The sequence below is a fragment of the Malaclemys terrapin genome, chromosome 23 (genome assembly GCF_027887155.1).
Source record: "Malaclemys terrapin pileata isolate rMalTer1 chromosome 23, rMalTer1.hap1, whole genome shotgun sequence".
Lineage (NCBI taxonomy): Eukaryota > Metazoa > Chordata > Testudines > Emydidae > Malaclemys > Malaclemys terrapin.
In genome coordinates, this window is record NC_071527.1 from 4,783,666 (window position 1) to 4,887,965 (window position 104,300).

General features: G+C 51.0%; 2 protein-coding genes across 3 annotated transcripts; both read left to right on the top strand.

The window, feature by feature from the left end:
- The first annotated feature begins 9,478 nt into the window (after window positions 1-9,478).
- Window positions 9,479-73,448, top strand: FAIM2 (Fas apoptotic inhibitory molecule 2). Of its 2 annotated transcripts, XM_054012769.1 has the most exons (13): window positions 9,479-9,758; window positions 14,358-14,547; window positions 22,620-22,723; window positions 23,456-23,520; window positions 25,408-25,461; window positions 29,722-29,772; window positions 30,537-30,576; window positions 32,108-32,145; window positions 33,017-33,104; window positions 35,933-36,028; window positions 41,364-41,417; window positions 45,837-45,982; window positions 73,356-73,448. In XM_054012769.1, the coding sequence occupies exons 1-13, from the start codon at window positions 9,744-9,746 to the stop codon at window positions 73,360-73,362; spliced, it is 948 nt and encodes a 315-aa protein (XP_053868744.1). In that variant the 5' UTR covers window positions 9,479-9,743; the 3' UTR covers window positions 73,363-73,448. The 2 variants fall into 2 exon arrangements, with proteins under 2 accessions (XP_053868744.1, XP_053868745.1); XM_054012770.1 differs by lacking the exon at window positions 73,356-73,448 and having other exon boundaries at window positions 45,837-51,569.
- BCDIN3D (BCDIN3 domain containing RNA methyltransferase) lies at window positions 70,029-74,272 on the top strand. The gene is made up of 2 exons (XM_054012772.1): window positions 70,029-70,263; window positions 73,356-74,272. The coding sequence occupies exons 1-2, from the start codon at window positions 70,060-70,062 to the stop codon at window positions 73,947-73,949; spliced, it is 798 nt and encodes a 265-aa protein (XP_053868747.1). The 5' UTR covers window positions 70,029-70,059; the 3' UTR covers window positions 73,950-74,272.
- The last annotated feature ends 30,028 nt before the right edge of the window (window positions 74,273-104,300 follow it).

Here is a 104,300-nt window from a genome sequence, read left to right on the forward strand (position 1 = left end):
TAACTGAGATTGAAACCTGCCCCACAGATTTCAGTGTAATTGTTGCTCTCCCTTGTAAATTGGACAGGAACATAGATTCCTGAGGCTCCCCAGACTTCTCATGTGGATGCACAAGGTGCTAAAAATATCACAATCCCTTTGTTTCTTCCATGTTGGGTGGATTAGTCTCTGGAGCAGGGAACCTGCTTCTTATTAATCCACAGCAGCGCCAGGGAGTAGCAACTGGTGTATCTGCTACTGTGTGAGTCCATTAGACCATAGGTTCTCAAAGTGGGGATCACAAGCAGGTGTCAGGGGGGCAGGACGACCTGGGAGAGGTCCCAGTATGACAATAGATTGCACTGACAAAACCATTACATGGGGAAAAGGATGCAGTCCTGCTATCCTGATCTAGAATCAATGGCCAATGCTCCCATGTGAGGACATTCAATGATCCTGAATCAACGTGAGCTCTTTACCGTTGACACAATCTCACGTGACAGTCTCATAAGCAAACTAGGGAGGTGTGGTCTAGATGAAATTACTATTAAGTCTGTGCAAAACTAGATGGTTCTCTATCAAAGTCGGGGACGTATCTAGTGAGGTCCAGGAGGGTCCTACTATTCAATATTTCATTAATGACTTGGATAAGGGAGTGGGCAGTATGCTTATAAAATGCAGATGACACCAAGATGGAAGGGGTTGCAAGCGCTTTGGAGGAGAGGATTAGAATTAAATTAAAAAAAACATGATAAATTGGGAAATTGGTCTGAAATCAACAAGATGAAATTCAATAAAGATAAGTGCAAGCCCAGGGTTGTGAGTTCAATCCTTGAGGGGACCATTTAGGGATCTGGAGCAAAAATCTGTCTGGGGATTGGTCCTGCTTTGAGCAGGGGCTTGGACTAGATCTCCTGAGGTCCCTTCCAACCCTGATATTCTATGATTCTATGAAAGTACTACACGTAAGAAGGAAAAGTCAAACAAACAGCTACAAAATGCCTCAGGTGTAGTATTGCTGAAAAGGATCTGAGGGTTACAGTGACTCGCAAATTGAATATGAGTCAACGATGTGATGTTGTTGTGGAAAAGGCTAATATCATTCTGGGTGTATTAACAGGAGTGTCGTATACAAGATATGGGTGGTAATTGTTCCACTCTATTCGGCACCTGTGAGGCCTCAGTTGGTAAAGAGTTGAGAAAACCTGACCTGTGAATAGGATTGGAAGGATTAGAGTTTTATCAGTAAATATCAATAAACGTTGATTTCACTGTATGCACACAAACCTACACACAAAATTTCCATTGATAATAATCAACACTTACAGATAGGCAAAGTAAGAAAAATTCTTCTTGAGAATGTATCTGTTTGATTTAAGGCTATGTACTTATATGATGTTTACAAAGTATGTTTTAACTGTTATAAGACATTAACTTTTTGAATCTCAATTAAATCTAATTAAATAATTGCCTGACCTTCCCCATTGTATGACCCCCATAATTTCCTGCAACTGTGAACATTTAAATTAATAAACATAGAAAAAATGTTTAACACCCATGATTATGTACAAGTGTGAAAATTTAAATTGATAAAAATTGAAAAAAAAATGCTGAAAAATAAACATTGATACTGTCCATCAAAATTATTTTTTAAAAAAAGTGTTCTGCCAAGCCTATAAGGAAAAGTTAAAAAAAAAACAGTTCTGTTTAATCTTGAGAAAAGAAGGTTGACTGGAGACCGATAGCAGTCTTCAAATATGTTACAGGCTTTTATAAAGAGGCCAGTGACCAATTGTTCTCCATGTCCACCACAGTAAGGACGGGAAGTAATTGACTTAATCTGCAGCAAAGGAGATTTAGGTTAGATAGTAGGAAGAATTTTCTAACTACACCTCTACCCCGATATAACGCTGTCCTCGGGAGCCAAAAACTCTTACCGTGTTATAGGTGAAATCGCGTTATATCGAACTTGCTTTGATCCACCGGAGTGCGCAGCCCCGCCCCCCCGGAGCGCTGCTTTACTGCGTTATATCCGAATTTGTGTTATATCGGGTCGCATTATATCGGGGTAGAGGTGTATAAGGATAATTAAGCACTGGAATAGGTTTCCAAGGGAGATTGTGGAATCCCATCATTGGAGGTTTTTAAGTACAGGTTGGACAAACACTTGTCAGGGATGGTCTAGGTCTACTTGGTCCTGCCACAGCGCTGAGGGCTGGACTTGGTGATTTCTTGAGGTCCCTTCCTACCCTACCTTTCTATGATCCCATAAAGCCTTTTTGATACTTATGCTAGCCCCTCTTCAAAACGAACACCTGTCTCAGGGATGTACTTGTTCCTGCCTTAGAGCAGAGGGCCGAACCAGATGACCTTTTGAGGTCACCTCCCAGCCCTACCTTTCTATGATTCCATGATACCCCTTTTCATTTTATTCAGCACAGAGATTCATGTTGTGATCTATCCAGAGGACGCAGTTCCACAAAGCAGCAAAACTAACCTCATTTCTCTAAAACTTCCAGGGGCCCGTTTCTGATGCTTTCCAAACTAGCTCAGACACAACTCTGGATTTTAACTCTCATGCCACATTGCGGTTTTCACCATGAAGAAACTCAGGAGCGAGTCTAGCAAAGCTGTTGTAATTCTTATTTGTTCTCTCCTTTCTACATTCATCACCTAGGCCGACCTGACAGATTGCTCTGTCACTTTGAGGCACCCGCAGGTCACCTGCTGTTCAACCTGATGAGCATTTCAGAGTTCACTGGCACGGGGCTCTAGATCATGTTATTATATAAAGTACCTTCCTAATAGTTTGCTTTAGACAAGGGACTGTACACAAGCATGGAAAGACCATGTTCATTTCAAATGTCACCTGAACCTGTTTTACTCCCCCAGTCCTGGCAGTGCAGCTTTGCATACCTGTGCAACCACCTTCACTTAATAGCATTTAATTCACAGGAGAGTGGTAAGAACATGTTCTTCTGGGGAGGGGGTGATGACCCAAATGTTCTCCTAAGTAGCTGAATAATTTAATCTCAGGGAGTGTCTTGTCTTAATATTTATCCGTCCACTCATTGCCACCCTCTGGTGTAGTTTGTTCTACTTTCAGGGAGTGTGGAATTTTGTTTCTTTAGGTTTTTAACTTTACCATTGTGGCTGTTTTGTGAAGCCAAAAACACTCCCCAGATCTGGAGGCATTTAAAGCGTGGAGAAAGTTTTCCAAAGTGGTTTGGGCCCAGATCCATAGAGGTATTTCAACCCCTCAATACCTTTGAGGATCTGGCAACGTAGTGATGTAGGTGCCTCAGACCGACTGAGAGTCAATAGCACTTAGGTGCCTAAATTACTTAGTTGCTTTGCAAAGTTTTATGTCAGGTCTCCATTGGGGGCTAGACAGTGGTGTAGTGGAGCTGGGATACTATCCAGTGAGCCCTCCACTCCACAGATCACCCCAACCCAACCCAACCTTTCTTAATAGTTACTGGGTTGGGAGCACATCCACCCATGTGGAGATGGGGAGAGAGCAGCGTGGGGTCAGGGTTAGATGGCCAGGGTAACGGGCATATCTCTATTCCAAGACGTTGCCATTTAGAACTACACCACTAAAAGGAGCCTTCAGTGTTGTGTTTCAGACACGCTGCTCTAAGGTGACTCCGCTAAAGAGGTTGTTCATGGTGGGGATTGAACCTGTGACCTCAGGATCTAAAACAGCTCTACTGCTTGAGTGATACCCTATGTTAGCTCAGATATTGTAGCAGACTCATAAACCTGTATGGGGTTCAGCCGCTGGAGGAAGAGAGAGCCTAAGCATAAGGTACACTAGGAACACAGGAATTGCCAGACTGGATCAGAACCATGGTCTATCTAGTCCAATGTCCTGCCTCCAAGAGTGGTCAGTACCAGATGCATCAGGGAAGGTGCAAGAAACATTGCAATGGGCAGTATGGGATAACATGAGACTAGGACATTTTCCTAACCCCCAATTGTTAGAAGGTAGCTGATGCCCTGATGCATGAGTATCATTATCCCTTTCAAAACCCTCTTTACTGTTTTTATAAGAGGTGGGTGAAAAATAGTTTTTTTGGGGGGTTGGCAATTTCAAAATTCCAGGGAGAAACCCTGCTCGGGTTCAGAACAAACATGACAGTTTTTGAAAATTTTGGCAAATTGAAAAGTCGAAGAAAGACGTTCATGTTGAACATTTTCTTTTGATGGTCAACTTTAAAAAAAAAAAGGTTGTTTTATTGAAAAAAATCAAAGCCAAGGAAATGTTGAAACCAAAAGTCGTTCCAAACGAAACAATCAAAGCGTTTCATTTAGAAAACGAATGCTGTTGTTATTCTGCTCTGCAGAACGAGACCTGGAGCATGGCCCTAGCATGGATAATCTATTTCTGGTTTAGTTGATTAAACACCTGGACTGAATTCCTGACTCATAGACTTTAAGTTTAGAAGGGACCATCTAATCTGACCTCCTGCACATCGCAGGCCACAAAACCTCACCCACTCACGCCTGTTAATAGACCCCTAACTCTGGCTGAGTTATTGAAGTCCTCAAATCATAGAACTGGAAGGGATCTCGAGAGGTCATTTAGTCCTGACCCCTGTACTTGTGACAGGACTAAGTAGTATCTAGACCATCCCTGATCAGTGCTTGTCTAACCTGCTCTTAAAAATCTGCAATGATGGAGATTCCACAACCTCCCTCGGCAATTTATTCCAGTGTTTAACCACCCTGACACTTAGGAAGTTTTTCCTAATGTCCAACCTAAACCTCCCTTGCTGCAATTTAAGCCCATTGCTTCTTGTCCTATCCTCAGAGGTTAAGAAGAACAATTTTTCTCCCTTTCCTTGTAACAACTTTTACAAGTTTACATACTTGAAAACTGTTATCATGTTCCCTCTCCGTCTTCTCTTTTCCAGACTAAACAAATCCAGTTTTTTCAATCTTCCCTCATAGGTTATGTTTTCTAGACCTTTAATCATTTTTGTCGCTCTTCTCTGGACTTTCTCTAATTTTCCACATCCTTCCTGAAATGTGGTGCCCAGAACTGGACACAATCATGGTTTAAAAACGTCAAGTTACAGAGAATTCACCATTTACATTAGTTTAAACCTGCACGTGACTCGTGCCCCGTGCTGCAAAGGAAGGCGAAAAAACCCCAGGGTCTCTGCCACCTGACCCATGGGAAAATTCCTTCCCGACCCCAAATCTGGTGATCAGTTAGACCCTGAACCTGTGGGCAAGACCCCCCTGGCAGATACCTGGGAAAGAATTCACTGTAGTTTCTCAGAGCCCTCTCACCTAGTGTCCTGTCTCTGGTTGCTGGGGATTTTTGCTACTGGCAGTTGCTGATGGGCCACGTGCCATTGTAGGCAGTCCCATCATATCATCCCCTCCATAAATTTATCAAGCTCCGTCTTGAAGCCAGTTAGGTTTTTTGCCCCCACTGTTCCCCTTGGAAGGCTAGAACTTTGCTCCTCGGAAGACTAGACACCTTCGCCTAATTTCGAGCCTAAACTTGTTGATGGCTAGCTTGTATCCATTTGGTCTTGTGTCCACATGGGCGCTTAACTTAAATAACTCCTCTCCCTCCCTGGTATTTATCCCTCTGGTGTATTTATAGAGAGCAATTGCTTTAGGAATCAAGGGCAAAACTCTCATTGACTTCATGGGGCCAGTATTTCACCCCTGCCGAGGAGTGGCGTGTTCCCATAGCATATCTATAAACGCAGCCTAGCTTGTCTTTTCCGAACTGACTCGTGCCAGGACAATGGAACGCATCCTTCAAACAACAGAGCGGCCGTGAAGCGGCTCGGCCGGTGATCTTACGTCGCTCGAGTGGAGCTATTCCAGATTGATGCTGGTTCAGTTCACACAGCTTCTGTGTGTAGACAAGGCCTAATGCTTTCTGTAATCTGGAGTGGAGTGCACCAGTGGGTCGTACAGGAGACCAGGGTTCAAACCCCAGCAGCTTGCCCCTGGGTTGTATAGGCCAGACCTTCCAGCCTGCGGCTTAGAATATGGTGCTCGCTGACAGAGGGAGATTGTACAGCATGTAAAGGGATTGGAGGAAGGATGAATTTGTGACTGGCTGGATTTGTGATGGGGCATGGAGAACTCGGGCTTCAATTCCTTGTCTCTGCCACAGACTTCCTGTATGACCGTGGGCCAGTCATGTGATCTTTCAGCTCCTTCTCTATCAAATGGGTATAATAATGATCCTTCCAGCTCCCTGTCTGGAATGAAAACTCTTCTGTCTTAGGGCAAATTAAAACCTGTGGCTGGCCTATGCCCACTGACTCGGGCTTGCGGGGCTTGGGCTGCAGGGCTGTTTCCAGGCTCTGGGGCCCTCCCGCCTTGCAGCCTGAGCCCAGATGTCTACACAGCGGTGAAACAGCCCCGCAGCTTGAGTCAGCTGGCACGGGCCAGCCGCGGGTGTCTAATTGCTGGGTAGACCTACCCCCAGAGGTGAAAGTAAGCCGGTCCGGTCCGGTGTACCGGCAAGAGCCAGTATGCTGTGACGGACTGCACCGACTTCTGCAGCAGGGATTCTGCGGGGAGCCCCGAGCCCTTTAAATCCCCCCCGCAGCTCTGGCAGCTGGGCTCAGGCGGGGATTCAGAAGGCCCGGAGCTGCCGTGGCTGCGGGGAGCCCCAGGCCCTTTAAATCCCCTCCTCAGCTCCGGCTGCCGGAGCTACGGTGGAGATTTAAAGGGCCCGGAGCTCCATGACGGCTGGAGCCGTGGGTCCTTTAATTTGCCCCTGAGCCCCGGGGGCTCCGAGCCACCTCTGCAGCTGGGAGCCCCAGGTTCATTTAAAGGCCCTGGGACTCCCAGCCACAGCCAGTGCCCCAGGGCCTTTAAATATTGAGAGCCCCCGCCTCTTCTGGTTGAGGCCCCGCCTCTTCTGGATGAGGCCACGCCCCCTTCAGGACTCCCGGCAGTACCGGTACGTCCTGTAAGTTATTTTCACCCCTGCTTACCCCTGGGTACTAACATGGCCCCACAACCACAGAAGCTGAGCACCTCCCAGTCTTTAATGTGTTTATTCTCACAACACCCCTTTAAGACAGGGCAGTGCTTTTAGCCTCATTTTACAGATGGAAAACTGAGGCGCATAGTGACTGGGCAGAGGTCATGCAGGAAATCTGTGACAGCTCAGGGAATTCAACCTACATTGCCCAAGACCCAGGCTAGCACTCTTAACTACTGCATTGTCCTTCGTCTTTCTGGTGCAGTGGCTGGCTGCCTCTTGCTGGGCATTTGTAATGGACCTCAGAAACAGGCAAACCTCTTGCTAACACCAGACTGTGCCTGAAACACCTTTTTCTATTTCAGAGACTTGCCTGGGAGTGGCGATGCTTTGCTTGTGTTTTGTTTTGCTTCCTAACCTAAGGCTGGCTGCAGTCTGCCACCCTTTCATCCCTAATCCCTTTAAAATTCCTTGACAGGCGGGTGTGGCTCCTTCTGGAAGGACAGGGATTTAAAAAGCCAGTTTGTAAGCGAGCAGGGGAGTTTAGAGAGAACACGTGAGAGCCAGATCCACCCCCCACCTGCTCTCCAATCCCCCCAAGCCACACACAGGAGCAAGCAAATAAACCCCATCAAGAGTAAAAATAATACAGGCAGAAGTTCAACAACAGAGTGGAGGCTGTCCAGTTTATTGCACTGAAAGTGGCACATATGATGACCTGCCTTGTGGGCAGGTGGCGTATGTGTGAATTCGGTGCAAGCAGTTCATGGACCTCAGGGACAGAAGATGGGGTCTTGAGATCAGAGTGGCTGAACTGGAGGGGCTAAGGGAAGTAGAGAGGTACATAGACGAGACTTTCCTGGACACAGTAGAGCGGTCCCACTCCCAGCGAGGAGAATGAAAGTGTTGGGGAAGGAAAATATCAAGCAGGAGCAGAGGGAGGCGATCCCATAGTTGGGATCCTCCTTCCAGATGATGTCATGGTATCCACTTGCACTGCCTAAGGGAGTAAAATCCCACCCTTAATTTTTCTGGTTACACTTTACATTAAAGTTCCCGTGTCAAGGGTAAAAGTGCTGCAGAGTGGAAAGGGTTAACACTGCAGCTAGTCAAAATTCTTCTCCTGAAACCCTTGTCGACAGAAAATTGGGTTTTTGGCTCAATGTAATTTTCAGGGAAAATGTCTGCTTTCCTTGAACGCGTCTGATTTTTTTGTTAGGAAAATGAAAGCCGAAAATTTCAGCTGAAAACTGATTTTTGGGAGGATGTTGGCAGTGTTTGGCTCAAAACGGTGATTGGGGTGTTTGGGTTATTTGATTAAAGGGTTGGAGTCACCCCAGGGCAGGGACATAGTATAGGGCCACTGTAGACCACTGTATGCTGATCACTTGATGATTCCCTGTTCTGTTCATTCCCTCTGGGGCATCTGGCATTGGCCACTGTTGGAAGACAGGATACTGGGCTAGATGGACCTTTGGTCTGACCCAGTATGGCCATTCTTATGTTCTTATGTTCTGCTGCCCGCGCTGTACAGCCTCCAGCACTGAGGTCTTGTTGGGGTGGAGTGTGGTGGGTGAAGCTTTGGTCTCACCCCGAGCATTCCAGCTGTCCTGCTTGTGTAGTTGAATTCATCTCCCTTCATTCAAACTCTGTTGTTTCTAATTTCCCTCCAGATGATCAATCATGTTAATAACAATCGCTCCTAGGCCACAGAGCTGGGGCCCCTGAATGGGGGCTCCGACCCTGGCTTGTGAAGTCCTTGCTGAATCCCTCCTTGCATTACAGAGGTGGGGCTGAGTCCGGTCTGGGAGTGGGGGCTCCATCCCCTGAGCTGTGAGGTCCGTGACCCTGCGCCTGTGTCACAGAGCTGGGGGGGTCTGTGTGGGGGTTGCACCCTGTTGTGGTGAAGTTCTCGATCCCCTCCCTGCACCATAGACCTGGGTTTGAACTGGGTGCATGAGTAGGGGCCGTGAGGTTCATGATCTGCTCCCTGCATCACAGAGCCAGGGCTGGGGTGACACTGGAAATGAGCCGCACCGGGGCGCATTTCACTCCTCCGTCTTGTGTTACAGAACTTGTCTCAGGCCTTCCTTTGAGCCTGGAGCAGCTCAGGGGCAAGGCAGAGCCTTTCACTCCAAAGCCGTCCTCTCCTCCGTCCCTCTGCCAACAGGGAGGTGGAGACAGCGTGTTCGACTGTCAGGCGCTGCTGATTTCAGTTGGACGTATTCCTGGAGGTTTCATCACATGACGTAATCCTTCATTAGAGATTAATCTTTAATTCCTGGAGATGCCAGGACAATCCTGGAGGGCTGGTAACCCTAGCGACGGTGTTGCGGTGCCATGGGGAAATTACTCACCCCCCTGGGCTGCGATTGGCTCTGATGGGATGTAGCAGAGAGAGATGCTGCAGGAAGAGCATGCCTTCTGCATCCCTCCACTTCTCCACCCCCCCTCAGCTCCATCCTGGCACTTGCTGGGTGGCTTTTGTCCTGGCATGTGATTGCATCCTCCTCTCCCCCCCAGCCCCGTTTTGCCTGGCTTCCTTCCCCCTGCCCTGCGGAGTGAAAATGGTACAGTCCTTTCTCCAGCAGACTGGTAGCTCGGTGGATGTTGCTGGAACGTAAGAGCATCAGCACAGGCTGCAGAGGCTGGCTTGACTGCAGCGAGCAAACCTATCACCAGGCGGGCACAAGAGAGGCAAGAGGTGTTCTCGCTGCTGCTCCTAGCGCTCTGCACAAGTGTCGGTGCACAACGGTCGGTGTCCCAAGCAGGAGAGCATCACCCGTGAGGCACGATGACCCAAGGGAAGGTAGGTCGGGACCCAAACACCAGGCTAACCTTTCTGCCCCCCCAAACTTTGCAAAGGGGGAATGGGACTATTTAGGCCCTGGGATTAAAAATCGTAGTGTTGAGATGGAGCCGAGAGCTGGGTGCAGGAATCGGGGGCCTAAACCAGAAGGGATCCGGCAGGGAAATGGAGCGGAGGGTTATATCACTGAGAGGTTATAGGGTGAGTGTTCTGATTCAGTCTGTATTTGTGCATAGCCCTACGGTATCCTGCCCAGGCCAAGTTTAGCTCCATCCTTGCACTCCGTGAAGGTTATTTTTTCTGTACCACCAGCAGGTTGGCTAAAAAGGAGCAGGTTTAACCCCTCGTCCCCTGACATGTAATTAATTGAATTGGGATGGGGGAGGGGGGTTGTGCTTTCCCACCCACCCCTACCTCGAGAAGTCAGTTGCCATGGCAACACAGCATCCTCTGGTTACCACACACACACACATATCTATATATATCTAATCCTGGATGCTTCTGGGCTGCAGGAGTCTCTCTGGCTGAGTTTTACTTTTGAGCCCACATGGACATGATGCGCTGTCACTATAAACACCAGATCAGTGGCTGTCTAGATGTAGACGGTGGCCAGCTACCCCAGTATCTGTTATGCAGCTAGGGGGATCAGACAGCAAGTGTGAAAAATCGGGATGGTGTGTGTTTGGGGGTAATAGGAACCTATATAAGAAAAAGACCCAAAAATCGGGACTGTCCCTATAAAATCAGGACATCTGGTCACCCTATATCCAGCCATGGGCTGGTTACGTAACCCCCGGCTGATATGTATGCAGGGGTTACATAACCAGCTAGTGGTCTGGCCTGGGACAGCGAGATATGTTTTCTTTCTGGGTAGCTACGGCAAGGATGCTCCTTGATTGGCACGGGGAGAGTCAGAGCCAATATTCTGCGTGTGGTCAGTACCACATGCTCTCTCTGATGGGATGGGAGTCTGAATACGGGAGGGGGTAGATGCTGGGGCGGATACCAGCTCCTTATACAAGAAATCATTGCATGAAAAGACCATTTTGGAAGGATTCCGTTCCTCTTCCTCACCTTCCCTGGGCTTTTCCCCCATTTGAATGAGGTCATCTCATCCTGGCTCCTGTGGCATTGATGCAATGTCTGCCATTGGTTGACGACAGACAGATGTCATCGCTGGTTATACTGGTTTTGCCTAGCTGGCGATTCGTTCGTGTTGTGTTGTGATGGATTTATTGTGGCTTTCTCTAGCCAGTGATTGGCGTTAGTTGAGTTCACCTGGCCCGTCATTGGTGCGGCTGAGTTGAGGTTGCCAGCGACTGGTGCACGATGAGCTGACACAACCAGTGATTGGTTGATATTGGTTTTATCTAGTTGTTGGCTGGTGCATATGGAGCGAGGTTAGCCTGTGATTGGTGCGTAGTGACATGGTGTAGCCTTTGAGTGGTGTTTGTGGATACATACAAAACTGTGGGGCTGGCATGTAATGGGCTGGTACCATCTGTAGCTGCTTTGCTCTGTATCATGCTCATTATCTCTCTCTATACAGGTACATATCCTCTCTCTATAGGTACATCTTTGGCTCTTTTATAATTTTGGGATTGTTTATGGGTCCAAGCCTTCTTCCCTTAAAGTCAGTGACAAACTATCGTTGATTTCAACGATACTATTCAAGGATATTATTTCAGCGACTAGGATGGCGATAGACTTCTTTTAATAATAATAGCAATAATAATAATAATACCTACTTACATAGCACTTTTCATTCACAGATTTCAGAATGCTTTGTAAAGTAGGTGACTATCATTATCCCCGTTTACAGATGGGGAAATTGAAGCACAGAGAGGGGAAGTGACTTGTCCAAGGTCACCCAGCAGGTCAGAGCTAAAAATAGCCCCCCGGTCTCCTGGGTTCCAGTCCAGTGCTCGATCTGCTAGGCTAGAATGCTTCCTATGTTGGGCCACATCTGTCAGGGGTGGTGTAGGAATCCTGACTCAGCATAGTGGGGCTGGATTGGAGGTCCTCTTGAAATCCCTTCCAGCCTGAATTTCTATGATTTCTAAGACCTTGGCTTTGACCATGCAGGTATGATGCAAAGATGCCTGGAATACACAAGACTTTCCTCAGTGAAATGATGTTTTCCTTGCACAAAAGCCTGGATAATTGATCCCTGCATCACCTGTGAATGAGTTTTACTGGTCTGAGTGGCGTAACTGGGGAAAAGCTTTGGCTCAGGGCTTTTCCGTTAGTCATAGACACAGGTGTAAAAGAATTATTACTTAAACTTCCAGCTCTATTTTCACTCTGATTTATGCTCTAGCTCAGACAGAAGTTATGGGCTTGATACAGGAATTACTAGATGCAATTCTCTGGCCTATGCAATGCAGGAGGTCAGAACAGATGAACACAGTGGTTCTCTCTGGCCTTAAAAGCTATTATTTAACGGTAGTTTCAAAGAAACTGCTGATGAAAGTGGATCTGCTTCATGTCCAATTGTCCGGGCCCCATTTGGGAACAGAAACACCCTGCTGATAGGAGAACATTCCCATGGACATAGAGATTCTCTGATGTGTTGCTGAGGGGTCTTTGTTGAATGTTTCCTATAAGGAAGTTTCGAGAAAGTTCCTGGAGTGCTGGCTTAGAGACTGATGGCAGTGGATAAAAAGCACCTAAGGGCTGATCTACAAATATATTGAGGTGAAAATCAGTGGGAGTTAGGCACTTTTGAAAATCCCACAAGGCATCTATCTGGCCCTAGGTGACTTTCAATGGGACTTAGGTTTCTAAAGTACTGAGATGTTTCTGAAAATTGTACTCAGTGTAATGATGGAGGCCACAATTTTCAAAACTAACAAGTAGAGCTGGTTGATTTTTTGTTGCCTGAACCTTTTCCTTGGGGGTGGGGGAGGAGGGAAGAGAAATTTTTTGACCAAATGAAATTGTTCACGGGTAAAATGTTTGTTTAGTTAAAAAAAAAAGGGGGGGTGGGAATAGTGGTTTCTTTTTTCTTTGTCGAAGAACTGAACATTTTTTTGTAGGAAACGTAGAAAAAAAATCAATTAAAAAAAAGGTCCCATGGACATTAATTCACATTTGGCATCTAGCGCTAGGGCCTAGTGATTTTAGGAGCCCGCCGTGAGACACCCCAAGGCAGTGAGACGCCGACTGAGGCTCGCAAGCTGCAAGTGGCTCTTTAATGTGTCTCTTTGCAGCACATGATATTAAAACACGGATGATTTAATTATTAACCAATTGAAGTTATTAACCAATCAGGATGCTTTTACTATGTTATTAACCAATTGTAGTTGATAAAATAATAATACGTGGTCAGTCATTTAGCTGTGAGAAATATAGTAAATGAAACAATGAATTCACTTGACTGTGGCTCTTTTGGGTAATGTTGATCGCTAATTTGGCTCCTGAGGTCAGAGTATCACTGTTCTAAGGGTTCTAATGGACAGAGGACTCTCCCTCAGCCATTTCCACCGGCCGTGCCTCCTCTCACACTCAGTTGCCTATAATTTATTATCCTGTGTGTCCTCCCCATTCATCATCTATGTTTTTTTCCTCTCCTCCTTTCCCTTTCTATCCCTAGTTTGCCTTTTCTTCCCTCCATTTGTCCTCTTCCACTCCCCTCTTCTCTCCAAATCTGTCTCTAGCTGGACCTTTCTCTCCTCCATTTTGTCCTTTCCCTGGTCACCCCTCCACTCATATCTGTCCCTCATTGGCCCTCTCTTCTCCTCCATTTTGTCGTTTCCCTGGTCGCCCCTCCACTCGTATCTGTCCCTCATTGGCCTTCTCTTCTCCTCCATTTTGTCCTCTCCCACTCCATATCTGTCCCTCGTTGGCCCTCTCTTCTCCTCCATATTGTCGTTTCCCTGGTCACCCCTCCACTCATATCTGTCCCTCATTGGCCCTCTCTTCTCCTCCATTTTGTCCTCTCCCACTCCATATCTGTCCCTCGTTGGCCCTCTCTTCTCCTCCATTTTGTTGTCTCCCTGGTCGCTCCTCCACTCATATCTGTCCCTCGTTGGCCCTCTCTTCTCCTCCATTTTGTCCTCTCCCACTCCATATCTGTCCCTCGTTGGCTCTCTCTCCTCCTCCATTTTGACCTCCTTCCACCTTCTCTTCGGATGGGGCCTGGAGTAAGGTTCTGTTCACCCTCCACTTTCCAACTTTGGGGGAGGGATAGCTCAGTGGTTTGAGCATTGGCCTGCTAAACCCAGAGTTGTGAGTTTAATCCTTGAGGGGGCCACTTAGGGATCTGGGGCAAAAATCAGTACTTGGTCCTGCTAGTAAAGGCAGGGGGCTGGACTTGATGACCTTTCAGGGTCCCTTCGAAGTCTATGAGATAGGTATATCTCCATATATTATTATAACCCTGAATGTTTCCAAGTATACCCGACTGAATTCACCCAAAGGCGAGATCCAAAGCCCATTGAAGTTGACGGTGTATTTCCAATGACGTTGATGAGCTTTGGATTAGGCCCAAATCACAGATGAGTTGCCATCTGTGATGTGTCAGCTGATGGTTCCAGCTGTGAGGTTGTTCTTGTTCTATCGTGGCTATTTTAATCCTGATTTCTCTTTGCCACACAGCTCTCTGTGAATAACAAGCCTCCTAACTCCGAGGGACAGCAGGGACAGGGAGAGAAAAAGGACAATGCGACCGCCCCATCGGCACCCCCGACGTACGAGGAAGCAACTTCAGGGGAAGGGATGAAAACGGAGGCGTTCTCCCCTGCACCGTCTGTGCCCCTCCACCCCAGCTGGGCTTATGTGGACCCCAGTGAGTACTGGCTTGCCCTGCATTGCTATGAAATTCACTCAGCCAGTTTATTGTCCCCGTTCTACTGATGAATGAAGCTGAGGTGCAAAGACTTGGCCAAGATCACAGAGCAAGTCAGTGGCAGAGCCAGACGTAGAATCCGGGAGTACCGACGGTAGACTCCACTCCTTCTCAGAGCAGGGGGTAGGACCTAAGAGTCCTGACTGCCAATCCTCTGCTCTAACCGCTAGACCCTACTCCAGCGGTGGCCAACCTGTGGCTCCGGAGCCACATGCGGCTCTTCAGAGGTTAATATGCGGCTCCTTGTATAGGCACCGACTCCAGGCTGGAGCTACAGGTGCCAACTTTCCACTGTGCCGGGGGGGGGGCTCACTGCTCAACCCCTGGCTCTGCCACAGTCCCTGCCCCCACTCCACCCCTTCCCGCCCCCTCCCCTGAGCCTGCCCTGCCCTTGCTCTTCCCTGCTCCCCCCCAGAGCCTCCTGCACGCCACGAAACAGCTGATCGGGAGGTGCGGGGAGGGAGGGGGAGGTGCTGATCGGTGGGGCTGCCGGTGGGTGGGAGGCACTGGGAGCTGATGGGGGGCTGCTGACATATTACTGTGGCTCTTTGGCAATGTACATTGGTAAATTCTGGCTCCTTCTCGGGCTCAGGTTGGCCACCTCTGCCCTACTCCCTCTCAGAGAGGGGGATAGACTCAGGAGTCCTGACTGTACGGCCCCTGGTAGGGCTGATTTCTTAGTAAGCAAACAGCTGGTCATGTTATAGTGAATCTCAGGTCGTGTCTTCGGTGGATGCATCTGACTCCTGGCTTGTTTGGATTGAATTTCCAGGTGTGTGTGTGTATGGGGATTATTTCTGTTACATCCTGTAACTGCATCCTTAGGGCTCCAATGACGGTAAAGATGCATCCATGGAGACCTCCCGCTGCAGGGAAGCATGGGGCTAGTAAGTCGCTGTAAGAGGTGTTTATCTGGAGCTCCCTGAAGACACTTGCACCTTGACTGCCTCTGAATCTTTCTCTCTCGTCCCCTTCTGCCTCGGTGTACATGTCCGTAACAGAGAGCCGATAAATAACACGTAATTGCAAGTTACAAGGTTATAAATACACTGGGGGATTGCTTTGATCTATCGACTCCAGACCCATGCAGTTTATGAGTCTGGCAAAATTCCCACGCTGCAGCTGTGTGCCCAGTTGTATGTGCCATCATATGGAGTCCCCCCTCCCCCATAGCATCTCTCTGGCAGCTCCCTTGATGGCCAGGGCCGGCTCCAAGTTTTTTGCCGCCCCAAGCAAAAAAATTTTCCCATGCCCCCCCAGCCCCGCCCCAATTCCGCCCCTTCCCCAAATCCCGAGGCCCGCCTCCTTCCCCGGGGGCGCCGCATTTCCCCTCCCTCCCAGACTCGCCTGGGAGGGAGGGGGGAGAAGCAGAGTGGCGGCACGCTCGGGGGAGGAGGCGGAGGTGAGCTGGGGGGGAGCGGTTCCTCTGCCCCGCCCAGGATTACTTCTTGCGGCCCTCCCCGTGCCCCCCCACTGCCGCAGCTCACCTCCGCTCAGGGCCGGCTCCCCGCTTTTTGCGCCCCAAGCAAAACAAAACCAAAAAAAAGGAGCCGGAGTGCCGCTCCTTGGAAAGAGCCACCCCATTGGAAAGTGCAGCCCCAAGCACATGCTTGGAGCGCTGGTGCCTAGAGCCGGCCCTGCTGAGGCCACCATGTTCCTCTTATTCCAGGTCCCTTTCCTCTTTCTCTGATCTATCTGACCCCTGCCTGGCTGCAAGCTGGGGGATCCTATATCCGGGCTGTGTGTGTGACATTGCATTGTGTTGCACTGACAGGCACTGTGTAATGTACGAAGTACCCAGGGGCAAACAGAAATGCACTGAGTGGGGCAAAAAGATGCGCCTTGGTTTATTTTAGCGTGGGAGGCCAAACATTACTTGCCCTGCAAGAGCACTGAGTTCACCTTATTACCAGAGTGGCCAGATCCGGAGGCCTTACACAGGTTAAATTCTCATTGATTTGGAGTGTTTGCCTAGGAAAGCAGTGAGTTAATGGGCAAAGCAGGGGAAGAAGTGGCAGCATCTCGGAAGTAAGGAGTGAACAGCACAGGCTCTGGCTTGTAATTTTCCCTGGGGGTGCTCAACACCCCCTCAGCCCCAGGCCCCGCCCCCACTCTGCCCCTTCCCCCAAGCTCCCACCCCCGCCCTGCCTCTTCCCACCCCTGCTCCATCCTGGCCCCGCCCCCACTCCGCCCCTTCCCCCAAGCTCCAACCCCCGCCCTGACTCTTCCCACCCCTGCTCCATCCTGGCCCCACCCCCACTCCACCCCTTCCCCCCAAGTCCCCATCCCGCCTCTTCCCCACCTCTCCTGCTCCTCCCCTTCTCTCCCAACGCCTCATGCACATTGCGGAACAGCTGATTGCGGTGGGTGGGAGGCGCTCTGAGGGAGGGGGAGGAGTTGATCGGCAGGGCCACTGGTAGATGGTAGGCGCTGGGGGGTGGGGTGCGGTGAGCTGGTTGCCAATGAGTACTGGAGCACCCATGGAGTCGGCGGCTATGGTGAGCCAGCTTAAAGGGAAAGATGGCCTAGTGCAGGGGTAGTCAATTATTTTTTGTCAAGGTCCAAATTTCTTGGTCAGGGTATAGGCAAGGTCCAGGCTCCAGAGAAAATAATAATAATAAAAATAACAATATTGATAACAAGGAAATAAAAATATTCCCGGGTCTGTTCAAAAGCGTCTGCTGGTCCAGATTTGGCCCACAGTCTGCCTACCAGTGGCCTAGTGTTTAGGGTGTTAGCCAAGGATTTGGGTCAAGTCCCTGCTCTGCAACAGCCTTCCTGGGTGACCTCGAGCAAGTCACTGAGCCTGTCCGTGCCTCAGTTTCCCATCTGTAAATTGGAGGAGATCTATCACCCTCTGGAGCGGTGCTGGGAAGATAAATGCATTATAGATGGCAAGGGGGGATTTGATAGCAGCCTTCAACTACCTGAAGGGGGGTTCCAAAGAGGATGGAGCTCGGCTGTTCTCAGTGGTGGCAGGTGATAGAACAAGGGGTAATGGTCTCAAGTTGAAGTGGGGGAGGTCTAGGTTGGATATTAGGAACCACTATTTCACTAGGAGGGTGGTGAAGCACTGGAATGGGTTCCCTAGGGAGGTGGTGGAATCTCCATCCTTAGACGTTTTTAAGGCCCAGCTTGACAAAGCCCTGGCTGGGATGATTTAGTTGGTGCTGGTCCTGCTTTGAGCAGGGGCTGGACTAGATGACCTCCTGAGGGCCCTTCCAACCCTATGATTCTATGAGGCCTTCAGATCATAGGGTAAGAGGAGCTGGATGAGAACCTTTGAGAGGTGAGCTTGCCTGCCTGGATGGTAGGGCAGGTGACAGTGATGCAAAGAAGGAGGAGAGGAGACGGTCTTTGGGGAGATACGAAGCTGCGGCGCTTGGCGCTCTTGTGTGACGGCTGTGGCCAACCCAGCAGAGACAGAACAGGGCTAACCAGGTGAGTCTATATAGCTTGAGCTGGCAGCTGTAGCAGACTCACGTCCTCTCTGGCATGAGGGCGTGAGGGGGCGCTAGGCATAAGCAGACTAAGTAATTGCCTAGGGCCCTGAGCAGCTCAAAGGGGACCCCATCTGCTTTTTTATGTCTTGTGGGGGGGCCCTCCCCCCCGAGAATATTCCTGCTTAGGGCCCCCAGTGGGCTAGCACTGCCTCTGGAAGGGGGCGGGGGGCACACATTGACAAGGGGGTTTAAACCTTTGGAACTCTAAAATAATAGACCGTTCGTAACACGTGCACAAAATAGGAGAATTACAAGGATAACCGCACTTCAGGCTGCGGAGCACACGACAATGGCTGTTCTCGAGGGCTCTCAGCGGACCGTATGGTATTGCACGAGAGGCTCCAGGCAAGGTGGTGTTTTTCATCTTCCCATGATGTTAAGCCCGTAAGCGAGAGCTGGGATGCAGGACTAGATGGGCCAGTGGTTAACTGGGTTTGGCAAATCCAATCCCTGAGTTTGCCGTGAGTGACATCGAAGGTACATTGCATAGCATAGGCTGGTGCTGGATTATGGAGGGCTGTGTTGAATTTAACTGCACCCTGGATCGGAGGCCGAGAACAGAGGAGTTACTGGACTTCCACCAACAAGGACTGCAGGCTGAGGCACTTGGGACACAGGGATTCAGGGTCCTCGGTTCTATTTATGGCTATGCCAAATGTTCCCCATGTGACCTTGAGCAAGATATTTAGGCACCTACGTTCCTCTCTGTGCTTCAGTGTCCTTGTCTGTAACCTCCAGTTGTTGACACCTGCCTGCATCACAAGGGGACGGTGGAGCTAAATTTGGAATTGCTTGTAAAGATCATGGTGGGCCGGGGTAGGGAGGTGCAATAAGGCCTTGGTAATCTCTTGGTAAACACATCCTTCTCAGTGCCAGCGGCTCTCTCCATTTCCCTGGGAGGGGTTAGAGAGGATCAGTATGGACTTCAATCTCTTGGTAAACACTTCCTTCTCAGCGCCAGTCCCTCTCCGTGTCACGAGTGATGATATTATTGTCATCTGTCCACACCATGGTTATTATCAACAGTGCCATCGGCTTCCAGTTAACTCACTTATCGTATTTACATCTCAATGAATTATGTGAGATCGATCAATCTCTGGCATTCATGCTACCCCTCTATCATCATTGTCACTGTACATGCCTGCCTGCCTTTGTATCTATCTAATTATGGTATTTCTCACTCTGTCTACCTGATCTGATGTGCAGTATAGGATGGACGAATGGTTTGAGCACAGAGCTGGGAGCCAGAGACTACTGAATTCTAAACTTGACTTGTATGCCTGTTCTGTGCCTCAGTTTCCCCATTTCAGTTATCCCTGATCCTCTCTCACTAGATGGTATTGCCTAGTGGCTAGACCACTGGACTGAGACTCAGGCTGCCTAGAGTCTATTCCTGGCTCTGCCATTGGCCATCTGGGTGACCTCAAACAAGTCACTTCCCCTCCCTCAGTTTCCTCATCTGTAAAATGGGGATAATGATACTGACCTCCTTTGCAAAGTGCCTTGAGATCTAGTGATGCTAAGGGCTAAGGATTATTATTCTGCAACAGCATCACTGGTTGCCACGGCTATGGTTACATCACCTTCTGCCCCCTCCTGTCAACTCAGTTGTCCAGATAGTCCCATGTACCTGAGGATTTCCCTGCTCTTACCCTTCCCATAGATCGGGGTGACGTTTGCTGCAAGCCTGGCTTATATGCGCTAAACCTCAGAGATGATCCATGGGGCAGGTTTGCTCTTCCCTGTTTGTGTTTCATTATAGGCAAAGAAGGCTCTTAATGAAGAGCTCTCAGCGCAGGTGGTTTGGGAACAGGTCTAGAAGGCAGTAAGGGACCCGGGTTTTCTCTGATCTAGGCTCAGTGCTGAGACACTCCGCGTCTGTGGGCAAGTCAGTCAGCAGCAAGTCAGTCAGCGGCCCTGCGTGTAAGTCGCATCGGGGGCAGGGCAGAGGACCTCCTCGAAAAAGCAGCCTATGCACTTGGGAAATGAGTTGTCACAAGAAATGAGGCAGGCACCTGTTAATCTCAGGTACGGTGACCAGACAGCAAGTGTGAAAAATCAGGAAAGGAGGTGGGGGGTAATAGGAGCCTCTATAAGAAAAAGACCCCAAAATCGGGACAGTCCCTATAAAATCGGGACATCTGGTCACCCTAATCTCAGGCAATTAGACAGCGCCAGGGGATTGTAGGACTAGTTTAGCAGAGGGCTGTGGGTGACAGGACAGCTGCATCCACGTGGGGGTATTTAATATTCAGTGAAAGGTGAGGCCTCGGGCCATGGCTGGAAAGTAAGGGTGTAATCCGAGCCTTCATGATGGCTATTAAAGATCCCATGACACTGTTAGCAAGAATACGGGTGTTCACCCCGTGTCTTGGCCACACGTCTAGTTTGGATAATTGGATCCCACTTCTGTAAATTCTCCCCAGAAACAGGATTCTGCTCTGCCTCTTGTTCGTTGTTCAGCAGCGGCTGTGCCCTGCCCCCTGAAACTTTTGAAACTTTCTTTTGATTTCTTTTTGATTTTTGATTTTCATTTTGATCGTTTCTTTTGATGTCATTAAAAAAAACAGTTCAAAAGCACGAAGAATGTTTTGATTGGGTCGATACAAAACTGTTTGTTTGACCCCTTCCTCCCCCCCGTTTTTTCTTTTTTACTTTTCGACTTAACCAAAATTTTCAAAAAAGGTTTGTTTTCTATCCGACCTGACACAATTCCCTGCCCCCCGCCCTGACTTTTCAAAAGTGCCAGTGAACCGAAAAATCCATTCTTTGCCCCGCTCTGCAAGTCTACTCCCAAGCCACAGGAACCAGCCTGATGGTCAGGTTATGGAGCAATCTTCAAGTGGATCACTGAGCTCCTCCTGCTACGGCAGAACTCGTCTGGGCTCGGTGGCCATTGTTCCAAGGTTAACAGCTCTTCAGTTGAGTTTGTTTAACCAGAACTGGGACATACTTTATCTTTTCTTTTTTTGAGTTATGACTGAGTTAATCAATGGCTTTTTTTTTTTTTTTACAGTAGGTTGTGACCTTTTATGTTGTCACATACGGCAACTCCCAAACCGCTCGCTTAACAGACTTAAAACTTTCCACGCTCTCGGTGCTCAAAGGGGAGGAAGGGGAAGGTTTCCAGAAAGGTGCTCCTTTGATAACAGCCCAGGTCTCAGTGGATCAAAGGCCATTTTATGCCTCTCTGGCAGTGTAAAGTGGACTCACAGTGGGTTTAAACCGCCCCCTGAGAATCCGCTTTTGTGGAGGGCCTTCGCCAGCTTAGGGGGTGGGTAGGGAGCCTGGCCAGAGGACACTCTGCTGTGACAGTTATCTCTTTTTCAGAGCCCATAGGGAGCCATGAGAAGTTAGGGTAGCCCAAAGGTTGCTCTAATATATACTGAGACTGGGCCCTGAATACAGAGTGCCTAACGCCCTCTCGCCACGCCCAAGTTCAGGTAAAGTTAATCGGGTGGGCAGTGTTCTCCAGGGCCCCCATCCTTGGAGTGGGTCACTATATGATGTCAGCATTTCTGCTCCAGGACTCCCTCTGTGGGGTGAGGCACAAGGGTGTGTGAAGCCATTTCCTCTTCTCTGGGACCCCCACCCAAATGTGGTACAAGAGCAGGTGACCTGGGGCTCATCCGTGGGGAGCATGAGGAGTTGCCTAGGTCGGCCTTGAGATCCCCATCCCCATGACACCCAACAGCTGATACGTCCCAGTGAACTGTCTCCCAGCAGCCAGTTTGTCCCATGTCCTGTTGAAACGACTCTCTCCTTCTGCTGAACGACAGACGCCAGGCAGGCCAGTCATGTCCCGCAGCTCCTGGTGTCAGCACGTTGGCACCTGATTTCTCTGCCTCGGGGTGTGTTACAATGGAGAGGGAAGTCAAGTTCTGGAAGGTGACCAGTGGCTTTGCATTAGGTCCTGCCTGCCCACACTCTAGTGTCTGCAATTGTTGCGGGGGGCATGCTATTGTTCTGATCCTGTCATGCCAGGGCAGGGCTTGTGGTTGCAGCTCCCAGGAGATCTGCGCCTTTAGTTCTCCTCGGCAGAGCGGCACTTATCACTGTTGGAGTGTGGACAGCAAAACGCTTGTGCCTCCCAGCTAGGAGCTCCTGGGGAAGGGTCTTTTCTTCTCTTTCCCTTTGGTCTTGAATTGTGTCTCAGGCCAGGCATGGGACTGAGGCAGGATCTGAGCTCAGGCAGGATCAGGATGCAGCGGATAATTCAGAGTCAAAGCCACAGGAAGACGTCCCTGATGTGGTTGGCTGGGTAGGAAGATCAAGGGCTCAGGAAGTCAGTGTCTAAGCTGGGATGCCTAGTGGAAGTATCTCCTTGGGCTGGTGGTGCAACGTATGTGGCAAATCTTGAGGTTTGGGGGGTAATCCAGGCCTGCTATAAACTTGAATCCACCCCTGGTTTCAGACAACACCCCAGTGCCCCCTGGGGAAGTGGCAGGACACAGCTGAGGTGACAGGCAAAGCTGGGAGGTGGCATCTGATGTGCCTTTCTCTTTCCAGGTGCCAGCCCAAACTACGGCAGTGGAGGGTACCCCGGGGACACGGAGCTACTCACGACCTTCAACTGGGATGACAAAAACGTGCGCAGAGTGTTCGTCAGAAAGGTACCTCCTGGGACAACCTCCCAAGCTTACGTAGGGATCCTGGCTGAAGCTAATGGGCCCCAAGAGGAGTGTGTGTGTGTGAGAATGAAGTAAGATGCAGCTCCCTGATCCCAGCCAGTGCAATGATGCGCTAGCCCAGTGCACGGCTTGGATGGCTCAGGCTGGTGAGACACAGCGAGCGCCGCGCTGCAGGGCCTTCATGCTCACGTCAATCGGCGCACGTTCAGATCTGCATCTGAGCTACCTGGCTCAGGCCCACTGGGGAGGATGAGCCCAAAACGGCGCAGAAAGAGTTAATTAACGGCGTCGTATTGGGTTCTGGTGATACCGCAGGGCCGTCTCCATCACGCGTTTGGAACACATGTTCTTAAGGAGGATTAGGGCAGCAAAATGGTTCCTTGGCCAGATGGTGTATATCAGCATAGCTCCATTGAAGTCAATGGACCTGACCCCCCACTGGGGTAAATCCACGTAGCTCCAGTGAAGTCAACGGGGCCAGATCCCCAGCTGGTGTAAATTGGTGTCGCTCCACTGAAAGCAATGGGCCAGATTGCCAGTCGGTGTAAATAACACCGCTCGAGTGATGTCCATGGAGCCATTTACATCACCTGAGGATCCGACGGAGGGTTTCCATCAGCGGAGGATCCAGATAGGGGAGCATGGGGGCGGAGTTTGCCTGTGATCACATGACTGTGATCCGCACTGACAAGATGCTGTGGTTTCTCGTTTCAGGTCTATGCCATTCTTATGCTCCAGCTGTTTGTCACGGTCAGCATTGTGGCTCTCTTCACCTTCTGGTAGGTCTCTGAGTTAGCAACAATCCTGAGCTCTGATGTCTTACTTGTGCACTTGGGTATCTTTTCCTCAAGTATCGGTCACTCAGGTCCTTGAGTATCTTTCACTTGGTCATTATCAGTGACTCGGGTACCTGGATAACTTTCCCTTGAGTGCTGTCTCTCACTCAGGTACCTGGGTAGCTTGCCCTTGGATGTTATCCATCACTCAGGTACCTGGAATTTTTTTCCCGTGGGTATTAACTGGCATTGATACCTGTGTATCATTCCATTGAGCATTATCTGTCACTCTGATACCTGGATATCTTTCCCTGGGGCATTATCAAGTCAGCCCCAGATATGTGGGTATCTTTCCCTTGGGGAGTAGCTTGTCTATACTCAAGTAAGCAGGTATCAGGCTCCCTGTACCTCCGATAACTTAGTGTTTTGGGTGCACATAGATCAAATTACATTTAGGATTAATAATAGATCACCCATCACTTGAAGAAGTTCAGCGACTTGTCTAAGAAGCTGGCAGCCTTTTCCCTCCAGCAGGCTTGGCTGCATAATTGAGAACAGCGGGGTGTCTATAGCTCGCTCCTTTCGAAAAAAAATAGTTCATAGTTAATATGCATATTTGGGGAGAGCCCTGGATTCCGAGTCAGGTCTCCTGGGTTCTAATATTGACTTCAGCCGCCTGGGAATCAGTCTCCCTGGCTTCTAATTCTAGCTTTGCCACTGACTGTGGGATCTTGGGCAAATCTCCTCCCCTCTTTAAGCTTCAGTTTCCCCATCAATAAAATGGGGATCATGACACCGGCCTACCTCCCACGGGTGTGTGTGATGCTTCTGTAACTCGTTTGTATAAGAAAGTGCTTTGATGACAGGTTATTATCATGAATATCACTGGAGATATCATAGAAGATCAGGGTTGGAAGAGACCTCAGGAGGCATCTAGTCCGACCCCCTGCGCAAAGCAGGCCCATTGAGTGAGGCGGTGTACACACACACATAGTAAAAGACAGTCCTTGCTCCAAATAGCCGACAATCTAAATGGAGAACGCACAAAGAAAGGATTATTAGACCCTGTGTACAGCCTAAGTGACTCACACAAGGTCCCACAGGAAAGTGATGAGGGAATTGAACCTGTTCTTTAGGTACCTTAAGCTAGTGCCTCCTCCACAAGACTGGCCTTCCTATTGAACAGTTTTGTTTATTTCCAATCAGTTAAACCTCAGCAGGGAGGAAGAATGGCCCAGTGGTTGGGGCACTGATGTGGGAGACCCAGGTTCAACTCCTGCCTCTGCTATGAACTTCCTGTGTAACCTTGGGCCAGTCACGTAGCCTCTTAAATGCCTCAATTTCCCACCTGCAAACTGGGGGTCCCAGAGAAGACATGGGCATTGCCAGGATACCATCACCCATGGAAATGATGCCCCTACGCCTACATCAGTCATAGATTCCAAGGCCAGAAGTGATCATTTAGTCTGGTTTCCTATATAACACCGGCCATAGAAAATCCCCAGAACAGTTCTGAGAGCCTGTCCTGAGATATAGACATACAGAACCAGCAGCATAGCTGCTTCTAAACTAGTCATGTTGCTAGTGCTTATGCTCACACGTGCATGTATAACCCATTGGTGAGTGCGTGGTACAGGTCCCGCTCTGTACCGAACCGCAGAGGGTAGGAGCTATGGGAGCTTGGTCCTATAGCAGCTCCTGCTTTTAGCTCTGGAGTTCCGGGTTGAGTCTCTGGAGTGTCTGCCAAGATGGCAGCCATCACCTGCATGCCACTCTATATCCACTACGCACTTCCTTGGGATACGTTTAGCCAACAGTCTGTGAAGTGATTGCTGTTCCGTGTCCTGTGAATGACCCTCCCTCTCTCTTTTCTTTCTCTCTCTCCTGCAGTGAGCCAGTCAAAGGTTACGTCCAGTCAAACCCAGCCTGGTACTGGGCTTCCTAGTAAGTGTCTAATGCATTCTTAAACGGTGGAGCAGATTGTGTACGGTTGAATGTATTTGGAGGCACTTTTAGAGCACGCTGCTGCATCGGAACACCTGCCCCCACATGCAGGAGAGGAAATTCACCTTTGAGACGAGAAACAAACATGAGCCTGTGGAAAACAAGAAGTGTACAACGGAAACCTCAGTGTAACCTTAGCTAGAGTGTTTGCTACTGTGCTGAGATGAATGCAAACAAAACACTTAGCGCTATCAAATGTACTGCAGGGCACTTTAAACAAAATATTGTTAAGGTCCCACCCGGCAGCCGGTTTCGAAATATCACCTTGTGTTGTTGAATTCAGTAGAAGTCAGAGTTGAGAGGATTTTCCAAGCTGCAGGGTGAAATGTTCAAATGCGCCCAAGTGGCTTAGAAGCCTGACTCCCATTGAGTTGAGGTCCTAAGTCACTTAGGCACTATAGAAAAGTTTACTCATAATCTAGCACTTTTTAAATCGATGAGAAAGACCAGGTGGCAAAATTCCTCTGGGCCTGAACAAACAGGAGGTCAGACAGATGATCACAATGGTTCCTTCTGGCCTTAGAATCTATGAATCTGTGAAACCCCTCCAACTTAAATGCTCATAGCTTGAAAATTACTATACCAATTTTCTTTATTATTATCAATAATAATAATAACATAATAACAACAATAATATTTTATTGTGGTAGCCCCTAAGAGCTCACTCATGGACTAGGACCCCACTGTGCTAGGCACTGTAAAAATGCAGAACAAAACAATGGACCCTGCCCCCAAAGAATTTACAATCAAATTATAAGGCAAGACACAACAGGTGATTACAGAGAGACAAGGGAGCACAAGAAAACAGTGAAATGATATTGGTCAGCATGCTGAGCAGAAGCCTCAGCAATCCAGCTGCTTGTTGTCAAATTTTCTTCCAACTTGGCCAGCTTGCTTAGATCTCAATGAGATCTACAAAACCAGCCAAGTTTGATATATCTGCTTTTATCCAGTATCATGTTATCTCTGTGAAAAAATGGCACTTAGAATGGGTGCATTATGTTCATGCACTCAAAAGCAGCTGCACTGATGTGATTTGGATTATATAAAAGAAAATTCACCTCTGAGCTGAGACCAAGCACGGAAAAGTTCAGCCCAAGGGGAATTAGCTTGACAAAGTTATGACCAATAGTAAAAGAGGGTTAGAATGGAAGCTGAACTCAACCTTGACCACTAAGGATATATCTACACTGCAGCTGGGGTGTGAGACTTGCAGCTTGTGGAGACATACCCACAACTAGCTTTAATCTAGCTAGTTTAGGTACCAATCATGTTATGTTCATAGCATACACACAGAGAAATTAGATAAAAACATAAATACCCTTGTTGGAAGGTTGCAACATAACACTGCTTTATTTCTTAGAATTCAGAACGATAACACATAAGAACCCAAAACAGAGAGGGAGAAAACAGGCTGCTCCCTGAAGCAGAGAGGCACAACTCACCCCATTTTACTATAATCTGTCTGCAAACTGACTGCTGGTGCTCCCAGATGCTTCACTACAAAGCCTCCTAGCCTGCATGCAAGTCCAAGAGAAGTTCCATCCCCCTACTCTTAAATGTATAGCTTGCAATTCCAACACAGTGCTCATTACACCACAAGTAGCAGCAAGGGTGCGGTGGTGTGGGCTTCAGCTTGGGCAGCACAAGACCCCCCTGGGTATGTACTCAATTGTGCGGCCCACATGTCCTCACTGATATTTTTAGTGATCCAGTTAGGTCAAGCTAGCGTGGGTATGTCTACATGAGCTGCAAAATCACATCCCTGGCCGCTTACATGTGCTTTGCCTGTTGCAATATTTGGGCCAGATCCTCAGCTGGTGTAAATGGAAGTCAAAGCTGCACAGATTTATACCAGCTGAGGTCTATCTGTCTGTCAGCTATTAAAGAATGCAACAAGTATGAAGGAGGAGCTGAAAAGTGCTTGAGTCTGGATTGGAATGCACTGGATTCGAGCTCAGATCCCACCCGTTGGGCATGCTGACCAATCATCAGGCCTGAATAATCATTGAGAATGTATCTTTTTTAGCTGAGGTGTTAAAAATATTTGCCCAGGCAGCATTTCCTGTGTCCTCTGCAAGGTTAGTGTCTGCATTCTGGCAGTTAATTAAGCAGGTGGAGTGTGAGATGCAAATGGCCATGAACAGGCCACGCTGAACCTGTTTCTTGTTAGTTCACACCCAAAACCCAGAGGTGAGAAACTAGCTTAGAGAAAGTTGGAGAAAGACCCAAAATAGCAGCCGGAGGAGAAAGCTGGTGATGATGCAGCGTTCATGCCCTTACAGGATAACACGTTCTCCTCAGGACTGGGAGCAAGGTTTGGTAGATCTGAGAAAGCCCCTTTTGAGAAGTGTGGATTCAGATCCTGCTTCTAATTAGGACCCATACTTGTTATCAAGGCAGGTTCCCCAGATATCTCACCAGCTGCCTTTCCATCTCCAGACCTCCTTGTTTGTCCATATTCTTCGCTCGCAGTGCAGGGAACGTGTCTGATTCCAGTCAGTGTTCTTTTGCAGCCCCTACTTTGGGGAAGGGATCCTGGATGATGGGATTTCTATCTTTCCTTTCCTTCCCATCCATCCACTCGACTTATCTATTCTTTCTTTTCTTCCTTCCTTCCATCCACCCACACTTCATGTCTCTCTGCTATCCATTCTATTGATCCTGTTGCTTTATTTATTCCCTCTGGGCCTGATTCCAATATACACTAAGACCCCGTTACACCGCTCTGGCGGTGGAACGGGACCTTACATTGGTGTGACTGTAATGTCCACCCACTTAAAGGTCCCTTTATACTGCCAGAGAGGCAGAATGACGCCTTAGGGTAATGAGAATCAGGCCCTCTCTCTCTCTCTCTCTCCGTCTGTGGGAAGCCTCCTTCCCCTCTTCCATGATTATTCCAGTCCCCAGCACTTTCTGTGGCTTCCTCCTGCAGGAGCAGAGCACAGATCTATCAATGGCGCATTTATCAGGGACTGTGAGGTTTGCCTCCCCGTTCGTGTTCCTTATTCATTAGACACATGAGCTGCCAGTTTTCTGATTACCATCAATGCCTTTGGAACCTGCCTTCTCACCTACTGCCAGGCTGCCTCAGGCACTAGGTGTTATCGGTTTATCGTTACAGGATAACTGTCGACCCTGTGGAAAAACACAGGGCCGTGTGATGCTCTGGGGAGGGATGGAGGATCCCTTCATTGCTGGGAGCAGGTCAACTCTCTGGAGCTGCTCAAGTGTGGCGATGGTCACCTCTCTGGAGATGGTCAATTCTGGACATGGTCAACTCTCTGGAGATGCTCGACTCTCTGGCAATTTGGCTGCTTGGTTTGTGGACCAGTTTAATGGGTTTTGGGCTGTGTGGGGTATTCTCCCCTCGGATTCCTTTTCCTGTTGAGTTTATTATTATTACTTATTTATGTATTATTGTAAAGGAAGGATAGTCTGGTGGTTGGGGCACTAACCTGGGATTCAGGAGACCTGGGATTGAGTTCTTGCCCGGCTACAGACTTCCCGTGTGACCTTGAGCATGTCACATAGGCCTAGATCCTCAAAGGTATTTAAGTGCCTAACTCCAGGTGCCCAAATATACCTTTGAAGATCTGGGCCTTCCTCCCTCTGAGTCCCAGTTCCCCTTCTGTAAAATGAGGGTTGCACTTGGACACTAGGATAATGGGTGCCAGACAAATACCATAGGGTACATCTACACTGCAAAAAAACCCTCCAGTGCTGAATCTCGGAGCTCAAGTCAACTGACTAAGGCTCTCCCTCCGGGACTAAAATAGCAATCTAGACATTCGGGCTCAGGCTGGAGCCTGGACTCTGAGACCACCCCTCTTGCCGGGTTTCAGAGCCCGGGCTCCAGCCCAAGCAGGAATGTTCACACTGCTAGTTTTAGCCCCGTAGCATGGGTTGAGTCAGCTGACCTGGGCTATGAGACGTGCTGCCGTGGCGCTCTTTCTGCAGTGTAGACGTACCCTAAGAATCCGGCTTAAACCTCCTCCTGTCTCCGATTTGGATCTGGATGGTAAAACCATTCCCCAGGGTGTTCTAAGGGAGTTCGGCTGTATAGCACCCCGGTGCGTCAGCAGCAAAACGCAGCAGGAACAATCAAGCCCGAGAGTGCTCCATTTCCCACGTCAGCCGCATTCAGCGCCAGGTTCTTCCTCCGTCACCCATCCGTTGTCTCTTTCTTCTTTCTCACAGTGCCGTGTTCTTTGTGACATACTTGATCCTGGCTTGCTGCTCCGGACCCAGGTAAAATACTTCCTTCTGCTTTAAACAACCCACTGAACTGACGTACTAGTGCTTTCCTATCACGGCTCAAATCCCGTATGTTCCTGACTCATGGGCTGTAGCACACGGTATCCATACCAAAGTTGTATCTCTGAGCAGAAGCAGCCCGAATGCTGCATTGTCTGTAGCAGAGGGGTTGCAGTCATGTCTCAGTGCTGTGCTATAGCAGAGGTAATGCAGTTATGTCTCCTTGCCCGAGATTCATGGGGCCATGTGCTCCTAGGCAGCAGACATGATGCAGTTGTGTGTTGGTGCACGGAGCGGTTGTGTGTTGGTGCACGGAGCGGTTGTGTGTTGGTGCACGGAGCGGTTGTGTGCTGACGCACGAAGCAGTTGCAAGAGGCTGCATCAGAGTTGCAACTTGGTAGGAAAAGTCTAAGTTATATTGTAACTGTAATAGCAGAGGTGATGCTGTTGTATCTCAGTGATGCCCAGCCGTAGATGCTGTTGATTATACAGTGAAAACGCTGCTGTCTTGTCCCAGATCTGGAGATTCCTGGTTGCTTCGCTGTAATATAGCGGATCCATTTGTGTCGGAACGTAGAAGTGCCCTGGGCACAGCGCTATAGTTACCCAGCAGAATTAACGTCGCGTTGCCTCACCGGCATGTGCTGCACAGATAATTAATTATGTAATTCACATTAGGCAACGCATTATGCAACGCCTTTAAACCACTCTGCTCTTTGGATAGTGTTGCTGACTGACTCTTTTCACGTTACTTGCAGGAGGTATTTTCCATGGAACCTGATTCTCTTGAGTATCTTTGTAAGTAACGTACCGGCACGGTGACCGACCTGCTCTTTGGAGTGTCGTCAATTTCATAGAGATTAAGGAGCCCAGAAGGGACCATTGTGATCATCTGGTTAATGCAGGCTGTAGAGATTGGTCCAGTAATTGATACCTTAAACCCAATCCCTGCTGGTGGAACTAGAGCTAGATAAATTGAGATGAAGCGGTACTCTGTAAAAAAAAAAAAAAAAAAAATTTAGGAGGAGGCAGGCCGAGTGGGGCAGAGGGATATCCGGGCCCCATGCAGTGATGTGGAACTAGGGAAGTATCATTCTTAGCCCTACGCATTGGGATGTGCCCTATTAAACCCCTCTTGTGGGCTTTACCCTTTGAAGGTTAGCATCCATCATCCAGAAACAGTCTCCATTGGGGACACCTGTTAAAGAGGTTTCGCTGCCTTCTTGCTTACGCTGGGTGCCGCAACTGGAGGAATTGAAAGACGTCTACAATAAATGGGCGCCTGTCTCTGGACGGAGCCGAGCATCTGTCCGTAGTCAGCGAACGCAGCTCGCAGCGCTGCGGTAACTGAGGGGCGGATGCGGAGCAAAATTGGGCAGGAATCAGGAACGCCAGTTTCATCTTGGTTCCCAGCCTGGGAGCAGACTGCGGGATTGCAGCACTGCCCCAGCGCAGCTGCCAACTCCTGTCTATGGGTCGGGATAACTTCTGCTGCCCCTCTGTGACTCCTAAGTGGTCCATGTAGTTAGGGTTGCCAACATGGTAATATTTAAAAACTGGACACTCCAGCAGGAGTGCTGGAACCTCCCTTGCCCCGCCTCTTCCTCCTGAGGCCCCACTCCTGCCCCGCCTCTTCCCCCCCAAAGCCCTGCCCATGCCCCACCTCTTCCACTGAGCCCCCATCCTTGCCCTGCCTCTTCCCCTGGGGACCCACTAGGGTGACCAGATGTCCCAATTTTATAGGTACAGTCCCAATTTTTGGGTCTTTTTCTTATATAGGCTCCTATTACCCTCCACCCCCATCCCGATTTTTCACACTTGCTGTCTGGTCACCCTAGGCCCCACTCCCGTCCACTCCTCCTCTCCCCTCCCCCAGTCACTCGCTGCTTTTCCCTTCCCACCCACCCCTCCTGGGTCAGGAGGGTAGCCTACAGAGTCAGGGTTGGGAGCTGCAGCCACCCAACAAAGGCAGGAGGTGGCCCTGGCTGGAGCAGGTGATGACCCGGCGCCTCTCCACCTCTCCCGCTCGCAGTAACTGGACTTTGGGTGTCCGGTCAATAGATCTGACCGGACACTGTCAGGTCCCCTTTTCAACTTGACTTTCCAGTTGAAAACCAGGTACCCGGGCCGCCCTACATGTAGCCTCACCACTGGGATAGGCCTGGAGGAAGCCTACACCCTTAGTGGCCAAGGGAACTGGGAAGCCTTCTGCCTTCACCCCCCTGCCTCCATGAAGAACAATTATGGGACAGCTCTGAGTAATGATTCGTGGAGTAACTAAGCGCATACCCCAATACTAATGCTTTCTCTTTCTCCCTCCCACCTCTAGACTCTCTCCATGTCCTATCTCACTGGAATGCTCTCCAGGTAGGTCAACCAGTTGGGCATCAGATTTCTTTTCCTTAGTTCGGCTCCACGTCCCAGCTCTTCCCTGCAGCTCCCTTCCTTGGCTTCCCGCGTTAGAATTATCTGAGTGATGCCGGCCCTTTGCTCCCTTCTGAGCTGCTAAAATAGCCAAGCAAAACCTGACCCTTCCTTTGACATCAGCTGCGACCTCCAGTGGAGGCCGGTGTGAACTCCATGTGTTTTGCCAACTGCTGGCTGTGGGGAAGCTCAGATCAACTCCAGCTCCAGAGAGAGCCCGCCCGCCACCACACGTCATTGCAGGGGCATGGGCTTTTGGGGAGTCCACTGCCACTCCTGTCGCGGCATCTCCAAGCAGGAGGTGCTGTAGGGAGCGGGGCAGGAAAGCTGGCTGTGGGGTGGCTCAGGGCTCTGCCATTCCTATCCTCTCCTGGCTGCTGTGTAGGGAGCAGATCATACACTAAGAGATCATACACTACACAGTGTCTAGGGGGCAGTCCCACCTCTCTTAGTGCAAAGCACAGAAGGAATATTAACAGATCCAGGCTTCTGCTGGCCAAAGAGGGATAGAGGGAAGCAAATTGCAGGCTTGAGGCTGGCCTTGTCAGCAGTTTTCTTTCATCTATAGCAGAAGGAGAATCCACACATCAGTCATTTCTTAGGCTTTTCCATACCTATCTAGCCAGGAACCCCCATTGTCTAGCCATATGGGAAGTGAAGGGTAATCTCAACCCCTGATGCTTGTTTGCCTGACCCTAGGATCCATGCTTTATCTGCCTACCTCTGCTAAGCCCCTGGCACTCCTAATTGTCTCTCTCCTTCTATCCATTTGTGGGATCTAATTAGAAATGTGGTTTCCATGTTCCTTTTGCAGCTATTACAACACCACGTCGGTTCTCTTGTGCCTGGGGATCACAGCCCTGGTGTGTCTTTCCGTCACCATCTTCAGCTTCCAGACCAAGGTTGGTGTTGATTTAGTTGGTGTTGGTAGATTTAGTTGGGGTTGGCCCTGCTTTGAGCAGGGGGTTGGACTAGATGACCTCCTGAGGTCTCTTCCAACCCTGATCTTCTATGATTCTAAGGTGAGACTATCCCAGCATGTAGGGCAGGGGGGCAGGGGATGCATCTCAGAGCGGGGAGGAAGATCTCGATAGGGAAAGAGGAGCTGACACTCATGCAGCAAATGGTTTGGCCAGGAAGTATGGATCTGGGAAAGCAGCTAAAGGCCGGGGGAGGGCGGACAGGTGGGGTACAGGAGGGAATCTCGGACAGGGATGGTGGTTGCAGTATGGGTGCGATATGGGTCCTGGGGAGTCTTGGATTTTGGGTGCAGTGGGATGACAATGCTGAGGTGGATAAGGATTGGATATAGGTGGTGAATAAGCTGTATAATAAGGATAGGATTTGGAGTTATAAGGTCCAGAGTGTGATGGGTGCTAGGCTACAGGATTTCGGGTGTAGGTGGGGTATGTTGAGTCCTGGTCTATAAGGTTAAGGGTACAGGATTTGGGGTAGGATGAGTGCTGGGGTAGAGGGTTTGGGATATAGGTGTGGTATGAAGGGGGCTGGGTATAGGAGGGCTATGATGGGTGCTAGGTATGGGGTATAGGTGGGGTCTGATGGGTGCTGGGTAGCGGGTTTGGGGTCTAGGCAGGGTCTGATGGATGCTGGATATGGGGTTTGGGGTCTAGTCGGGGTCTGATGGATGCTGGGTATGGGGTTTGGGGTATAGATAGGTCATGATGGGTGCCAGGTTTGGGGTCTAGGCAGGGTCTGCTGGGTGCAGGGTAGGGGGGTTGGCGTATAGGTGTGACATGAAGGGTGCTGTGTATAGGTGGGGGTCTGATGGATGTATGATCTAGGTGGGGTCTGATGGGTACTGGGTGGGGGGTTGGGGTATAGGCAGGGTCTGATTGGTGCTGGGTCTGGGGTTTGGTGTCTAGGCGGGGTCTAATGGTTGCTGGGTATGAGGTTTGGGGTATAGATAGGATCTGATGGGTGCCAGGTTTGGGGTCTAGGCGGGGTCTGATGGGTGCTGGGTATGGGGTTTGGGGTCTAGATGGGGTCTAATGGTTGCTGGGTATGGGGTTTGGGATATAAGTGGGATTTGATGGGTGCTGGGAATGGGGTTTGGGTTATAAGTGGGGTCTGATGGGTGCTGGGTATGGGGTATAGGCATGGTCGATGGGTGCTGGCTATGGGATTTGGGGAATAGATAGGGTATGATGGATGCCAGGTTTGGGGTCTAGGTGAGGACTGATGGGTGCTGGGTATGGGGTTTGGGATATAAGTGGGGTCTGATGGGTGCTGGGTATGGGGTTTGGGATATAAGTGGGATCTGATGGGTGCTGGGTATGGGGTTTGGGATATAAGTGGGGTCTGATGGGTGCTAGGTATGGGGTTTGGGCTATAAGTGGGGTCTGATGGGTGCTGGGTATGGGGTTTGGGATATAAGTGGGATCTGATGGGTGCTGGGTATGGGGTTTGGGCTTTAAGTGGGGTCTGATGGGTGCTAGGTATGGGGTTTGGGCTATAAGTGGGGTCTGATGGGTGCTGGGTATGGGGTTTGGGCTATAAGTGGGGTCTGATGGCTGCTGGGTATGGGGTTTGGGCTATAAGTGGGGTCTGATGGCTGCTGGGTATGGGGTTTGGGGGATAGGGTATGATGGATGCCAGGTTTGGGGTATAGGCGTGGTCGATGGGTGCTGGGTATGGGGTTTGGGGGATAGGGTATGATGGATGCCAGGTTTGGGGTATAGGCGTGGTCGATGGGTGCTGGGTATGGGATTTGGGCTATAAGTGGGATCTGATGGGTGCTAGGTATGGGGTTTGGCTATAAGTGGGGTCTGATGGGTGCTGGGTATGGGGTTTGGGCTATAAGTGGGGTCTGATGGCTGCTGGGTATGGGGTTTGGGCTATAAGTGGGGTCTGATGGGTGCTGGGTATGGGGTTTGGGGGATAGGGTATGATGGATGCCAGGTTTGGGGTATAGGCATGGTCGATGGGTGCTGGGTATGGGATTTGGGCTATAAGTGGGGTCTGATGGGTGCTGGGTATGGGATTTGGGGGATAGGGTATGATGGATGCCAGGTTTGGGGTATAGGCATGGTCGATGGGTGCTGGGTATGGGGTTTGGGCTTTAAGTGGGGTCTGATGGGTGCTGGGTATGGGGTTTGGGCTATAAGTGGGGTCTGATGGGTGCTGGGTATGGGGTTTGGGCTATAAGTGGGGTCTGATGGCTGCTGGGTATGGGGTTTGGGCTATAAGTGGGGTCTGATGGGTGCTGGGTATGGGGTTTGGGGGATAGGGTATGATGGATGCCAGGTTTGGGGTATAGGCGTGGTCGATGGGTGCTGGGTATGGGATTTGGGCTATAAGTGGGGTCTGATGGGTGCTGGGTATGGGATTTGGGGGATAGGGTATGATGGATGCCAGGTTTGGGGTATAGGCGTGGTCGATGGGTGCTGGGTATGGGATTTGGGCGATAAGTGGGGTCTGATGGGTGCTGGGTATGGGATTTGGGGGATAGGGTATGATGGATGCCAGGTTTGGGGTCTAGGTGGGGACTGATGGATGCCAGGTTTGGGGTATAAGCGTGGTCGATGGGTGCTGGGGATGGGATTTGGGATATAGGTGGGCTAGTGACTGACAGGGCGACGTGTGTGATGCTGGGTGAGTGGCTGAGCAGGGGGCACAAAGGAGCCAACACCTCATCACTGCGTCCCGTGCGCCTTGCCCACGGCCAGCGCGCCGAGCCAATAAAACCAACGGCCCCTTTTTACCTCCACAGTTTGACTTCACCTCCTGCCAGGGCGTCCTCTTCGTCATGCTCATGGTGCTGCTCTTCAGCGGGATCATCCTGGCCGTTCTCCTCCCCTTCCAATACGTAAGTGACCTCTTCCCTCTGCAGATCCCAGGTCGCTCCCATGGTGCCGCCGCTGCAGGGAGGATGTTCTTGTGCACGGGGTGAGATGGGGATGGCCCGTGGTGCAAACCACGATGCAGCTTGATTGCTAGCTGGCAGGGGCAACCTCTCTTATTTGGGCATGGGGGTTAAAGGTGGGTAAGGACCTCCCTCCCCACTTTGGCTGCTTCCTTGTCCTTCCAAACACCGGGCTAAGCTCATCCCTTGGAATAATTTGGATGCATCTCCCGCTGGAATCAACAGGTTCTGATCTCAGTTACAGCGGTGTCAGCCCAATGGTGTCACAGTGGATTGACACCAACGTAACCCAGATCAGAGTGACTCCGGGGGTACGTATGTGATCTGAGCAGCATTGCCTCTGGATGCAGCAAATATTTCCCTCTAGCTGCCCGTAAGTGGGTGTCTCCCTCTAGCTACCCATCAGTGTGTACCTAGGTGCCGACTCCGTGTGTGATCCGGGGCTGGAGCACCCACACAAAAATAGTGGGTGGTCAGCACCCACTGGCAGCCCCATGGGTCAGCACCTCCCCCTCCTGCCCTGCTCCTCCTGCCCACCGGTGCCCCCGCTGAACGGCTCCTCCCCCTCCCTTCCAGCGCCTTCTGCCCACCATGATCAGCTGTTCCGTGGCATGCAGGAGGCGCTGGGGGGAGGGGGAGGAACGCTGGCAGGAAGAGGCGGGGAGTGGGCAGAAAGAGGCGGGGAGAGGTGGGGGCTTGGAGGAAGGGGTGGAGTGGGAGCGGGGTCTGGGGCGGAGCACCCCTGGGATCTTAATAATCGGCACCTATGAGTGTGGATGTCACCTATGAGAAGTGTGGGGCATCTGGGCACAGCGAGGCTGGACAAACAAAGTGACGGCTCAGGGTGATAAATGGAGACTCTCAGTGAACTGGAACTCACAGTAATTTGCCCCTTTATCAGCATTTTCCAGCCGCTGGAGAGTTTCCACTGAGGATAAATTGCTGAATGAGAGCTCCCGCGGGGAGGGGGTGGGCGGAAGCTTGGAGATTGGGGGAGCCGTCACAATCAATCCTGTTAATAATCGAGGCCGCCAGGAAGTGCAAACAGCTGAGCCGCCAAACCTCCCGTGGGTCAGAAACAGCTGCCGAGCGGGCGAAGGCGAAGGCAGGTTGTCGCCCGGGGTGTCCTATCAGGGAGCAGCCGAGAGGGAAACAGTCCAACTTCCCACTCCGAAAAGGGCCGGGGGAAGAATTGCTCAGAGCCGCTGTCCATTGGTGGGGCTGATTGGTTCAAACCGACTGGGTGTAAGATTGGAAGCTCTGTGGGGCAGGGCCTATTTTATTGTTCTGCGGTTGTCCAGCGCCTAGCCCTGTGGTCTGTGACTGGTCCTGGTCTGTGACTTCAATGCATATAACAAGAATGAAAATAATTAATAACTCCCTGATGGCCAGTCCTGCAGTGCCCATTTCTCCTCCCCCCACGATCTGAGTAACTCCTCCTGAACTTCATGGAGTGACTCTGGACAAAGGTGTTTGTTGTTCCCGACCGACCTCCTGCTACGGGTGGCTAATGACTGAGTAGCAGCGACTTGAACTTCTTTGGGGGGAAAAATCCCACCCCCGCCTTGCTACTGCAGAGTTGAATAAACAGCCAAACCTTTTAAATCCAGGAGCGGAATATCCGCTTAGTGATTGTATTCAGAAAAAGCGAAAGTGCTGGCAGAGATAAGCTCAGGAAATTGCCCCATAGCTTGTTGAATACAAGCCGGGAATTGAAGGAGGTGATAGACAAGCCAGGTGCTCTGGGCAAATGTGGTTAATTGTATCTATCCCCATCCATGGGGCAGCAGTGTGCCTGAGTGGTGTGCGTACTAGACTGGGTCTCAAGAGACGTAGGTTCTATTCCTGCTACTGGCCTGCTGGGTGATCTTGGGCAAGTCACTTCCCCTCTCTGTGCTTCAGTTTCCCCATCTGTAAAATGGGGATAATGATCCGGACGTCCTTTGTAAAATGCTTTGAGATCTACAGATGAGAAGAGCTAGATTATTATTACACATCTAGTTTTCTTATCTAGTCCCATACACATCTATCTAGCTAATTTTCCTTCCTTTGCACCGAACCAGATTATGTCCTAGGGATTTTGGGGAGTGGCTGCCTGGAATATCTGGAGGTTCAGGTCTCCCCCCACGCCTCTAAAATCCTCTGAGCTGAATAAAGGTCCATTCCCTTATGTGTGGATGTCAGACATCAAAGATGGACATGGGGAACTAACTAGAAATGGCCCCAGTGCAGCATTTCAGACCGTCCAATGTTGAGCAGTGGCAACGTCCACATTGAAAACTAACCCTGTTGAAGGGCATCAAGACAGGGAGTTTCAAAGTAGCCTAAAGGAGTTAGGCGCCCGATGGGATTGAGGTGCCTAACTCCCTTAGGGTGTGCCTACACTGCAGTTGGAGGTGTGATTGAAGCATCTATAGACATACCTGAGCTAGCTTTAATCTAGCTAGTGCGCGAACCAATTGCAGTAACGCTGTGGCAGGACAGACTGCAGGGTGGGTGAGCTGAGTACAGACACACGGTCCCAGACTGCCCGGAACCCCATGCAGCCGTGGGTGCACTGGGGCCCGAGCTAGCTGGATTCAAGTTAGTTTGGGTCCGTCTGCGTATGTTGCAATCACTCTTGCGACTGCCGTGCGGACATTTTTGGAAACCCCAGCTCATGTGTTTAGTGTCCCTTTTGGATTAATGCCAGACAACCCTCCTCATTGGGCCCAAACCTCGGCCCTTTTGTGCCTTGCCTGGGGGTGGCACTGATCCTAGACTGACACTGGAGTAACCGATAATGAGATCTGGTCCAACTGAATGAAAGGATTTGTTCCTTCCTGGGAGATTGCGTTGGCCGAAAATGCTGACCTTTGCCCTGGTGGCACCGACGGGAAAGGTACCGGGGGTCCTGCCTCCCATTCTCCTGCTCTAATGACTGCACCACATTCCCCTCCCCGAGCTGGGAAGTTAAACCAGGAGTCCTGGCTCATAAATCAATTGCTCTAACCAGTCCAGCACACCCTGCCCTTAAAGCTTGGACTAGAACCCAGGAGTGCGTTCCCCATTAGCTGCTTTAACCACTGCACCGTGCTGCCCTCTCAAAACTGGGTGTAGAACCCACCGTTCCTTGCTCCCAGTTACATGCTTTAACCACCTTCCCGTCTCAAAGCTGGGAATGAAAGCCAGGAGTCCTGATGGCCAGTCCGCTGGTCTAACCACTGCACCAGGAGTCCAGAGGCCCAATCAGTGGCTCTGATCCTTGCTCTGTATTCTCCCCTCCCAAAGCAGGGAATAGAACTCAGAAATCCCAATGCTTAGGCCACTGTTCTAGCCACTAAAGTGCTGGCTACTGATTAACGTGTTCGAATAAAACCAGCAATATCCAAGGGCCACACGTGTGTGGCCAGTTCTTGGGGGATTATTGTCACGCTCACCTACCTCACCACCCTCCTGCCATCACCCCTCTGCCACATCTTCTGTCTCTTTCCACTCTGGTGGACGCTTCTGGCACGCGACGCTGTTCAGGTCCAACAAAGGTGTTTGTTGTTCCCGACCGACATCCTGCTACGGGTGGCTAATGATGGTGATTGATTGCAAAGGGGAGGAGTGGGGGTGCTGGCATCCCTGCCTTTGGCGTCTTGTTCTCCATCCAGGAGCTTTTATTTTGCAATTCTTCGTCCCTGAGTGCTCAACGGACACTGGGAAATGTTGATAAAGGAGGACGTTGCCCGGAGTCTGGCAGCCCCCATTATTCATTTTGGGGCCGCAGTTGTTTACCTGTATGCGACTGGGTCCTATTGGCTGTTCCAGGGCTCCCCACGCAGTTGGGCATGTTCCTTTAGGCTGGAGACGGCTGCATTCATAGAATCCTAGAATCTCAGGGTTGGAAGGGACCTCAGGAGGTCATCTAGTCCAACCCCCTGCTCAAAGCAGGACCAATCCCCAACTAAATCATCCCAGCCAGGGCTTTGTCAAGCCGGGCCTTAAAAACCTCTAAGGAAGGCGATTCCATCACCTCCCTAGGGAACCCATTCCAGTGCTTCACCACCCTCCTGGAGAAATAGTGTTTCCTAATATCCAACCTAGATCTCCCCCACTGCAACTTGAGACCATTACTCCTTGTTCTGTCATCTGCCACCACTGAGAACAGTCTAGCACCATCCTCTTTGAAACCCCCTTCAAGTAGTTGAAAGCTGCTATCAAATCCCCCCTCACTCTTCTCTTCTACAGACTAAACAATCCCAGTTCCCTCAGCCTCTCCTCATAACTCATGTGCTCCAGCCCCCCAATCATTTTTGTTGCCCTCCGCTGGACTCTTTCCAATTTCTCCACATCCTTCCTGTAGTGTGGGGCCCCAAACAGGACACCATACTCCAGACGAGGCCTCACCAATGTCGACTAGAGGGGAATAATCATCTTCGAGCACAGCTGATTTAAGCAACTGTCAGTACTGGCCTCTGAATGGAACCTGTTCTTTCTTGGAGGCCAAGTGCTTCCGCTCATGACTTGAGAACATGTAATGACTAAGGCCAGCATTTTCGAAAGGGGCGTCTGATGCGTAGTGTCTCAGTGTGAGATGCAATGGGTCTGCCATTCAGAACGGCAGAGCATTCGCCATGCCAGCAGATGTCAATGGCAGCCAGGGGCGTGCAGAAAGGGGGGGGCAAGCAGGGGCATCCCCAATAATCGTCAAGAGTACAGAACTCCTCCGGCCCTGGGGGTGGGGGGTAGAGGGGGAGAGTGAGCTTCTGCCAGGACAGTGGGGGGAGGGGATGGATGAGGGAAGAGCGAGCTCCTTTCAGGCCTGGGGGGTGGGAGAGAGATCCTGCCTCTGAAAGCAAGCCCCGTAGGGTGACCAGATGTCCCGATTTTAAAGGGACAGTCCCGATTTTGGGGTCTTTTTCTTACATAGGCTCCTATTACCCCCCACCCCCGTCCCGATTTTTCACATTTGCTGTCTGGTCACCCAAAATCCTGATCCACGTGGTCCCTTTGCTAACTGTAAGGCCTAGGTGTGTGTGAGATCATGCCACTTCTAAAGGGTCATTGTGATCCTTATGTGGTAGGCTCACATGCTCAGTGTGGTCTGGTGGATCATGTGCTATCTTAGGCAACAGGCGACCTCGGTTCTACTCCCATCTCTGCTACTGCCTTGCTGGGATACTGTGGGCCAGTGTCAGTGCCTACCCTGCTTTCCCTAGACTGTGTCCTCCATGGTGTGAGTCAAGCCCTCCCTTCTTGCTGGTTGGGTTTCTTCCTAAAGCTGACTGGTGCATTTGTCTATTTCCTGTAGGTGCCGTGGCTCCATGCCATATATGCCGTGCTGGGTGCGATTGTCTTTACTTTGGTAAGCGGCGCCGAATCCCAAGGAATGGGAGTTTGATTGATTGATTTGGCCGAGTTCAATCAGATAGCCTGTCCCTTGCAAGGCAAGACGAGCATGGGGAAGGAGAGAGAGGGGAATTGTACTGCAGGAGACCTTCCCCTTCAGGAGACCTTCATGTTCAAAGGTGGATGACGAATAGCAATCCATAGGATTATCTGGGCCTAGTCTCTAGTGTGCCTGTGTCTTTATCATCACATCAGGGCCGTGTCTGGCACGGCTGGTGGCCAGGGCCACCCAGAGGATTCAGGGGGCCTGGGGTCTTTGGCGGCGGAGGGCCCCCGCCGCCAAATTGCCGCCGAAGACCCGGAGCGGAAGAAGCTCCGGGGACCCGGGCCCTGTGAGAGTTTTCCGGGGCCCCCGGAGCGAGTGAAGGACCCTGCTCCAGGGCCCCCCAATTTGCAGGGCCCGGGGCAAATTGCTCCACTTGCTCCCCCCTCTGGGCGGCCCTGCTGGTGGTCCTGGTTTAAGGCCAGCCACGGTATGGAACAGCGGAGGGAGTGAGGTTCTTCGGCAGAGCTGGGAGAGCTTTGGCAGAGAGGTGTGTGTCTCTGGGCGTGAGGCGGTCAGGACCAGGGTGGGTAGGCAGCGAGGGAGAAACCTGCTGGTGACCGAGCAACCTGGGAGGAACTCTGTGGAGCTCCAGGAAGCAGAGACCTTCAGCGTGGAGAAAGATTTGTTTGGATATTGGATGGGAGTGGGAGGTACAGCGGGGCCTTCGTTACCTCGAAAGGGGATCGAACTTCTAAATGTCCTGGCCAGGGGAGACCCAGACAGAGACAGGCCACTGTGGGGCCAAGGAAGGAGTCACAAGGGAGCGCTGGAGGGAAGGGCCCTGTGCAGTCCTGCATCCTGCCCCAAGGTGAGGCCCATGACGAGGGCACTGGCAGAGCTGTGGGTGCTGGAAGCCCAAGACTAGAGTAGCAGGGTGTGGCATGGGGGCAGGATTGACATCACGTGGCAGAGCCATGTGTAGAATTTAGGACGGAGACAGCAGGCGGAGGGGGGTGCTCCATTGCAGCCCGGGGGTGTGTGTGCCAGAGCTGTGGGTCCCATGCAGAACTCCCTGCCCCCGCTCCCGAGGCCCCTATTCTTTTGGGTCAAAAATACTTGCTGTATTACACCAAAACCAAACACTGGGCCTGTACATGAGGGAGCTTCCAGACAGCTTATGCAGCAAGTGTTTCTCCAGAGCGTATTTTAGCGGAGTCGCGTTTGCTGTTCGGAAAGCAGGAAGCACCCGCCGGAGGAGCGTGCGGGGCCGCCCCAAATGGGGGGTCAGGAGGACACCCGCCTTGGGGCGAGGCGGAGCCCGCTGGGAATAACAGCAGTTGAGCAATTTGTTTAATAGCTAATAAAGTCAGTTATGAAGAACTCGGCTGTTTTACGATCACCTTGTAAAATGTGCCCAGGGTTAAATGGAATAGAACTGGCTCGTAAACGTAGACTGTCAGATCCTCAGTGGCTGAAGCCGATGGATCGGGCCTCTATGGACAATTATTATTTCTGTCCCAGAAGCCCTTAGGAGACCCAGACCCCATTGTGCTGGGCATTGCATCTTCACACACGCTGCCCCAAAGAGCACAGTGACACCAGGGAAGGCGCGGGGACGCGGCGAAGATTAATAGACAAGACAGACACAAGGTGGTAGGGGGAATTGGAGGCTCAGAGACCAGCCCACGGTCACACAGAGCCAGCAGTACCATTCAGGTCCCCTGATTCCCTATCTCCTAGACCGGGCCCCCCTCTGCACAGTTTGGCAAAGTCACCCAGTCACCGCGCCTGGAGGGGAAGGGTAGAATTCTTTATAGCTGTAGCGTGACTGCACCTGGAATGTTGTGCTGGGTTCAGGACAGCACGTTACCAGACAGGTATTTGCTCAAGTGGGAGGAAATGCAGAGAAGAACAACAGAAACAATCCCGGGGCTGGGGGAAGGGACTCGCAAGGAAGACTCAGGAGCGCTCCTTGGCCAAGCAGCGGCCAAGACGGGGCTGCGGGGGTGAGACGATGGAAGTCCCTGAAGGTAGTTATCACCAAGGAATTGCTGGGGGTGGGATATAACCGGGAGGAATGGGATGAAATTAAGAAAGGAGGTAACTTCAGCATAAGTTGCTTGACCACGAGACCAGTCCGGGTGTGGCGTTATCTCAGTCAACCTGTGGAACTCCTTGCCTGAGGAGGTTGTGAAGGCTAGGACTATAACAGGGTTTAAAAGAGAACTGGAAAAGAGGAGACTAAGGGGGGATATGATAGAGGTATATAAAATCATGAGTGATGTGGAGAAAGTAGATAAGGAAAAGTTATTTACTTATTCCCATAATACAAGAACTAGGGGTCACCAAATGAAATTAATAGGCAGCAGGTTTAAAACAAATAAAAGGATGTTCTTCTTCATACAGCGCACAGTCAACTTGTGGAACTCCTTGCCTGAGGAGGTTGTGAAGGCTAGGACTATAACAGCGTTTAAAAGAGAACTGGATAAATTCATGGAGGTTAAGTCCGTTAATGGCTATTAGCCAGGATGGGTAAGGAATGCTGTCCCTAGCCTCTGTTTGTCAGAGGGTGGAGATGGATGGCAGGAGAGAGATCACTTGATCATTACCTGTTAGGTTCACTCCCTCTGGGGCACCTGGCATTGGCCACTGTCGGTAGACAGGTTACTGGGCTAGATGGACCTTTGGTCTGACCCAGTACGGCCGTTCTTATGTTCTTATGTTATCTCCCCAGGGGACATGGCCAAAGCTCAGTGGGTTGGAACCTGCAAACTGGACAAGACAGAGCCCTTGTTTGTACGTGATGTGGCTCAGGGTTGTGCCACTGTGGTGAGAGAGGGCAGTCCTGCTGGGCGCAAAGGCAGAGGCACTAGCCCGATGGCCCGTGAGCTGCCCTGGGGTTATCAGAGAAATCCGTGGCAGAGGTGGAGCAGAGCCAGGCAAAAGTTTAGCCATAACCTGAAACTCAGGACAGGCTCGTAGAAACAGTTGCTGAAGGATTGCAAAGCTCGGGAGGTCATGAGTTTCAGGCGTGAGCCTGCAGGGTCCCTGGTTCTAGGCCCCCCTCACCCTTGTCCCACTGGAACATAGTGACCCTGATGCTTTCAGTCATTCCAGTCCCCTTCATCTGCATGTCACCTCATCTGCCGCTGGTACCAGACTCTAGCAAGGTGGATGGGCACTGGGGGTGGCGCTCAGGCAAAGAGCTTTAGCTGTGTAGTGACTGGCTGAAGCATAGCCTGGAAATTAAGATTGGGTTCTCAACTCCCAACCGGAGAGAACCCTCCCTCTTTATCTTTGGCTGGAATTGAATTACCCAGCGCTATGGGCAGGGCTGGAATGAAGCCAGTTCGGGTCACTGTTGTGACCTGTTTCCATGAGCCATACTGGCAGCTGCATCCTTAACAAACAGGGCATAATTCCTCCTGCATCTCCAACCGTTGTGGGAATAATTCAATGCACTGTGGGATAATGGGGTGGTAGCCTGGCCAAATCTCCTTTTGGAGTGTAGCAATATCTATCCATCCCCCTACACAAGTCATCCCGCAGGCCTGGGGAAGAGTAAGGACTAGAACCTAGGTCTCCTAAATTCCCATCCATGGCTTTGTCCAATGGGCCACACTGCCTCACCAGAATAAAGTTTTGAAGTGTTGTTGTGGGGTGTTAAACAGCAGCTGAGTTCCACCCAAGAACCAGCTGCATTTTAATAGTGGGTATAATTAAGCAATTCTCGTAACTGTTGATTGGGCTCCTTGGGGGTGAAAGGGGCCTGTGCCAAGGGGGATTAGGGGTTTGGAGCGGGTCCCATATGAGGAGAGATTAAAGAGGCTAGGACTTTTCAGCTTGGAAAAGAGGAGACTAAGGGGGGATATGATAGAGGTATATAAAATCATGAGCGAAATAAGGAAAAGTTATTTACTTGTTCCCATAATATAAGAACTAGGGGCCACCAAATGAAATTAATGGGCAGCAGGTTTAAAACAAATAAAAGGAAGTTCTTCTTCACACAGTGCACAGTCAACTTGTGGAACTCTTTGCCAGAGGAAGTTGTGAAGGTTAGGACTATAACAGGGTTTAAAAGAGAACTGGATAAATTCATGAGGTTAAGTCCATTAATGGCTATTAGCCAGGATGGGTAAGGAATGGTGTCCCTAGCCTCTGTTTGTCAGAGGGTGGAGATAGATGGCAGGAGAGAGATCACTTGATCACTACCTGTTAGGTTCAGTCCCTCTGGGACACCTGGCATTGGCCACTGTCGGTAGACAGGATACTGGGCTAGACGGACCTTTGGTCTGACCCAGTACGGCCGTTCTTATGTTCTTATGTTCAAACATGCGATGCATTGCCTGATCCTCTTTGAGGGTCTGTTTTCCCTCTCTCTCCCCCCAGTTCCTGGCATTTGACACGCAGCTGCTGATGGGGAACCGCCGGTACTCACTGAGCCCAGAGGAATACATCTTTGGAGCCCTCAATATCTACCTGGACATCGTCTACATCTTCTCCTTCTTCCTCCAGCTCTTCGGCTCCAGCCGGGAGTAAGCGCAGTGAGAAAGCGTCTGTCCTCGCTCGGCGAAGCAGAAAAATGTTAAAAAAAACGAAAAAAAAACAAAAAAAGAGGGGGAAAATATAGCCAACCTTTCTGGTCCCTTTGCCAGCTCCATTCCATCTACTGAGAAACCCCCCTGGTTCCTTCTGCAGCTTGTACATATGCTGTTAACACTTTGTGACCCAGAAAGCAAACTGGGGTGGAAATGCTAGGTTTCCTCCCACCCCCTGAAATCAAACCAGAGCAGGGTCGGTAGTGCCGGCAGGGCAGCAGTCTGGGCTCTCCCATTTGCAAAGGTCACTAGGGTTCCTCATCTGGCTTCGGCACTTTATTGCATGTAGGCACGTTACCGTGTGTGCTACTGAGATGCAAAGCCCGGCTGTGAAAGGGAAAAAGATGGGGGTTGGGAATTTGCTGGGGTTCTGGCAGGAGAACCAGCAGCTGGACAAAAGAAGGGAGTAGATTAGGGTTCCAGGACTGCCTAGGTATCCACCTTCCCTCCTCTCTCCCGCCTCCATGCATAATCTGAGTCATGGGATTGCAGTAGAGACGCAGCCCAGAAGCGAAGGGCGCCTCTTGGCAGTCCCGCTAGCAGTCATCCACCTGGTGCGAGAAGAGCGGCTCTCCATCGGGGAAGCCCCCTAAGAGACATCCCCAGCACCCTCCAGGCCTGCCCGTGTCTCCTTTCTACCAGACCACAAAACCGAGAACACCCTTTCCTCCCATAATGCCTCCCAGGCCAGGGTGATCACTGATGTGGGACTCACTTACCTAGCCAGCTGCCTCAGGGGATGAGTAGACTGGAGCTGTCTAAGGTATGGGCCCCAGGTGGGATTGCAAACAGGTGTCAAGGGGTCATGATAACAACCTGCCCATTCCATATCACTAAATATGGAGGGAGGGTAGGTCCCAGCTAGATGGAAAAGGTTGAGAAGCACCAGCCTATGGAAAGCCAGGATCCCTGTGGCCATGGGGAAGATGGTGAGATTGAACAAAGACCCTAGGGACTCATATGGACTCATTAGTGCCCTACAGTAATGGCTTCGAACTCTAGATGCTCCGTCGTGCAGTGCGTCCGGGGTCACCACCACCACAAATGCAGTTGTATTGCTTGGTGAGCATGCCCAGCTTGGAAGGGCAGAGAGGTGTCTGCATCACACCCCGGCGGTACTGCCCGGATGCCTCCTATGCGTGCTCCCCAGCTGCGGGCGCTGGAGAGGTCTTCTTTCTAATCACAGGAGAGCATCACGTCCACCAGCAGGGTTGGGTGGCATTAATACTGTTGAACAAGATTCCCTGACCCCGCCCTCCTCCATCGCAGCAATGCAGCAGAAGTCTCCTCCTCCTGAGGCAACTTCTGAGATGCTGAAACTACGGAGTTTGTAAACACTGACGTCACGTGAGTCACCCAAGAACGGGGTGCCAGCTGCAGGCACCCTGAAGGTGGATCTCCATGCAATTGCCAGGCCTGCTACCTGTCAGCTGGCACGAAGCATGAAGAACCAGGTGTTTCTCGCACTACCCTTTGCTGGTGAGCAGATGTTTCGTCACCTCTCCACGGAAGACACTTAGTACTCAAGGAAAAATAGCTGACCTGCGGCCTGCCGCCAAGGAGGCAGAGTCTGATCAGATCAGCAGGGACAGAACCAAATGAAGGAAGAGTTGTGTCGCGGTTGGACAAAATACCGACATCCCCATTTAAAAAAGTCCATTCTACCAACATGAATAACGTGGCAGAGGAGCTGATCTAGGGTTATCCTGCCCCATTGCTGCGCCTTCAGGGGAACCCGGTGCAGTTCTGAAGAAGGAAACTAAGGGCTACACCCAGGGGTACCCAAGAAATACCCACGTCATTTAGTGAGGGCTACCCAGGTGGCATTCCGAGAAACCACTTGGAATAGAGTGCCAGGTCTTAGCGCCCTTGTGCCAGGTTGTAGGACCCTGAGGACAAAAAACAGCTGTCCTGCTGACTCATCCTGGCAGCCAGATCAGGTGGATCCTATTAGCGCCAACCCAGGATATAAAAGGGATTTTCGAGAGTCTCCCTGAGACAGAGAAAGCACTGGGGTCAGGGACAGAGGCGGTCCTTCAGGGAGCAGTCGCAGAAACAGCAAAACTCAGGAGCAAGCGCCGGTGACACGTTTCTATTTGTTGTTATTGAACTTAACAGTAGAGGGGGCCCTAGGAAAAAAGGGTAAGTTTGGGCTCAAGCCTGGGTGTGTGAGGAGAAAAGGGGGAATGCCCATGCTGCTGACACAGAGTATCACCCTGAGAAATGCCCACTATCCAGGTGGATCGCTGAGGACCACCCAAGAACCGCCCAGGTGGGGCTCTCTCTCACAGAACTATCCTGAGCTCATGCTATGAAACACCAGATAGTGAAAGCAGCCCCTTTGCTATTCAACTATTCGAGCCCTCGTTTTCAGCTCCCCTGCCCTCCGAGTGGGGCTGCCTTTGGACGCCTCGGAGTGCACCAGTATCTTTCCATCTTCGCCCTGTTAATATCCCCCATTTGGAAATCAACCGGCTAATTAACTGCAGGGCCCCAGGCTAAGATAAGATAAGAGGCATTTAACTCTTATTTAAAAGGCGATCCTTCCCCCTGATACGGCCCTTTATCTGAAATCTCCCTGGGAAGACCAAGGCATGTGCGTCAGTGGGTTGCTTCTAGCCATTCCAACCCGCTGGAGGGGGAACCCGTGCCAAGCTCTCCATACTGTGCATTCCTTCTCCGCTGCTCTCCGGCTTCCCAGGTGTGTACACACCTTCTACACGTGCCTCGGCCCCACGCTGAGCAAAGCAGAGGAAAGTTACTGTGCACAGGGTTGTAGGAAGTCAATCTCAGGCTCCTTTCCTGCGCCTCTGCTGATCTCCCCGTGTTCAGAGATAATCCTGCTCTTCCCACACCCCCTTTCCCTTCCGGTTCCTTATTGCCTGATCCAACTGCATCACTTTTGTACGCATTCGGGACACGGCGCGGACACTCAGAGACCAGGGGGACGGGCGTCTGCGGAAGGCCTCATCGAGAGGGACTTGGAGATGCTGCAAAGTGCAGCCCCTCTGAACTTCGCAGCGAGAATGGGGGAGAGTTGACGGTGTCATTGTGGCTTTACACCAGTGGTGGCAGAGAACAGGATTTGGCCCCTCTGGGTTGTGTGTCGACATGTCTAGTGTACTCTACATCTGCAATTGTAGCCATGCGCTTAGTCCTCCTGCCTTGAGTGCAGGGGACTGGACTAGATTTCCAGTTCTATGATTCTATGTCAGTTGGAGGTGTGGTTGCAGCTCGGGTAGGCGTACCTCCGCTGGCTTGAATCTAGCTAGCAGGGTTAACAATAGCAGTGAAGTCACAGCAGGGTGGACCCCGCCATGGGCTAGCAGTGTGAGTACGTACCCTGGGTTCCAGGTGGGCAGAACAGCCCGTGCTGCTGGGTTACCGCTGTTTTTAGCTGTACGCGGTAGTTGAGGGCAGGCCTACCTGCCCCCATTACAGTATAGACTAATGCTGGGTGAGGATCCTGAGAGATCTGCCGGCAGAAAGTGGCAGCTGTTTCCTCAAGTTATCCTTCTTGGTAATAATAATTAGCACTTAACATCTTCAAAGCTTTTTACAAACATATAGGCCAAAATCGTCAGCCGTGGCCAGAGAGTTTTATTATCATTATTTCTGTTGCAATAGCTTCTGGAGCCCCGCTCACAGATCAGGACCCTATTGCTCATGGAAGCTTAAGATGCTAAGAGTTTGATTCCCTTGCGTTCTGGGGAGATCAAAACAGCAGACGAGATCAAGTACTGGCTGCAGAAGCTTTCCAAGCCAGGCCCCAGTTCACCAGGGCCCTGCGTCACGAGTCTTCATTGACACCAGTGCAAAGTGGGCACGAATCACAGGTGTAAATGGTGACATGTGGTGTGGATTTAGCAGAGAAGCAGGCCTGAATGCTACAAGGTGAAAGGAGACAGCTGGGTTCATACCGGTCCCGGCACAATTTGCTTCCCAACATATTTGCCCTGCCTGTCTCCTTGAGAATGAGTGACAACCCCTAATCCACAGATTCATTTATATATGAAATTCCTATGGCCTTCAAAGGAAGCCAATAGGCTGTTATATATTGTAGCAAATCCACGATCACATTGGCTCTTCCTTGCTGTTGCTGCACAGCACGCTGTGGCCATTTAGAACTTCACGGCGACAGTAGGGATAGAACATGGATCTTTCTAATCCAAAAGCCCAACCCCCCTGGGCTAAAGGAGAATCTCCATTAGCTGCTGGCAGTATAGGACCTATGACACACAGTTGAATTCTTTTTCTATCTCGTAGAGTGCGGTGGTGCGCATATATATTAGTTGGGTCAGTGCAATATGTTGCACAGGATACTGCAACCCTTAAAACAATACAGAGAGGAGGGTGGAGGAAGGGAAATAAGTGCCCTGACCAAGAAAATTATTGAGCACTTGGAAATGGGGGACAGATGCAATTGCAGGGGAGAAATTGTCTGGATATCCCCCTCCCCCATTCCCTAGTCGAACCCTCTCTGCAAGGATCTTAGCATAAACTGAAATCACAGTTTCCCTCATTATCTAACCCCCCAGAGAGCTACTGCAGAGAAGGGCAAATGCTTCCCTCTGCACCTACGCCAGGGCTGATTTTCGAGGTGTTAGCAACCTCCTGAGTTGCAGTCTTCCAGCCTGAGAAGGACCCGGATCTGGATACTCATATACGTTAGGGAAAAGTCCAGCTCCAGGTCCAAACTTTGCAGCTGCCTCCTGTCTCTACAATGGGTTGAATCAGAACCCGGAATCCAAATACCGCCTGGATTTGGGGAGAAATTTGGATCTGGCTCCAGGTCCAAACTTTGCCCCCTCTCTCTACAAGCGGCTTGATCCAAAGGCCAGGTATACTTTGGGAGAAGTCCAGATCCGGATCCCCGCTTGGCCCTATCTCTTCTGCAGTGTGGAGTGATTCACCTTTCACTGCCAAGGCCTGAGTTGCAGCTACTGCTCCAGGTCCCCCTGTTTCCCAGTGGAAAGCACCTGCATGGCACCTGCTAGTCTCTCTCCAGGGGGAAACAATTACACCAGAATAGCTTGCTGCCCCTTTGTGTTTCTTGGTGGAATTGCAGGGGCTCCCATCCTTGCATGTCCTGTCTGGTCCGGTCGCTGCTGCTGCTTCGCCTCCTCTGTGGGTTGCAGCCAATCCAGCTCTCCACGCAAGATCCTGTTCCCCGTTGAAGCCAGCAGCAAAAGTCCCTGGTGCTCAGATACAACAGGGATGAGGAACGCATTAGCACTGAGAGAGACGAAGTCTCTGTCGGTTTCAGTGACGCAGGATAGGGGCCCTAAGGGAGACCCATCAGAGGGCAAGGGCTGGGTTTTCCCTAGGTGGGCTTGGGTGATGCGGGATTGTTTGTCTCCATCCACACAGCTCCCCTTGTTATGTACTTGTTCTCGAGCCTCGAAATCCCAGCTCCACCTGTGACCAGCGCACTCCTCCCTCCTTCCATTCCTTTGATTTCGTTGTAAATAATTTTTTTTTTGTATTTTCTCTGGACATTGCTAATAAATTGTTGCAAAACTGGGAGGATCCTTGTTTTTCTTTTTGACGGAGGCTAGGGTGGAAGCAGAACAACATACAGCAGGCTTTGTAGATTAGATTTTTTTTTTAAAGGCCAGAAAGAACCTTTAGATTATAGATTCGAAGGTCATAAGGGACCACTGTGATCATCTAGTCTGACCTCCTGTATAAAACAGGCCAGATGATTTCATCTATTTACTGCGGGATTGCGCTGAGTAATTTGTGTTTGACTAAAGCATCTCTTCCCAGAAAGGCATCTAGGCTTGATTCGAAAACTTCAAGAGATGGAGAATCCACCTCGACTGTTAGTGGCTTTTGCCCAATAATCACCCTCAGAGTTAAAACAAAGCGTGCCTTATTTCTCATTTGAATTTGTTGGGCTTTAACTTCCAGCCATTGGTTCCTGTCCTGCCTTTCTCTGCTAGACTAAAGAGCTCTTTGGCAGCTGATATTTTCTCCCCCTGAAGCATAGGCACCGGTTTCCTCCGGGCCCGGGGGGTACTCAACCCCCCGCTCAACCCCAGGCCCCGCCCCTTTTCCCAAGCCCCCACGCTCCCCGCCTCTTCGTGCCCTGCCCGCGTCCCACCGCTTCTAGCCCAGTTCTGCCTCCTCCCCCCAGCATGCCCCATCCCCCACTCCTCCCCCTCACTCTCAGAGCCTCCTGCACGCCGCGAAACAGCTGATCCTGGTAGGCAGTAGGCACTGGGAGGGAGGGGGAGGTGCTGATCAGCGGGGCAGCAGGCGGGCAGGAGGCACGGGTGGGAGGGGGGAGCTGGCTGCCAGTGGGTGCTAAGCACCCACTAATTTTTTCTGTGGGTGCTCCAGCGCCGGAGCACCCATGAAGTCGGTGCCTATGTCCGGAAGGTACGAATACACTAACCAAGTCGCCTCTTCTTTTGGATAATCTAAATTGCACTCATCCATAGGTGCCAACTTTCCCTGGCGCTGGTGGGTGCTCGCGCCCCCCTGGCCCCACCCCGACTCCACCCTTTCCCCGCTCCCATTCCAACCCCTTCCCCAAAGTCCCCGCCCCAACGCCACCCCCTCCACGCCCCTATTGGACCCCTTCCCCAAATCCCCGTCCTGGCCCCACTTCTTCCCCGAGCGTGCCGCGTTCCCCCTTCTCCCCACTCCCTCCCAGCGCTTGCTGCGCGAATCAGCTGTTTCGCGGTGCAAGCGCTGAGAGCCAGAGGGGAAAAGCGGGCACGCGGTGCGCCCAGGGGAGGAGGCACAGCGGAGGCGGAGGTGAGCTGGGACGGGGGGGGCGGGGAGCTGCCGGTGGGTGCTAAGCACCCACCAATTTTTCCCCGTGTGGTGCTCCAGCCCCGGAGCACCCATGGAGTCAGCGCCTATGAGCTCATATATATATATAATTTTATTCTCACAGCTAAATGACTGATCAAGTATTATTATTTTATCAACTACAGTTGGTTAATAACAGTAAAAGCATCCTGTTGGATTGGTTAATAGTTAAATCACACTGTCTTTGAATATCAAGTGCTGCAAACAGGGGCAGCTCTATGTATTTTGCCGCCCCAAGCACGGCAGTCAGGCGGCTTTCGGCGGCGCGCCTGTGGGAGGTCCACTGGTCCCGCGGCTTCGACGTACCCGCCGCCGAATTGCCGCCAAAGCCGCGGGACCGGCGGCCCTCCCACAGGCATGCCGCCGAAGGCTGCCTGACTGCCGCCCTCACAGCGACTGGCAGGCTGCCCTCCGCGGCTTGCTGCCCCAGGCACGCGCTTGGTGCGCTGGTGCCTGGAGCCGCCGCTGCCTGCAAGTTGCTGCAGGAGACTTTAAACAGCCACTTGCGGCTCTCAAGCCTCAGTCTAAGTAACAGAGGTATATATATATATATTGCAGTTATTAAATGTGAAACCTATCATGGGACAGAATTCCTAGAAAAGTAACTGACCTGGGTCATTGCCATATAAGCATCAGTCCATCCATTACCATATAGAAGAGGGATAATTAGGAACCCTCAATGGTGAAGCCTGTTGTGATCCTCAACAGAGTAAATTGCGGATGACTCAGGCTGCTTTCGACACGGTGTTTAATTAGCTCGGTTTCACCCTGGTTGTGCCAACGCAATATATAATAGCCGTTGATTCTCAGTGAGGGGAGGTGCGTGCCTGGGCTCAAAGGAACTGCCATCTGGGATCAAAGCAGTGGTAGGATCCTACGTCTGACAGAGGCCAGTATCAGCTGGTGGAAGAAATCTTAACATGTGAGTTAAGGGGTACCCTGTCTACTGGATTACAGGGTACACCCTGAAGCATGAGGGCTTATATCGCTGTGCACGGAGGGGTGTAGTACCCCTAGAAGGCCTGGTATGGAGCGGACAGCCAAGAGAGCTCGGGTGCAGTCAAGGAGCCCCTGGCTCTGGGCTATATAAACTGGAAAAGGAAGCTAAGCAAGGGAGGAGGGACTAGGAACCATGCTGGCTGCTATAGGGTCTGGTCACTAGCCTGGTCAGTAGTCTGGCCTGGGCCCTCGTGACTTTGTTCAGAGAAGTTTGGTTGCTTCAACTCAAGGCTCTGTGGTAAGGACCGTGTGATCTGGGTTGAGCGGCTCCTCCCTTGACGTGAGGCCGAAGGGAAAGGGAGAAAGCCTGCCTGTTCAGTTTGTTAAACATAAAGGTACGGCTCCACTGTAATTAGACACCCGTGGCTGGCCCGTGCCAGCTGACTTGGGCTAGGAGCTTTTTCACTGCAGGGTAGACGTTCGGGCTGTAGGACCTTGTGAGGTGGACGTGTCCCAGAACTCAGACTTGCAGCCCCAGCCAGAATGTCTACACTGCAAATAAACAGCTCCTTACCACAAGCCCAGTGAGCAAGTCAGCTGGCACAGGCCAGCCACGTTTTTAATTGCAGTGTAGACGTACCCTAAGAGAACTAGGAACTTTGCTAGCCGGGGTTGGTTCACAGGCCTTCTTAAAGGGGACATGTTTTTTTTTTTTTTTTTTGTTCATTTGGTTTTTCCCTCCCCTTTCTCAGATTCTGTATACGCTTCCCCATTTTTATTTACTCCTATTCAGTATAACAGCAGATGGTCTCATTGGCCACAGAATTCTCCAAACCGTCTCGAATCCTGCTTTGCTTTAGTTCACAATATCTTAGGCCGGTGGTTTTCAACCAGGGGGTACATGTACCCCCGTGGGTACACTGAAGTCTTCCAGGGGGGACATCAACGCATCTAGATATTTGCCTAGTTTTACAACAGGTGACATAAAATGCACTAGTGAAGTCAGTACAAACTAAAATTTCATAGAGACTTGTTTATACTGCTCTATATACTACACACTGAAATGGAAGGAAATGAATTGGAATATAAATATTGGACTATTTTCTAATGCTATGGTAAAAATGAGAAAGTCAGCAATTGTTCAGTACTAGTGCGAGATGACACTTTTGTATTTTGATGTCTGATTTTGTAGGCAAGTCGTTTTTAAGTGAGGTGAAACTTGGGGGTACGCAAGACAAATCAGACTCCTGAAAGGGGTACAGGAGTCTGGAAAGGTTGCGGCCAATGAGTTCCACTGGCGAATTGAAAAGAATTCCTTAAATGCACATAGCACTTTTCATCTCAGAGGATCCAAACCCCAAAGTCACTTTCCCCGGCCTCTGAAATGCAGCTGCCTGGGGGTGGTGGAAGATAGCTGCAGTCTAAATAGCACAGCAGTGCGAGATAGAAAATGAGAACAATATGGAATCCAGCTGAAACTAAAGGAGAAAAGGCATGGAAGTGTAACGCCAACAGACGCTGGTCGTCATCAGGTGGGATTGAACCTGGGATCTCTGGAGCTTAGTGCATGAGCCTCTACTGCATGAGCTAAAAGCCTGGCTGTTAAGCAGACACATTAATTGCTCTCTTTAAGTGGTCTTGATGCCACTAGATGAGGCACAACACCACACCCAGGGGGTGTGAGGGTTACATATGCAGGATGGAATTACCAGCATTGCCATTTGGCTAAGGCACAATAATACCAACATGCAGCTAGCGATAATTCACTGATTAACTGAACCAGTCCTGGGGAGTTAGCCCTGAGAAGAAAGGCAGATCCTGGGGGATTTGAGAGAAGCTGACTGAGTTGAGCAGGAGAATATTCCATTCGAATAACTTGATGCCACTTGTTAATTCTGGATTTATTGTGGTTAATACAACAGGAGCATCTACACGCCCTAACCAGGTTTGATTCCCCTGTTTGTCACTTGCCTCACCCCCATGTTGAGATTGTATGGGCTAGATGATTTAATAGGGCTTTACCACTCCAATCTGTGATGCTAGTGTGCTTAACATTCCCGTAACAGACGAATTTAAGCATGCATTATACTCAGGGGTTAGTTCTGATTTGGGAAGTTGGTGATACGCTACTCAAGCTCGAGAAGGTTTTCTTTGCTGCCTGTTCCAATGCCCCCTATAGCCACTGGGGCCCAGACCCTCAAAGCAGGTATTTAGATTCCTAACTGTGGTTGCATTCAGTGAGAATTAGGCACCTAAATCGTCATTGGATCAGGTTTATAGGGACCTGAAACCCTTGGATGGTGTGGGAACACTTTGTGGTTTCCCCTAACCCTCTTCCCCTATGTGATGGGGCATCTGCCTCACACTGGCCCATAAGGGATTAATAGAGCCCTAGGGAGGCTGCGCAGGAGGCAGCCAATTACAGACGGGCTGCGAGAAGCAACCAATCAGGGCCAGGCAGGCCCATATAAGAAGGACTGCAGGCTAGAGCAGCTTCAGTTGCTCCCTGGAGCTTGAGGAGGGAGGACTGGTGGCCTTGCAGGAGGAAGAAAGCTAGCACCTTGGCCAGAGCAGTGCTGGGCAGGATCAGGGGAGTGAGAGCGAACTCCTGGCTGGCTGCTAAGACTGGCATAGAGAGGCCCGGAGATAAGAGCAGAGAAGGTGCTAGGGCTGCGGGGAAGTGGCCCTGGGAAGTAGACTGAGAGGTTGGAGGGGACACAGAGCATGGCTGCCATGGGCTGGGATCTGGAGTAGTGCATGGGCCTGGGTCCCCTCCCCTCACCCCTGAGGAAGTGGCTGGCCCGTTGGACTGTGGTACTGTCCCCCAGAAGAGGACACCAAGGTCCTTGGAGCGACACAGGTCCAGAAGCAGAAGTGATGGCGGGCGAGACACCACCGAGAGCCGGCGTACCGACCTGTGAAGCTGATCCGTAAGATGACCAGCGGGAGGCACTAACATGGTGAGTCCCACCTGGTCACACCCAACACACACTCCCATTGGAAGCGGGATGTGGAAAAATGAGCCACAACTTGCAGGAGGCTGCATCGGCTTTCCCCGCTGCTGACCCACAAATGTCAGGAGCTCTAGCTATGTGGTATATAACTTAGCACTGCATGATATCTGGTTATTACAATGCTCTAAATGGCTGTGGCCAGGGAAATATTATATGTTATAATATAAGAATATAAGAATGGCCGTACTGGGTCAGACCAAAGGTTCACCAGCCCAGTTTCCTGTCTACCGACAGTGGCCAATGCCAGGTGCCCCAGAGAGAGTGAACCTAATAGGTAATGATCAAGTGATCTCTCTCCTGCCATCCATCTCCACCCTCTGACAAACAGAGGCTAGGGACACCATTCCTTACCCATCCTGGCTAATAGCCATTAACGGACTTAACCTCCATGAATTTATCCAGTTTTTTTTAAACCCTGTTATAGTCCTAGCCTTCACAACCTCCTCAGGCAAGGAGTTCCACAAGTTAAATATATAAAGATCATATATCGTTATTTGTTTGTAGAAATTCCTAGAAAAGCAACTGACCTGCGTCATTGCCATATAAACATCATTCTAGCCATTAACATTTATCTAGGAGGGATAATTAGGAACTCTCTGTGGTGAATCATGTAACAATCCTCAACAGAATAAATTGCTGATGACTCGGGCTGCTTTCAACACCTGGCCTCTTGAGTGGCAGTGTTTAATTAGCTCAGTTTCACCCTTGTTGTGCAACCATTAGGTATAACAGCAGGTAATTCTCAGGGAGGGTGGGTGACCTGGCTCATGGGAACTGCCGTCTGGGATCAAAGCAGTGGCAGAATCTTATGTCTGACAGTAGCCAGTGTACCAGCTGCTTCAGAGGAAGTTGCAAGAAACCCTAACATGTGAGTTAGGGTGTCTACAGGGGTGGGTTCTTCCTAGCCCCCTCAGTTAGAGGTTGATTTATGCCCTGAAGCATGAGGGCTTATAGCTTATATCACCATGTGATGGGGTGTACTATCCCTAAAAGATACAGTCTGGAGCTGATCGCCCAGACAGCTGGACCACAATCAAGGAGCCCCTCGCTCTGCCCTGGGGGCTGGGTTATATAAACAGGAAAAAGGAAGTTGAGCAAGGGAGGCGGGACTAGGACAATAAAGGCACTAGGGCCGAGGTCAGGCTAGTGATCTGAGGGGGGTTGCACCCTATAGTGATCACTAGCCTGACCTCGGCCCTAGTGCCTTTGTTGTTCAGAGTAGAAGTTTGGTTGCTCTGACTCAAGGCTCTGCGGTAAGAGCTGTATGATCTGGGTTCAGTGGCTCCTCCCCCGACCTGGAAAGGGAAAAGGGAGAGCCTGTCTGTGCACTTTGTTTAATAATAAGGGCCAGAGGTGAAAGTAAGCTGTTCTGTTCCGGCGTGCCGGCAAGAGCCAATATGCCATGCCAGACTGGACTGGCTTCCGCAGCGGTGATTTAAAGGGCCCGGAGCTCCAGCTGCTGTGGAGAGCCCCGGGCCATTTAAAGTGCTGCCGGAGCTCTGGCAGCCAGGCTCGGGCGGTGATTTAAAGGGCCCGGAGCTCCAGCTGCTGTGGAGAGCCCCGGGCCATTTAAAGTGCTGCCGGAGCTCTGGCAGCCAGGCTCGGGTGGTGATTTAAAGGGCCTGGAGATCCACGGTGGCCAGAGCCCTGGGCCCTTTAATTCGGCCCTGAGCCCTGGAGCTCCCAGCCGCCTCTGCAGTTGGTAGCTCCGAGGTGATTTAAAGGCCCTGAGGCTCCCAGCCACAGCCGGAGCCCCAGGGCCTTTAAATCTTGAAAGGCCCCGCCTCTTCCGGTTGAGCCCCGCCTCTTCCGGTTGAACCACACCCCCGCTCAGGACTCCAGCATACCGGTAAGTCCTTTAAGTTACTTTCACCCCTGATAAGGGCTGAATGTACACTGGAAATGTACAGTGACACAGCGACATCAGTAATGCAAAAAATCCACGCCCCTTTAGAGACGTAGATATGCCGGTGTAGACAGCGCTTGGTCAACGGAAAGAATTCTTTCCTTTGAACTAACTACCATCTCTTGGGGAGGTGGATTAATTACAGGGACAGGAGAACCCCTTCCGTAGCTGTAGTGAATGTCTACACTCAAGCACTACAGTGGCACAGCTTTAGTTTTAAGAGAACTAGGAATTGCGCTGGCTGGGGTTGGTTAGGAGGCCTTCTTAAAGGGGATACGTTGGTTTCTTTTGCAACTTCGTTTCGGCCTCACCTCTCTCGGATCCTCTACACACGTCCACGTTTTTATTGCCTCCTGCGTATTACAACTGTGGATGTTCTCATTTTCCAGAGCGTTTTCCAAACCTTTTCAAATCCTGCTCTTGTTCTCAGTCACAGATGGGCCATAAGCCATTGTAGGCAATCACATCCTAGCATTGGCTCTGTAAACTTATCAAGTTCAGTCTTAAAACAAGTTAGGTTTTTGCTCCTCTTGGAAGGCTGTTCCAGAACTTCACTCCTGCTTGGTTGCTGACGTGAGGCCCAGTGAGCAGAGCAAGGCCTAGTTGCATAGTGAACTCTAGTCATCAAAGTGAGATTTAGACCCAGATTTTAATTTCAGAAGTATTTAGGCACCTAACTCTCCCTGAAATTGATGGGAGTTATGTGCTTAAGTACCTTTGCGGATCTGGGTCCGCACATCTGGAGTGAGGCCTAGACACCAGAGCAAGGCCCAGTTGCCATATTGCCAACGTCAAATGCTCAAAATGAATGAGCCAGACCCCCCAAAACATCATGAGATTGGCTTAAACTAATGAGATTTTTTTTCAAGAATATTAAGTTTGGGGTTCTACCTCTTCGACTCCTGGTTTCTGAGCCTTTAGGCTGCACTCTACATTTCCAAGCTTTTCTCTACAACCATGAGGACTAGAAAGTTACTGTTTTATTTGAAATGAAAGTTGAGATTCTGCGCAGTCTCTTGAGGCTGGGAGCTGGGGCTTTAAGAAATTCACCAAAAATCACAAGACCCATGATAACATTGTGAGAGTTGGCAACCGTGCAGTTGCCATAATAAGACCAAAGTAAGACTTTACGGTCACCTGAGTGAGCCCCAGCTATCCGATTGAGACCTAGTAGCTAGAGTAAAGTCTAACAGAGGAGTACACATAACTTAGATAGGTCTTCTGGCTGCTCGATTTATCTGAAATCTGGGCCCCCAGTGACTTTTGAATCAGAGGGATACAAAAAATATGATCAATAACTTAAAACTAGATCAAGAAGAATTTGTTTTGGTGAATTTACTATTACTTTTTCAAGGCATTGAAACACTTCATTAGTTCAGGTCGAATTTGGTGATTTCAGCTGAAATTTTTTTTGGAAATGACAACCATTTTGACAGTTAGTGTCAAAACAACTTTTTCAGGTTGGAAAAAAATGTTGATTTGAATCAACATTTGAAACGCTTTGTTTGACCCGCATGAATTTTTTTTGCAGTTTTTTCGTTTAGTTGAGGAAAATAGAAAATTCTGCTTTGCTTTAAAATGAACTACATTTTCCCACCAGATGTTTTTGTTTTGCCACTGAAGCAAGAAATCAATTATTTGCTCAGCTCTTCCGAAACCTTTAGAAGTTGCCCATACTAACTTTCCTCTAAAATCCCGAATGCGACATCAACGAACACAGTGGTTCTCAAACTCTTTTTTTCGCGGACCACTTGAAAATTGCTGAGGGTCTTGGTGGACCACTTAATGATCTTTCCAAATGTTGTTTGTACCATTAGCTAACTATGGTAAAGCACTTTGGATAAAAGCATGATATAAAAAAACCCTTAATAATAATAAACTTTTTTGTTCTACAAATAAAAGCACACAACTCATATTTTTAATATCAGTAGCCTTACCTTTCTAATGCGATGAATGTGCCCTCTCTCCCCGCACTGTGGGAGCCCCTGAGCTGGGACTGGGAAGGAGGGCCATTTCTCCCTGACAGCCACAGCCCTGGAGCTGGGGAAAGTCACCTCTTTCTCTGGCCACCACCAGGAGCGCTGCCAGCTTCTCTGCCGCCCTAGGTGGCGGAAGGTCCCGCCCCGAAACGCCGCCCCCCACAGAGGCGGCGGAAGGTTCCGCCGCCGAAATACCGCCGTGGTCGCCGCCCCCCAAATTGTAGTGTCCTAGGCGACCGCCTAGGTCACCTAATGGGTTGCGCCGGCCCTGGCCACCACAGCCCTGCACATCCCAAATTCCCCCTGTCCCCTCCCACTTACCCCCTATTCGCCCCCCAAGGCCACCACCTCACCTTATATGTACATCTTCTCCAGGGTCCAGGCATCTAATTAGTGGAGCAATGCCTGTGTGGCTCCACTAATTAGGTGGGTGGCCCTTCATTCTCTTGTGTGCGACAGCCCAGGCACACACCTTAGAGGGAACTATCCGCAGACCACCTGAATGGAGCTCTGGTCCGCGGACCACAGTTCGAGACCCTCTGAACTAACATACACAATGCTGTGATTTGGAACAAACTTTTCTCCAGCTCTTGTTTGAGTTGATTGGCAGATCCCTGCTCCTAGCAATGTAACCTCACTTTCTTTGGCACTTTGATGCGTGATAATTTTTAATCTCTGCTGCCAAAACCCTAGATTTATCATCTGCCCACAGTAATTTTAATGCCATTCTAATTATGGCTGCCACTGGCTTGATCTCTTGTCATATACTTTGCCTGATTGCTTCCTGCTGGGTATTCTGCAGTTCACTCCATTCGACACTCTGCTGCTGCCTGCCCTCATTTCTCTGCTCTCTCAACTACTTTTTTCATTTGAAGAAATGTTACCTGCATTCCAATGACTGGTGCTACCTGTATAGTCTGTAGATGGTCGGGGTAATCTAGCCTAGATTTTTCACCAGGACTCTGGAATCCAGTCCAGATTTTTCCACTGAGTCTAGTGCATGATGCTGGAGCAGGACTCTGGGAATACTCTGTACATACCCATACATCACAGGCAGGACCAGTAAAACTCAGAATTATAAATCCCACTTCTGTATTTCAGTGACTTGATTAGAGGAGCTCCCTACTAGCCTGTTGTTGCTCCGGTTTCTTGCTGGTTTAGCTTTTTGTCCTCCTTGTCAAATAGCCTGGCCAAAAGGAAGGATGGATTTGTGATTAAGGCACCAGCAGGGGCAATCTGACTTCAATGCCTTGCTCCGCCACAGATTTCCATTGTAAGCTGGGGCAAGTCATGTGATTTTCCTATGTCGGAGTTCTCCGTCTGTGAAATGGGGATAGTTTTGCTTCCTTTGTCTGTCTGATCTACTTAGATTGTAAGTTCTTTGGAGCAGGGATTTGCTCTCACAATGTGTTTGTAGACAACACACTCCAATGGGATCTTGATTGGAATTTTTAGGGGCTATATTAATATAAAATAATAATAATTAATAGCAATTATCATTTGCTGTCTCCCCAAGCACCTGAATCCCTTCTTAGAGCTCTTCTCTTTTCCCCCAGGAAGCTTTCAACCCTGTTCTGATGGATCAGAAATTGGACTCCCTGGCCCTGCAAGATATCTCACCACCATGGCTAAAAACCCTGGATGTGTGCCAAAGAGATGAGACTCTATTTCTATATAGTAAAAAATCTGCTACTTCTCTCCCATGGCAGAACAATTATTTAGCTTCACTTGGTGTTTGTACAACCTCACTCACACCCTTGGTGCCAGAAAAGTATTCTCATAAGTAAAATAACCAGTAATAAAATGATTGTAATAATTAGTGTCTTGGCCTCCTGGTGAGGAATGCAATAATCCCGAAGTGGGGGCCAATAGAATCACTGCATGGCACCATCACTTATTATTGCATCTCTGACCTATAACAGTCAGGCATAAGTCTCCAGAACTGGAGCGGCAGAACCTATGTTGGTAAAGCCGCTGGTTATTTTACAGGAATGCTTCCACCGGCTGGCAAGAGATGACACTGCTGCCAGTTCCACTGGTGGTGCAAAGTGATCATCTCATCTCTCAGCCTGCATAGTTCTCTATCCATCATAACGACACTTAGCTCTTGTGTAGCACTGTCCATCCATAGACCTCAAAGCTAACGGTTCTCCAGCTCTATGGCTGAGGTCATTCTTGATCAAACCCATTGCTAGCGGTCCCGGTGGATGTAAGGTGTGATATTTAACTTCCACATCAGTTACTTCCCATAAAGGTGTAGATGTATTTTTAGGGATGGCTTGTCCATATGAGCCATTCGGCTGCATTGCCAAAGAATTTTTTTTTTGTGGGCACAACATTAATGGGCACAACATTCAGGGCTGTTTCGACTCAAGCAGGCTCCACGCTATTTATCCTATTTCGATAGCACCGTTCACCCTCATAGCTGTTCAAGGCCATTTAGGCCTGCAAAGCTCTGTCCGCAATGGATCCAGCAATTCTCCTCTCCCTGGTGCCGCCTTATCCCTCTAAAACGTGGGGCATAAACAAAATAGCTGGTGATGTGGCATGCCATGAAGTGTTAATTGGCACTAGGTTGAAGCCGGTTGACCTACCTGACACACTTGCATTTTCTCCACTTGTGCCTATTGCAATCATCCCATGCTCACAGCAATGGAAAAATGATCTCTCCTGCACAGCATCCCGTACACAGTGCGTGACTTGAAGATGCTTCCTGTTTAGGAGGTGGTAATCATCCCCTGGGCAAAATGAAGTGGGAGGCTATCTTGCCAATTAATAATTAACCCACTAATTATTAATTAGCATTAGTTACCCAGCCTGCTCCTGGCTCTGGAGCAAGATTTAACTCCACCCCAGTGTGTACATTCTCTTTACTCATATATTTGAAACAGAATCATAACCATGGAGTTTAGAGAAGGAAAACTCCTAGCAGGCCGCTGCCTTCTGCCACTGCGCTGCACTGGGTTCTGCACATGTGGGCCCACGTCACAGGATTGGGGCCTAATTGCTTTCTTCCTTTTGATTTCCTAGTGCATGATGTCTGTCCTTTTTAGGCCTTGCAAGCAGCTGCCCACTGGCTAGGGTGACCAGATGCCCCGATTTTATAGGGACAGTCCCGATTTTGGGGTCTTTTTCTTATATAGGCTCCTATTACCTCCTCCCCATCCTGATTTTTCACACTTGCAGTCTGGTCACCCTACCACTGGCAGACTGCAGCAGCTGCGTGGACCCCTCCTGAAATCAATGGAGCTCTGCATGGATGCAGTGATTCAGCTGCACAGAGCAGGTTGCAAGATCGGGGCTTTAGTTTCTAAGCTCTTCAAGGCAGGGACTGTCTTTATCTCATAGACTCCTAGACTCTAAGGTCAGAAGGGACCATTATGATCATCTGGTCTGACCTCCCGCATGATGCGGGCCACAAAAGTGGACCCACCCACTCCTGAAGAATTCTCTCCCTTGACTCAGCTGTTGGAAAGTCCCCAAATCATGATGTAAAGACTTCAAATCGCCGAGAATCCTCCAGCGAGCGACCCCTGCCCCATGCTGCGGAGGAAGGCGAAAAACCTCCAGGGCTTCTGCCAATCTACCCTGGAGGAAAATTCCTTCCCGACCCCAAATATGGCAATCAGCTGAACCCCGAGCATGCGGGCAAGATTCTCTAGCCAGACTCTCTGGAAAAAGTTCTCTGTAGTAACTTTTAATATCCCATCATTGACCGTTGTTACTAATTACCAGCGATGGCACGTTATTGACCTATTGACTAAAATCACTTTATCCCATCAAACCATTCCCTCCATAAACTTATCAAGCTTAATCTTAAAGCCAGAGAGGTCTTTCGCCCCCACTGTTTCCCTCGGAAGGCTGTTCCAAAACTTCACCCCTCTGATGGTTGGAAACCTTCGTCTAATTTCAAGCCTAAACTTCCCGACGGCCAGTTTATATCCATTTGTTCTCGTGTCCACATTAGTACTGAGCTGAAATAATTCCTCTCCCTCCCTGGTATTTATCCCTCTGATATATTTAACGAGAGCAATCATATCCCCCCTCAGCCTTCTTTTGGTTAAGGTAAACAAACCGAGCTCCTCGAGTCTCCTTTCAGACGACAGATTTTCCATTCCTCGGATCATCCTAGTGGCCCTTCTTTGTACCCGTTCCAGTTTGATTTCATCCTTTTTAAACATGGGAGACCAGAACTGCACACAGTACTCCAAATGAGATCTCACCAGTGCCTTGTATAACGGAACCAGCACCTCCTTATCCCTACTAGAAATAAATCTTTGGGTTTGCATAGCCGTGAGCACATTGTCAGTGCCAAACAAATAGTAGCTCAATAGAAATCAATCAAGGGAGCGATACAGCATCTCACGGGAAAGGCAAAATCCTCCAGCATGCAATAGGGCTAGGTTAAAATTTTCAAACTTGAGTGACCAAAGATGGGCATTTAAAATCTATAGGTAGACAATTAATTCAATGTGCTGATTTTTTTTTAAGGTGTTGAGCACTCCCATCCACTGATTTAGGTGCCTAAATATGGATGTATGTGCCTCGTTTTGGACCCCAACTTTGCAAAGCATTGGTTTTAAAGCTCTTACTGACAACCACTGTATATAATACTTTGCTGATGGACAGACAGCTCTATTAGCACTTTCATTTTTAACTTTCAGCGCCACCATGTGGGCATGTTTATACACTCACATTCGTGGGTCATATCCCTGAATGCCAAGGCATAATAATAGATTATTAGGGTTGGAAGGGACCTTAGGAGATCATCTAGTCCAACCCCCTGCTCAAAGCAGGATCAATCCCCAACTAAATCCCCAAATGGCCCCCTCAAGGATTGAACTCACAACCCTGGGTTTAGCAGGCCAACGCTCAAACCACTGAGCTATCCTTCCCCCCCTAATAATGATTCATTTAAGGATCATTTCAAACACCATGTACATTAGTAGCTGCTTTACTTTTTTTTCCATCTGAACCTGTTCAGCTTGGGGGAGAAAATTTTACTGGGACTGGGAGAGAGGAAGTGGGCTGGAGTGACGTGAGGGGGTTTTAAGCCACAATGTTCTCTACCACTGCAAAATGTACAGGGTGTCATTATAGCTCTACTGGTTCTGCTCTTTTCTCATTGCCACCTTTACCCATAGGCGCTGACTCCGTGGGTGCTCCGGGGCTGGAGGGTGCTCTGCACCCACCGGCAGCCAAGCTCCCCTTCCCCCCCCCCCCAGCTCACCTCCGCCTCCTCCCAGGAGCATGCTACGTCCCCACTTCTCCTTCCAGACTTGCCATCGCGAAACAGCTGTTTCGCAGCGTAACAAGCTGTGGGAGGGAGGGGGGAGGAGTGGGAATGGGGTGTGCTCAGGGGAGGAGGCGGGTCCGGGCTGGGGATTTGGGGAAGGGGTCCAATGGGGCAGGGAGGGGGCAGAGTTGGGGCGGGGACTTTGGGGAAGGGGTTGGAATGGGGTGGGGCAGGGGTGGAGTTGGGGCAGGGGTAGGGTTACCATATTTCAGCGAGCAAAAAAGAGGACGGGAGGAGCCCCGCCCTAGCCCCGCCCCTGCCCCTCCCACTTCCCGCCCCCCCTGACCTCCCAACCCTCCCCCCGTTCCTTGTCCCCTGACTACCCCCTCCTGGGACCCCTGCCCCTAACTGCCCCCCAGGACTATCTAAGCCTCCCTGCCTCTTGTCCCCTGACTGCCCCAACCTTTATCCACACCCCCACCCCCAGACAGACCCCTGGGACTCCCACGCCCCATCCAACCACTCCCCACCCCCTGACAGCCCCCCCCCCAGAACTCCCAACCCATCTAAACCCCTCTGCTCCCTGTCCCCTGACTGCTCCGATCCCTCTCCCCACTCCTGCCCCCTGACAGCTCCCCCCCAGAACTCCCAGCCCCCTACCCGCCCCGCTCCTTGTCCCCTGACTGCCCCCTCCTGGGACCCCTGCTCCTAACTGCCCTCCAGAACCCCACCCCCTACCTAAGCCTCCCTGTTCCTTGTCCCCTAACTGCCCCCTCCTAAGACCCCCCCCCCCAACTGCCCACCAGGACTCTACCCCCTACCTGTACCCTGACTGCCCAAAACTTTCTCCACTCCCCCCCAAAAGCCCCCCCCCGTTTCTTGACTGCCCCCTCCAGAACCTCCCTGCCCCTTCTCCTGCCCCCCTTACCCTGCTGCTCAGAACAGGGTGTTGGGCTCTGTGCGAGCCGGACACGTGGCTGCGCTCCCCAGCACAACAAAACCCGGTCCCTGGCCCTGCACAACAAAACCCGGTCCCAGGTCCGGACCGGGTTGCAGGGGAGAGCTGCCCTTGTATCAGCACAAAGTGCTCTCGCTCCCGTTTTGCTACCCTGCATGGCAGAAACCGCTCCCAGTTGCAAAAGGGGAGGGCTGCACTTTGTGCTGAGACACTTGCTCAGAATGCAGGGCGGAGCTCCTCTCCAGCTGCTCCGGAGTCCAGCCCGGGACTTTCCTGCAGCCCTCCCAGCCGCTCCGGGGGAAGGGGGAAATCCCGGACATTGTGAGTGCTTTACAAATTCCCCCCGGACGCTATTTTTAGCACAAAAAGGAGGACATGTCCGGGTAAATCCGGACGAATGGTAACCCTAGGCAGGGGGCGTGAGCACCCACCGGCACCAGGAGAAGTTTGCGCCTATGCAGGCTCTATCCACGTCCTTGGACCTCATTGTCTACTTAAGCAGTGTCCTGTTAATAAGGGCCTGGCCTATAGCTGATGGAAGGTGGATTCTAGCACTGACTTGCTGTGACCGGTCACTCCCCTACTCCACGGCTAAGGGCTTGTCTACACTTGGCATCAGTAGCATCATGTGTGGGCACTCTTATTCTGGAACATGGAGTTCTTCAGGAATAGCTATTGTGCTTTAAATTCATAGTTAGTGCCCATTACGCCTCTGGCGTTTAGGGCAGCAAGGAAGGTCTTCCACTCCTGTCTGTTTCTGGCACGTCTTTCAACGGTTCCTCAGCTGTGCCCCGGGTTTTTCAGCTCCGCTTCCACAGCTCGTTGCCGTGTTTTCGGGCGGCCTTGTTTTTGCTTGCCTTCAGGTGTCCCTCTTATTGCTATTCTGGTGGTGGAATCCGTTTCTATCCAAAGCACATTGGCAATCCATCTCCAACGCCTCCTGGTAATGATGTTGCTCATATCTGCTTGGCTGTACTGAGCGAATAGGTCTCGGTTTGAGCTTGTTCTGGGCCAAAAGATACAGAGGCTGTTTTCTGAGGCAGGTTGTATGGCATGAAGACAGGTTGGACATGTCATACATTGTCATGCCCCAGCATTCTGCACTATAAAGTAGTGTTGAAAGTATACACCTCTGATAAATCTTGAGTTTGGTTTTGGTGTTGTATTTTGATGATTTCCAGACTGTATTTAAATAATTAAGCTCCTGAAGGTGTTCCAGGCTCTATTGATTCTGTTCATACCCTCTCTTAATTTAAATTTAAAATTAACTTTCAGGTGTAGACAACTTACTTTCCTTTCCCTGCCCTTTGTCTGTCTGATCTATTTAGAATGTAAGCTCTTTGGAGCTGGGACTGTCTCTTATTATAGGTTTGTCTACACAAGAAAGCTAATCCAGAATAAGATAGCGTGTGAATTTAAAGTAGATTAACTATTCCTGGTTAACTCTGGCTAGGTCTACACTATCCGCCTGAATCGGCGGGTAGAAATCGACCTCTTGGGGATCGATTTATCGCGTCCTGTCGGGACGCAACAATCGATCCCCGAATCGACGCTCTTACTCCACCAGCAGAGGTGGGAGTAAGCGCCGTCGACTGGAAGCTGCAGAGGTCGATTTTGCCGCCGTCCCTACAGCGGGGTAAGTCGGCTGCGATACGTTGAATTCAGCTACGCTATTCACGTAGCTGAATTTGGGTATCTTAAATCGACACCCCCCCCCCCCCCCCCGGAGTGTAGATGTAGCCTCTGTGTGGACACCATTATTCTGGAATAAGAGTGCCCTGTCCCAAATTAGTTTAATCCAAGTGGATGAAGCTAATTTATAATAAGGCATTTTTATTCTGGGAATAAGAATGGAGTAACCAATTAGCAACATTAGTCCGGAATAAGACCAGGTGTATATAAGGTCTATGTAATTTCCATTACATGTGTCTGACGAAGTGGGTATTCACCCACGAAAGCTTATGCTCCAATACATCTGTTAGTCTTTAAGGTGCCACAGGATTCTTTGTTGCTTTTCTAAAGTAGATGAGTGCTTCACACAGTGAGACCCTGCTCTCCAGGGTGACCAGATGTCCTGATTTTACAGGGACAGTCCTGATATTTGGGGCTTTGTCTTCTATAGCCGCCTATTACCCCCGGCCCCCTGTCCTTATTTTTCACACTTGCTGTCTGGTCACCCTACTGCTCTCCCTTGGGTGTTGTAAATCCTACAGGAATAGAAACAATAATAACCCATGGCAGGGCTGGCAGGAAGTCCTATAAAGAGACCAAAACCTGGGCATCATAGGGCCTAGGGTTACCATACGTCCGGATTTTCCCGGACATGTCCGGCTTTTTGGGCTCCAAATCCCCGTCCGGGGGGAAATCCCAAAAAGCCCGACATGTCCGGGAAAATCGGATATGCGGTCGGCGGCTCGGGTGCCGGGCCGGGGGCTCAGCCGGCGGTGCTCGGGGGGGCCCGGTGCCGGGCCGGGGGCTCGGGTGCCGGGTCGGGTGCCGGCAGTGCTCGGGGTGGCCGGGGGCTCGGCCGGGGGCTCAGCCGGCGGTGCTCGGGGGGGCCGGGTGCCGGGCCGGGGGCTCGGGTGCCGGGTCGGGTGCCGGCGGTGCTCGGGGGGGCCGGGGGGCTCGGCCGGCGGCTCGGGTGCCGGCGGTGCTCGGGGGGGCCCGGGTGCCGGGTCGGGTGCCGGCGGTGCTCGGTCGGGCCGGGCTGGGGACCTGCGGGGCCGGGGGTGGGCCGCGCCTCCTTCCCCCCCCACACCCCCCGCCCCTTACGTGCTTCAGGCTTCCCGCGACTCAAATGTTCGCGGGAAGCAGGGGAGGGGGCGGAGACTTTGGGGAGGGGGCGGGGTTGGGGCGGGCGCGGGGCTGGGGCCCCTTTAAAGTGTCCTCCTTTCGGAGGCACTAAATATGGTAACCCTAATAGGGCCTAAATTTCCCATTTGAGCAGCACCACCCCCAGGGATGTGCATTGGGGGGGAACCCAATTGCTGCTGCACAGGCTTCTGTGGCGCTTTCCTCCCCCCCTCTCCCTCAGCCTCCCCGCCCCAGCGTCTCAGCTTGCGCACGCGCAGCTCCGCCACACGGAACCTTTCTGCCCCCGGCCAGAAAAGCATCGGCGTTTGGTAGCCCGCCGGGCGCCAGAGCCGAAGGACCGGACAAGATGGCGGCCCCCAGGACGGAAGGGGCCGAGGAGATGCTCAGCGGCTCCGAGCCCGGGGCGGCCCCTTACGGGAACTTCCCCAATTACTCCCGCTTCCACCCGCCCGAGGGCCGCGTCCGTCTCCTGCCGCCGGCGCTGCTGGGGCGGCTCTTCCCCGCGGGGCCCTCCCCACTGCTGGGGCTGGACGTCGGCTGCAACTCGGGGGTAAGAGGCCGCCCGGGGCGGGGGAGGGGACACTAGGGTCACGGTAACGTGGGATGGGGGGAGACGCAAGGGAAGGGGTGCGGGGTAGCTTGGGGGGATGGGGACTGGGGGGGCGGGCTGGAGTAACATGGGGGAGGGAAGACCAAGGGGAAGCAAGGGGGGCAGTGGACTGGGGGTAGCACGGAGGTGGGGGGGAGCATGGTGGGGCAGTGCCCAGGGAGTAACATGGGGGAGGGAAGATCAAGGGGAAGCATGGGGGGCAGTGGACTGGGGGTAGCACGGAGGTGGGGGGGAGCATGGTGGGGCAGTGCCCAGGGAGTAACATGGGGGAGGGAAGACCTGGGGGTAACATGGGGAAGGGGCAGTGGATGGGACTACCATGGCAGAGGGGAAGGTCCAGGGGTAGCATTAGGGTTGCCAACCCTCCCGGATTGGCCGGGAGTCTTCCAGAATCGGCCTTGATCTCCCGGTGGCTACTGAAACCAATCCAGGAGATTTTCATAGATTCATAGACTCTAGGACTGGAAGGGACCTCGAGAGGTAGACTCATAGACTCATAGACATTAAGGTCAGAAGGGACCATTATGATCATCTGGTCTGACCCCCTGCATGCTGCAGGCCGCAAGACCCTTCCCTGGACTCTACCGTTGAAGTCCCCAATCCTGTGTTTTAGTGACTTCAATCGGCTGAGACCCTCCTGCTAGTGATCCCTGCCCCATGCTGCGGAGGAAGGCGAAAAACCTCCAGAGTCCAGTCCCCTGCCCGCATGGCAGGACCAAATACTGTCTAGACCATCCCTGATAGACATTTATCTAACCTACTCTTAAATATCTCCAGAGATGGAGATTCCACAACCTCCCTAGGCAATTTAATAGGCCAAAGTCCGGTCGGCGGTGCAGCAGGGCTAAGGCAGGCTCCCTACCTGCCCGGCTCCACCTGGCTCCTGGAAGCAGACGCCATGTCCGGCTCCTAGGCACAGGGCTGGCCAAGGGTTTTCTGCGTGGTGCCCCTCCCGCTGCCCCGAGCGCTGACTCCGCAGCTCCCATTGGCCGGGAACCACCGGAATCTAATTTTGTGAATCTAGTTTTCCTTTCTTTTGCCCTAATGCCTGAATGTTGAAACAAAATGTTTTGGGATGGAATGAAATGACAGCTCTAGTCCTGACCACCTATGGTTATTTTAAAACCTCATGGTAATTTTCAGAAGGTTGGTGTTTTGGCAGAATTTCAAGGCTACTACCTACATTCTATTTCTCTAAATTTCTCCTGTATCTTACCTGGAACATTCTTTGTTTGATATATATTTTTGCTGTGAACTGTGTGTAGATGTGGTGCACTCTACTCTAGAAGTGGCTGAGATTCTCTAGTGCATAGAGAAATGATCCAGTGTATAAGTTGGACATGGCTTTAAAAATGGCTTTTGCAGATAGAGGACTTTATTAGACTGAGAACTATATTTAAAAAAATGCATTTGAGTTAAAGTACTACTTTGCATTCTGTTTTGGATGCATTTGTTCTATTATTTGTTATGGTTGTTCTTAATCTCCTTGCATTATCTGAGTGATTCTAGACCTCATTTCAGATGAGCTTTCAAGAGATCAACTAAACATCTGATCATAAGGCCACAGAGTCTAAAACAGGAGTTCTCAACTTTTCTTTCTGAGGCCCCCTGATGTGCTATAAAAACTCCACGGCTCATCTGTGCTGCCACAACTATTTTTCTGCATATAAAAGCCAGAGCTAGCATTGGTGGGTAATACGCAGGGCAATTACATCGGGTCCCACGCCTCAGGGGGCCCTGCAAAGCTAAGTGGCTCAGGCTTCGGCTTCAGTCCCGGGTGGCAGGGCTCAGAGCTCCAGACTTCAGCACCGCGCCGCATGGCTTTGGCTTTCTGCCCTGGGCCCCAGCGAATCGAACACCGGCCCTGCATCGTGGAGCCCCTGAAACCTGCTCAGGGGCGGGCCTGGACCCCTGGTTGAGAACCGCTGGTCTAAAATACAAGTTTCAGAGTAACAGCCGTGTTAGTCTGTATCCGCAAAAAGAAGAACAGGAGTACTTGTGGCACCTTAGAGACTAACAAATTTATTAGAGCATAAGCTTTCGTGGACTACAGCCCACTTGGCTGTAGTCCACGAAAGCTTATGCTCTAATAAATTTGTTAGTCTCTAAGGTGCCACAAGTACTCCTGTTCTTCTTTTTGTGGTCTAAAATACAGACGCCAAAGAGGAAATGTTTGACCACTAGAGGGCACCGTATCCCTACATAACCTAATACTCGTTTTACTTGCACACTAGAGATAAACACAGCTGTGTTTATTCCTTGGTATCATGTCATTCGGGAATTTCACCTGCAACTTTGATGGTAGGAAACACGTTTTCCTATTCAATGGAACAGTCTGAAAAAGGAAATGGAAGGGAAAGCCCTGAAAGTACCTGTCTTATGGCTTTATCACTATTTTTCCATAAGTAATTAGGAGGAGGAAGTGCATTATTATCAATATGGCCTTTTAAATCTCCATTCAGGTTATTAGAATAGAGATAAGCCCTCTGGGGCTTATCTAGAGAGCTGGATATAGCATTCACCTCTCCAAGGGAAGGGGGTATTCAGCAAGATGTGTATTGGCAGAACTAATCTTTCCCCATAGTAGTCAAGGCAGGATCCGGGGTGTCAAGGGACCTGCCTTCTGTTCCTGGCTCCGCTGCTGACGTGAGGCGTGATTCAAAACCCAGTAGAGTCAATGGAAAGACTCCGATTGAATGAAATGGGCATTGGGTTAGGTCCTTGCTGCATGAACCTGATTGTCGCTTTAATGCCTCTAAAATGGGGATAACACATAGGGAGGTTGTGAGGCTTGAATAATGAACGTCTTTGAAAGCCCTTAGAGATCTTCAAATGGAAGGTGCTGTGACATTTTTTTTGTCCTGGTTCCAGAAACGATGAATCCATCAGTGGGTTGCCCTACTCTGCCGGACTTCGAAACCTCAAGAAAAATCGGAGACCTGATCCTTGTATCTCAGTGGGCCCATATACCTTGGTGATATGTTACTGAGCAGGGCATGCTGAATGAATCCATGCTGTTTTTCCTTCCGCAGGAGCTAAGCGTTGCTCTCTACAGACACCTCCTTGGTCTACAGGAGAACGAGGCCAGCCCTGATCAGCCGGTTGTTGGAAAGATCCTGAACCTCCTGTGCTGCGACATCGACGCAGCACTGATCGAGAGAGCTGAGCGATGCAGTCCCTTTCCTGGCTCCATCTCCTACGCCACCCTGGATGTCATGGATGCTGGCGCCCGGGAGTTGTTCTTGAGCTCCTATCTGAGCAGGTTCAGCCGTTCCACCTTTGACATCGGCTTTTGTATGTCAGTGACCATGTGGATCCACCTGAACCACGGGGATGATGGCCTGGTGGAGTTCTTAACCTACCTTTCGTCTCGGTGCAATTACCTGCTTATTGAACCCCAGCCGTGGAAGTGTTATAGAGCAGCCGCCCGGCGCCTCCGGAAGCTGGGTAGGAATGATTTTGACCACTTCCGCTCTCTTGCCATCAATGGGGACATGGCAGAGAGGATAACCCAGATCTTAACCGAGGACGGTGCCATGGAACTGGTGTGCTGCTTTGGTAGCACAAGCTGGGACAGGAGTCTCTTGCTTTTTAAATCAAACCGATTGACTCAGAAGCAACTCTGAGAAAGGGCAGCTCCGTGCCTGATGAAAACATCATCCTGCACCCAGGCAGAGGGGGAGAGAGAGAGGTAATGGTGTGAGCATAGAACTGGGAGCCAGGAGCTTCTGAATCTGCATCTCCGATTTCGCGCTGATTCCTCTCTGCCTCAGTTTCTCCATCTACAGAACGAGGATGATAATTGTGACCTATCTCTTGGGGTGCTCGGGTAAAGTGCTTTTGAAGATAAAAAGTGCCATATAGGTTCTTTGTACATACACTAGAACAGGTTATTTCATTGAAAGACAGTGCATTTGCCTATTCCCCCAAGGGAACAAAAATACACTTCCATGTACATTAGTAGCTGCTTTACTTTTTTTTCCATCTGAACCTGTGAGATCACATGTGAGAATCCGTTTCTTCCCTCATATAATATTTTCTATAGTTCTGTTTTATGACTGCACTTCCAAGAAGGCTAACGGCATTTTGGGCTGTATAAGTAGGGGCATTGCCAGCAGATCGAGGGACGTGATCGTTCCCCTCTATTCGACATTGGTGAGGCCTCACCTGGAGTACTGTGTCCAGTTTTGGACCCCACACTACAAGAAGGATGTGGAAAAATTGGAAAGAGTCCAGCGGAGGGCAACAAAAATGATTAGGGGGCTGGAGCACATGAGTTATGAGGGAACTGGGATTGTTTAGTCTGCAGAAGAAAAGAATGAGGGGGGATTTGATAGTTGCTTTCAACTACCTGAAAGGGGGTTCCAAAGAGGATGGATCTAGACTGTTCTCAGTGGTACCAGATGACAGAACAAGGAGTAATGGTCTCAAGTTGCAGTGGGGGAGGTTTAGGTTGGATATTAGGAAAAACTTTTTCACTAGGAGGGTGGTGAAGCACTGGAATGGGTTACCTAGTGAGGTGGTGGAATCTCCTTCCTTAGAGGTTTTAAGGTCAGGCTTGACAAAGCCCTGACTGGGATGATTTAGTTGGGATTAGGTCCTGCTTTGAGCAGGGGATTGGACTAGATGACCTCCTGAGGTCCCTTCCAACCCTGATATTCTATGATATCTGATGGACAGTTCCAAAGGGGTGTGGATTTGGCTAGCATTAAGAGCTGCCCGGAACAGTATCATAAGCAAACTTCAGCAGTCTGCCAAAGTGTGTGGACTTTGACCGTCCCATGGAATGAAGTTTTTGTGGGTCATGTATCCATATAATACAAACAAAACAAAAGTGAGATCTCTTTGATAAATAACCTTGAAATAAACTATTTATTTTTAATCAAACATGCATTTTATTTTTTCTCGTCAAACTTTCCATTCAACCAATGAGTCTATCCAGTTACATTTTAGGAATCAAGGGTTCTGCTAATTGAGTTTATAGTACAATTGCATAATAAAAGCGATGCCTTTGCCTGTATATTAGTCATAGGAAAATAATTAATACTTCATGAAATCAGGGGGCTTGGTTCAAATATCTTATTTTAAATTAATGGGAAAAACTATTTTCAGGTAAGGCAGCTGTAATCAAATTTTAAAAAGCCTTAAAATGTGGGAAATACACAGGTAAGGAATTGTCAAATACTTCTTTTATATATATTTCTTTTCATTTTTTCTCCTTACACTTTCTTTAATGATTTTCAACACATTTCCAATCTTAGATCTACTTACTGTTGTTCTTCTGTGTATAATAAAGATAGTAAACATTTCTAATACTTTTGGTAATTGGTAAGATTTACATGTATTCTGAAAAAATGGATTAAAAGTATCTTGTGGTATAATTATAATTTGCACACTTCTTCAAAGACTTTAGGTAAGATACAACTCATGTTCCACTCTTTTCTTACAATACATATCCAGGTTTCACTCCAACTATACTGTAAGTTATTAGTATCATTGAAGGAAATGTACAGATATAAACAAGGAAAGGGAAAATTGACTGTCGTGACACAATCGTCCACGAGGAGGAGTTCTTCTCTAACTAACCTTTCATGCCGTTGGGCAGAATGCCACAGATTACATATCTATATTACACTGACTTTTTTTTTTTCTCCCCTTATTGGAGCTTTCTAAGTGACAGTATAATTGTGTGTAGTGCTTGAGGAAACAATTAACAAACCCGTAATGAGCTTAAATTTTAAACCAACCCCTGTGGCAGCTATGCACAGCCAGCCAGAGAGTTCTAAAGGCAAAGGGTGAGCAAAACTAGTTGTTGGAATCTCGGAATAATTATTGGTAAACAAAGGTATGTTTCCTTTTGGTGACCTGGATGGGCAGGGATTACAAAAAGTCCTCATGGCTAGTGTTCAAAGGCATCAATCAATTGCTGTCAATCATAATAGTTTAAAGTGTCGCTTTCAGAAATACAAATTTGTTCAAAGAAGTAAAGTAATAGTAATTGACTGTTAAAACCTCCTTTCACCCAGCAAGCCTCAAATCTCTTCCATGCTCCGGTGATCACTTTGCCCCCTACTAAAATTCAGCGACTGATGAGGTTGAACTGATGAGGTGCAGTGCACAATTCCAGAGCACAGTTTAGGATCGAGTGAAGACCACTGTATCCAATCAAAACTCCAAGGGGAGGTGATAGGGACCATGGCCAGCACCTAAAGCTAGCAATCAAAACTGCTGTTCCATAAAGTTCCATGTGATCGTTAATGGACAGGGGCCTGGCTCATCTCACTTGATAAACAGCATTTCCGGTTTACAGCACCTCTCCTAGCATCATGCTGAGGCCTTCTTTCATTGCCGACTCAAAGGAAAGAATAAAACCATGACTCAATCACCAGCCCTACTTCCTGCAGTAACAACTGAGGCTTTTGCGTAGAGAGCTCCAGTCCTGATACACCATCAGAGTAATTCGGACCTCTTTTTATTCTACTTAAGTGATTAGAACCTCCAATAAATCCATGATTCATTCTGATGTCATAGAATTAAAGGGCTCACTAGATCGGCTGGTTTGACCTTCTGTATGTCTTAGGCCATGAACGCCCTCTGGCACTTGTACGCTAAACCCAACAATTGAAACGAGATGAAAATATTACAGCCCCCAGGAGACTGGATTAGATCATTATGTGCCACAGGCAGAGAGTAGGAGGGACCGCGGTGCACCAGTGCTTGAGTCCCCTGCAATGGCAGGGAATTGATTACATGAAAGAGGAAACCCAGATAATCCTGGGAAGAGACCCACACTCTCACACTGCAGAGGAAGGTGAAATCCCCCAAGGTCACTGCCAGTCTGACAATGGGGGGAAATTCCTTCCCATTCTCATGTATGGCAATCAGTTAGACCCTGTGCAGGTCCAGCCAGCCAAGCAGCTGAGAGAGGATGTTCGGTGCCACCTCAGCGCCCTGACTCACCCTGCCCAATATCCCATATCCAGCCATGGCCATCCCTGATGCTTCAGAGGAAGGTGATTTTAAAAGCTTTCCCAGAATACAGTGTGTTTGGGGGGGCAGAAAGTATCCCTTCCTGACCCCTGCTAGTGTCTGGCTGAAACCCTGAAGCATGAGCTTTAGGAGAATATAAGACATAAATCAGAAGTGAGCCCTGCGCTCCACCATCACAAGCAACCCCCTCATACAATTGCAATCGTAAATTTGTGGCTGCTGTATAAAAGCTACGGTATTTGCTCAAACAACGAGGAGTCCTTGTGGCATCTTAGAGACTAACAAATTTATTTGGGCATAAGCTTTTGTGGGCTAAAACCCACTTCATCAGCTGCATAGAGCGAAAAAAACAGTAAGCAGAATATATATTCTAGCACATGAAAAGATGGGAGTTGCCTTACCAAGTGGGGGGTCAATGCTAACGAGCCAATTCATTTAAGTTGGAAGTGACCTATTCTCAACAATTGACGAGAAGGGGTGAATACCAAGGGAGGGAAAATTACTTTTGTAGTACTAACCAGGCCAATGCAATCAAGCTGGCCCATTTCCAACAGTTGACAAGACGGTGTGAGTATCCGCAGAGGGAAAATTACTTTTTATAGTGGCCCATCCACTCCCAGTCTTTATTCAGGCCTAGTTTGATGGTGTCCAGTTTGCAAATTAATTCCAGTTCTGCAGTTTCTCATTGGAGTAGCAGGAAAATATTTTAATCCAAGTAACTGGTCAGTAGTGGTATGGATTTTCAGTCTCCAAAGAGTTAACTTCTTCTACCCCTTGCCCTATGGGGAAGTCCGCTGCGCAGAGGGGTTGGATTGTGAGCCCTAGAAGGCTTGTTTTATTCTAGATAGCTAGATCCTTCAGTTTTTCAGCGTGGAGTAAACAAGTTTCCACATCTCATTATTACTAATCTTGTTACAACAGATTTTAAAACTTCGACTGTGTTAGCTATTGATGGTGGGGAAACGAATCTGCCATCCATTTCCCTAAAGAGCCAACCCACCCCTCAATCTCTCTGCTGTAGGTTTTTCTCTAGCGCCTATCACCGGGGTAATTAAGGGCACATCTCTGCGTACCGTGCGGCAGTGGAGTAGCCGGACTGGTACAGCCGCGCAGTACCAGCGCGTGTGGTGAAGACGCTCTAGGCCGAGTGGCAGAAGCTATGTCGGCGGGAGAAGCTCTCCTGTTGACATGGCGCTGCGCGCACTAGCGCTTACGCTGGCCTCATTTACGTGATGTGGGGGGGTGGAATGTTCACACCCCTGAACGACATACGTTTTGCTGACATGGTAGCGTAGAGTCTGATCTCCCGCCCCTTGCAGTTGATGGGAAAGCTCCCACTGACTTCAGTGGGCGTGAATCCGGGCCTCTCCACACAACACCACAAAATCCCACTCCTGGCGACTCAGCCTATCCTTTTATGCCCTACCTACCTATTGCTGTGATCTAAGTTGTCCAGTTGGTGGCGCTGATGCACCACAGAATCCCGGCTCTTGCAAATCTGTTTAGTTCAGTATTTGCTGCTTTTCCCCCAAATGTTTCTTTCTCTAAACCTTTCAGATCAGGCAGATTCAAGGTTCACATTAAAATGGAGGGAAGAAGCAGCTTCCCCTTCTGCAGTGGGGCTTACCTGCTCTGGTTACCACTGCAACTCCGCCCCCGGGGATGAGTTGTATTCTTGGCCCACCAAGAAACTTCTGAAGGGCAATGTGCCAAGATAGTGACAGGAATTAACCAAACTGTCCATCTGGGGACGCTTGCCCTTCACCCCTGCGAAGAGACCCCCTGGCCCATGCTATTTCCCATCTCCTCTGTGATTCCCCACCTGGTTTCATTCCCTTTGTGGATTACACAGTACAAACCGCGGGTTTAGATGGATTCATAGGGCCCACACCGGTGTGAATCGGGAGTAAGTCCTGCTGCATTTAATGGAATTAACTCTGGATTTATTACATCAGTGGGGCTGAGATCAGAATCTGGTCCAATACAGTTTGAATGTAGGGGTTTGAAAGGTTTGTCCACACACATGCATTATGCACAGAAACATGCGCACACAAGAGCAGGACCGGTGCTCATAGCTTGGTCACAGCTGGAGATGGGTGAAATCTTCCCCCCCCCCCCCCCCCCCAGCAGTTTTGCTGACCTTTCCATTTTGCCCAATTGTTCCTTTAAAAAACAAACATCGGAAAAAGTCAAAACATTTGGTTTTGACAGATTCTAAATGAAACATTTTGATTTTTTGGGGTTCATAATTTTTCACTTTGAAATTTCCTTTCATTTAACTTTTAAAAATTCAAACCCACTTACATGTGCTCAAAATAAAAGTGACACAGTCCTGTAGGAACATGTCCATTTAGGGGGGGAAAAAAATTGAAGAAAAGCCTTTCAGAAACTTCTTTGGGGGTGGGGGGAATTTTGAAATTCTCTGTTTTTGTTCAGACTCGGCACAAAACTAATGTTTGAAATCCCGTGAAATGGAAATTGCGGCTCCCACGCAGCTTTACGGGAATGTTTGTGGCTCCCCCGTTCAAGCTTTACGAGGTCCACCAGAAAGAGAGGCCCAGTGCATCCTAGCTGCCAGGCGTACTGAAGGCTCTGACGCATTTTTATAATAATACTCCAGTCGCTAGCACTTTCCCACTGGGGATTCCTAAGTGCTTTAATTGTACAGGTCTCCTGAGGTAGTGAAGTGAAAGTAATAATAGCTTGCACCAGCCTAGCACTTTTCCTCCCTCGATGTCAAAGCACCTTGCAAAGGTAGGCCAGTATCATTATTCCCCCATTTTACAGGTAGATCCACTGAGGCATAGAGCGGAGCCCAAAGTTGCAGGGTTGTAGCTGCAACTCAGAAACACTAACGTCTAGTATCCTGGTCTAACCACTAGATCGTGATCCTCACAAGGGTTTTGAGCAGATGTCAGTGGGTCACACCCACCCTTTTCCATATTACTAAAGATGAGGGTGTCATAGAATCATAGAATATTAGGGTTGGAAGAGACCTCCAATCCCCTGCTCAAAGCAGGACCAACACCAACTAAATCATCCCAGCCAGGGCTTTGTCAAGCCGGGCCTTAAAAACCTCTAAGGATGGAGATTCTACCACCTCCCTAGGGAACCCATTCCAGTGCTTCACCACCCTCCTAGTGAAATAGTGTTTCCTAATATCCAACCTAGACCTCCCCCACTGCAACTTGAGACCATTGCTCCTTGTTCTGTCATCTGCCACCACTGAGAACAGCCGAGCTCCATCCTCTTTGGAACCCTTCTTCAGGTAGTTGAAGGCGGCTATCAAATCCCCCCTCATTCTTCTCTTCTGCAGACTAAATAACCCCAGTTCCCTCAGCCTCTCCTCGTAAGTCATGTGCCCCAACCTTCCTAATCATTTTCGTTGCCCCGGCTAGATAGGAAAGGGGGCCTTAGGTGTCCCAGTATGTACAGGGGGAGGTCGGTAAAGGAAAGGGTTGTGAACCGCTGCACCAGACCATGCCTTCTTTCTGTACCCACCTCCTTGTAATATAGAGCAGCAGGTGGGTGTGGGGGAAGGGGAGGAAGAGGGGTGAAGGCTGTAGAAAGGTTAGGTGTCCTGTGCCATCAACGTCCATGTGCAGGGGGATCCCTCCAAACATGGATCTCACCCCTCCTGTGTGGATCAGGTGTGTAAAATGATACCGGCCCATCTTTGCATTGCATTGCATTGGGGGTGGGACAGGGCTGGATTAAATCATATGGTCACCCCACCAGCCTTGCAGAGATCATTTAGAACAGCTGACTAGCCTGGAGCTGTGCCATCCTCTCCGAGGCGGGGGTTCTCCCTGGCATGGGGCTCTGGAGGCAGCTGTGGACCCACGTCCCAAGGGAGCAGGGTTTGGGGGGCACTGGGACTGTGGAGCTGGTGTGAAGGCCTCTGTGCAGATGGTTCTGACCAGCTGTGGAATTAGGGGTGGGGGGGGCAAACCCCACTGCCCCTGATGGAACAATGCAAGGGGGGATTAGGGGAAGCGTCTGGCTTCATCCTTTTCCTAACCCTCCTCTCGCTGGTACCCCCCACAATTTTGACTGTGTGGCCTCATCCCTGATTTACAGAACAGGGGGCAAAGCACGGTGACCTCAGAGATGGCCACATCCTGTCCCAAACCAGCGGGTGGCATGGCTGGGGGGGCCACTGAACCACAGTTGCGCTCCACCCCCGGCGGTGGGCCTAGCGGTTGCTGCATAAGTGCTCTGCCAGGCACCCTGGCTGAACATTGCGCTGTTAAATGCAATTTGTTATTGTTATTGCCATGCGAAATAGCCTCCCCGTGACTCGGTTTCCCCATTTACAAAAGGGAGCTGATACTTTCCACCCCCCTGCTGGGGAGTTGTTTTTTGCAGCTTAATGGGCTAACGTTTGCCAAGCATTCTGGGAAGTCTCAGCTGGAGTGCGTCATGAGCTGGTTTATAATATCCATTTGCCGGCACTTTGAAGCATGATGACATTTTACACCTTCAAAGTGCTTTAACTAATTAAGCCACATGCCACCCGTGGGTGGCAAGTCAGCATTTGTTATCCCCATTAGGGCGAGATGGAGAAACCAAGGCAGCCTGGTGAAGCCACCCCAGTGCCAAGGAAGGAGCTGGGATTAGAACTCAGGGCTTCCTGGTTCCCAGGATTCAGCAGCTGTTGCATGCCTTTGACACAAGGTGGAAAATGGAAGTGCTAGGTGCATGTTAAGAAGGGATGTGTCTGTTGAACTTTCCCTTTCGGGCTCATAGCAAATGGTCCCTGATTGTGGTGCCTCTAGGTCATTAGAATATGGGCTGGTAAGACATGGGTGGCCATGGGGCAGCTGTGTTTGTAATCATAGAATATCAGGGATGGAAGGGACTTCAGGAGGTCATCTAGTCCAACCCCCTGCTCAAAGCAGGACCAATCCCCAGACAGATTTTTGCCCCAGATCCCTAAATGGCCCCCTCAAGGATTGAGCTCACAACCCTGGGTTTAGCAGGCCAATGCTCAAACCACTGAGCTATCCCTCTCCCCCTTATGTTGCAGAGGTGCACCATCATCTCACTAGTTTAACAGTAACAGCTGCTAGTCCAGCGGTTCTCTGTAGGGGACCAAGATCCAGTCATGATGATGATTCCAACACCTATGTGTCAAACTGGATCAGACATAGCTACTGTCCTGCCAAATGGGGCAAACCAAATGACTGTTGATGGGTCGGTGGCAAGCTATGCGAGTGTCTTTGCCCAGATGGAGAGAGGAGTTTTGTGGCTGAAATAGAAAGAAACCCGTGAATCTTCTGGCCTTGTGTCTAGAGCCAGTTGGATTTTCTATTTTTTTTTAATGCAGAAAATTTTGATCCTTTTGGTTGAAAAACTAAAAACTGACCCCAAAAAAATCAATTTTGGGGGGGATAAAACTGACAATTTTGGGGTGAAACCTGGTGATTTTCCACCACACATTTTCATTTTTCAGATTGAACATTTTTAGGAACGGGGACACTTCCCATGAACGTTTTTCTTTCCACTGGGGAAAAAAATGTTTTGACAGACAATTTCCAGCCAGCCCTAATTACGACCCTAGTTTAACTCTTGAGCTGCAGTCACTATCCAAGCTTTCCCCTGTGGCCAGCCTTCACAACCTTGGAAAGTACTTGGGATCCCCTTGGAGCCTGATTTTTAGAGGCGACAATCTCCTGCTGCGTTGGTGTCAACTGAGTACTTGGGGAAGTCAAGCCCCCTACTGGCTGATCCAAGCATCATCTCAGGAAACTGCCACTACAGCTACCGCTGTGATGGACTGGACAGAGATTGGATAGGATAGACGCTTTCCAAGCTATTATGCATATGAGAGGAAGGATGGTCCAGAGGTTTGATCCCCGAACACAGACAATTCCCTGCTCCAACATGGGCTTCCTGTGTGATCTTGGCAAAGTCACTCGGCCTCTCAGTGTGTCAGTTCTCCAGCTGTACAATAGGAATAAACCTACCTCACAGCTGGGCTGTGTGGGTGACTATGTTAAAGATTGGGCAACGGGTGCTGTATGAATATCGAAGACCGATAGCTACGGCCTGGAGGAGCTGCTTGTTCCCTGACCATCATTCACTTCCGGTCGGTTTCGCAGCTAGCTCCCACGATCCCTGTATAGACAGAACTCAGCCAACCCAGATTTCTGATCCGCTTGTTCGCTGGCTTTCTCTGAAACAACTGGGTGAGTTCAACGTTGTGCTTGAATATAACAGCTGCTCGGTCACAGAAACGTGGTGCTGGAAGGGACTTGGAGAGGCAGGATCAAATAAACCTAGGTCATCTCTGGCCAGGGTTTGTCCAGCCAGTTCTTAAAAATCTCGCGTGATGGGGATTCTGGTCACCTCCAGTGTCATGGGTGTTGGGTAGATTCCCCCGAAGAAAGAAGTCCAAAGACCCTGGGTTCTAGGGACTCTGATTACCCTTTAATTAACGACTGGGTGGATCAGTAGCAGCACCATTGAAGTGGAATTACCCAGCATAAATGAGAACAGAATGAGGCTCTGGGAGCCCAGGCAGGGAACAAGGGTTGATGCAGGAACCTGATTGATTAGGAGACAAATTCCTCACCCTGACATGGGGCAGGGGGAGACATGTGGACAGCAACGTGGGGAAGGGGAAGAGTGCAAAGGGGTGGCAGGCCAGCTTTGTAGACTCAAGGGTTGGGAGCCAGGGCTGGTTTGGTTTGGACTAGGGACTGTCTGCTGGAGAGTTAGAGCTGAACTTGTCGAAGAGCAGAGGTGGGAAGGAAAGTGATTTTAATACGGAAATCAGAGCAGGCAAGTTGTTGATCACCCAGTGACAGCTACTCCCCCTCTCTCTTGCTCCCTGCTTTCTCAACGAATAAAGCACTGGCAATGCATAGGTCAATTAATGCAGCTTCCCCCTTCCCCCCGCCCCCCGCTCCCCCCCAGCCCGAGCTGGCTAGAGGTGTAATATTCAAGTTTAGGAAACAAGAATCAACAACGACACCTCTGCCCCCCCGCCCCCCCGCAAGCAGCTTCCTGTAGCTGAAAGCTTGGTAGCTTGTTGCTACATGCTCTTCATGGCAGAGGTTGCAGTTCTCCTGTGTTCTGCTTCATGGGCGTGATTTCCCTTGTTGCTCCGGGAACAAGTTCTTCTCATTGCCAGTGAATAGCAGAGGAAGTGTGGGAGCCGTTGACCCACGTGTCTCCTCCTGGCAGGAAGGGATGTGGAGCAGTTCCCCTCCCCCCGCCACTCACCCAAATCACCCAGATGTGCACTCAGAAATACATACATAATGGACCTCCCCCGCCACTGAGCCGGTTGGGATTTTTCCAACAAAACGTTTTTTTCCCGCTGGAAAATGGTGATTTGTCGATCCCGAAAGGTCTCACAGGAGCGTATCAGTTTTGACAAAGTTTTCATGGGGACGGTTTCTCTGGTCGCGAATGGAGTTTTTGGTCAAAGCCGGCGCGCGAGAGATCTCAGAACAGCCAATGGTTTAGTAACTTTCATGTGGGAAAGACAGGTTCTCAACCCCCTGCTTTCGCTGACGCAGAGCAGGGGTTTGAACCTGGGTCTTCCACACACCAAGCAAGTGCCTCGGCCATTATGGGATATACCGGCACTAGAAAAGGTTCAGAGAAGGGCAACTAAAATGATTAGAGGTTTGGAATGGGTCCCATATGAGGAGAGATTAAAGAGGCTAGGACTCTTCATCTTGGAAAAGAGGAGACTAAGGGGGGATATGATAGAGGTATATAAAATCATGAGTGATGTGGAGAAAGTGGATAAGGAAAAGTTATTTACTTATTCCCATAATACAAGAACTAGGGGTCACCAAATGAAATTAATAGGCAGCAGATTTAAAACAAATAAAAGGAAGTTCTTCTTCATACAGCGCACAGTCAACTTGTGGAACTCCTTGCCTGAGGAGGTTGTGAAGGCTAGGACTATAACAGCGTATAAAAGAGAACTGGATAAATTCATGGAGGTTAAGTCCATTAATGGCTATTAGCCAGGATGGGTAAGGAATGGTATCCCTAGCCTCTGTTTGTCAGAGGGTGGAGATGGATGGCAGGAGAGAGATCACTTGATCATTGCCCGTTAGGTTCACTCCCTCTGGGGCACCTGGCATTGGCCACTGTCGGTAGACAGGTTACTGGGCTAGATGGACCTTTGGTCTGACCCAGTACGGCCGTTCTTATGCTCTTGGCTCTGTGTTTTGGTGAGAACTTTGGGGAGGTCTCTGTTTCCTCCTGATTAGGAGAAAAGCTGGTCCCTACCCAGCTCAGACTCCCCGTCCCCGCTGTCTGTTTTTGTGCCACGCCCTTGCAAGATTCTGAGATGATTAAAAGTGACTAGTTGAGTGAATGGAGCTTGTGCTCCCCTTTCCAATGCTAGGGAAGGCCTCTGCAGGACAGTGGCTGGGGCGCTTTGCTAAGATTTAAGTATCATGAGTTCTGTTGCTACCTCTGTTGCGTGACTTTGAACAAGCCGTTCCTTCTTGCAGCACTGCAGTTTCCTCCCTCTTTATCCCAGCGGGACGGGGAAGTGGATTTGCGGTGGCAAAGTGCTTGGAAATCTCGGGATGGAAAGTGTTATGTACAGACCTGATCCGCAATCCCTGGAAAGACTTCCACCGACTTCTCTGGGATTCAGATCAGGCCTTGAAGCTAAGGACTGTTATTGGCTGCCTTGGTCTCTGCATGGCACTGGGGCAAACATTGAGTCTGTAGGTCCTTCACAGAGAAACTGGATTCTTTGGGGCTGGAGGTGAGGTCTGACTCAGGGCTGCCCAGAGGATTCAGAGGGCCTGGGACAAAGCAATTTCGAGGGCCCCTTCCCCCCGGGCGGCCCTGGTCTGACTTTACAAGCAATCATTTTTGCAGCATCAGGGCACTCAAAGCTCACGTGCCGGAGTGTTAGCTCATTGCCACGGAGCCGGCATGTCAGGGTGGGATTCTTACTTGAGCTGATGGGCGGATGCTGGTTCCTTCTCCACCTCGTGAGGTCTCAGAGCTCCAGACTCCTGAGCCTGAAAGTCTACACCGCAATTTTACGGCCCCGCAGCTCGAGCCTGAGTCAGCTGACCCAGGCTAGCTGGGGCCGCGCCATGGGTCTTTGATCTCCGTGTAGACGTGCCCACACCCTCTACTGAAACGTGAGCTTTTTGATTCATAAAACAGAAATGTAGACCTGGAAGGGACCTTCAGAGGCTGACCTAGTCCAGCCCTCCCTGCTGGACTAGATGAAGGTGTAGGGGTGGATGAGTGCCAGTGCTATCCCATCAGGCTACGGAGAGTGAGACAGTCTCTCTCTCGGCCTCTCTCGACCCTTCCCCACAGGTGGGCTTTAGCTTTTTTGCCGCCCCAAGCACGGCAGGCAGGCTGCCTTTGGCGGCATGCCTGCGGGAAGTCTGCCGGTCCCGCGCTTCAGCGTACTCACCGCTGAATTGCCGCCGAATCCGTGGGACCGGCGGGCCTCCCGCAGGTGAACCGCCGAAGGCAGCCTGCCTGCTGTCCTGGCAGGGACCAGCAGGGCGCCCCCCGCGGCTTGCTGCCCCAGGCACGCACTTGGAGCGCTGGTGCCTGGAGCCGCCGCTGCTTCCGCGGGAAAACATCATCAAAACGTCTCTGCGCAGTGTTTCGGCTTCGATGAATCGGTATATTTCAGTGAGATGAAATGTCATTGGGAATGTCCCAGCCAGCTCTAATTCTTACCCCTTCATGCACAGCAGGGCGCAATTTGACTAGGTTCAGCGTCTCTGTGTGTGCGCGCATGCACAGCAGGGTGAGATGGCCATCCCCCCGGAGCAGCTAAGATTGCCCCCTAGGAGAGGCAGGACTTGCTGGGCCCGTGAGCAGACCTGGCAGGAGAAATCCTGTGGCCTAGTTCCTAAAAGGGGGATCATAGTTTGATGGCTGTGCTTGTAAGTTACGTGGCATCCACACGAGTGGGTTTCGGTGTACCCGGCTGTCGGAGCGTTGGCCATTCTTGGCCTCCTGCATGGGGGTCAGGCCAGAAACACTGAGGTCTGCAAAATGCGGCGAAGCTGCTGAAACCCAGAGATCGGAATCCGGGTGCTTGAATGAACGTGTGCATCAGGCTGCAACAGGCCTGCCCTCCCCAAAAAGAACAAGCTGCGGGATGACACATCAAAGGAGAGGGGTAGATCTGTCGTCTTTGCCGCTGAGATCAAAAGAAAGAAACAGGGCGTCTCCTCTCCTGGCTGGAGGATGAGCGTTCTCAGTCCCTGTTCTCTGTGTCCCTTTAATCTCAGCTACATCCCAGCAGGGCACTGTTTCAGGCGTGTGGGTGAGGTCCTTGTGCTTTGCCCCTTGAGTTGCCCATGATTTCTTTTCTGCAAGGGAGGATATCTCGGGTGGGATGCCTAGAGAGTGGCATCCATTGCAGAATTACATGGGGGCGGGGACGGGGTGAAGAATGCAAAGCTCAGAAATAATCTACAGGGCCGTGCACATCATAACGAACCAACTGAGAAATGGACCCTGGCATGAGCATAGAAGGTGCCAGGGTAATTATGCATTGGCCACAGTCGACAGAAATGAAGGCCCATGCTCTGGTACTGACTTTGAACTGCAGAGCTCCTTGCTGTCTTGCTGATGCATTTCTCCCTGCTGCCCCTCTGCTATGAAGATGATCCAGAATGTGAGTTCTGCTCCGTGAGTTTGTGTCACATGATGTAGGGTGCACCATCAGGTCTTAAAAAAGCCAGAGCACAGACCACAGAGACACATGAATTAGCAGGAGCTTTTTCAAAAAGCTGCAATGACTTTTCAGGAATATGTGCAGTGACTATTATAAAAGTTCTTGAAATTCCTGGGGCTAATACCTAGAACTACAACTGCATTCTGTGTTATCCTGAACTTCCCAGTATGGGTACCTAGAACCAGCACTGCATTCTCTGTTATCCTGAATTTCGCAGAGTGGGTACCTAGAACCAACACTGCATTCTGTGTTATCCTGAACTTCCCAGTATGGGTACCTAGAATCAGCACTGTATTCTCTGTTATCCTCAATTTCTCAGAGTGGGTACCTAGAACCAACACTGCATTCTCTGTGATCCTGAAAGTCCCAGTGTGGGTACCTAGAATCAGCACTGTATTCTCTGTGATCCTGAAAGTCCCAGTGTGGGTACCTAGAACCAACACCGCATTCTCTGTTATCCTGAAAGTCCCAGAGTGCATACCTAGAACCAGCACTGCATTATCTAGGCCCTCTCTGGGGCACATCACAGATTTCTCTCTGTTCTCGGGTTTCAACAGAACGCTTCACCTGCTAGTTCCCAACCGTTCCACCTAAAACACACATTCCAGTTCTGCTGTAGCATTTCCAGTGTACACCTGGCCTGAGCTACATACAGGTTGGGACAGATCGCTAAGCAGAAGGGGTAACACATGGCGTAGGCGAGCACATGAAACAAAGTGGGAAATTGGGGATTAGCTTGTTATGCATAATGGGTTGGAAGTGGGCAATTAAGGGTAGCCAGCAGTGAGGTGTGTTACAAATTGTTGTAATGAGCCATGAAACCAGAGTCCCTGTTTAGTCCAGGGTTTTGGGTGTCTAGCGGAGTTATGAATGGAAGTTCCCCGGCCGACCGTTTGAAGGCATTGTGCAGTTTTCCTTTGAGGACAAGGACTGAGAGGTCAGCTATGGAGCGATCGCTTTGTGAAAAGTGTTTGCTCGCGGGCGAGATAGGGTGTTTGGGGCCTTTGATCATTTTTCTGTGTGAGTTTGCTTGCGAGTGTTGGGAGTGTCTGGTTCCACACACACAGTGGTGGTGGGGCATTTGATCCACGGGCTGAGGTTCACCATGGGTTGTGATAGGCACATGTGGAACCCATGAATGGTGAAAGGTGTGTTGCGATCACCGTCGCAGCAGAGCTACGCCTGCAGGTTCGGCAGCTGTCGTGCTGGCAGGGTCTGGTGCCCGCTATGAGTTGGTGGGTCCTGATCTGTGGGGAGCTTGGTTCCGTGGGGTCATTCTGGGCCTTGCAATCGGTTTCCTTCACCTGAATGATACAATGGAACCAGACTCCTTAGCTGCCCTCTGGGTTGTAGACTAACAAGGACAGAACAAGGAGCAATGGTCTCAAGTTGCAGTGGGGGAGGTCCAGGTTGGATATTAGAAAACACTATTTCACTAGGAGGGTGGTGAAGCACTGGAATGCGTTACCTAGGGAGGTGGTGGAGTCTCCTTCCTTGGAGGTTTTTAAGGCCCGGCTTGACAAAGCCCTGGCTGGGATGATTTAGTTGGGAATTGGTCCTGCTTTGAGCAGGGGGTTGGACTAGATGACCTCCTGAGGTCCCTTCCAACCCTGATCTTCTATGATTCTATGATTCTAAGGAGCTAAGAGGGGTGTAAAGACAAGCAAGGTCCTGTCAGGCCATTCCCCTGGCAAGATTCCCAAATGATAAGCTAGTAACCCAAACGCAGTGGGCTTCGCCTGGAGGGATAGGTATAAAAGGGAGACCTAACCCTGCTGGGCCTTGTTCTCTCTGGTTCTGCATTTCTGACTGGCGTGTCACCAGCAGAACGTGTCCGTTCCCTGCCAAGGCTGCAGGCCCTGGCTGGTAGCGGCTCTCTGGTTTGTGTGTGCATGTGTGAGTTATTTTTTCCAACAACAGAGACCAGCTTCAGCTGGTTTGTGCAAAGTACTGACTTCAGGCGTCCAGGGGAGTGGGCGGCTCGAGGGGGAGGGGGGGATGTGTGTGTGTTGGGGGGGGGAAGGGTCTTTTAAAGGATTGCAAACAAAGTTACTAAGGAAAATATTTGCAAAGGTTTCTTGTTTTCTTTGTGGGGTTAAAATGAGCAAAGCACTGCACAGGACAAGGGAATGAACCTTGGCTAAAGGGTGTAGCTCTAAACCATGTCTGTAAGGTCCCAGGTAAATGTGTTTGCATGTGGCATACACACTGTGTGTGTGTGCGCGCGCATACATGTATTTGTGTGTATGCACGCACGGCGTGTGCGAAGTTTGTGTATGCGTGGATCATGCGGGGTGTTTGTGTGAGAGCATGCCTCCCTGCGTGTGAGGTGTGCAGCCACATGGGAAAATACAGCTACCATGAATGCTTGCAAAACACCGTCAAGAAAAGAGTCCAACACTTTCCACCTATGTAGCACTGCATTTGAGGCACCCAAAGCACATTTTACAGCTGGGAAAACTAAGACATAGGTGAACTGTCACCAGTTTACGTGTGATACCATTTGGATGCATGACAAATGTGTTGGAGGCAGCGAGAGTGTCGGGCCTGAGAGCGGTTACAATATATTGGGTCCTCTACCAGCGGGCATTGAGGGGCTCTTACGGAAATCAGCGGTGGAGCCGGGGCTAAAACCCACGCCCCTTGCTCCCATCACTAGACCTCTGTTCAGTCACGGGGCTCAGACAAATGTTCCTGTGTGTTCCCACTGGCTATGACCACTTTGCTTTTTCACTAGCTATGGGATTCTAATGCACCCAAAGCAGGGTGCTCGTTTGTATACTGTTACCCAGAAGGCATTGCTAGCTCCCAGAGGGCAGCCGCTGTTGAAACAAAATCAACCTGGCCTCCTGCTACATAATGGAGGGCTATGTTAGTGGGGGACTTGCAGCTTTCTGAGGGGATGTGGTGGGTTCTTCGTCAACCGAAGTCTTTAAACCAACACTGGATTGTCTTCCTAGAAAAAGTGCTCCAGCCAACGACAAGATGTGGGCTGGAGGCAGCCTCACTGGATGAAAGTCTAGGGCCTGTGTAAAGCCAGAAGATCAGAGTAGATCATCATAATCATTCCTTCTGGCCTTCAAATCTATAGATGAAATCATGGCCATGGAATTTGGCCATTGACTTCACTGCGGTAGGATTCCACCTCTTAGATCTGTTTGATAACTGAGGGGTGAACATTCTCCTCCAGGGAAATCCTAACGGATCCACTCGGGCTGAAATTTGGAAGGATCGGGCCTGATCCTGTCTCAGACGTCAAGGACAGCAAGACCTGGAAGCTCTAAACACACCCTGGTTCATATTTTATTCTCATGTAGACGAGGTGGCTCCCAACTTTTGTTGATCGACGACGTTCTCCTCGTGTTTCCCTGCACCTCTCATTCGTAGGTCGGCCGTTTGAGTCTAGCCCAGGTGAGCTGAGAACCCAAAGCCATTCCCGTCTGATAGCTGTTGGGTGAAGTGAGGTTGGCCGGTATCAGCCTTGTTCCTAGTGTCCCCCTCACGCAGTGTGGCTCTGGCCTCCTGGGATCACAGAGGGGTTTATGAATCTGCTCTAACTCTTGCGCTAACAGAGCGGGGCCTCCTCATTCAGTCCGTGTCTAGATCCCGAGGCTCCAGGTTTGACAGCTGCTGCCAACCCACCTCGGGGGTGCTAAGAGGCCCTCCTTGCCGATGGTCTACATAGGCAAGCCAAAGACTGTGAATGAATCCCCATAACATTACGCCCTGTCAGGTCTGGCACATCTAAGACAAATCCTGCTGTCGGGGAAGTGCGAGCCGCCAATCAAGCTGATTTGCTGATGGAGACGCTTTGAAGCCTGGAAGATTCGCCATAGGTGCCTAGATCAGGGAAAGTGGGTTGGAGCTGCCCGCTCTTGCTGCAGTCACCCCACTCCCAGGGCTGGTGGATGCTGCCAGCTCCCAGCTCAGCAAACGCAAAGGGAAATGCAGGGCGGGGCTCGGGGCCCGCCCCTGTGCTGGGAACAACGCTGACGAAGAAAAGAAAGAAAGGGGGAAAAAAACCAACAACCCAGAAACAAACCCTTTGGGCCAGGGTGGACCAATCTCTGAGGAGCATGAATTCTCCCTTCCCAGGGAGGTGGAAAGGGAAGCGAGAGGCCTTGGGCTGTCAGTGTTTCTCTCAGTTCTCCTGCCCAAAGGCCCCTGCCTGTACAGAGCATGAAGAGATGGATCATGGGGCTGTAGACTGCACAGCAGTGTTTGCACGGAGTGTGTGTGTGTGTGTGTGGGATTGTGCACTGGTACCCAATTTGGCTTCTCCCCAGAGCATGCAATGACAGGGGGTAGCAGAAATCACACCCGAGCTAAGCCTGCTGTTACCCAGTGCATGGCCTTGGCACGCTCTGGGTGCATTGCTAATAGGGAGCAGCTCAGTCAAGAGCCCTCAACTCACATCTGCTTCCATGGGAGCTGAAGGCAACCTCGCACCTTGCAGAACTCGGCCTGCGGCATAATAATCTAGTGGATGTGGATCATAGAGGCAACATTCACATCTGGATTCGGGTCTGGATTCCAAACCTCCCCCTCTGCTGCCTGCAGAGTTCTGGGGGAGGTGGAAGGAGTTAGGGCAGCTGATTTATAGGGATATGGGCTGATTTCGAAATCTGGATCCGGAACTGAGGCCTGATTCTGCTCTCGCACCAGATTAAACTGTTTTGACTCCGGTTCTGGCCACGGTTCTGATCGCACTTGCAGCGGTGTAAATCAGGAGTAACGCCAATTAAATCAGCAGGCCGGATCCTCAGCTAGGGGAAATCAGGGCGAGGCTGATTTGCATCAGCTGAGGCTCTCCGCCGTTGGAGGTCTGCTGGTGTGAGGGAGATCGGAATCAGGACCAGTGACATCGCTGGAATCACTCCTGACACTGTGTCCAAACTGCATCCTGTCACAGAAGTGAAAATGGTTTTGTTCTATGCACTCTAGCAGCTAAACTGTTTTTAACAGCAGCCACGGGGTGCAGAAGAGACTCTCTGCCAACAGCGGGTCCTCTCCTGGTGTAGATAGGCTCTAGAGCGTGAGATGAATTCACTGTTCTTGCTTCATTAGCAGCTTTCCCTCTCGCTGCTCCTTCTACTTTGCAGCAGCCAGAACCGGCCCTAAAGACTCCTCTTTCTTTGCTCGCAGGCCATAGCTACACCCTCCTCTCAGTATCAGGGTGTCCAGGGGTCTTCTTGAATGTCAAGATGGTGGAATGCTTCTCTCCATGGACCAGACCATCAGCCGCTGTAAATCGGTGAAGCTCCGTTGGCGTCCATGCAATGTTACACCCAGCTGAGAGTCCAGTCTTAGACTCAAGGAGGAAGACCCCGTGCCCATCCATGAGCTCACGTGTGTTCACCCCCCCGCCCCAGAAACTCACATGCACCAACTCATGCAGGTATACACAGACCTTTCCCTTCTGCACTCAGAACCAAGAAAACTGGGGCAACAGACCCAAGCTCATGCATAGAGAGACACCTTTCCTTGCACACTTAGCCCCGTGGGAACTGGGGATACACACACAAATATGCCCACACCCCAAATGCACGTACGCCATCCCTGGCAATCCAACATGCATAAGATTTTTTGCAATTCCAGGTATCTTCCTCAACAGCCTATAATCTCCCGCTCCCTGTACTTGTGACTTTACGCTTCTTAAGAACTCTAGCCGTGTTTTAATAACTGGTGTCTAGCTGTTGGAGTCACCCACTCCCAGATGCTATCAAGAAAGAAAAACACTTAGGAGAGCACTCAGAGATGACCGCGGAGGGAGGTGATCTGTAAATGGTCCAGCCCGCGGTGTCACAACATTCCCACCCCATTCCTCGCATGGCAGGGATAGTTTGCAAAAAAACCACAGGCTTTTTGGTGCACTGCAGAGAGAGCAGCACAAAGGAGACACGTGTCTGCTCACAAGCCAGAGGCCCAATTTTGTTCCCACCGAATCCAGGGCGGGAGTGGGGCTTGCTACTGGGAACCAGAACAGATCCTCAAATTATCAGGCCTTTCTAAGACCTCACGTACGCCCAGGTGTTCCTGGTTGCAACTTCTATGGAGGTCCAGATTCTGATTTGACTAGGGTAAACCGGGAGTAACTCCACTTCTGACAATGGAATTGCACGCGTGTAAGCAGGAGAACTGGAGTCACTCCTGATTTACACTGCTGTACCTGAGAGCAGAAGCAGAGTCCTCAATGGAGTCAGGACCCAGATCCCACCAGGTCTCTGCCCTGCTTTCAGCAGCCCATTTCCACTAGCACTTTCAGCCCCATGAGGTAGGACTGTGCTGTTGCGTCCATTGTACGGATGGTGAACTGAGGCCAAGAGAGAATAAGTGACTTGTCCAAGGTCAAATAGGGAAGCCTGTGGCACAGCAAGGCACTGAATATGGTTCTCTTCAATCGCCGCAAGCAGCAATGGGGCATCTTCCAATTGGGAGTCCACAGCTCCATTGGAGTCAATGGAGCAATACTGATTGACCTCCACTGAGGATGTGCCCCTGAGATGGTAGCTGCTCTTCCTAAGGGCCACCCTAAGCTCTATGCACCCTTCACGTCCCAGTACATGGGCCCTTTGTACAGGGGAGAATTTCACTCCGTAGAGCTCGATCCTGCAGTCCCACCTTGGAGCTGCCAAGAGCCCCCAGCTGCCATTCAAAGCCCATGGGAGCGGCAAGGGCTCAGCCCTCCTGGGCAGTCGCTCAGCACCTTGCAGGATTGGGGCCCGTCTCTGCAGGGTATCTGGAGACACTTCCTGCCCGTGTTCTACACAGTTGCGTTGTGTAACCTGCAGAACATGTTCCACATACATATGTGGGCGATTCCCCCGGGGGCGCATTAAACTGGATGCTCAGGCTGGAATGTGCTCGTGAGATGCCGGTGCGATTAACAAGGGCTGGGAATTGCTTCTGGAACACGGACACATGGGGTCTGAAGTTTCATCTCCCTCCCTCCAGATGCAGAAGGACCTGGTGCCTCCCTCACCTTGCTACACTGAAAGCAAAGCACTGGGAACCAGACGCTAGGGAGCAATTCCTGGTGGGGGGCAGGTGGCCGAGAAGGGATCTAGAAAGGTTTGTCTGGGTCCAATGCGGGCCAGAGTCGCCGGTGATGTAAACAGCATTGCCAGATCCGAATGTTCCCCAACCAGGAGTCCGGGCTCCCCAGTCATGAAACTGGCTTAAAATCCTGGGATTCAATATAGATAATTTGGGGGGGGGGGGGGGTTCCTCGATCTCTGTTTTTTGAGGCTTCACGGCTCATGTTTTTAAGCTGTTCTCTGCCACTGCGTGTGCTAGAAACTGAGGCCCCAGCTTTCATGGGTTCTGACCCCCTTGCATGGTGGAGACGTCACCGTGGAGAGACAGAGAACTGGGGTGGGAGCAGGCCGGAGTCACTACCCCACCCGCCATCAGTGCAGGAGGTGAGGCAAAGCGCATCTGCACTAGGGGAGGCCAGGAGCACGTGTAGCAGGAGAGACCACGCTCCCTTGCACTGGGAAGCAATCCGGCTCATTACCACAAGCCTGACGTCTTTGCATTTGAAGACACCAGCCTCCCTTTGCACCGGGAGAGTCCCGACGCCACTGCAGCAGGGAATCCGGATACCCTTGGACTCAAGGCGGTCGGTCTCCCTTTGCATCGGGTCGGCCTGACTCCCTTAAACGGGGGAAGTCCAGCCTCCCTATTGACCGGGTCTCCAGTGTGTGCAGCCCTGCTCCGGCTATTCCAGCTCCAGCCCCTCTGCGGTGGGTGACTCACCCTGGGATTCCTCAGCTCTGAGGTGGTTCCTCATCCCCCCCCTCCCCCCCGCCCCGTGCTGTGTTTAATATTGTTCAAAGCCCTGAATCAGAGGGTGTGGCCACAAATCTCCCAAACACACAGGCCTCGGCAGGAAAAGAAGCCAAGAGCCTTTCTCAGTGCGAGATGAATACCTGGCCCGGTGCCACGAGGATTCTGCCAGCCCCATAGCACCCAGATCCCTGAGCGCTTGGGGTTTGCGCCTCTCCTTACGTCGCTGATTGATTTGACCCCTCTCTCGACAACAGCCACCCATTTGCCCCCTTGCGCCCCGCTGCGTGGTCCCGGTTCCCACGCCTGGGTCCTGCAACGGCAGCTGAAGTTCCCCGTGACTCATCTTGCCTAAGCTTCAATCTCAAATACTTTCTCCACCCTGCCCTACCCGTGGGCGCCGCCCCGGTTCGCCATGTCCCATACGCCTCTCTGCTCGGACAGCGGGGGACTGGAGGCTGCTGCCGGGACCCAAGCGCCCCCTCGAGCCCCCACCGACGGCACCACCTCTATGTCCTTGGCTTGCTGTGACCCGTTGAGATAGGGGTTCGGACTGCGTGCTGACCCAATCCTGGGTTTATTCTTGAGTTGCTCTATGCCTGCACCTGGAAGAGACAAGTGAAACAGGCAAGGATGCAACAGATGGGGGGCCCCTGTTCACTCCTGGTCCTACATGCAGGCTTGGGCAGGGGGGAGGGTACTGGCTAGGTGGTTAGAAGACCCGGGATCTATTCCCTGCCTCTGACGAACTGGGTGGCCTCGGACAAGTCGCTTCCCCTCGGCGCTGCCCCCTGCCCTTTGTCTGGCTCCTTGGTTGCCCCTGGTGGAAAGTGAAACTGGCTTCCCGAAGTGCAAGGGAGCATGGACTCCTCCAGTGCCCGGATGTCCAGCCTCCCTTGGCCTGGGGAGAGCTGCCTCGTGCTTTGAGTTTGCACAATGGGGCCCTGATCTCAGCCCCACACCATCCCATGCGGGAGGCAATTACAAAAGGCCAGCGCTCGGGTGACCGGGCCCTGCTTTCCTTTTGCCTCTTGCCTCCAGAGAAATGAAACCCTCGCCACCCACACGAGCAGCTCGACACCCATCTGCCCCCTCCTGCCTCACGCCAGGGCGATGGTCAGTGGGAGGGTTCTCCAGGCTATCCATGGGCAGTGGGCATCACCCAGGGCTGGCCTTCTCTGCCCACCAGCCCTGCTCCCATGCAGAGGCTTCGTTCAGGCCTAGCTGATGAGTCTGGGGTCGGGCTTGGTTTGGCAGGGTATTGAGACGGCGGCTGCTAATACTGGTGTGTGTGTGTGTGTGTGTGTGAGAGAGAGTGTGTGTGAGAGAGTGCCTTGGCATGCCTTCAGGCAAAGGTGTGGGCACCTGCGGAGGCCCCCACCTTTTAGCCCGGGGTGTGTGTGTGGCGTGGGCTGACACAACCCCTCTTTGGCAGGCAGGATGCTGCGTCTTGGCAGCACAACAAGGGCTGTGGCGCTTCTCAGAATTTCCCGGGCTCGCCCGATCTGGGCCCTGGCATGCAGAGTCACGGCGGGCTTGGCGTGTGCATTCCTGCGGCAGCTGCAAGGACGGTGCTGGGCCCAGCCTTGCGGCTGGGGACGGAGTCCCCCAGGCCGGGGCTGGTGGGCAGAGGGCTCTGTGCGATGCCCTGGGAGAGCCGTTCCAGCAGTCGCCGGGGCGTGGAGGAGCCAGGACTCTCTGCTCTTTGCTCAGACCTGCCTTCAGTGAGGCAGCATGGCAGGGAGGAACAGTCCTTTAGCGCATGAACTGCAGTCTGGCTGAGGCCTCGGTGTAGGCCACGGGCCTGGGCCCAAAGTATCCCAACCCCGACTAAGTAGCTTTCCAGCTGATCCATGCAGGATTGCAAGGTCTTCTTCCTCCCCCCAGCCATGTGGCCCCACTGTGTAGCCCCCACGCTGAGCATGGCCATCAAGGCGGCCCGGACAGCCTCGGTGTGGGAAGGAACGGTGACTCGGTGGGCAATCCCGGCACAGTGCTCTCCCCGAGAGCCATGGTGCCCCGCCTGCTCATTCCCCTGAGGGGAGCCCTCCACTCTTTGCAGGCCCCAGCAGGAAAGCTGAGCCAGCCACAGGCCGCCTGGAGTGCTGCCGACACCCTTCCGTAGCTGGGGCGTGTGTGTGTGTGGGCGTCAGTGGGGAAGGGGGCTGTGCAGAGGGTCGGATGTAGGTGCGGACGCGGAGCGGGGTCAAGAGGTGGTTGCTGAACGGGTGTCTAGGCCAGGGGGCAGCTGAGAGGCGAGAACTGAGCCAGAATAGCAGGGCCTGCAGGTGAAGTTGGGGTGCCCAAGACTGGAACTGGGGTGGGGGGCAGGGTAGCAGGCCAGGCCTGAGGGGCATTGGCAGAACGTTGTGTGGGGAGCATAGGACTGGGACTGGGGGGAGGGTGGGGGAACAGAGGAGCAGGCCAGGCCTGAGGGGCATTGGCAGAACGTTGTGTGGGGCGTGCAGGACTGGGAGGAATACACTGGGCAGGAGTTGGGGGCACTGGCAGAGCAGTGTGTGGGGCAGGTTACAGTTCAAGAGGAGGGCGAAGGAATTCTGGCCTATCAGGCCAGACAATGGTGTGAAATACTGCCTGGTTCGTTTATGGCCTGACCAACGTCCTTGCTGGGAGCCGCGCACAGCCACAGCCGTTCCATTGCCCCGAAGCGGGATGGACAGGGTCAGGCCCACTGGTTACTTGGCAACTGTCACGATTCAGCGCATCTCGGACACCCTTCTTAGCAGACCACGACCAGGGCTGCACTCCGGGAGTCCTGAAGCGCATCTGTGTGCACAGAGCAGGGTTCTGGGGTCGTCCGTTCCACTCCCAATGGCGGGACGGAGTTAGGAGGCCTGGCTGAACGGCAGCTGCGGTGCTTATGGCTTGCAGACCCTGCCAGCTCAGCTGGGCCTGAGCGAAGGACCTTGCCCCGGGTGTTGCAACCACCTGGCAGGAGCGGGTGTGTGGAAAACACCCAGCCCCATTGCCGAGGGGATGGAGCAGGTCTCCCAGGCTGCGGGGCGAGCCACAGAGCGGTCTGAGGGCTATTCACCCCTGTGCAAAGCCCCCCAAAACCCATTGCGCCAGCACTCAGGACTGCCCAGGTCTCATGCTGCAAAGGGGGGGGGGGGGGGGGCTGAGGCTCCCGAACAGAGGTGAGCTCCAGAAGTTCAGCTGTGACCCCTTCCACCGCCTGCATCCCTAGGTTCAAATCCCCACACCTGGCTAGGCAGGGAGGGGAAAATGTCCCTGGCAGATGATCCCGGTCTCAGGGCTGAGGTGTTTGCATTCCTCTGCTGATAGGCCAGCGGCCGGCGGGCAAGAGAGACAGATCACCTTATACGGGCAAAAAAAGTCACTCGACTGGCTCCACCTCCTCAGCAGAGGGGGAACATGTTTGGAACGGTGCTGCTGGGCGTGTCGCCCTCCTCCCCCTTCCCCAGGGTCCCCAGAGAGGTGCCCTGCAGGACTTTACAGTGTTTTTACAGTGAGATCACACACTCTCTCTCTCTCTCTCTAACTGAAGGGGCGGGGAAGGAACAAAGGGGAGCTGGGGTGGGAATCCTCCACTACATTGAAAGCTGAAGGCTAGCCCTCCCTCACCTGTTCCCTGCAGCTCCCTGCACTGGGAATGGCATTGAAGGCTAATCTAGAACCCGGCCCCCCTTTTCTAACCCCGGCCCCGGTGCCAGGCGTTTCCCAACAGCTGAGTTTAACCTTTTCGGCTTCCCGAGGCTGCTGCTCTGACACTGACGACAGGCCATTTCCAATCGCTTTGCAATGTACCCCTTGTCCCGGTGGGCTGCACCCCCACTTTGGTTTGCCTATTGCCCTGGGGCCTGTAATGCAAGAGTAGATTGGAATAGGTTGCACTGGCTTTAGGCCAGGAATGGGGTCAAGCGGGCTAGACTGGGTTAGGGCAGGTGAGAACAGACTGAACTGGGTTGGAATGAATGTGTCTGGAAGGAGTGAAATTGGATTAGGTGGGCGAGGTTAGGGTTAGGAACGTGGAACGTGTGTAAAGCAGAATTCCATGCTGGGAACCTGCTCCAGTCTGGCCCCAATCTAGCCCACATAGCGATGTGGGAAGGGCAAAGGCAACCCCCCCACGTTAAGAACTCCTGGGTTAGAGGACTGGATCAGCCTGGAATAAACGACCCCACAATGTACTGATTTGGTGCGGCCTTGGTGAGACCGGATTGGATCGGCTTGGAATGGATGGAGCTGCGCTGGTTTCAGTGATCCCGGGCTGGATTGCATGGGACTGAAGTGGATTGGAATGGTTTGCGTTGGACGGGACTCTTATCCAATAGCCAGCCCCCATGCCCATTAGTGCTGGACCCTGAGAATTTGCTCTGTCTCTGCACAGACTGGGCTGATCGGTTTGTTACTTTTGTGGAGGGGGAAAAAAGCTGTTAGAGGAACCAGAAAGCAGCTCCCCCGGCACATTCGCCGGGCAGCAGGTAGAGGGAGTCTAAAGGCAGGGCTTGTCAAGGAATCTAGGAGAGTTAGATGCCCAGTTGTGAAGGGATTTGGGCACCGAATGCTGTTTGGAGTTTACGGCTCCCAGCATCAGGGCTTTCATTCCCTGAGGGCCACTCTCAGAGCTGGGGCAGGGCCAACCCTATGGTTTTTAATAGAGACAAATGGCTGATATTTGATATGCTCATTTGTCTAGAATCCAGAGAGGGTCTCAGGTCATGTGTAAACTAACCCCTGGGCTCTGAGCACAAACACCAACCTGTGCTTTCAGCGCTCGGATGACTCACAAGTGCCTCTGCCAAACACCCAGGAGCAGGAAACAATTCGTTCATTCATTTGATCCAGAGGAATGTGTCTTGGTGTCATTGGTCCCGCTGGCAATCAATTTTCCTGGAGACAGCAGAGGCGGAGGGTGGCTTTCTGGGTTTGAGGAATGGGCAGGGGAAGGGAGGGATTGTGTGTGTGTGACCTCGAGAGGTCATCAAGTCCAGTCCCCTGTACTCAAGGCAGGACTAAATATTATCTAGTCCATCCCTGACAGGTGTTTGTCTAACCTGCTCTTAAAAATCTCCAGTGAAGGAGATTCCACAATCTCCCTGGGCAACTGATCAACCAATCTAGGGCTGAAAGAGTTACAAGAATATAAATGTATTCCACCTGGGCTTTAGTTCTGCGGGTGCAGTGTGGCCTTGTGGTTAGGACCCTGGCCTCAGGCTCTCTGGGATCTGTTCCTGGGTCTGCCACTAATGATCTTGGGCAATTCGCTGTTCCTTGGCCAGGGCCGGCTGCAGTATTTTTGCCGCCCCAAGCAGTGGGGAAAAAAAAAAGCCGTGATCGGCGGCACTTCGGCGGCAGCTCTACCAAGAGGGACTGAGGAACCCGCCGCCAAAGAGCCAGACGTGCCACCCCTTTCCGTTGGCTGCCCCAAGCACCTGTTTGCTGCACTGGTGCCTGGAGCCAGCCCTGTCCTTCGCTTTCCCCCTCCTCCCCTATAAAATGAGGATTCATGATACTGACTTGTCCTTGTAAAGTGCTCTGTGGTCGGCAGGTGAAAAGTATTAGCCTGTAAGCTGGACAGCGCCTAGCACCGATGGCTTGTTCCTAGCAGCCCCCACTGCATAAATGTTATTTTGTCCCCTCAAAAGGTTGCTGCATCCCCTGTACAAAGAGCAGAAGGTGTGTGCACGGTAAACCCAAAAACGGACTCCTTGTAATGGAGGGATCTGTCTAAAGCCCACCCATTACCACAGTGTCCGAGCATCTCACAACATCCTGGGAGGTAGGCCAGCATCATTATCCCCCTTTGATAGATGGGGAAACTGAGGCACAGAGAGGCTAAGTGACTTGCCCGAGAGCCCAAAGGAAGTCATTGGTAGATCAGGGACCTGAACCCAGCTTTCCTAAGTCCCAGGAAATGGCCCTCACCACTGGCCCGCTGTTGTATAGGGGGTGGGGGTGGGGTTCCACTTTGCAATTATCCATCAAAGCCCAGAGTTAGTTCTAATCCTACTTGATACTTATAGGCACTAACAGGCTTATTCTGGAGGCAGGGGCTGTGGGGTGAGGTCACTTCTTGTGCTCTGTTCCCACGCCGCACCTATGTTTCTGAAAGCCCTGGACCCGGAGGTAGCTCTGGGATTGGGAGAGGGTCTTGAATCTAACCTCTCCACATTTAGCAGCTTCGTTCGGGTGCATATGAGAGGATCATGCCACAGGCTCAGGGAGGCTGGTTTTCCTTCCCACCAAAGCTCAGGGTTGACGGAACATGGGCTGAAGTGCCACAGTCTGCATCCAGTTCTCCAAATCCTCTTAGGTGCACTTGCACTGACCACACCTGGCCACTAGGGGGAGTCTGAAGCTCACACTTAAAAGCACCTCTGCACCCAGAGATAGCATCGCCCAGGAATGCAGCTATAGCTTAGATGTGGTCCGGTACGCTGACTCTCCCACACTTGAAAACATGGGCCGAGCCCTGACATTTCCACTTGGATCTGCCCCGGCACATCCTCCAGATTCCTTTCCAGATGGTGCTATTCAGAGATGAATATTTCCCCGATGATCCTCTCCCACAGGAGTGGAGTTTTATTTGTCTCTCGGTTCAGCCACAACACCCTGCCCAGTGTGTCTTCCAGAAGCCGGGCAGTGTCCCTGGCCTTGGGATGTCCCCATCCCCTGCACTGGGCAGATGCTACAAGTCCTGTCTTTGCCTCCAGCCAAGGACTTCAGGGAGAGAAACCTTTCCCAGCTGGGACTGAAGTGGCCTCTATAATGGAGCAGTGGGGTTTGAAATGTCAGTAAAGGGAAGTTTGCAGTGTTGTGATAGCTGGTTGGTCCCAGGATATTAAAGAGACAATGTGGGTGAGGAAAACAAGCTTTCAAAGTTACACAGGGCTCTTCTTCCGGCCCACTGTTCATCTTTTTCACCAACCGAAGCTGGCCCCATACCAGACATTACCTCATCCAGGTTGCCTCTTTGGTAGATAGAAGGCAATTTACAGATGCCAGCAGGCCAAACAAACTCCCTTCCTAGGAGTTAGACCTGTTAGATCATAGGGGAGCCAAGCAGGGGTAGGGCTGACCCTTCAGTCTGTTCTCTAGAGCTGTGTCAATATCCCAAGCTGACACAGTGCTTGACTGGACAATCAAAAAGATACGGGCTGCATCCTCAAAAGGCATTTAGGCACCGAACTCCCATTGAAATGAATTGAAATTTGGTCCCCATCACGGAGCACTTAAGAGCTAAATTTAGGGCCAGGTCCTCAGCTGGGGTAAGAGGAGCTATGCTGATTTACCCCAGCTGAGGCTGCCTGGCCCTTAGAGTCGACATGAGAAGCAGGGATAATGGCATGGAGGGGGAAGGGTGAGAATCACAGCAGTAAAGTCAGAGTGACTCCCTCCAGACTTGGGCACGTCACAGTGGGGCCGTCAGCTGTTATTCCTTCTGTCTGAGGAGGCCAAACATTAATTAAACTGTCTTCCCTCCCACAAGGTCTGTTTTAGTCTTCCTGTTGCAGATGGGGGAAACTGAGGCACAGAGTGGTGACAAGACCTGCCTACTGTCACCCACTGAGTCACTGGAAGATATGGGAACCCAGGAGTCCTAATTTCCAGTCCCCTTCCAGGCTTCTTCCAGACCTAAGAATAGAACCCAGGAGTCCTGACTTCCCTGTTGCAACCACTAGACTTCACTCCCCTCCCAGACTTAGGAATAAAACACAGAATTCCTGAGGCCCAGTCCTCTGTTTCAGCACTAGGCCCTGTTCCCCTCCCCCAGCTGAGACTAGAACCCAGGCAACTTGTCTCCCAATCCCCTACTCTCACCCCCAGACCTCACTCTCCTCTCCACTGTCCAGTCTCCCAAGAGGCTGAGATACAAAGGGGTGTAGACACTCTTTAGTAAGGGAGGCCGACCTTAGGGGCAGACCCTGTCTTACAACACACAGCCATGGCTGCTAGCAGAGACAGGGATGCTTACAACCCTCCCATGATCTCACGTCTCAAACTGCCCCCATTTCGCCCCGAGTCAAATGTGCAAATCCACCCCCGCACCCCACCCCTGCCCTCCAAACAATTAGCTATTTATTTCGGTTTTGGAAATATGACCCTATTCATTCCCTCTCTCTCTGTCTCTCTGCAGCACCTCAGCCCCACCCTGCCATCCAGAGAGGTCGGTGCTATTCAGAGCGTGGTCATTAATCCTCCAGCTTTCATGCACCCTTCATTTCAGAAAGCTTCACACAAGCGCTGCTTTGTTCTTCACTGGCTGGGCTGGAGGCTAAGGGCTCTGCCAGATCCCACCTCTAGGGGGAGCCCTGCACCCAGGTACAATCTCCCTCATGTCTGTTTCGCAATTTGCAAAGCCGGCGGGACTCCACCCAAGTCAGTGTTGTGGCAGGCGGGGAACTGACAGCTGGATCCCCTTGCAAATCCCTCAGGTCTAAAATGTGGGAAGCTGCTTCTCCTAGCCAGCATTGTTTTCTTCTCCTCCTCCTCCATTCCTGGTCCTGGCAGG

Bases quoted from the DNA above. Each gene is read 5' to 3' on its own strand.
- BCDIN3D (XM_054012772.1), top strand. From the start codon at position 70,060: ATGGCGGCCCCCAGGACGGAAGGGGCCGAGGAGATGCTCAGCGGCTCC. The intron at 70,264-73,355 runs GTAAGAGGCCGC...TTCCTTCCGCAG, and splicing joins ACGTCGGCTGCAACTCGGGG to GAGCTAAGCGTTGCTCTCTA.
- FAIM2 (XM_054012769.1), top strand. The intron at 30,577-32,107 runs GTAAGTAACGTA...TCCCACCTCTAG, and splicing joins TGATTCTCTTGAGTATCTTT to ACTCTCTCCATGTCCTATCT. The intron at 36,029-41,363 runs GTAAGTGACCTC...TATTTCCTGTAG, and splicing joins TTCTCCTCCCCTTCCAATAC to GTGCCGTGGCTCCATGCCAT.